The sequence below is a fragment of the Adiantum capillus-veneris genome, chromosome 27, assembly GCF_014529385.1.
Source record: "Adiantum capillus-veneris isolate H3 chromosome 27, ASM1452938v2, whole genome shotgun sequence".
Lineage (NCBI taxonomy): Eukaryota > Viridiplantae > Streptophyta > Polypodiopsida > Polypodiales > Pteridaceae > Adiantum > Adiantum capillus-veneris.
In genome coordinates, this window is record NC_140957.1 from 18920329 (window position 1) to 19064507 (window position 144179).

The window sequence follows — 144179 nt, forward strand, 5'->3', positions numbered from 1 at the left end:
GAGGTCTCTCTCCGATTCGGGAAGAAGAAGAGAATCCTTATGAAGGGCTCAAGAATTTACTTCTTGATGATGTATCTCCTTCCCAAAGGAGAACTCAAGAGCCTCCACTGAAGGAACGAGAAAGAAGCGAGTCTCCCACCACCTCGGCGGAGATGGCTCCACGAAGACGGTGGGATAAACGTTCTCCATCACCACCAAAGGGGAGAAGACCATCGTATTCTTCTCCTCACCACAATTCAAAGAGGGATGATAAAAAGCAAGAGAAGAAAAAGGCGAGAAAGAGGACACCCTCTTCTCCATCTTCTTCATCCTCTTCCTCTTATGAAAGCTATGGTGAAGACGACAAAGATCAGGACAAGAAAAAGGCGAGAAAGAGGTCACCCTCTTCTCCACCTTCTTCAAATTCTTCACCTTCTGAAGAAAGTGATGGTGCAACTTTTGAACCATCAAAAAGAAGAGGCCATAGGAAATCCTATGCCGCATGGAAGAGGTCGTCCAAGCTGACGAAATTCAAAGAGGGAGGGAAGAGCATCTCTTTCCTTACCTATGATGGTACCTTTGGTGCCACGGACAAAGTCTTGGCCTTTATCCAGCAATTCGATGCGGCGTTTGGAGATGAGGGCTTCACGCAGTCCTCTAAGCTACGCCATGTAGCTATGCACTTCCAAAAGTTTGCCAGACAATGGTGGTATAGCCTACGAGCCAACGGTGAAGCTCCACGAACATGGAAGGCTTTAAGAGCCTCCATTATGAAGCAGTTTTTGGCCACCGATCCAAAGACAAAATACTCACCGAATGGCGAAGCTTAAAGCTCTCTCCCAATGAATCCATCCACAAATATGTAGATAAGTTTTGGGATCTACAACTCAAAGCCACTGTCTTCAAAAAGTTGGATTTTGGAGAGCAAAAGCAACAATTTTGTGCGGGCTTAACCGAAGAAATGGCGGAGTATGTCAACTCCCAAAGGCCACGCACCATATGGGCGGTAATACACCATACTATGGTGGCTTCTCGAATCAATTTCCAAACGGGGGTTAAAAGAAATAATAAACCCACTGAAAACAAGGGTTTCAATGAGCCTAAGGGGAAGGAGTATGTCCAAAAGTCTCCTAAGGGAAATTTCAACAAAGCTAAAGAGAAGGGAGTTTATAAAGGTAAGAATAAACTCTCTCCTGAAGAGCTTGAGCGTTATCGTAAAGATAACCGGTATTTCAAGTGCGGCGAACAAGGGCATGCGTACCGCACTTGTCCCCAAAAGAACAACCGCCAAGATCCTCCTAGAGCTTCCTTGGTTGAAATCCAAGAGGAGGAGACTCACCAAACTCAACATAAAGGATCTCCTCTATGCCATGCTTGGGGAAAGGTAAGAGAACATGATGCTTTTATTCTCTTTGACCCTGGTTCTACTCACAATTTTATATCTATGGAGTTAGCCACCAAGCTAGGCATACAATCCTATGAGATGGGAGATGTCCTACCCGCAGACAGTGCCTTCAAGGGGCAAGAAGCTTCAGTCACTCCCTTAATTGGGAAATTGAGGCTTCATGTCCAAGGCTATGTGGATAAAGAGGACTTCTTTATCTCTCCTCTCAAGCATGAGGATGTAATCCTAGGGGCACCATGGTTTGACCGCCCGGCTACCGATGTTAAATTTCCTGAAAGGAGAATCTCCTTTAAGTTCAGGGAAAAAGACATGTATATAGATGCTAAGGAAATGGGTAACACCATCCCCATTGTACATACACCAGCTTTCAACAAGTCAATAAAGAGCTCTATTTCCGTGTACATGATTTTTGTTAAAGATTCTCAAAATGAACCTAATGCTTTAACAAACGAAAATAAAAGCAACCAAAAGGAATTAGAGTTATCCAATTTTCTCAAGGGGTTTCAAGATGTTTTTATTGACGACATCCCTTGTGAGATACCTCCTAAACGAGGTAATGATGACCATGCAATTGAACTTCTTCCAGGAAGTTCACCGCCTAATAAACCTCCTTATAGAGTTTCTCAAGCTCAACAAGAGGAGATTATGCGGCAAGTGCATGAGTTAGTTGAGAAGGGCATGGTTAGGCAGAGCTCATCTCCATTTTGCTCACCTGTGCTATTAGTGCAAAAGAAAGACGGCACATATCGTATGTGTGTTGACTATAGAGCACTAAATAGGATCACTATCAAGAATAGGTTTCCCGTTCCACGGGTAGAAGACCTATTTGATAAGCTACAAGGATTGACCTACTTCAGTAGGATTGTGACCTAAAAAGTGGCTATCATCAAATAAGGATAGTTGATCAAGACATTGTAAAGACCGCATTTCGCACTACATTTGGTCTTTACGAATACATTGTCATGCCTTTTGGCTTGACCAATGCACCAGCCACATTCAACCGCTTGATGGAGAAGCTGTTCAGGCCTCATCGAACCTTCACTGGAGTGTTCTTTGATGATATTATCATCTACTCTAATTCATTGGAGGAACACAAGCAACACCTCCAGGTAATATTTCAAGTTTTAAGAGAGAATAAACTTTATGTCAATCGAAAGAAAAGTGAATTTTTCTTGCAAGAGATTCAGTATCTAGGTCATATTATCTCTCAAGATGGCATCCAAATGGATCCATCCAAGTTAGAGGTAATAAAAGGATGGCCTAAACCAAGGAATCTTCATGAACTAAGAAGCTTTATAGGTATGTGTGCATACTATAGATGCTTCATAGAAAAGTTCTCACAAATTGCGGGACCACTACATGACCTAACAAAGAAAAGCGTTAGGTATACATGGTCTGCTAAGGAGAATAATGCTTTCGAAAGCTTAAAGAAAAGCTTATCTCTCAACCTGTGCTTACACTACCGGATCTCTCAAAACCATTTGAGGTCCAATGTGATGCTTGTGGTGATTGCCTTGGAGCTGTTTTGCTCCAAGAAGGGCACGCCATAGGCTATGAGAGTCGAAGGCTCGACCCTGTTGAGCAAGCTCTAGGCATATACAAAAAGGAACTCCTTGCAGTTCTACATGCCTTAGACTCATGGAAGCACTATTTATTGGGGACTCCTTTCATTCTGCGAACGAATCACCAAAGTCTTAAGTACTTCATGACGCAGACCAAGCTCTCCGACAAACAAATGAGGTGGGCAAATTTTCTTTTGCAATTTCATTTTCATATTGCTCACATTGCTGGCAAGCATAATCAAGTAGCCGATACACTCTCAAGACGACCGAGAGTGAATGCGGTTTCCATAGCAACTCACAATGATCTATCTTCAGTGATAGATGAGTATGCTATTGATCCCGATTTTAGAGATGTGATTTCAGCCCTTGCATTAGGGAAGAAAGAAGAACCATTTACTTTACAAGATGGCTATCTTCTCTATGGCAATAGACTATGTGTTACTAACTCACTACGTGAGAAAGTAATGTATGAATCTCATGCTCCCCCGTATGCGGGGCATAGAGGGATTCAGTCTACGTTAAAGGGAATTGAAACATATTTCTATTGGCCTACCATGAAAGTGAACATACAAGAGTATGTTTCCAAATGTGTGGTATGCCAAAAGACAAAATTTGATAGAGGGAAGCAACCTGGATTGCTTCAACCCTTACCCATCCCTAATTCACCATGGGAGAGCATATCCATGGATTTTATCTTTGGATTGCCTAAGTCTATCCATGGGAATACGGGAATATGGACGATAGTAGACAGTTTTAGTAAACAAGCTCATTTTATACCTGTCAAAAAGACTATCAAAGCCCATCAAATGGCAACCCTCTTCATTTCACAAATTTTCAAGTACCATGGCTTGCCAATGTCCATAGTGTCGGATAGAGATCCTAGAATGACCAGTAATTTCTGGAAGGGTCTCTTTGAGAATTTAGGGACAAGGCTAAATTTCTCTTCGGCCTATCATCCACAAACGGATGGCCAAAGTGAAATAGCTAACCTAACAATTCTCGATCTAGTAAAAGCCTATGTAACGGAAGTAGATCAAAGATCCCAATGGGAGAAGTACTTACCCTTAGTGGAGTATGCTTACAATAACACTGTACATACTTCCACGGGAAAAGCACCTTTCGAGGTAATAGAGGGAAGATCAAAAAATCCCTTGCTACTTAAGGTACATGGGAAGATCTTCGCTGCAGATGAGTATAGCCGAGACCTACAAGAATCTTTCCAAAAGATTAAGGATGCTATCTCTATCTCACAGCAAAGGCAAAAGGCTGCTGCTGACAAGCACAGAAGAGCCCAAGCCTTTAAAGAAAACGATTGGGTCTTATTAAAGTTTCCCAAGGCTCGATTAAGGCACACCACGGGCAAGAATCCTACGGGCCACCAAAAGTACTATGCTAAACTAGCAAAAAGGTACTATGGTCCCTTCCAGATTCTTAGGCCAATCAATGACATGGCCTATCAACTTAAGTTACCCAATCATTGGCTCATACACAATGATTTTCATGTGAGCCTATTAAAGCCTTACAAAGGAGAGCCACCTCAAGAACCAACTACTGAAGACCCACCGGAGATCGAGGACCAAGAGGAGGTGCTGCAGCTCGAGTCCATTCTCCGACATGAAGACAAGGTATTAAGAGGCGGTAAGACTATCCGACGATATCTTATTAAGTTTAAGAATTATCGTTTTGAAGATGCTAGATGGAATCAAGGCATACAATTAAAGGATAATCTAAACCTTGTCAATGCTTACAATGCTTCCCAAGAGTAAGCAAATGTACAAAATGTTAAAAATGAACAAAGTTTTTGTCTTATAAGACTCTCTTTCTCTTTATTTGTGCACAAAAATAAAGTAGTATGCATGCTTAGATCAAGTTTGTGGAGACGACGTCTCCCAAACACCAAGTAGAGCTTGTCACTCTACTATGGAAGACTGATAGGACTGATGTGTAGACATGCTTGCGGCAGCCTCAGGCTCTCAAGCGCCAAATGGACTAGTCATCCATTATGGAATGATGTCGTAGGGTAACATAGGGATTCTCTACCCGCTAAGAAAAGGACTCATGAATATGCTTTATTTTCTCTACACTATAGTCGAGGACGACTATGATTTCAAGAGAGAGGTAATGTCATAATAATCAATATCTAATTCTCCTAAATGATTTTCTCATATTAAACTGATCATTTAATGTGGGGAGGTACCAGGGGAGAAAAAGCTAGAATATTGGTTAAGCTAGCAGACCGGCCACAGTAGGGATCCAAAGGAGGGAAAATAGGGATCCAAAGCGGGGACCATCTGCAAAAGAGCCATGTGCAACAATGGGCTAAAAAGACCCTAAGGTTCAGCCCATTAAGACTTCCAAAATGCTAAGGTTCCAAAATTCAAAGGTTGTGTCCAAAGGTCAATCCTAGGGAAAATTGGATGCTTAGTGTGTGTACAAAAGTCTTCTTCAAAGCCTACAAAGGAGGGGGCGAGCCCAGTTAGTAGGGGATGAGAGAGAAAGCCACACACACACACACACACACAGGCTCCCTGTACACAAAGGGAATTAGGGACACATGTCAGCTCCCTAGGCCAGATGCCCACAAGGTGTGCCCAATTCCTATTGGAAGACCCTTGAAGTGGAACAATGAGAATTAAGCTAGAGTAAATCTAGTTTAATTAATTTAAAAACATTTAATAAAAGAAACCAATAAGAATTAAGTATCCTAGAAGATTATTGGACAGTCTCCCAAGGGGTCCAATGAGCATTCAGGAGCCCAATGGCTTACCTGATTCCTATTGGCCAGGAGGCAAAGGGGTCCAATGAGAGTTTAGTCTAATTATTTAATTACCTAAAGCTCTCACAAAAGGGGAAAGGGGGACACATGTCAGAAGGCTATCACTTATGCTGCTTAACACCCATTGGCTTGACTTGGGGAGGTCCAATGAGGCAAAAGCCAGATCAATTTAGCAGTAAGGGCTCCCCCAAGAGAGAGAGGGGGCTGATTTTTTCTTGGCATTATCACACACAGACTCACACTTGACCATGTGTGAAGAAAGACTACTCTATCTCCTCCCAAGCTTTAATGGAGAGCTCATCACCTACTCCAAGCTTGTGAGATAGAAGCCTACATCAACACTCTCTTGGCATGTGGATGCAAATCCAACCAAGAGCCAAGCTTCAAAGCATGCTCATCTTCTCTACCAAGCTAATTACTAAGCTAAGCTATGCTAATATGAGTGATTATGTGAGGAGATGTACATCTTTCTCGTAAGATACTCCTTCTTCCTCTCAATCTACTCTCATACCCTGCTAGCTCTCACCATCTTCGAAGGTGTGTGAGGTCTTGGGTCTGAGACCGGGGATAATTCAAGTTGTGTTTGATTAAGTGTTTTGCTTGGTGCATGAAGCTTCCATCTTCATTGCACTAGCTAGTCTTGAAGGAACACAAAGAATTGTATTGTACAATGTCTCTCTTGATGGGAGAAACCATAATACAAAGCCTTTTGGAGGGGGGACCGGCTCCAAGAAAATCCGGTCCTCAACTATTGTCGATAGATTAATTTCTCTCTCTTTTGAAAGTATTGTTGATGCTATCTAACTAGGTGTTATGCTTTTTGTTGCTCTCTCTACCCAAGCACTCTTGTAATTCTCATTAGGAATCTGTTCTAATGAAATGCCCACTATGTTCATGCCAATTTCCGCTACACATAAGTTATTAGGCCATTAAATGTTACATTGGTATCAGAGCTCAAGGTTTCTCTTTTCTTGTTCAAGAAGGGAGGTCCTCAAGCTAGCTACAAATGGTTGGTATTATTAATTGCCTGTGAGTAAGTAGAATAGGGATTTTTCAGCCTTGCAGTGCGCCTGCCTTTGTGCAGTTAATGGGGCATCACCGTCGAGAGCTATGGTCTTAATAGTCGAGTCCTACGGGGCTTGCCTATGGCTTAACCACTATTGAGCTATTAGAAGCTTGACAGGAGCCGGTGCTGTTTTGGTGTTGAAAGACCCTCTCTTCTATTCCTTGCAATTAATGGTATTCGAGCCGTGGGTACAATAGCTTGAGTGCTTTTTCTAAAGGGGTAAAGAGGAGTAGCAACTAGGGCTTGAAGTGCCAAAGTACACCTAAAAAGTTTACACCTAAAAGTTGCTAGAATGGCTGACAATAGTAAAGAGAGTGAAATTAATGTTGATAACTTTGATTTTGCTCATGAGCAAGCTACTAATGATGCTTCAATGCTTGTTAACTATCTTGTTTCTAGGCTTCAACAAGCCATGGGCAATCCATCTCTCCAAAGTGAAGTGCAACGGCAGCTTCATGCTCACGGGATTCTCCAAGCTCATCACCATGATGAGAGAACACCTAGGAAGCCTCCTTGTGAGACTACCAAAAGAGGTCTCTCTCCGATTCGGGAAGAAGAAGAGAATCCTTATGAAGGGCTCAAGAATTTACTTTTTGATGATGTATCTCCTTCCCAAAGGAGAACTCAAGAGCCTCCACTGAAGGAACGAGAAAGAAGCGAGTCTCCCACCACCTCGGCGGAGATGGCTCCACGAAGACGGTGGGCTAAACATTCTCCATCACCATCAAAGCGGAGAAGACCATCGTATTCTTCTCCTCACCACAATTCAAAGAGGGATGATAAAAATCAAGAGAAGAAAAAGGCGAGAAAGAGGACACCCTCTTCTCCATCTTCTTCATCCTCTTCCTCTTATGAAAGCTATGGTGAAGACGACAAAGATCAGGACAAGAAAAAGGCGAGAAAGAGGTCACCCTCTTCTCCACCTTCTTCAAATTCTTCACCTTTTGAAGAAAGTGATGGTGCAACTTTTGAACCATCAAAAAGAAGAGGCCATAGGAAATCCTATGCCGCATGGAAGAGGTCGTCCAAGCTGACGAAATTCAAAGAGGGAGGGAAGAGCATCTCTTTCCTTACCTATGATGGTACCTTTGGTGCCACGGACAAAGTCTTGGCCTTTATCCAGCAATTCGATGCGGCGTTTGGAGATGTGGGCTTCACGGAGTCCTCTAAGCTACGCCATGTAGCTATGCACTTCCAAAAGTTCGCCAGACAATGGTGGTCTAGCCTACGAGCCAACGGTGAAGCTCCACGAACATGGAAGGCTTTAAGAGCCTCCATTATGAAGCAGTTTTTGGCCACCGATCCAAAGACAAAATACTCACCGAATGGCGAAGCTTAAAGCTCTCTCCCAATGAATCCATCCACAAATATGTAGACAAGTTTTGGGATCTACAACTCAAAGCCACTGTCTTCAAAAAGTTGGATTTTGGAGAGCTACTCCTTCTTCCTCTCAATCTACTCTCATACCCTGCTAGCTCTCACCATCTTCGAAGGTGTGTGAGGTCTTGGGTCTGAGACCGGGGATAATTCAAGTTGTGTTTGATTAAGTGTTTTGCTTAGTGCATGAAGCTTCCATCTTCATTGCACTAGCTAGTCTTGAAGGAACACAAAGAATTGTATTGTACAATGTCTCTCTTGATGGGAGAAACCATAATACAAAGCCTTTTGGAGGGGGGACCGGCTCCAAGAAAATCCGGTCCTCAACTGTTGTCGATAGCTTAATTTCTCTCTCTTTTGAAAGTATTGTTGATGCTATCTAACTAGGTGTTATGCTTTTTGTTGCTCTCTCCACCCAAGCACTCTTGTAATTCTCATTAGGAATCGATTCTAATGAAATGCCCACTATGTTCATGCCAATTTCCGCTACACATAAGTTATTAGGCCATTAAATGTTACACTTTCTCACGAAGGGAATGGGTAACACATAGCCTATTGCCGTGGAGAAGATAACCATCCTGCAAGGTGAATGGTTTCTCTTTCTTCCCCAAAGCAAGGGCTGACATTATGTCTTTAAAGTCAGGGTCAGTAGCATACTCATCTATCATAGAGGATAGATCATTGTGAGTAGCTATATACACCGCATTAACTTTTGGTCGTCGTGAAAGTGCATCGGCAACTTGATTGTGCTTACCAGCTATGTGAGCAATATGGAAATTAAATTGCGAAAGAATATTTGCCCACCTCATTTGTTTGTCGGAAAGCTTGGTTTGCGTCATGAAATACTTGAGACTTTGGTGGTCGGTTCGTAGGATAAATGGAGTCCCCAATAGGTAGTGCTTCCATGTGTCTAGGGCATGTAGAAAAGCTAAAAGCTCTTTTTCATAAATGCCCAAGACTCGTTCATCAATATTGAGCCTTCGGCTCTCATATGCTATGGCATGCCCTTCTTGAAGCAAAACTGCTCCAAGGCAATCACCACAAGCATCACATTGGACCTCAAATGGCTTTGAGAGATCCGGAATCACGAGGACTGGTTGGGAAGTAAGTTTCTCTTTGAGATTTTCAAAAGCATTTTTCTCCTTAGCAGTCCATACAAACTTAACGTTCTTCTTAGTTAAGTCGTGTAGTGGTCCTGCTACTTGAGAGAATTTTGCTATGAAGCGTCTATAGTATGCACACATACCAACAAAGATTCTTAGTTCATGTAGATTTCTTGGGCTAGGCCATGCTTTTATTACCTCTAACTTTGATGGATCCATTTGGATACCATCTTTAGAGATAATATGACCTAGGTATTGAATCTCTTGAAGGAAGAATTCGCTTTTCTTTTGGTTGAGATAAAGCTTGTTCTCCCTCAATGCTTGAAAAATCACATGGAGATGTTGCTTATGTTCCTCCAAAGACTTGGAGTAGATGATGATATCATCAAAGAACACTCCAGTGAATTTACGATATGGTCTAAAAAGTTTCTTCATCAAATGATTGAACGTAGCTGGTGCATTAGTCAAGCCAAAAGGCATGACTAGATATTCATAAAGACCAAACGTTGTGCGAAACGCGTTCTTTAAGATATCTTCATCCACTATCCTTATTTGATGATAGCCACTCTTAAGGTCAATCCTACTGAAGTAGGAAGATCCTTGTAGCTTATCAAATAGATCTTCTACCCGAGGTACAGGAAATTTGTTTTTGATAGTGATATGGTTTAGTGCTCGATAGTCCAAACACATACGGTATGTACCATCTTTCTTTTGCACTAAAAGGACCGGAGAACAAAAGGGAGAGGAACTAGGCCTCACCATCCCTTTGTCTACCAGCTCTTGTACTTGCCTCATGATCTCCTCTTGTTGAGCTTGTGAGACTCGATAAGGAGGCTTGTTAGGTGGTGAGCTTCCAGGAAGGAGCTCAATACGATGGTCATCATCCCCTCGTTTTGGAGGTAAGTCCATAGGGATATCATCGATGAACACATCTTGGAATCCTTTTAGAAAATTAGACAAGTCTAACTCTTCTTGATTCCCATTATTTACATTTGATGAAACATTAATATCTTTTAGAGACTCTTTGACAAAAATCATGTACGCAGAAACTGAGCTCTTCATTGACTTATCAAAAGCAAGAGGATTTACAAGTGGAATAGTGCGACCACGCTCACTAGCATCTATATACATGTTCTTTCCCCTGTAGGTGAAATGAATTCTCCTTTCAGGGAACTTCATGTTGGCAGCCATGCGATCAAACCATGGTGCCCCTAGGATAACATCCTGATGTTGGAGAGGAGAGATGAAGAAGTCTTCTTTGTCGACATAGCTTTGGACATGAAGCCTCAACTTCCCAATCAAGGGAGTAACGGAGGCTTGTTGTCCCTTGAAAGCTGCATCAGCCACTACTATATCTCCCATCTCAAAAGCTTGAATGCCCAACTTGGTGGCCAACTCTATTGATATGAAGTTGAGAGTAGAGCCAGGGTCAAACAAGATGAAGGCATCATGCTCTCTTACCTTTCCCCAAGCATAGGAGAGTGATGATCCTTTGAAATGAGCATCCTCTTTTGGAGCTTCGATGGTGGAAGCCCTAGGAGTCTCATTGCGAGTATTCTTCTTGGGGCAAGAACGATAGCCATGTCCTTGCTCCCCACACTTGAAACACTTATGGTCCTTGCGAAAAGCTTCAAGCTCTTCAGGAGAGAGTTTGTTTTTACCTTTGTAAACTCCCTTCTCCTTGGACCGATTGTTGTTGTTGTTGGAAGTGACTTGGGAATTATTTTGAGCATTGGTTTTCCCCTTTGCATCATTTTTGTCTTTGTTTTCCATGGGCTTGACATTACGTCTAGCCCCTTGATGGAAATTGGTGCGTGAAGCAACCATGGTGTGATGGATTACTTCGGTAATAGTAGCAGGCCATTGAGAGTTGATGTTTTCGACCATCTCTTCAGGTAATCCTACACATTACTGTTGCCTTTGCTCGGCAAAGTCTATCTTTTGAAAGACAGTAGCCTTGAGATGTAAATCCCAAAACTTGTCTACATATTTGTGGATAGACTCATGGGAGAGGAGCTTTAAGCTGTGCCATTCGGTAAGCACTTTGTCCTTTGCATCACTTGCAAGGAATTGCTTCATGATGGAAACTCGTAGATTTTTCCATGTCTTTGGGGCTTCACCATTTCCACGAAGGCTAGCCCACCATTGACAAGATGATTTTTGGAAGTGCATAGCTACATGGCGTAGCTTGGAGGACTCTATGAAGCCCTCATCTCCAAAGGCCGCATCAAATTGCTGGATGAAGGCCTACACTTTGTCGATAGCACTGAAGGTGCCGTCATAGGTGAGAAAAGAGATACTCGTTCCTCCCTCCTTGAACTTATTTAGCTTTTGTGACCTTCGCCATGCAGGAAATGATTTGCGATGTCCTCCCCTCTTGTATTCTCTAGGAGAATAGCCATAACTTTCGTCAGAAGAGGAGGAAGGTGAAGAAGAAGGAGAAGAGGGTGACCTCTTCCTAGCCCTTTTCTTCCTTTGTTTCCTCTCTTGCCTTTGAGAGTGATGAGGAGAAGGACTATGTGTTGATCTTTTCCTCTTGGGAGGAGTAGGCGATCGTCTAGACCGCCGTCTTCGTGGAGCCACATCTTCAGAGGAACTTAGACTTTCATTTCTTTCTTGCTCTTTGGATTCCTCCTCTCGAATGGGAGAGAGTCTTCTTTTGGGGGTCTCTTCAAGAGGCCTCCTAAGCTCTCTCTCCTCTTGGAGAGGAAGGTAAATTCCATAAGCACGAAGTTGTTGAGTAACTTCGGCTTGCAAATCAGGGTTGCCCATAGCTTGCTGCAACCTAGTGACGAGATAATTCACAAACATGGGAGCATCATCATTAGCACCTTCATGTGCAAAATCAAAGCTATCAATGTTCATTCTACTCTCTTGATTATTGTCAGCCATGTTAACAAAATTTATGTATGTACTTAGTGTATGCTTTGGCAATTCAAAACCTTAGTTGCCACTCCTCTTAGCCTTCGAAAATCGGCTCTTAAGTATCTACACCCACGGCTCAAAGTGGTTAGCTCCTTTCGGACTTCTTATGGCTCAATAATGGTAAAGCCGTAGGCAAGTCTAAAAAGACTCCATTATTAAGTCCAAAGCTCCCGAGGTGTGCACCATCCCCCACATAGTGGGCTCAACAAAATCGATAATAGATTCCAGTTCCACTTACCCTATTATAATTAACAACATCAACCATTTATAGGCTACTTAAGGACCTCTCTTCTTAAGCAAGAAAAGAGAAACCAAATGCTCTGATACCCATGTAATGGAATTGGCCTATTTAACTTGAGAGTAGCGGAAATTAATGAGAATACTTTTGAGAAATAACTTTGTGAGCATAACAGGTGAACATAATTGAAGATAGCAACATAATCATAGCAATTAGTTAACTTGGCATGAACAATACTTTTGCAAGAGAGAGAATTTAGAGAACATGACAACAGTTGAGGACCGGATTTATGTGGAGCCGGTCCCCCCTCCAATAGGCATTTGTATTATGATTTCTCCCATTAAGAGAGACTTGTTACAATACAATCTTTGTGTTCCTTGTGACCTAGGTGATGCAATGAAGATGGAAAGCTTCATGCATCACAAACATAACATAAACTTGAAGAAAGCTTTAGCTATCCCAAGCCTCAGTCCCAAGACCTCAAACACCTTCGAAGGTGGAGAGAGCTAGCAAGGAATGAGGGTAGGGAAGAGGAAGAAGAAACATTTCGTAGGAGAAAGAATTAGTTCCTCACTTATCATACTCTTGTTGCTAGCATACATAATAGCATAGTAATGAAAAAGAAGGAGATGGAAAGCTTAAGCATTGAAGCATGGCTGTTGGTTGGATTTGCACTCCATAGCCAAGAGTGTTGGTGTAGGCTCTCAACCTCTACTTGCTTGGAGAAGGAGAGGGAGCTCTTGCACTTTGCATAGCACACAATGAGAGTGTTTGTGAGTGTGTGTGGGTGAGTATAACCCCTAAGCAACCCCCTAGCTTGGACCCCCCCTTGTAGCTCATGCTTGAAGCTCATTGGACCCCTCCAGGCCTAGCCAATCATAAGCAGGAGGCATTACAAGCAGTAGGGGTAGCCTTGAGACAAGTGTCCCCCTTTTCCCTTTGAGAGAGAGGGCTAGATAAATGCTAAATCAATTAATTAAATCTCCTAATTTACTATTGGACCCCTTGGGTGGCCAACCAATAGGCTTCAGGCATCTCATGAAGGTAACATAGGTAGGGGCGTGACATGTGTCCCTGCTGCCTCTTCAAGCCTGGGCCTTCCTTGTGTGTGTTAGTGTGTGTTCTCTCTCTAGCCCCTAGAAAAAGGGCTCGCCCCCCTCTTTGTAGAGATCCTTTGGACTTTTGGTGCTCAAGCACCTTAGTCATCAAGCATGACTAAGCACTTGGACTAGAGTGTATTCCCACAAGCATCTCAGGCAAGCATGTCAAAGCACCTCGAGCATCTTAATCAAGTAGCAAGTCAAGAACCTCAAGCATGTAGCAGATCAAGCACCTCAAGCACCTTAATCAAGCACCTCAAGCATGACAAGCACCTCAAGCACGACAAGCACCTCGAGCTTGGGCCGGGTTCCCGCCTCAAGCTCAGCCCTAGCTTACCTAAGGTCAAAGGACTTTTACACACATTATTGGAGGTCTTCAATGAAGCTATCCCTAAGGTCTTATGCTCCATTGGTTAGCCTTGCTCTTTGATAGACCATCTCTCATTTGGGCCCCTTTACCATTGGCCCCGTGTTGAGATAGATCTATAAGCACATATCTATATCTTAACACTTGTTCCCGTTTATTCTCCCACATTAAGTGATCAATTTAATATGAGAAAATCATTTGGGTTGGTTAGATATTAGATTTTATGACAAGGTTAGCCCTAGCTTGCGTAAGATCAAAGGACTTTTTAACATTAACTTTTGGAGGTCTTTAATGAAGCTAACCCTAAGGTCTTTTAAGCTCCATTAGATGCACGTTGCTCTTTGATAGACTACCTCCGTTTGGACCCCTTTTGAGATGTAACCGTCTCTCCTCTTGGTCCCTTGCTGAGGTAAATCTAGAAGCAGTTATTGCACATTGCGCTTTGGTAGACCGTCTACTTTTGGACCCCTATTGAGATGCAACCATTTCTCCTTTCGGTCCCTTGTTAAGATAGGTCTAGAAACGCACATATATATACTAACTCTTGTTCCCCTTTTATCTTCCCATATTAAGTGATCAGATTAATATGAGAGAATCATTTTGTAAAGTTAGATATTATATTTTATGACAGGTGATTTGAGTCAAGCTGCTTGAAGCACAAAGACTTTATGAAGGTAACACACAAATATGGTTACCAAAAATTGTAGCTCAACTTGGAAAAATGAAGATCAATCAGGAAGCACAAGGTTCCACCCAAAGGCACACAATCAATAGGAAGAGCAAACAACCAATCACCACTAAGGGCACTAGGACCTCTAGATAGATACCTCTCTTCAACTACAACATTAAGGCTTCTTCAATGGAAATCATCAAAATTTGGCTACCAAGCCTACTGTCCATCAAGTCATCGAGCAAAGAAGCAAATGTAAAAGACGGTCACACAAAGACCAAAGACAAGGTGGATTCCAAAAATGATAATGGAAACTCAATCACAAAAAATCTACATCTATCAGAAATCGCTTCTCATGAGAGATGAAGCAAATTCTCCATCAATTACTACAAGAGCTAAATAACTTGCTCCACAAAGCAGTGCGAACATACAACAAGTAAGTCAAGAGGAGTCAAAATATGCCAACCTATTGGACAAGATGGTGAGACCCATAACCAACACAATGAAAGGGGCCTAAACTTACAATTTAAAGTTATGAAATTGGGTTTTTGGCCTTGAACAGGTAAGTCCAAATCGCCATTAAACATACATGGCATAAAAGTTAGAGTCAGCCAACTAAGCCACTAAATGAACAAGTCGTTTGTCCCAAAGCTTCAAGTAATATCTTCTATGGTCTAAGCGTCTTAGCTATTCTAGGCACTACTCAAGCTAGTTGATGTTGAACTTGGAAACTTTTCTCCTTCATCTGCTTTCATTTGCGCTTTTTCTAGAGTCGACTTCTTTGAATCAAATTCTGTTGATTCTTCAGGTATGTCAATGATGACATATTCTTGTGGTTGCTCTGCTTTCTTCGTTTGTAGTTTGGCACCATGTGCATGATGTAGCTATCTGTATCACCTTTTTTGCTTTCATACTCACAAACTTTGTTAGCTTCCTTCACCACCTTTATTGTAAATAAGGGAGTTATGTCATAGCCACTTGAAAGTTCATCTTCAACATTGTTTCCCAAATTATCACTCCTCGAATTATGGTATTCATCAGCTTCAGATAGGTTATTAGTATCTTGGACCGCCAAAACCATTAGAAAGGGTCTTATATCATAGCCATATTTGTCGCAAAATCTGGTTTTGGTCATCTGATTTATGCAGACATCAAGAGTCGCCAATATTTGATCCCATCCAAAGGGTTCAAACAACTTCTACTACTAAATGCTCTAGTGAGTGTATGCAATGTTTCTTTCTAAGACTTCCGCATTCTGATGCCCCACACATCCAAATATATGCTTTCCTTTGCAACCAAGTAGGTACCTCCTTTTTTTGTTTAGTTGTGGAGTTTAATTCTTCCCCCGGGGTTTGCTCTACATCTCTATAACTATAATCTTTGATACTAATTTTTGTAGTGACTTCTTTGTATCTCAAGTAGATATCGTGGTAGCCACAATCTTGTATCATTCTGAGCTAGCGCATGAATGGTTTTCCCAATATGATACCAAAGTTGCTGCTCTTGTCAAAATTCATTATGGTGAAGGTGTGCTCATACGCAATGCCACACGATGATACAATGATTTGTTCTAACATTCCTATCGGTCTCTCCATGTATCCATCCACTAATTGTAGTTTCATTTGAGTTTTCCTAAGAGCAGGTTTTTCCCATTTTTTCCTCATCCCCTTGGTTGCAATGGAAATTCCTATCCCACTATCTAATATTGCAGTCGTCTTTACTCCTTTCTACTCCAAAGGTAAGGTTGTGTTTCTTTCCTCTGCCTCGCAGTAGTCTCCCACCTTATTTACTGGTATAGGTTCTGCTTTAGATTGTTTTAGCATTTGGTTGTCTGGTATTTTTGAAGAAAAGATTTATTGGGAAACCATTAACACTATTTTCTCCAGATTTTTTCCATTGCTTCTATAAATAGGAAGATGGAGGTGTGCATATGCTTATGACACGAAAAGTGAAGGATAAAGAAACCATAGAGATGTTTGGGGATTCCAAAAAGACATTGTTTCTACACATGAGAAACGAACTCTATTAGGAGGGGCTCTTAGAAGAGGCTAAGTCTATTGTGTAGGGGCTTTCAATATATGATGATGTGCCTACGAATGGATTTTGAAAGTGGGTGAAAGAGCAATAAAAAAGGCATGTATGGTGGATTTTTCATGAAGTGTGGAAAGACCTTTCCAAAATAAAGGAATAATAAAAGAAACCTAGTGTTTAGGAGTCTTCCAAAAGAGTTCTATACAGGAATATTTTTATCCAAAATTTGACTTTGGAACACCTTTCATGAATGCACGAGGCAAAAAAAAAATGAGAACTGTGGGTTAATTTTCCTACGGGTTTACGAGTGGTAGATGTAGATGTTGATGAGTGTTCCTTGTGGAACAAGATTAACACATCATTGATACATGTCACACTTAGCTTTTGCTACCTTTTTCGTGGCTCATGAGGAATGGTTTGTGTGTTTGGGCCTTATGGATCACCTTCCTAAAATACACAAGGTGGGAAGGAAGGTTGGGTTGGTCATGCATCGAATGACGTCTCTTCATGTGCAATCAAGTTATTTAATGGAGAACAAGTGAGTACACACATCTTAACTCTTAGCTTTCAACCATGTGTGTATACTATGGAGATGATAGCAAAAGAAGTTCTTATGTAGTTGTAAGTGAAAACATTGACACTAACTATGTTCTATTGAGATCATTGTAATAGTCCTTCAATTGATCATGGGACAGGTAAAAAGGTTGCAAAAAAGTATTCAGTTCTCAAAGAAATTTCATTATAGAGAACAAAAAGAAGTGTCTATTTCCACGCACTTTGGTACATAAACACTATATTCAAGATGGTGCAAAAAAGTCTCCTATGGGTTTTAGGTGAGATGGAAACTCATCAAATTTATTTTTTGTGGTTTTAAAATTCTTCTTATGGGGAAATAGATATTTTTGAGATTCTTTTTTGCCACAAGTGGTTAGTGTGGACTTTCTTGAATAAAAGAGATGTTATATTGGATATTTTTGTTGGATGTGGAGGCCTCAGGCATGCATGCTGAGAGTTGAAGAGACATTATGTAGGGATAGAGAATGATGTTGAGCTAGCTAAATCATTTCTTGTATATTTTTCATAAGATATGAGAGGAAAAAAATATGCTTTAAAGCTACCTTTTTTGAATTGAAAAACTCTCTTTTGTAGATTTACAACACTCACATGAGACCTTTTTTGATTTTTTACCTTTGATATTTTTTTTGGATGGTCACAATACTTCTTCTCACTTTAGAGTCTTACCCATAGGAGCCTATGATGGAATTCTAGGAATCGATTGGCCTAAGGCCAATGATGCTCACATACATTGTAAAATTTCTTCATGAACTTTTGTAAATGAATGAAAATCCAGAGGTACAGTTAACAGTAAGCGGGGGAAACCTAGACTTCAACTAATGAACTCTACTACAAAAAAGAAACCAAACATGCCTAAACCTGAGTGGCTAACATAATTTGATGATGTATTTCTTGAAGAATTTTCGCAGTGACCACCTAAGCATGAAGTTGATCATGCAATAGAGCTTATTCGAGGAGCTCAACCAGTTGTTCGTAGACCCTACATGTCAATGCCTAAGTCTGCAGAACTCAAGGAGTAACTTGCTGAACTTCTAGAACAAGGCTTCATTCAACCAAGTGTTTCTCCATTGAGTACTCCTCTCCTTTTCAATCAAAAGAAGGATGGTGCTCTACGTCTTTGTATTGATTATCATGGATCAAATCAGGTAAGAGTCAAGAATAAGTATACAATACCAAGGATTGATGAGTTACTTGATCGATTACATAGAGCTTCTATCTTCACAAAAACTGATCTTAAGTTCGGGTATTACCAAATTTGAATCAAGGAGGAAGATATACCAAAGATAGGTTTCAACACTCGGTTTGGACATTATGAGTTTACAGTCATGCCTTTTGGACTTACGAATGCTCTTGCAACTTTTCACTGCCTTATGAACAATGCGTTTAGAGAGCATCTTGATAGTTTTGTTCTTGTCTTCTTTGATGAAATTCTGGTTTTCTCAAAGAATAGAGAAGAACATGAACAACATGTATGGTGAGTACTTGAGCTTTTATGTCACAGTCAACTTTATGGTAAACGTAAGATCAAAAATGGTGTTTCTACTGGTCTAAGTAAGATCAAAGTTGTTGTAGCTTGGTCTACACCCAAATCTGTGAAGGAAGTATGTGAATTTTTTGGTTCAGTTGGATGGTATCATACTTTTATTGAAGGCTATGAACAAGTTGTATCTCCATTGACTAATACCCTTAAGAAGACTTAAAGTGTTTACTTGAAATGAACGTGCTCAAGATAGTTTTGAGAAACTCAAAGAATCTTTGGGAAATGCTCCAATATAACAACTTTTGGATTTCTCAAAGGCATTCACTATTGCTCATAAAGCAAGTGGACAAGCAATCGGTGCGTTTTGTCTTAAGAAGGAAAACCAATAGCTTATGAATCTCGTAAGTTACGTACTCATAAGTTGAACTATCTTACACATGACTTGGAATTATTGGCCATTGTACATGCTCTTAAAGTTTGGTGACTTATCTTCTTGAAAGGAGATTTGAGTTATGTAGAGATCATAAGAGCCTCAAGTGGATTTACACCCAACTTGACCTTGATATGCGGCAAAGGAGATAAAGAGTTATTATGTGAATATGATTTTGGGATTGAATATAAGCCTAGAGAGGAAAACCTAGTGGCTGATGCTTTAAGCAAAAAGAAGATTGTAGCGGCTATCACAACCTCTACTACCTCTTTAATTCACCTTATTCGTGAAGGTATGCCTTAGGACCCATATTACACAAAGAATCAGTATTTAATGAACTTGGGTAATAAAAAAGAGAAGCAAAAAAGGAAAAGCAAAGGCTTTCATATTGAAGGTAACGATCTCTATTTCAACAATTGTCTTTGTATCCCAAACAATGCAAGGATCAAACTTCAAATTCTACAAGAAGCTCATGATATACCTATTGCAAGACACCCACGTTACATAAAAACTTATGCTACTATTGTAAGAAAGAGTTTATTTTGGCCAAGATTAAAGTGTGATATATTGAACTATATTACAAGATGTTTGACATGTCAACGTATTAATGTTGAACAAGTCCGATACCCTGGTAAGCTTCAACATATTGATGAACGGGAATGCATATCCATGGATGTCATTAACGGGATTTCTATATCTTTGGGATATGAATCTATTTTTGTGGTTGCTGATATGCTTTAAAAATGATCCATTTGTTCCCTATCAAAAACAAAATTTACGACTAAAGATATAGCTCAAATTTTCATGAAAGGTGTCTTCATGTATCATGGTTTACCTTGCTGTATAATTTTTGATCATGATACAAAGTTTACCTTAAATTTTTGGAAAGCCTTATTCTCATCTATAGGGAACCAATTGGCCTTTAGTACTGCTTATCACCCTCAAACATATGGGCAAACGGAGAGAACCAACCAAATTATTGAGGATATGTTAAAAGCTTACTACATAAATAAAGATGGTAAATGGACCACATATTTGTATTTGGTTCAATTTGCGTATAATTTCTCATTCCAATGTTCAATTAAAATGTCTCCTTTTCAAGCGTTATATGGACAACAGTGTCTTACAAAATGATGTACTTGACTCTTTGAGGAAGAAGATATGGTATTTCAGAGAGTGAAACCAAAACACATCTCTTTATCAATGGGAAAACGTAAGAAGCTTAGTGTCTAATATTGTGGACCTTTTGTCATCATAGAGAGAATCAATGATCAAGCTTTTACACTCTTGTTACCACCTTGAATCAAGGTACATGATGTTTTTCATGTCAGCTTACTCAAGAGGTATGTACCTCACCCAAATCACATTCTTGATGATTCTCTACTATCTACTTCAATTAATGGAACTTTTGAAGTATACCATGAAGTGATTCTTTGAAGTAGAACTAAATCTCTTCAAAACCTATGAAGACCTTCTCAAATGGTCAATGTATCCTAAAGAAGATGTTACTTGGGAACGTGATGATATAATGAGACTAAATTATCCAAATTTCATGTCGATGTGAGGACACCTCGAATTTTTCAAGTGTGGGAGGATGTAAGATCCCCAATTTTTGGGTCTCTTTTAAAAATAAGAAAAAATAGATTCCAATATCCACTTCATGAAATTTTGGTTTAGAATGCTTGTTTGCATTGTTGTAAGGTTTTTCAAGTGAAAAGCATGGTCATTTCTATATTTTGGTAGGTCAAACAGATGTTTGGTTTAAATTTGGAAAAATCCTCTTTTTCATGCTTTTTGTGCTTTTTGGTGCTGTTTTGCAAAAAGCAGGCCTATGAGTCTCGAGGAAGCTAAAGTTCAGTTTGTAAAAAATTACTTTTTGGATACTTTTCATGCTATTTTTAGCATTTCATGATTTTTAGTACATGATTTTTGACGATTTTTAAAAGAAACATGCTTTTTAGAATGACCTAAATATAAAAATATCATTTTGTCATCGTCGGATTTAAAAGTGACCACCCAAAAAAAGGGATTAAACAAGATTTTTTGTGTGGATTATTTTTATAAAAAGTGGCATCGTATATATGCCAAAGCAGTACGAGAAAGTCATAATTATGTCGGGACATCATGATGCAAGATTTTCTAGTCACAGTCTCATTAATTGTCAAGGTATTGTCCAATTAGTGAATTTTTATTGAAAAATTGACTGCAAAAAGCAAAGGCTACGGTTTTAACAAAGTTTCCAAAGGCTGTGTAGCTAAATCTGGTTAGAGAGGTAGCACTAACTATAGATTTGGACACATCCAACCTGCCAGGATTGCCTGTAAATTGATCTGCAAGCCTCAGTTTTTAGTGTTGATAGTTGAGTCTACTACTACGCTATGATACTTATGAATTTATAGATTGGTGCAATCTCTCCATCACCATCTCCATAAGATCTTCTCTCTTGTTTGAGGGAAGAAGAAGAAGAAGAACACTCTCTCTCTCTCTCTCTACTTGCTTACTATCGTCTCTTCTCTTTTTACGGCGTGCGCCCTCTCCTACGGCTTTGTGGTGAAAAACCTCTACATACTTCTCATCACCGCTCTTTTTCCACAAAGAAAGAAGCGTTTCAACAACCCCTAGTCATTTCAAAAGCACGGTAATAATCTCTAAACTCCATAGCCATCATCTCTTTCTCTCTCTATGTTGCTTTTTGAGCAGTTACCCTCTCGGTGGTTGCTTTTTCATATATGAGGGCATGCATGGACTTTCCAGGTGAATACAAGGTTGCTCCATCATTGTTTCATCATGTTTAGCACAATGATTTATGCATACGATGTGTTTATGGTCGCGTGTGGATATAAAAAGCGCTTTTCGTTTCAAATCATGTAAGGAGTAGGAACACTCTTTGGTCATATCTCACAAACTGCTATGAATCATGCCAAACCCCTTTAAACCAAAGATTAACGACATCATTTATAACCTTTTCTCTCTTGGGTGTCATGTGCACGAGCTAAGAGTTATGGTTGAAAAAACAGTTTAATGTCCATTGCACAATCAAATGTCTGGACCCTAGGCTCCTTGGAGAACCACTATATAGACTCATCGGATGAGAAAACCCGCTTAGCCAAATCAAAACTGTGACTAAACTTGATGATAAATGTATTTAGGTCTCTGAGATCACTTCATGATTGTGAGTTATTAACAATTCCATGTATGGGCTTACCTAGGTGTATAGGGGTGCTACCAAGGGGGAGTAGCATATGATGTCGTGGGTTGGATGAGTTGTTCATACATAATTTATGGTTTATTTTGATGAGTTAATTTTATGTGTTTGATGTTCATAAACTTATATGGGGATAAATGGTTAGTCATCTTGGACCGTAAGGGCGGATATGAGTAAAGTGGCTTTCTTTTTGGGTTATCGTTTGATGCATGAGTCTCATATGGCCAAAGTGATATAACAAGGTGTTAGTATATATTATGGATCTAAGCTTGATGTATGGTTTGAGGTCAAACATTTTTTGTATGCGTGTTCTGCATGCACTCAAAAATGGTAAAAAGTTGTTTTTTGTATATATGTGATGTTATGGTTTATGGTTGATCCACGTGACAAAGCTGTTTTGCATCATGTTTATGTTGATGGAATGATGTCATGTGATGTATAGAACCTTAAAAATGGTTGTGGAAACCTCAAGTGCATGTGTATGCTGTTTTGTACCCTACTAGTTCAAAACTAGCTCTATATGCTAGGAAGGTGAGGTGCAGCCACTTTTGCCTGATTGGATATTGTCAAAATCAGATTTTGATATCTTGTTAAGTTGTTGTTCAAACTTCTTGTGAACATAAAAAGTTGATTTTTTAAGGGCCATGTGTGTGGGCTCAGTTTGATTGCAATGGATATGTCAAACTCCAAGTGTGGGAGTTGGTTTTAGTATGGAATATGGTTTATGGCCGACAACTGAGATCTCTCATGGATTATGGTTTTGATTTTGATTGTGAAAGCCGATATGGCTCTTGTATCTTTTTTGGGATATGGTTATGATGTCAAAATGTTGTCAAAATTTTTGCAACCATGTTATGTGCTAAAGTGGTTTTACAGGATTGGATGTGCATCACCCCGAGTTGGGTAGAGTGCTCACGCATGTGATGAGATTGGATTATGGTTTATGGATTTTGATTGGATCATTTAAGTGGTTTTGATAGTTTATGGTAGATGTGTTAAGGGTAGAGACCCTGTACAATTTGACTGATGTTGTGCTATTGTTTGTGCATATGGGAGATGCTATTGTGATTGGACTCATGTGTTATGTTCTTCATGGAAGCGTCACTACAAGGCTAGGATCACCTACATCACTTAGCCTTAGACAAAAGGATCGATTACCTAGCCTGGCTTTGCTAGATTGGGGTGTTACCTTGGTCTTCTTTTTTGTTCAGCTCATTGTTGAAGCAAGGGACTCAATCATGACAATCCGTACGGGTTTGCAAAAGTTCATCCACTTAATCATTTATTTTTTGGATAACCCAATATTGTAATTCTTGAACCCAAAAGAATCTGATTATCTCCAAACAATTTTGTACTTAATGAGGGACTAGATACCCTAGTCCACCACTTTTTCTAAAGTAATTATCCCTTAAGGAAACATAGATGATCTTGTCTGGCCTTCACATGTAATAAGTTTTTCCTTCTCTTTTGTGAGTTCCTAGACCTTTGTTCCTCCTTAGGATGAGGTCTTTTGATTTCACGAACATTCTCAAGTTCTGGCTTCTTTTTCCCACTAGTTGATAACCTGAGCTCATTAGGTTTTCCTGCATCAAGGACATCTCCAAAGTTGGTAAGCCGAAGACTCTGAAGTCTAGTATTCATAGGGTTATGTAATCCTGACACGAATCCCACTTTGACTTTGTGAGTCATTCCTGTTTGAGTCGATTTGACAAGAGTTAAGAAATGTTGATAATATGACTCCAAGTCTTTGGGTCCTTTAGTACAATCAATAAACTCATTAATGCGGCCTAAATGATATACTTTGTTCTGATAGTTCTTCTTTAGCTAAGTCTTTAAATAATCTCAAGTTGTTGCATTAGGGTCAACATCATTCTCTGTGAAATGGTCTCTCCATCAACGCTTGGTCGTATTTTCTAGTTTGAACTTAGCAATGATAGCCTTGTTCTTGGCAAATGAATGAGCCAAAGCAAAATAGTCATCCATACGCTCAATCCAATCTTCAAGAACCTTATTTACATCTTTGCTTTCCCGCTAAAGTTCCCATGTTGAGACTTGCAGATCATGAATCGATGTCTCTATCAATGATTGTTTGTTGAGGTGCAATTGGCACATTGGCATTTGCAGCTACTGCATTCCCTTCAGGCGGCATGGTAACTTACTACACGACATCAACCAAGGTCATTATCAGTACAATATATCCTACTCCACTCGTAGTCCCTCTTAGTGAAATAGAATAGACAAGTGAGAATAATGCAAGAGAGAAGAAGAAAGAATAACAAATTAATCAAATCAGTTCTACATTGCAAAATTTTGAGGTTCAAAAATTTCAATGCATCTCAAAGGTCTTTAATAACTCCTAATGGCTCTAGTATAATGCACTCTGTAGTAACCAATGTGACATCCTTCAACTAATGGATTATAGTTGTCCCACTCTAAAAGTATATCTAATGGGTATTCCCAATAATCCTTCACAATATTTGGCTGAAACATTTCCTCTTTGGCATGTAAGTCATGACACTTTTTTGTGAATGAATGGTTGGTCACAAGTACTCCCATTCTGTTGTGAACAGTTGCATTTTTATAACTAAAGTAGTCATAAAAATAAGGTACATCTTCGGGAAACTCATCTAGTGCATCCCACCCATCGGTGATGTGTATGCTGGCACAATCTGCTAAGCATTGGGGTCGATTCTAAGCATTGTATAAGATCTTTACATTGTGTGGGTTATGGATTATGGATTTCCCAAAAACATTAACAAATAACTTCTAGGGTACTAGGCTAAAGGAATGTTTTTATTGGGTAAACACCGACGTCCCCATACATTAAACATGACAATACTGAAGCATCCCATGGCCGTCACCAAGGGAAGTATATTCTAGCTATCCATGTGTCCTTCGTTGGTCTCAGGGAAAGTTCATGAACATTTTATATAAAACAATTGGTTACTGACAATGATTTCCTTTCCTAACTTGGATTGGACCCATTAGATACTCCACAGGGGTGAAGATTTATGTCATGGTGGTCTAAAATCTAGGTTTTTTGCAATGTAATGGTATCAAGCTTGTAATACAATACAATCCATCCATAGAAACCTCTTCTCCTTTGACCCATCACACGTAGTCGTGACAAGCCATTGCACTTCCAATCCCATTTAAAGATGCTCTTTCACCATAAGGAGAGAGAGTATATATGTCCATATCCCTTGAGGTAAAATTTTAGCCATCTACACACACACCCAATGCTCAAGTTAGTTGGAACTGATAGATTATGACCTTAAGACAAGTTGAATAATATCAAAATCAAATTTGTATAATCATAAGAGTCGAAAGGCTACACACTACTATAGAGAAGGTACATAAATACGAAATGGTCCAATGAACCAATTTTTGGTTCATGCAACATCTCGTGAGTATGTAACCTTCAAGCCCATGGATGACTTTGATGAGGAAGAAATAAACGATCCAATTTATGGATTTCATGGTTCCCTAATAGATGTGCTACACAATAGGAAAATTTTTGCTATTGTGGCACCTCTTGACAATGAAGAACTTGTGGAATTCTCTTTTACGGCATGCACATGAGAGAAAACCTACATGGAGTCTCCATTAGCTGATCAATAGTGTAGTCAAGGCACACAAGGGACTTATGTGGTGAAGGGAGTTTGGTATGAGCCATAGACATAAAATCCTCACAAAGATAAGTCTTTGAGCAAAAACCCTAATGTCTACTTGCTATCTGACCTCATCAGACTTATCAAGTTTCCCATAGAGAAAATTGGACGTGAATGGTTTAGTCTATATTTATATTTTGTTGGAACTTTGACCCTAGGAATTTGATCTAGGAGTTTAATCTATGTGTATGAAAAGGGCTAACTCACCATTGAGTGCTTGTACCAATTGCATCATTTTAGCTTTTGCTTGTTGATCCTACTACTTCTTTTCCTTTTTGGCAATTCCCTCTTCATAGATTAATCTATTGTTTCTCCGTAAGATGGGCAACCATACATTTTGCTTCATGTTGGAATGAGTTCCCTAATTAGCATGGATTTTGTGGACATTCTCTTGTGTTGTTTTATAGTTATTGAATTGTATGCCAATTCATATTTGAATTGTACAATTTGGAACAAAGTTTCATCTAGTAGATACCACTCAATAAGGTCTAGATTCCATCTAGCTACCAAGAATTTGTGGGCATGAAAGTGTGTATTATGGTTGTGTTATATAGAAATAAATAGACTATGTATCCTTGCTTCTATGTAGACGGTATAACATAGCAAGAGAGGCAAGACTAATAGCCCATTAAGCCATGTGAGTATCACTTGGGAGCTACCACCTACCATATGGTAAGGTGGAAGCTACCTTGCACAATTGATAGCTAGGTGAAAGTTACTACCATATAGCTGGTAGCTACTGGTTAGTACTTGTATGAAAGCTGCTATACATTTACCTGATGGTTGATGCCACATTAGCGTTAGAATCGTGGCGACATAAGCTACACATATGTACTCATAGATTTTAGTTTGTAGCACTTTCAAAATGTTTCTCTACCTTCATATGCATTTTTTGCAGATGGGTTTGGAGTGTAAAGGCTTTGGGGCAAGCAGGTGCATCCTAGTGAGGGGACGGTGTTCCTTTTTGTACGATTTTGGTATGATTTGGTGAGTTTCCTTCTGTTTGTGTGTATGTGGGTTAAGTGGTGTAGTTGAGAGCAGTGAGATTCTTGATTTTGGTTTAGTTGGCCTTCCAAAGTGTTGTATGTGTGGGATGGCCTCATATGGGCAAGCTATAGAGATTGCCTCTGTGCACCTGTCCTCGATTGACATTATGTTGATCTAGGTAGTGCTGCATGCACTTTATAGGTGGTTTGATTTGCTCTCACAACATTGGTGCCATTTCCAGGGACACAAGGACTTAAGTAGGTAATCCTACTAACACTTGTCTAATGGTTGCTTGCTTTAGTTTCGACTAAAGAGAGAATTTTTCTTAAGTGAATCCAAAAGAGTGTATTCCAAGGTTAACAAGATAGCCAGGTTGCGTGTGTCTTGTTGAGGGTCTGCGACTAGATAGATTTAGTTAGGATTTGTAGTATTAGTTGTAGATTAGACTAGTTGTTGGTGATCAATTGATTTGTGAGGTGATAAAAGCGTTTGCTAGTCCATGTGTGGAAGTGAAGCGTTTTTGTACTCATAAATGCAGACCCCATATGATGTGTAGGAGTAGCTTTAGGTAAGTGTTCTGATTCTGATCTAGAGCTATTCATCACCGATGTATTTGTTGAAGTTCGTGTTTGCAATTAAAATCACGGATTTTCAAAATGAAGAGCAAACAAAGGAATGTCGCCAATCAAAAGACAAAGAAGAAGACAAGATTTATGACTCCCTAGAACACTTGGAGCTTCAAGAAGATGCTAACTACAAAAATCCAAACAACCCAAAAGGTGACATGAACAAAACCTCAACTAATGCACAGTTTTACAATTGTGTAGATCAAAGACCCAGGAACCAATGTCACTGCTAAAAGAATAAAGTGCATCAAAAGTGGAGTGCACAATCCCTAGTGGTGAAGCAACCGCAACAAGCATCCTCATACGTGGCTCCTATACAAGAAGAAAAGACAGTCAAGAAGATGACGGCCATGGCAACAATGAGCTAGCAAGAGCTAATCAATTGGCTAAAAAATTCCTTCTAGAAACTGCAATCCAAGAGAAAACAAACATTAACTTTCCATAGCCAACTAAACTACCAAGGAAAAGCGTCGGATAGTAGAGGAGAGTAGCCACAACGATGATTCGTATGACATCCTCTAAAAGGAACTCAGGTCAACACTATCATTAGTAGCTTTCATAACAATCATGGAAGGCCAAAAGCAAAGAACAACAAGTGAGAGCCAAAAAGTTTGACAAATCTGGATATCAAGGAGCCAATTCGGCCAAAAGTAGGTATGGATCAAGAAGATGAAGATCTCTAATGAAAAATCACAAGATCTAACACCAAAATGAAAACAACTGAAGTATGCAAGAACGACTAAGAAAATCACAAAGTCACAAGCTTTTGCAACTTAGACTTGGGTTCCAAAGAAGATGATTCAAGCACAAAGAGGTCAGGAATTTATTTGGATTTTAAAATAGTTAAAGTATCAACTCCCAAAGTCTAAATCCCATCCCCAACCAAGTGTACAAGGGCTGAAGAAAAGACCGCTACTGACTCACACAAAGATAAGGTGGATCCCAAAGAAGTATCTTTAAACGCAAACAAAGCAAGGACAAGTATGGGTTCCCAAACGAGCATCATCAAATGAAACAGTTAGTAGTCACAAAGAAGTGGGTCCCAAAGAAAAGCAACAAAACTAATGTCACCATACTGTTGCTTGAATTCTTGCAATTCCTCCTACGGTTACAGTATAGTTAGAAGAGAGCAAGTCGCTCACTTTACCACTACGTGCTGCACAATGTTTACAGATCAAGAGATAAAGTGGAAAAGCTAGAAATCCAGATAAGTAGAGGCAACCAAAGAGGAAGTCCAAATCTCTCTACAGCCTTCAATCAAGCAAATGGTACAGAAGCTTCAAAGACCATCACATTGCTTAGAATAGGAAGCCTTGCTAGCAAATGCAAATAAGAAAATTTCTTATACCCAAATCTTGCAAAGCATAAAATTTTTCCATGCATTGACTGTGTATGCATAATAGGGCTACATTACAAGGCCTATATTGACACAATTTTTAATTGCCCAGGCACATCACATACCCTTGACGATACCCTATTGTCCAGGAGGACTCCAAATAGGAGGGGGAGGCATTCTAAATGCGGATCAAATATTATGAATAATAGAGGGAAATGTTTTGTGAGCTGCATTGAATTTTTGTGTTTGATTGTGACAATTTTTTGATAAAATTTAGAGTATATTCCCTCATAATAGTGTTACAAGGGGGACAAAAGCCATATATGAGTCCCTAAGGACATGTGTACAATGTACATAGCATTTAGAATTCTATTAGAATGATTTTGCTTTTTGTTGAGTTGGTTTTTGGTTTTATCTAGCTATTTTTTGAGATTTTCTTGAGAAAAACATGGAAAAAATCCATAACCCAGATGAAGAAAAGATTGAAGAGATGCTCGAGTTGTACAAAGATTAGAGGGTACAAGAAAATGATAAAACTTCACAAGATAACAAAGTAGGCTATGGAATATAAGCTAAGGGTAAAGAAATTTTGAAAAAGGGATAGGAGTCTAACCTCTAGCCAGAGATGCAATTTTTTTAATCTGCAGCCATGATAGCCATCTACGTACCCTATAGATCATGTATATGAGTTTCGGAGACAAATGGACAATGATAGCTCACAGATGGTCATCTATCATGAATGATGTCGGATAAGGCCTTTTTGAAGCAAGTTACTAACTTGGAGAAGTAAATGGGGTTTGTCGCGCTTTAATTAAGTCATGTATCAAGTAGAAGCAGTATAATGATTTACACATCACACAAAAGCTAACAATGGAAAATGTAACTTTGATCACCTTGATGCATAAATAAAGAAGTCCCCAATGAAGAAGAGTAGACACAAAAGATAGACAACTGAAGACTTAAAGCCTTGAGTCATTCCTAAAGTTATAGTCAAGCCGACAAGCACTAGACATTAAAAGAGATTCTAGTAAGGAATTTACAGAGGCATCCAAAAGACAATGTACAAGCAGCAGAGCAAGAAAAACAAAAAACAACAACAGAGACCGCACTAAGATTGACAATCAGGTCATGTCAAGGACGACATGAATTCGGAGGGGGGGAGTGTTGACCCATGGGTCATCAATACAACATAACTCAATTTTTGTACCAAAGTCTTATTTTTTGAGAGTTATGAAATGATACAGATTATTGTTAAAAAAATTATTTGTAATAAGTTCTATTTATTTTGTCTTGTAAGATCCCCAATTTTTGGGTCTCTTTTAAAAATAAGAAAAAATAGATTCCAATATCCACTTCATGAAATTTTGGTCTAGAATGCTTTTTTGGTAGTATTGTAAGGTTTTAAAGTGAAAAATTAGGTCATTTCCATGTTCTGTTAAGTCAAGTTTAATTTTGGAAAAATCTATTTTTTTCATGCTTTTCGGTGTTTTTTTTGCAAAAAGTAGGGCCGGATCCTTTATCTATGAGTCTCAGGAAAGCTATGGTTTGATTTTGTAAAAATCTACTTTTTTGAGTGCTTTTCATGCTATTTTGAGTTTTTTCATGTTTTTAAGTGCTTTTTAGTGAAAAGTGAATCTGCTTTCTTGCTCCAATGGACAACACGAATTCATGATTCAATTTTAGATTTTTTTTTGATTTTTACGCATTTTTAAGATTTTGATGCTTTGGAAATTTTTGAAAAGCAACATGATTTTTAGAATGACCTAAATATAAAAATATTATTTTTAGCCACCGTCGGGTTTAAAAATGATCAATCAGAGAAAAACAATATTAAACAAGATTTTTTTCAGGAATTATTTTTATAAAAAGCGTTATCGTATATATGTCAAGGTAGTACGGGAAAGTCATAATTATGTCAGGGCATCACAATGCAACATAGCCTAGTCACAGTCACAATAATTGCCAAGTAACTATCCAATTAGTCAATTTTTACTACAAAAATTAAAGGAAAATTGGAGAGTTGACTGCAAAAAGTAAAGGCCATGTTTTTAGCTAAGTGTCCAAAAGCTGTGCATCTAAATATGTCCAGAGAGATAGCGCTATCTATAGCTTGGGACATAGTCAAGCCTGCCAAGATTGCCTATAAATTGATCTGTAAGCCTCAATTTTCAGTGCCAATAATTGCGTCTACTATCGCACGACGATACTTACGTATTATATGGAGTGGTTCAAGCTCTCCACCACCATATCCATAAGATATTATCTCTCGTTCATGGAAAGAACAAGAAGAACACTCTCTCTCTACTTGCTTACTATCCTTTCTTCTCTTTTCACGGTGTGTACGCTCTCCAGAGGCTTCGTCGTGAAAACCTCTACATACCTCTCATCAATGCTCTTTTGTGGCAAAGACAAAAGACTTTTGATAGCTCCTAACAATTCTAAAGCACCGTAAGAAGCCCTAAACTCTACAGAAATCATCTCTTTCTCCCTCTATGTTGCTTTTTGAGCAGTTACCCTCTCGATAGTTGATTTTTTATATACAAGGGCATGCATGGACTTTTTGGGTGCGTACGAGGTTGCCCCATCTTTGTTTCATCATGTTTAGAAGACTAATTTATCCATATGATGTGTTAATGGTCACGTATGTACATAAGGAGCACTTTTCGTTTCACGTCATGTAAACAATAGGAACACTGTTTTGGTCATATCTTACAAACTACTCTGAATCATCCCAAACATTTTAAATAAGAAATTAAACACATAATTTAGAAAATTTTCTCTTGCGTGTCATGTGAAAATTCCACACGAGCTAAGAGTTATGGTCAAATTTCTGGACCTCACGCTCCTTGGAGAACCACTAGACTCATTGGATGAGCAAACCCACTTAGCCAAATAAAAACATTAAGTTAACTTGTTTATAAATGTATTTAAGTCTCTGAAATTGCTTTGTGAGTGTCAGTTACTAAAAGTTCCATGTACGGGCTTATCTAGGCGTGGAGGGGTGCTATAAAGGGAGAGTACCATATGACATTGTGAGTTGGATGAGCTGATAATATATGGTTTATGGTTTGTTTTAATAAGTTTATTTCAGTTGTTTAATGTTCATAAACTTATATGAGGATACATGGTTAGTCATCTTGGACTGTACCCGCATATATGTGTAAAGTGGCTTTCTTTTTGGGTTATCGTTTAATGCATGAGTCTCATATGGCCAAAGTGATATGAAAAGGTGTTAGTCTATATCATGGATCTAAGCTTGATGCATTGGTTTGAGGTCAAAACTTTCATATGTGTGTTATGAATGCAATATCATGGATCTAAGCTCGATGCATTGGTTTGCGGTCAAAACTTTCATATGTGTATTATACATGCACTCAAAAATGGAAAAAAGTTGTTTTCTACATATATGTGATGTTATGGTTTATGGTTGACCCAAGTGACGGAGCTGTTTTGCATCATGTTTATGTTGATGGAATGCTGTCATGTGATGTATAGAACCTTACAAATGGTTCTGGACACCTGAAGTCCATGTATATTGCTTTCTACCCTTCTAGGTCAAAACTAGGCCTATATGCTAGGGGGGTGAGGTACACATGGCACATCACTTTCGCATGATTGGATGTCAAAATTGGATTTTGATATCATGTTTAGTTGTTGGTCAAACTTCTTGTGAGCATAAAAGGTGCTTGTTCCAGGGGCCATGTGTGTGGGCTCAATTTGATTGCAGTGGATGTGTCAAACTCTAAGTGTGGGAGTTGGTTTTAGTATGGAATATGGTTTATGGCCAAGGGATGAGATCTTTCATGGATTATGGTTTTGATTTTGATTGTGGAAGCCAATGTGGTTCTTGGATATTTTTTGGGATATGGTTATGCTACCGGAATTTTTGCAGCCATGTTATGTGCTAAAGTGGTTTTGCAGGACTAAATGTGCATCACCTTGAGTTGGGTGGAGTGCTCACCCATGCGATGAGACCCGATTTTGGTTTATGGTTTTGGATTGGATCATTAAGTTTTTTTGATGGTTTATGGTATATGTGTAAGGGTAGAGACCCTGTACAGTCTAACTACTTGGAAAAGACTGTTTGTGCATATGGGAGATGTTATTGTGATTGGACTCATGTGTTATGTTATTTCATGGAAGCATCACTACAACAATAGAATCACCTACATCACTTAGCCTTAGACAAAAGGGTCGATGACTTGGGGCTTTGTCAGACCAGGGGTGTTGCCTAGGTATTCTTTTTTGTTAGGCTCATCATACACATTTAGTGCATATAGGGTTTAATGGCCTAAAAAAATTTAACACATTGGAGATCTTGCCTTGGCTTTACCTAAACACCACATGTTGGTCATCAAAGGGCATCAAAGAGGCATGGTGCCTAAACTAGTATGGTTGGTATTGATACCCTACCACCTACTGATATTTGGGATCCTTTCAAAGCTTGGGTTCATGGAGGGAAGTGAAGCAGAGTCATCGTATGTCTAGCTCAGGTAGGTTGGAGGTGTTACCACTTGCTCTCCACGTAGTGAAATTCTCTCTGTATGTAGTAGAGCGTAAGTGGATGGGTGGACCAATCGATCCCTACACAAGTTTTGATGCTATGCTAGTCATTTTATATTTTTGATATTATGGTGTATGCAAATTTTGTTATTACAATAATACATGGTACCTGTTTCATTTAGATAAGACATTTAAAGATTCTCTTATGTCATTCTCCTATGTCTCTCTGCACTCTATTTTGCCCTCCATTATTCTCTCTCTCTCTCTCTCTCTCTCTCTCTCTCTCTCTCTCTCTCTCTCTCTCTCTCTCTCTCTCTCTCTCTATTCCCGCAATGCGGTGTACACAACTATTCACCCTCGACATTGTAATTTTTTTGAGTATGCTTTTATTTATATCACCCATTTACAGGTAGCACTAGTCACTACCTCTAGATGCAATCCGGCTCATGGATTAAACTCCATGCTAGGTTGGGTGCTGAGAACTCCTCCCCTCTATGTAAACGCTTTTTCAACTTTGATGTACTTTTGAACTCTGATGTATACTGAAATTGTATATTGAATTTATATAAGTGTATATTGAAAATTGTATAAAAGTGTGAATTGTGTTTTTTGTGCATAGACCCCTAGGGAGGGGTATCTCTGACCTGGTATCAGAGCCTAAGGTTGTGGGGATAGCTTGAAACTTGATACTAGTCGAGTCAGTTATGCATCATTCACACATTCATGTATGTTTTTTGAGAAAGAATACTGTTTTCATGATGCATCTATGAGTGATATTGATTGGTGACACTTGCTTGGCTTGTCTTCTTGTTTGGATTTAGAGAGAGAGAGAGAGAGAGAGAGAGAGAGAGAGAGAGAGAGAGAGAGAGAGAGAGAGAGAGAGAGAGAGAGAGAGAGAGAGAGAGAGAGAGAGAGAGAGCATTGCGGCAATGAGGCGGTTGAGTGTGGCATCGGTGGTGGCTCCTTCTAATGAAACATTTGTTGTTCACTTTGCTACACAAGTCAAAGGTTGGGAACTTGCCTGCAAGCACACACTGTGTTGCTTATTATTGCAGCTCCTCCATTTCCCATTCACATATGGATCACAAAAGCATGACAACATTCAAAAATTCACATCGCATGGATTATGCACAATGGAATGAGCGAGAGAATGCATTTGGTTTATAGTCCCATAGAGGAGAACATAGCAGCTCATTCAGTGAAACCAGCCAAAACACCCTCTTTGTGATCACAATCCCACCTTCCCTTGTTGGCTAAAACCTTGTGTTGAAAAAATTGACCACATCAAGCGCACATTTCTTTGGCCATCCATCACGGGTTGTAGCTCTTCATGCATAAGAGTTCTCTTGATAACAACACTTGCACCATCATGGTCTCCTTTTCCATGTCATGAAGCAGAGAAGTTATGCATCATATGCAATCTTGTCAACTGATAATATCTGGCTACAAAAAAATGAGGTTGCCATGCCTTGAATTGCAAAGCGGCACCATCTAACCACACTCAATGATAACACAAATTGTGTCCTTATTGTTTCATCTAATTTTCATGCAGCATAAAAAAATGCTAAACAAAGAGCGTGTCATGGAGCTTATCATCGGATATGTAAAAATGCAAAGTCTTCTCAATAGCTCCTATTGTATTCCTAATATAAGATATGTGCACTAGTATTGTTACCTGTGTTGACCATGGATCTCGTTTTGCACTTTAAAGTGTCATTCTTTGCAAAATCAACAACAAAACCACAATGTCTCTGGGAGACTTAAGCAAGTAGTCTTTAAATTGATGGTCTTTCCCTTCGGCATTAACCTGTACCTTAACAACCAGCTCCGCTATCTGTTGCAATCTCGTTTAGGCAGAATGAAAACTTTCTTACACCACATCTAGGGCACTCTCCAAGCAAGCATATATTTTCATGATATTCATGATCCGTAGGGAGAGGGCACAATATGGAATCCAATAGGTTATGTGCTAAAAAACTGCCTGGTTTGTAGCACACTGACCTGCGGCACTATGTGTACCACAAATGGAGCATGTACATGGATGTTCTTTTGCATGATGCCCAAACTTGTTCTGGCACATTTGATTGAAAGCATCCTTGAAGTATACCATCTGGATATGGTAAACATAGCAGCAAGTATAGCGCTCTTTTAATTTTTGGACAAAGAATGGTTTGAGTGTCTCAAAGGATCTAAGTGACAACTTCACCACATGATATGTGCTCTTGAATCTTTTGTAGAGCTCCACATGTAAACAAAGAATAATCCACGTTAGAGCTCATAATATTACAAAAAAAGAATAAAGCACCAAAGCAGCTTTGGTACTGTAAAACACCAACTCATTCTAAAATACCAAATTTGGCATTGTACTACCAAAAATTAGACTATAGTACCAAATTTGGCACTGTACTGCTAGAAATCAGACTATAGTACCAAATTGGGTGCACCAAATTTGGTTCTATGTGACCTATGCAAGTTCCCTAAAAGTAGATACTTTGTTTTTTGAGCTATACTACCTTCAGTGATTGGTGTCCCCCCAAAAGAATTAAATTGCATATAATGTTTGGTACTATGCTACTTAAAAGTGCCAAATCTTTACTATGGATCCCCTATATTGGTACCCAATTTTGTACTTTTTTGTAAACTCCATAGTACCAAACTGGATCCCTAGTACCAAGATGGATTTTTTGGGTAGAGAAATGCATCAATGTTGGTACTATGTATTCAATTTGGTAATTTGTAGGATACTTTGAAGGCACCAAATCTGTTTCCAAACCTAGTTCGATATTATACTACCAAGTGTGAGTGATGCCCAAAAGTACCAAATTGAGACTGTTATACGTAGACAAACTCAAAGCACCCTGCATAGTACCAAATTGGGTACATTTCCTTACACTTCATAGTTCCAAATTGAATTCATAGCACCAAACAAAAACTTTTTTGCATGTGCCAATGTGATTCAGTAGTACCAAATGGGGTATTTTTTATTTTCCAAGAAGCAGCAAAATTGGTGTTATGCATCTTGTTTGGTACTTTGTAGGCAACACTCAAAGCATGAGGAATCCAATTTGGTACTATACATTTGAGTGTAAGAAGCTCCCAAAAGTATCAAATTGGTACTGTGGATCCCTTTATGTAGTATGCACATACATAAAGTAACTTGGATAGTACCAAAGTGGGTACTTTTCTTTATATTTCATAATTAAAAACTAGATCCAAAGTACCAAATTGGGAACTTTTTTAGATATAGAAAAGAGCCAAAATTGGCACAATTGTTTTGGTGCTTTGCAGGATATTAAAGGCACCAAATTTGTTTCCAAAACTTGATCCAATATTACACTACCAAGTTTGGGTGGAAATCAAAAGTACCAAACTGAGAATGTGCATCCATACCTTCGGGAATTGCAACCAAAAATCGTATTGTGCATCCTCTTGGGAATGATGCAAAATCCAAAGAAGCACCAAATTGGTACTATGGATGTAGGAAATGGTACGTACAATGATTGTTCCCCAAAAAGTACCAAACTAGTACTGTTTGGCCTAGAGTGATTGTTGGCAAAAAAACTACCAATTTGGTATTGTATAGCCAAACCTGAATGTCGCCTAAAGAATACAAAATTTGTGAGCACTAATCTAGCTGAAACCAAGGCCACCAGAATTGCATTGTAGGAAAAACATATTACTTGAGAGTCATCTAAAAGATGTATGGGATGTTTGATGACACATTTTTCCTCGATCTTGTGCTTGCAAATATCCTTTCTGCTAGGTGAGACTCTCGTCTTGAATTTCCAAAAAGTAGTCATTAAATCTCTAATTTCACTTGTGATACTTGTATGTAGAGGCAATTGTGTGTGACAAGAAGCAAGTGGAAACACTCACCTTCATCTTTCATTTCCAATTGACTGCTTGCTGTCGCTATGTTCTGTCGATGAACACCCAAGATAGCATCAATTTTGGACTGGTTCACTGACATTGTCCTCTGATCGCCATTGTTCAGTATCATTGTCAAATAGGTTCTCTTCACAAAAGCTCACTTGAAGAGTGGGGTACTTTCAGTTGAGTCAATGTGTTGCGAACATCGAAAGGAAGACTCGATTGCACATCCGAACTCCTCAACTTGGAAAATGGCTGATGATGAAGGACTTGAGTGGATAGTTGCCTATTGGCCCAAATGATATGGGATGCTACAATGTATGTAGAATCATGTAAGTAGTGCCCAAAGGTCAGCCTTATCCCACATGTATCCTGATTCGAGTAATGCTAGCACTATCATGGAGCAAACATTTGGTAGAACTCTCAATAGAACTTCTATCAACTAGAATATTTCTAGAAGAAATGAGTAAAATATGTAGGAAATAAACTGAAGTAGCAGCCCAAAAATATGGATTAATAGAGGTTCAATTGTATAAACAAGGATAGGATCAACATATTTGCCACTATGCAAACAAAATGGATTAGTTCTTGTATTGGAGCAAGCACATGCAAGATTAGTAGGTGGACACTTTTGTATAGAAATAGTTGAAAGATCAACCCTTACAACATGAATTTGGTGGCCTACACTAAAATATGATGCAAAACAGTACATTAAATATTTTGCTTGTCAAAGAGCAAAATTTCCATAGACAAGAGATTGTATGCCTTTACAACCAATGATGGGGGCTAGAGCCGTTGTAAAATGGGGTATTGGTTTTGTAAAGCTAAGACCCAATCTCAATACATCATTGCTACTACAAACTATTTGAGAAAATGAATGGATGCTAAGGCAAGAGGGTAAAATGATGCACAAACCACTGTGAAAATTCTTGTATGAGAATGTATTATGAGATGTAGCTTACCCAATTGAGATTGTGAGTGATAGAGATACTCATTTCCTAGGTGAAGTAATTGATTAATTGCTAAATGAAATCATGGTAATTAACAATATATCAGTTCCCTATCATTTGCAAGCTAATGGAAGCGACAACTTGATTGGAAAATGTAGTTTTGCATGCTACATTATGGGCATATTGTATACTTAGAAAATTACTTTGAATTCAATATCATTAAATTTCCTAGTGAGGAAAAAAATACCCCGGGGATCCTAAGTGTATTCACACACTTAGGATGTGATAGTGATGTGTTCACACACATCCCTACCACATACATGGTAACAAATCCTCCTTGGGAGTGATGAGGTTAACAAGAGCAGGCACATAGTGTATAGGGAAGTGTCATGCCCTAAGGAGAAAATTAATCCACAAAGGGAAGCAAGCCCATATATTTATGGAAAGCTTTGAACTTCTCACAAGGCAATGCCTTTGTGAATAGATCTGCAAGGTTGTCCTATGTTGACACTTAAGCCAAGTTGATCTCTCCTCTTGAGAGACTCTCTTTGGAATAGTGATAATGCACCTCAATGTGCTTTGTGTAAGCATGAAAAATTGGGTTCCTCACAATTGCCAACGCTCTTTGATTGTTAGTGTAGGTGATGCTAGCAGTGTCCTATCCAACACCCAATCTAGTCGGAAGGGGTCTGAGCCATGCACACTCAATCATAGCTATGAAGACTACCATGTACTCAGATTCACAAGTGGAAGTGGCCACATTACATTTCTTATTGCTCAATTATGATATACATGAATTGTTAAGCATGAAGCAAAAATAACTTGTGAACACATGCATGTCATAATAACCAACCAACCCAATCTAAGTCTAAAAAAGCACGTAAATTTGGTGACAATGATCCCTCGGGATAAAACAACCCAAGATGTAAAGTGCCATTCAAGTAGAAAAATATCCTCTTGAAAACCTGCCAATGCTTAGACCCTGGACTATGCATAAATTTCCCATCAGGTGAGAATGCAAACTAAATATGTGGCCTTGTATTGCATATAGAGATAAGGCATTTAATAGAAATTCGAAAAAGAGTGACACTGATAGGATCACCAGCATCATGAAGACTTAATTTCAAAATTGTTTCCATTGGAGTGGCTATAGGTTAATAGTCCTCAAGGCCAAACCTACATAGCTTTGTGTCCATGTAAGTTTGTTTGACACAAGAAAATACCTCCATCACACTGCCCAAGTAATGATGCAAAAGCCCAAACGCTTTCATCTTGAAAGTAGCATTCAATTCAACCTTAAAGTCAAAAATATGTGCCTCATTCTGGCTAGTAACTAGCATATATGAGTGTCATATTTTCATGCCAAGCACAAGAAGACTGCCTAAACCCATACAAAGCTTTCTTAATTTGCACACTTTATCTTCTTGTCCTTTCTTGACAAAGCCGCAAGGTTACATTACATATGCTTTCTCAAATGTATCACCATTCAAGAAAGTAGTAACAATGTCTGATTGATATACATTCCATCCAAAATGAGTTTCCAATGCACATAGAAAATGAATAGTAGTCATATGACAAGTGGGAGAAAAGGTCTCTTCATAGTCAACACCTTTCTACTATGCATAACCTTTTGCAACAAGTCGATCCTTGTAGCGATCAATCTCACCATCCCGCTTACGTTTCAACTTGTAAACCCACTTGATATCAATGTTCTTTTTTCTAGGAGGAGAATCACATAAAGTCCATGTGTCATTTTCTATAAGTGCATCATATTTTGATTGCATGGTAGCCATCCATTTTTTTGAATTTTGTGCTTCATTAAAAAAAGAGGGTCCTCCTTATAGCATAAAATAGAAATAGCCAAAGCATAACAATTTGATGCATAAGATGCATGGTGAGAACCGGAATGAGTATGACTAGACATAGGTGCATTCAATTTATAGTCACATAAAGCATGCACCTACAATTTTGGCATACCTCTAGCCTCCTCATTCTTAGCCCTTTCCACATTAAGTACATCATGTACATTTGTATGAGTAATAAGATGATCTATAAAATTTTCAAAACCCCCATAGACTATACATTTGCCTCATTGGAATTTACATTCAAATTTCCACCATTAAATTGAGGCAACAAATGGCCATAAATGTCTTGTGAGCTTACATTGATATCTCTCATACATCATAACAAAGGTTGAGCATAATTTCCCACAAACACAACATCTCATAAAACTAAGATACATTTTGTTTGTAGATGGTACAGCCTATAACCTTTGCTTTCAGCACTATAACCAACAAAGATGCATTTAATAGCCTTATCATCCAATTTTTTGTGGTGTGCTTGTGGCATGAAATCATAAGCTCAACAGTCAGAAATGTGTATGTGATCAATAGATGGCAACATTTCACTGGTCCACATGCCATGTTGGACAAACATCTTTCATAGAGCACATCATCTAGCTCTAGAAACATGCAATGCCTTATATCCTCTGCACAAGCTTGGCCCAAACCACCAAACCCCACAAACAAGTCCAAAACATAGTTGTAAGGGTCAGCAAATGTTTCCAGCAACCACCTAGCCATATAAAAAGTCAGTTAGAAACCTATTGCAAACTTACATATACTACAACATTGACTAATATCATGCATTGAACTAGTCTTATCAAAAGAGCAAAGAAAACCTCTCTATGCCACCTCTAAGAATAACACCATCAATCTCTATGGGGAAAACTAAAGCATCCATCATGTAGCTACAGTCTGCGGGAAACAATTTCTCATCAATTTTCTCCCCTGCCTCTCTATCATGGCGTGGCACGGGATGCCCAACCTTGGGGGGTGCAGTATGTAATCATGTTAATATATAAGGTGAGTTCGTACGGAGGAGTTTTAAAATGAAAAATTTTAGGGCAATTTAGCAGAGATACATTATAATAAGGGGTTTTTATATTCAATTTTGGAAAAAAATTCCTAAAATAAGGGGTCATTTTATTCATCCAAACATGTTAAAAGAGGGGGTTTTAAATACCCCACGAATGCATGTTATATAGGGGGTACTAAAAGGTGAACCTCCCAAGTGCCCAACACGATACCAAAGACACATAGTAAGATCAAGTAACTGCATCAAAAAATAACCCACAGGATGAATGACTTCATTACAATGTTCTTTGGATGTGAAATTAAATAGTGAAACTAAGTTTGTTATCTCATCGCCTCTCTAGTGAGTGGATGTCGATATGCCTTCTTATTACACACGAGGGTCCATGTAAGTAAAAGCACAAGTCCTACCCTCGTTGCATCTGCAATAAAATCTCCAATATGCTCTGCCATGCACATGGTGACCCAAAAACCCTCATTGGCCAAAAACTCACGTCGTGCAACATCCATGCACCCCATCACTAGACCCCTGGAATGTGTGCTCCACATGTGAACACTCATGCCCTCTACAAAAAGATTGATGGTATGTGAACATACAACCATAGTGAGCTTTAGGTACTAGTTCAAAGAGTAGTTACTTACCCAATGGGATTGGTCCTAGACCATCCACAAGTAAACTTGTAGGAAAATTTGCAAAGATAAGACTAGCAACCTCACAACATGGCACACCATCTTTGCTATAAATATTTGTATTTTGTGTCGAAAAATTTTATTGATACTACAAGAAAATAAAACATTAATCACGCCTAGAAATTTAGAACTATGCAACATAGCATGCAAATAAGTAATCATTACCCAAATCTACCTATCAAGGGCAAACTTATCAATTTGCGAGATATCCACAAGAAAAACATCAACAACGGTTTGGTAATGGAACCCTGCAATCATTAATTATCCCAATAAGCATTGAAGTGGATGACAAGGAACTCACGTTTGCAAATAATGCTTTAAACTTACCAAAAGATCGTGTGATAGGCCTCCTCTACGAAGCCTTGCACCCAAGTGAAGACTCCACAACAAACGAAGTAGTATGAACCAATGAGGATGTACTGGGCACCTTAGAGGATGATGTGTGGGATGGGTTTCTAACCTCACTCCTATCTTATTGCAGACATAGCAAGAACCACGAACATAATTGTCAATCTATGGGACGAAGCTGACTCGACTAGTGCATAGAGGCTAAAAGAGGGTGTCAATATCTTGGAAAACAATAGACAACTCGCATCTAGCACAAGCTACACTCAAATGACCAAAGTCATGAAAAGCTAGTCACTAATTGGCAAACAAAACATGACCGTTACAACATCAAATGACATCTGAATGTTACAAAACTTCTAGGACATGTATATAAGACCTAAGCACACATGATTTTGGTCTCAAATCTCAATCGTTTCTGACCCCGAATGCATCTAGATGCTTAGCAATGATGCCTCAATACCCCGCCTATGCTTATTTTATGATTTCCTAGCTTAAATTTCTACTTATGATGAAATTAGGCTGCGGGTCGGCGACGACAAAAGCTACGGTTTACCATGATATGTTTACGTCAATGCGTAGAGCTCTTACCTACGGTTGCAGCACAACAAATGACACTGCAATGTGACAACCAAGAAGGGAGTAGGAAGCACAAGAAAGAGAGAAGTGAGCGCCGTTATCTCACACTGTGTTTCTATTATCCAAAACTTGAAAATAAGTTATAAAAATTGGCTTTTGTACCTTAGCCAAGGTTTCTTTGGTCAAAAACTAATAATCTAAGAGCTCTAACTGAGGATAAGTTGATACAATCTTGAAGCTTATATCCCCGGCTCATTGATTACAATATCCACCTAGAAAAAGGAGTTACAATATTCCCAATTTATCAAAAGAATAAGTGTTTTTACAATAAAACTCCCAAAAAATGTTACATGGGTTAGCTTGCTACTAACATTCCCCCCCTCCTCGACTATGTTGTCCCTTGACACAATTTCATGGACTGAAGTAGTCTTTGCGTTGACGGGGCTGACAAGGTGGTCTTTAAGTGCGTGTAGAGCTTTCTCATATCTGATGCGTCTTTCTTTGTGAGGGACTTGCAAAAACTGAATAGTGACTATTTTTAAGTTCGATGGCAGAATAGCCAACAAACCTTGATGTCAGATTATTGATCACTGGCTCATAAATCTTTGTCTGCCATGTGAAGAATCTAATATAAAAAGCCTCTTCAAATGCCAATATATTGCTTGATGGAAGAAACATGTATCCGACGTAGAAGCCGTAGAGGACTTCTTCTGAAGGCTGTCCACTCATATCATAGCATAAGCCTTTTTTACCTTCTAAGAAAAACATCCAAGGGGCTCTTGCTTGCTCAAGCTCATGAAAAGCTTGAATGCATGTAAGCAACATTCTATAGATTTTATAGAGCATTGCACATGAGAGGTTAGGGAGGCTTTTGAAGAAGTTCACGGCGCCCCTTAAGATTTTCACCATGTATTCCTCCGTTGCTGGTCCTTGCTCTGGGGCTGGCAGTCTTGGATAGTTGAGCCAAGTTGGTCTCTTCTTCCTTAGTGCTTCATGTGCTAGCCATGTCCTTACCCTTGGTACATGATAGAATGTAGGATCTCTCTGTATTGTTGCAGGTTCTCTTGTAAATAGAATGAGGTATCTTGAGTTCTTTTTGAGCCAGTAGTTGGTGAAGGGCTTGGACTTGGCATGGGCTGGTCTTCTTGTTTCATAGAGGTTGAAGTAGGTCTTGGAGAAATCTCTCCTTGTTTGTGTTGTGATTCACTTTGTTGTGCACCTTCTGCTTGCCTTTGTTGCGTAGCCGACTCTTCTCTTACTTTCCTTTGCGCTTCTAGAGCTTCTTGTATCTTCAAGGCTTTGGCTTCTACATATATTCACTCAAGAAAATCCTTCGGATCTTCTGGGATTCTCTTCGCGGGGTTCTTGGTCCTTGGACCCTTGATCTCTCTCGGACTCCATGATTCCGAGTTTTCTTCTGCAACTTGGCAGCTTCTTTCATAAGACTCTTTTTCCTTCTCGAACCTTGCTTTCTTTTGCTGAGGTTCTTCTTGATATGTTGCCACTTCTTTCTTCTTCATTTCTTCTCTCCTTGCCATCTTTTCTTCATTGTCAAAGCTTTTACTACTGTGGGCTTCAGGCGAGCTTTCTGTTGATTCTTCATTTGATTTATATATCCTTTTCTTCGTCAATCTAGTGGTTCATGGAGATGGTTGAGCTGATACTATCCATGTATTTTGATTCGTGGCTGGCGGCAAGTTGTCGGCCATTCCAATGGAATGGTATGCAATTCGTGTTAGAACTTCTGGAGTGCCCAGATATGTTATCTTTCCTTCCTTCTTTGTGCTCTTGAGTGTTGTAAGCACGTACTATGCATGATCTATTGCTTGCCTTGTTGTCGACTTCAATGCTTGCATCGTGAAAGTAGTCGCAATTGCATGATTTGGAGTTGTGTATCTTGGTGGTGTCTTTGAGAGGAAATGGAAGTGTTGGTGATAAAGACTGGGGGGATCCTCCACTTGCTTCAGAATGAGGTCGGAGAAAGTGGTGGCAGCTGTATCCTTGGCAAAAACATCTGCTGCTGTCTTCCTGTCTATGGCCCTCATTGTCATACCTTCCGTTGGTAGCTTTAGTGCCTCGGTCACTATGTCCTTGTTGATAACAACTTCAACTTTTTGACCTTGCTGATCCGTGATCTGCGCAGATCCATCTCCTTTGATTGTGGAAACAGTTCATAGGCTCTTTGGAAATCTATGCCACATGGCTCTTGGTTGTAAATTCTCAAAGTCCCAGTCTTCTGTTGGCTTCTTTAGTGTCTGGCCGTGCAGCTACATTGTAAACTTCCTTGGGTAGCATTTGTAACTCTACCTGGTTGCCATCTTCACTCTTGAACGTGCCGGTGAAGATTGTAGTGTTGTTTTCTTCAAGTTGTTCTTTGGATAGGTAGGTTGCCTTTGCCATTTTCACAGAGCTCGCAGCTCCAACTGGTATGGTGGAAATTCTTGCAGCTTCTCTTTCTGAGTCATCCTCTTCTTTGCTTTTCAATCGCTTGCATTGCACCGAATAGGAGTATATAGTGTCAAAGTTAGAAAATTCTACGAATTTTCGCTTTGAAATGCCCTGTGTCTGAATTGCTGGCAAATGATGCCCATTTTGCTTCAAATCAATTTTGGAGCACGCATAGATGCATGAAAACATGTAATGATCAAAACCATGCAATCCAGGAAAAATTTGCAACTAAAGTAAATAATCGCGATTTTTTATAGCTGGGGAATTTTTTCAACTTTTTGCATTTTTCGATATCATAGGCTTGAAGCATATGTGATTTAGATACTCGGAGTGAATTGTGGACTCATTTGAGTGCACTGGTTGGAAATGGTGCCAGATTTAGGCTTCAGACTTTGAAACAGTAGATATGAAGGGATTTTGGGTTTTTGTGATCCAAATTTGATCAAACTTGATTGGTGGGCTTGTCACAACATGTACTTTGGTCTAATAAAATCAAAATTGACATTTGAGCTCATTTTGGTGAAAAAGTAAAGCGATTATTAACTTTTTTATCAAATTGAAGATTTTTTGTTGCAAGTTGGTTCTAGACATGATGTAACGCCTCTGTGTGAGATATGGGATGATTTGGATCAAAAAATGTGACAGTTAACTCAAAATTTGGACCGAAGAGCCTTTAGTGCGTTTTTTTGACAAAATCAGATATTTTCTTGACATATGGCATGTGATAGATGTGTACAAGTGATTGGTGAAGTGACAAGATAGTTTTCAAGACAAATGTGCACAAAAGTAAATAATCGCGGTTATTTACAACAATCACTTTTTTTGCATGAAAAGATAATTTGATGACCTAAACATATTTAATACATCTAAAATAAGCCCTAAAATGAATCTGGTAAGGTTTGGTCATGTCGGTATTACTTCGTGCTCTTGTCGACTTTGAAATCATGGGTTTTTGTTACTACTTGATGTGTAGAGTTGTTTGGTCATTTTTGAAGCCATGGACTTGTCCGCTACATAATTTTGATGCTGCTCCTCAAGTTTGGGCTTATTCGAGTCAGTTTGACTTCATATGTCAAAATTGACACTTTGTGACTGTTTTCTTGAAACCATCTAGGTACATTGTGTATAGACCTTGTCTATAAGCTACACGTGGAGTCAGAATCCAGTTCTAGTCATGTGGTCAACACCTATATTATTTACTTGGGACCCCCTCGACCCCTGCCAAATGGTCATCTAATGATATGGAGGTGTTCTATTATCTAGGGGTATGCTACAGTTCAAGTCTCGTCCGATTTGGTTGAGCTGACAGGCCGCTATGGTCGTTTTTGTGTCGGAGGAGTTTGTGCACAACTGAGATTCTAGGGTTTTTTTCCTGAGCCTAGACCTGCTATTAGATTGTATAGAAACATTCTTTGAGGAGTTTAGAACTTACCCCTCATGTCTCGTGTGAGACGATGCTGAAAATGGGCGACTATGGGCTCCGAAAATCGCGCACGAAGAAGGTAGAAAGCTCAATTCTCCATGAGTGACTAGTGGAAATGAAGTGATTTTGGGCTACCTTGGATATCTATACTCGGACTTCCCAAACTATTTTTCCCAGATTCCCGTGTTAGTCCTACTAGGCGGTGAAATCTATGTTAGACTCAAAAAATTCCTCAATCAGACTCCATTAGCTCATTCTTCAAGAATTTGCAAAAGTAGGCCCTGACGGCCTAATTTAGGCTTCCCGCTTCCATTTTTCGTTTTGATTGAAATTTTTTGTGCCTGTCCGCCTTGTTCTTCTGTTCATCAACGTATCTTCGGTTTCTCCATCTGAGCTCATTTCCTATTTATTATTCATTTTTGACGTGTTTATTAAAAAAATCAAAGAAAATAATGAAATGCACTAAAAAAGCAAAGTGAAAAATCAATAATTAAAAAAATCCATTAAAAAACACTATTTTATTACTTTTTGGTGGATTTCTCCATTTTTAGGCTCCAATATCGAGAAAAATGATGAAAATAAGCAAAAAGAAAAATTTTGATGTATTTTTTGATAGTATATACAATATTTATACTCATCGGGGAGATGTTATCAATTAATATTTCCTTGATGATGATTTTTTAAGGGCGTTATTAGGTAATTTTGCAAGAATCACCCGTTAACATCCAACTTTTTTCCTCCCTCTTCAAACATTACCCTTAATTATTGAAGTTCCCTTCCACCCCTCCTAGATGGAGTTCTCCAGGACGACTGTGTGCATGGGTTGAACAATCATGTCTATTCATAGCCGTGGTTGGCTCTACCATGCTTTAAAGGTCAATGCAATTCAAACTAGTATGTTGTGCAAGAGTTGGGTCTTGAGTAGCTAACTCAAGGGTTTCTGTGGTCGAGGTTTACTGTTGATGTTTTCTAAATAGCAATTTCTGTAATTTGTGTGCACTTTGTTTGATTATACCATCTGGATTCTTTGGCACATTAATTTCCTGAGCTATAGTATCAATGATGACGGTTGCTGAGATTTAACTCTCCACTGGTATCTTGGTTTTCCATTGATGAACTGTTGTGGTTGAGTGTTTTTAGACTTAACTTTCCACTGCTTCATCAGCTTTACAGTTTGTGGAGAAGATAAATGCTCCTTTTTCCTCCAAACCCATCTAGTGCTAGTTTCTCTTCTGAAAGATGTTTTTCATTGAGTTATCAGATGTGAAACTTTCGTCAGTATGGTAGATGAGTTTTTAGGCACCCAAATCTGAAACGAATTGTCCTTGATTTGTGCTTTTGGTACCCATATTTTCCTGACTCCTTGCATGCTACTTGTAGCATTTGCTTGTCTAGAGGTTGACTTAGATTGATGACTCCCTTGATTCTTTTGTGGGTGACCTCTTTTCCATTCCTCTTTGCTTGGTGCAATTGGAACAATGAGTTGTCATCCTTTAGGTGATAGCTTGAGTTGATTGGTGTCCCAATCTGGTACTACCTTGTACGTCCGCATCCATGAGATTCCAAGAATTATTGTTTCATTCATATGTTCATCTGGTATGCATACAAATTGATGAGGGCATGAACATCCATGTACTATCACATTCAAGTTGACTACTCCCATTGCCGGTGTTGGGTTTTTGTTTCATGATTCGTCGCTTTCTTGTAAGTGGAATAACTGATTGCATTCACTTGAGCTCTGATATCTACCAATGCATTTGTGCTATGATTGTTCAGTTGTACGTTGATGCAAAGGTCCATTCCATTCAACCATTCATCATCCGTTGACACTGCATCATTCTTCAATTCCCATAGTCTGTCATCTGGTTCCAAAGTGTTGATGGGATTAGGTGTTTGTTGATTTCTGAAAGAAGTTTTTCTCTTGAGTACTCAAAGTCAAGATTCCTCTTGGGCTTCATCAATAACATGATGTTGTTTCATCTTTCTTTGCTTTGCTGCATGCATCTTTTCTAGCAAATCATTGGTTAGTGGCAAATGGTACTTCTTTAATTGGCATCCACTAATCCACTTAGCCATTGGTTCACCATCTAGAGTGGACAACTTAACTGCTCCACTTGGAGATACGTCTTCAATGATAAACTAGGTCCTAAAACTAGGTCCCCTTTTTTGAAGATTTTTGTGACTAGATGTGAATCAAAAAATTATTTTTGCTTGCTTATTTGTGCATAGATGTGAGCTACAGCTGTTAGCCTTTGCTCATCAAGCTTTTCTAAATATTCGAGCCTCTCAAACAGTTCATATCCGGTCCACTCAAGATCTTTAGCTTCCCTTAGTGTCGGCAATATAAATTCTATTGGTAGTATGACATCGAGACCAAAAATAAGATTAAAGGCAGTAGCATTCAAAACTGTCTTGAATGAAACTCTATAAGCCCATAGAGTGGCATGTAGATTCATTTCCCAATCAGTTCTTCCTGAACTAACCACTTTAGTCAATATCGAACTAAGAATTTTATTTGTGTGCTCAGCTTGTCCAATTGCTTGTGGATGATATGGAGCGGATTTGTTATGGATGACCATAAATTCATTCAGCTTATACTCAATTACATCATTGAGTAAATGAGTTCCTCTGTCATCGACAATTTCTATTGGAAATCCATATCTTGTGAATACATTCTCATACAAGAATGCGGTTGTGGTTCTAGCATCATTCTTTGTGGTTGCCTTAGCCTTTGTCCACTTAGTCAAATAGTCCGTAGCTACAATGATATATTGAGCTTGAGTTCTATAAGCAGGTGGTTGTATTGGCCCAACAAAATCTATGCCCCATTTTGCTAAAGCTGTAGCCCCCATCATTGGTCTTAAAGGCATGCTATCTACCCTTGTTGGAATTTTTTCTCATTGGCATGCATCACATCTTCAGACATATTCTTTGGCATCTGCAAAAAGTGTTGGCCACTATATGCCTGCCATTAAAATTGTTTTAGTGGTGGTTTTACTAGAAAAGTGACCTCCAGCTAATCCACCATATGCTTGTTCTAGAGTGGGGGTATATTCATCTTCATTTGCACAAAGACGCAAATGTTGATCCTTTCCTCCCGATACAATTTGTTTCTGATAAGAGCATAGTCTCTTGCTTTTGTTTCAATAGCTCTTTGGCGAAATTCACTCATATCCTCCAGAAACATTCTGCTTGATAAGTAAGTAGATAGATAGTTACTCCACTTAGGAACAAGTGAAACTTGAAATAATGTCATGTGAGGTATGGGTGCTAGTTTCTGGTGCATTGAAGACATTTTTTCACAAATGAGTGAACATCACTTCTTATGGTTGGACAAAATACGCCAAGTCTCAAGATCCATCGCATAGTTTGGTCTTTTGCAAAGTGAAGTCCTCCTATGGTAATGTGTGCTTGACTTAGGTATTGGGTTTTCTCCTCAGGATTAATACACAAAAGAAATATTCCATCTCGATTTCTTTTGTATAACATTCTATCTAGTATTTGATACATAACCTATTGCCCAATTAATCTGTGTGTAATAGGAAGTGGTATTTGAGAATCCACTTGAGCTATAGTCATCAATGAAACCATATTTTTTGACCAACGGGGTATCATTTCTACGGAGAACATATATGCATATGATAGATCATCGTCTACCCCTTTTGGTGGTTCTCTTGAAATAATCCTCGATAAATGATCTGCTCTTTGGTGTGTGGTGCCCTTTTTTACAACAACAATAAAATCAAATTCCAAAAGAATGATAAATCATATCACTATTCTCCTTGTGTTTCATGGCTTGTTGACCTAGTACAATAAAGCTTGTTGACCAAGTACAATAAAGCTTGGTGATCCAGGCTTGTTGCCCTAGTACAATAAAGCTTGTTGACCAAGTACAATAAAGCTTGGTGATCCACAAAGAATACAAATTTGTTGGCTAATAAGTAATGTCTATACTTTTTTACATCATAGATCATCTCTAATCCTTCTCCTTTGGTGGCTGTATAGTTTTTCTCTTCCACATTCAACTGTCTACTAGCATAAGAAATAGGAAAATCAAATTTTTTGTCTCCTGGTTGAGTTAATATACATCCAATGGAAAAATTAAAAGCATAAACATGTATATGGAGTATCTTATTCCAATATGGAGCTTTCAATATTGGGGCTGAAGTGAGAGCTTGCTTAAGTGTCATGAAGGATTCTTCACACTCATCAGTCCATACAAAGAGTATAATCAAGCTATACATGAGTTTTACGATTATAGCATACATATAGATGAATTTTCTGTAATATCCACAATGTCCCATGAAAGCTTGAACCCCTTTAACTGTTGTTGGTCTATGAAATTCAGCAATAACATGAATTTGTTGGGGTATAAAGCCCAATGTGGTCACCAGGTAAGTGGGCGGGCCGCCAGGTATGTACATATATGCTTTTGTTAAAACCTAATAAGAACTCACTATGCTCTACACATTACAGTAGAGCGAGTTCACCATATCGTCGTGCTCTTCTTCTCGCACTCTCTCTCGCGTTGCACTTCCACTCGTACTCCTTCAATTGGTATCAGAGCTCAGATCGAGGCTCGAGGCAGCATTGCAGGAAGCCAGAGTCACCTGCTCAGATTGGAACGAGATTCGACAGGCGAAGACACTGCCCCAAATTCTGTGGGAGAACCCAAAGGGCTTGGTGCTCTCAAAATTTCATTCTGAGGTCATCTCAGCCACCATTCGGCTTCGACAAAGTTCTCCGCAGGCCATTTTCGACTACGTAGTCTCGGTGGGTACAGATCCGATTGCAAATTTGGGGTTTCGGCCTACGACTGCAAGTGTTGAGGATATTTGCACTTTCAAAGTGCTGATTTGTGGCTGTCTACACATCGAAGATCAGTTCACAGTTCTTGGAGGCGTGTCACATACGACACGTATGCATCTACACACAGACTGTAGGCGACATCCACTAGTTCATCAGGTAGCTTGTGTTTGCTGCTTGATATTCCAGATTTCATCCTGACATTGCAGGTACTTCCACATGGGATGTATTGTCAAATATGATGTATGTCTGTTGAGGGTTTGCTGGCTGTGAGTCACGCAACAAACAACCGCCGCAGCGGTTACATCATACAGCGGGATTTGTGGATGTATGACTTTGTGGGAGGTCTATGTACTGTCAGGTTTACTGCAGCCTTTGTTGAGGGTCGAGTGAGGTTTTATTGAGCTGGGGGATTCTTGAATGTTGAGATCCTTTCGGTGATACAAGTCTTGGAGCGATCCCTCGAACACCCTTAGATAGGCAGCTAGGATGTATTGACTGTGAGTTAGACAGTTGGGATTGCATCTTTGCTTTACTGCCATTGAGGCAGTGTTGCAGTCTATGCTTACAGGACAGTGATAGGACAGTGAGAGACAGTACAGGTGCAGGACAAGTTTACCCGCAGCTTACAGTGTAAGAGAGATAGTGTTTTTTGAGCCGTTTTTTGGTCTATTTTTGAGTACAAGCCATTTTACAAAGGAGACTCTGTTGAAATTTTTGCAGAATCTGAAGCTTTCTTGGTTCATTTGACAGGTTGATATTGGTTCAGAGGTCAGTTTACAGGGGAAACTGTCGAATTTTTCCCAGGAAAGTAAACTAATGTGAAGCGTAGCTATGGCTAGATCACAGGACACTGCTCTTTACAATATCAAGAAGCTGGATGGAATCAATTTCCCATTGTGGAAGAAGCAGATTTCGCACGTGTTGGTACAAAAGAAGTAGATAAAACCTATAAAGCTCAAGGGGATAAAACCAGAAGATATGGACGAAGATGAATGGAGCGAAATGGATGAATTGGAACTTTCTACCATTATGCTAACTTTGGCAGAAAGCGTTTACTTCAATGTAGCAGACGAGGCGTCGGCTTATGAAGCATGGACAAAGCTGAGTGATCTTTATGAGAAGTAGAGTGCAGCTTCATAGGTATACTGGCTTAAGAAGCTTGTTGACTTGAAGATGAAAGAAGGGACACCTATGTCCAATCATCTGAATGAATTCAACACCATCTACAGTCAGTTGTCAGCTCAAGGTGTCAAGTTTGATGAACGTGTTAGAGCTATGTTCCTGTTGATCACATTGCTGGAAAGTTGGGACACTTTTTGCACAGCTTTGAGTAATTCTGCACCTCCACATGGTTTGACCATAGCAGGTGTAGAAGGCAGTCTGCTTACTGAAGAAACCAATAGAAAGACAATGGACAAAGGCAAAGGAACAACCTTATTTGTTAGGGGAAGGACCAAAGAAAAGGACAAAGGTGGAAAGAGGAATCAGTCTCGTAGCAAGTCCCGCAGTGCTAAAGGCAAGAGTGACATAGAATGCTATCATTGGAAGGGTCACATGAAAAGAGACTGCAGAGAATGGAAAGCAGAAAAAGGCAAAGAGAAAGCTGAAGACCATGGTGAGAAGAACAAGTCCTCAGTGAAGATTCAAGAAATAAATGTGACAAACACTATTGCAGAGGATGACAGTCTAGTGTCGGGAGACATCTACTTCTTGAAAAATACAATGGACTCAGCTCTTCTTACAACATCTGATGGACATGCACTGAGTGACTGGATTATAGACTCAGGGGCATCACTTCATGTGTCTCCAAACAAGGAGTGGTTTACCTCTTATGTGACCACTAAAGATCATGTTCGGCTAGGCAATGGGCAGACATGTGAGATCTTAGGTGTTGGAGATGTTCAATTGAAGTTTCAGAATGGCTCTTCTTTCACGCTGAAGAATGTGAGACATGTTCCCGCAATTACAAAGAGCTTGATCAACACAATTTTACTTGCTGATGTTGGCTATGTCACCACTTTTGGACAGAACATGTGGAAGCTATCCAAGGGTTCTATGACAGTAGCACATGGAGTAAAGTCTGGAGGAATTTACATGATTTATGTATCAAATGTCTCTAAAAATGTAATCAATGTAACCGAGCAACCGAACGTTTCTTTGTGGCATAGCCGGTTAGGACATATGTCCAAGAAGGGAATGGAAATCTTGTCTCGTTCTGGTTATTTGCCTGGCTTTTCATTTAATGATTTTTAATTATGTGAACATTGTCTGTATGGTAAGCAAACACAGCAGCCACATAAGCATAGAAGCAGTAGAAGAGATACACAATTGGCACTTGTTCATAGTGATTTGTGTGGACCTATGCCTAACCTATCTCTAGGGGGAGCTTCTTACTTTATGACATTTATAGATGATTACTCGAGGAAAGTATGTGTTTACTTTCTCAAGCACAAGGATGAAGCGTTTAGCGTTTTCAAAATGTTTGTGACACTTGTGGAGAATCAGAGTGGCAAGAAGCTTAAATGCTTACGCACTGACCATGGTGGAGAGTATGTTTCAAAGGCCTTTCAGGACTTTTGTGAGTCAAAAGGTATAAAACGTGAACTTAGTCCTCCTTACAATCCTCCTCAAAATGGTGTTGCTGAGAGGATGAATAGGACCATGCAAACAAAGGTCAGAAGTATGTTGTCTAATGCACAACTGCCAAATGGGTTTTGGGCTGAAGTTGTATCAACAGCTGTTCATCTTATAAATAGATCTCCTAGCAAGGTTTTGCAGAAGGATTCAGTGGCAGAGATGGTATGGTCAGGCAAAAAGCCCTCATACAAGCATCTCAGAGTCTTTGGCTGTGAGGCATATACTCATGTTCCAAAGGAATTTAGGAACAAACTTGAGCCAAAGAGTAGAAAGTGCATCTTTCTAGGCTATGGTAATTCTGGTGAGATAGGGTACAGACTTTGGGATCCCAAATTCAGAAAGGTTATCCGTAGCAATGATGTTCACTTTAATGAAGCCAAATATCATTCTAAACCAGAGAGGGTTGAGGAGATTAGAAGAGTTGTCTTCCAAGAAGATGGACCTGCACGTGCAAGACAAAATGTCAGGGCTCAAGAGGAGCAAGGATAGGATAGAGTGGAACCACAGGTTGTGGCTGAGCCTGAGCCACCTATTTTGTGTAAATATGGACGTATCTCACGACCTTTTGATCGGTTTGTTCCATCTATGAACTATGTCATGTTGACTGATTGCAATGAGCCTTCATGTTACAAGGAAGCAGTGCAAATGAACGACTCCGGGAATTGGCAATTGGCCATGCAGTCAGAGATGACAACTCTGCATAAAAACCAGACATGGAAGCTAGTTAAATTACCACAAGGCAAAAAGGCTCTACCTTGTAAATGGGTTTACAGGTATAAGATCACCACTCATGATAGTCAGCCAAAGTACAAAGCAAGGCTTGTTGCCAAGGGCTTTAAGCAAGAACAAGGCATTGACTTTGATGAAGTCTTCTCTTCGGTGGTCAAGATGACTACATTGAGATGCTTTCTTGCATTGGTTGCCATATTAGATTTGGTGTTGCACCAAATGGATGTCAAGACAGCGTTCTTGTATGGTGATTTAGATGTGGAAATTTACATGCAGCAGCCAGAAGGGTTTGTTGAGAAAGGCAAGGAAGATTTGGTATGCCAGTTGTTAAAGAGTCTTTATGGCTTGAAACAATCACCAAGGGCATGGTACCATAAGTTCCACAAGTTTATGCTTTCTCAAGGCTACAAACGTAGTGGTCACTGTCTATATACAAAGAAGGCTAAGGATGGCAGTTGCTGATCCTTATTTTGTATATGGATGACATGTTGATTGTTGGCAAGCACTTGGAAGAAATTTCAGCTTTGAAGTCAAAGATGGAAAAATCGTTTGACATGAAAGACATGGGTGAGGCAAGTCATATACTTGATATGCGCATTGAGAGAGATAGATCCAAGAAGTTGATTTGGTTATCTCAAACATAGTATATTGACAAGGTTTTGCAATGTTTCAATATGGAGAAGGGAAAGGCATTGAGTGTTCCATTGCCACCATATGTGAAACTTAGCAAACAAGATTGTCCTGTGTCTGAGGAAGAACAGGTTGAAATGGATAAGATTCCATATGCGTCTGCAGTGGGTAGTTTGATGTATGCAATCATTGCTACTCGCCAAGACATTGCATTTGCAGTGGGAGTAGTAAGTCGATACATGTCAAACCCAGGCAAGAAACATTGGGAGGTAGTGAAAGGAGTATTGAGATACCTGAAAGCTACAAAGAGTATGCGTATATGCTATGGGAGTCAAGAGCTAAGTGTAAAGGGTTTTACAGACTCAGATTATACAGGTGACTTAGACAACCGAAGGTCTACGTCAGGGTATGTCTTTACATTGGCTGGTGGAGCAGTATCATGGCATTCTAGATTACAAGATTGTGTTACTCAGTCTACTACAGAGGCTGAATATGTTGCAGCATCAGAGGCATGCAAAGAATCAATTTGGCTTAATCGACTAGTAATAGATTTGGGAATCAAAGAAGAGATGCCTGTGTCATATTGTGATAGTCAGAGTGCTATACAATTGGCTCGCAATCCAGTTTATCACTCAAAGAAAAAACATGTGGATGTGAAATATCATTTCATAAGGGAAATGCTCGAGGATAATCAAATTCAGCTTGTCAAAGTTCACACCACAGAAAATCCTGCTGATCTACTTACAAAAGGACTTCCCTCAGAGAACTTTGCGTTTTTTTGCAAGCAGTTAGGTGTAGGGTAGTACATCCTTCTCTACATCTCTTGTATATTAGCTTGTATAGTAGCTTCTCTCACACTTAAAGTACCACATTGGACTTTAAGTGGGAGGTTGTTGGGGTATAAAGCCCAATGTGGTCGCCCAGGTAAGTGGGCGGGCCGCTAGGTATGTACACATATTCTTTTGTTAAAACCTAATAAGAACTCACTATGCTCTACACATTACAGTAGAGCGAGTTCACCATATTGTCGTGCTCTTCTTCTTGCACTCTCTCTTGCATCGCACTTCCGCTCGTACTCCTTCCGAATTATATCCATATCATTCATTATGCCATTTTTAGACACTATATGTCCAATAATTTTTTCTTGTCTGCCCATAAATGTGCACTTTTTAGGATTTAAGCAAATCCTATAAAGTCTACATTTTTTGAATACCTTTTTGAGATGTTCAAAATGATCACTTTGGATTGATTAATGTACACATAAATCATCCATATATACTTCCAAGAAATTCCAAAGATATTATTTGAAAGCATGGCTCATCAATCTTTGGAAGGTGGCAAGAGTATTATTACTTAACCCAAAAGGCATAACCCTATAGGCAAAAAATACCCCATTCACTTGCAAAGGCAGTTTTATATTGATCTTTGGGATCAATTTAAAGTTTATTGTACCCTAAAAAGCCATCTAAAAAGTTGTAAGCTTCTTTTCTTGCAACTCGTTCTAAAACATGCTCGATGATTGGAAGAGGGTAGTTATCTCTAATGGTGGCTGCATTAACTTTTTTTGAGATTGACACACACCCTAATTTTCCATTTTTCTTGGGTACCACCACAAGTGGAGACACCCAATCTGTGTGTTCAATTTCATAAATGAATTCAACTTCCTTGAGCTTTTCTATCTCTTCTTTGATCTTTTTGGCAAATGTTTCATTATAAATATATGGAATTTGTCTACTTGGCTTCGCATCATCTCTCATATGTATGGTATGTTGGCAGATTTTTGGATCAACACCCTTGAGAATTATTTATTAAGACCAAGCAAATATATCTCGGTATTCTTTCAATAAGCTTAGCAAAAGATCTTCTTCTTCTTCTTCAATCAAGTCATTCGCAATGTAGGCAGGTCTAGGCTCTTCTCTTGGTTTGGCTAGATCTATTTACTTTACATTTTCGGGTCCTTCATAGGACTCACCCTTCTTTCTTAGTTCCCTTATAGGCTGTTCCACTATGATCTTTCGATCTTGGAGAGTATATTTATTGTAATAGAATGGAACACTCTGTACATCTTTACTCTCTTCCTCGGTTGTTTCCATTTCAGTGGTATACATCTCCTTTAGAGCTTTCTTCAACTTTTGATATTTCTTCTTTTGTTCAACTTGTGTCATGGATGAATCATCATCCTCGTTTTTAGGTCTTGATTGAGTTTCCTTTCCCAATTTTCTTGATGTTTTTGACGTCCCTTGTTTGTTTTCTGAAGGATATCTACCTGTGATTTTGTCTTTGACACAATCATGTGCATCTATCTGCATCAGAAACTGTGTTCTGCTAGAAACTATTAGCATAGGTCTAGATTTCAAGTTTTTTGTCTCTTTTTCTTCTATACTTTTTCTGTCTTTTTGTTTTTTGGTTTGGAAAGTCAAAAAACTTTTCCTCTCCTCCTTTTATGAGTAGTTTGGTTCTCACATATTCTTTTTATGACCCAGAATCATCAAATGTAGCTGAATGTTCTTCAAAGTTTTCCAATAGCATCATAATAGAGGTCTGAAAAGACGTTGAGCTTTTAGTAAGTCCTTGGGTTCCTGAACTTCATCTTCAATGTGAAGGGTTGAGATCATTTGTATGGGAATTATGTCATAACCATCCTCATTGCAAAATCGAGTAGGCATAGACGTATTCACACACATATCCATTGTTGCTAAAATTTGAGTCCATTCAAATGGATCAAACAAATGCTCTGAAAAGGGTTCTGGTATATATACTTTGTCCGTGCAATCCCTTTCTAAGATACATTCTTCTCATTTTGAACTCCCGTTTTCTAAGGCTCCACATGTCCAAATAGGTATGTCTTTGTTTAACCAAGATGGAAGCTTTGATTCAGCCGAAGAGACCGAGTCAAATTCTTGTATGGGCCTTTTCATGAAATCTCTATAAGTGTGATCTTTCAAATTGACCTTGTGATTGATCCCACTTGCTTCAAATACATGTAATTGTTTAAAAAAGCAAATATTATACATAATTTGTGCATCATTTACTCTAAAAATCAATTTTTCTTTGGACATAATGCAATGTCTCTGAAAAATTACAAAAAAGGGGAGGCAGAGCCCCCCCCCCTATCATTCACGACCTATCTGGAATATTTTATTGTAGTTTTCATGACCTTGTACATGATGGATTGGGATTTTGGTACCTTGTCAGCAGAGACTTTGTAGACTTGTGTCATAAGACCTAATACAAATGAATCTCTTAAAGTTTTGTGATGATCCGAGTTAGCTTAGTCGACAAAATGGCGTGATGGCCTAGAGTGGCAAGATAGGACATAGGTAAATTTTTGAATCAAAGAGTATTGGTTAGCTTATTGAAGTTGATATGTATGCATGATAGATTCACTTTTGAGGATTGAAAATCTTGAAGAGCCTATGTATCCCATCTGAGTCACTTCCCTAAGTATTGATATATTATGTTAGTGCTAGATAGCTATGCTATAGACGTCCATCACGGTGATCCACTAACATTGACGAAGAATGATCCTTAGATGGTGAGTGACCTAGTACGTATTTAGAGCCTTCTTTCCAAAAATTGTTATTCACTCCATTTACACTTTAGCAGTAAAGCGGCTAGACGTGTGTTTAGTGCATGATAAAGTTTAGAAGTTGAGGCCTTGCTAGATCTATTCTTAAGAGGTAAAGAGAGTTTTGAGTGAGATACCAAAAGCAATTTATTCTTCAAATTTCTTGACGCTTTGAAAGTACTATTTTGATTTCCATTCCAACTTCAATGTACATGATTTTGTTTGTTTTTTTTCCTAGTTTATTTTCAATACAAAGGAGTAGGGTAAGTAGAAACTACCACCATCAAATTTGGGCTGAAAGATCAAGGCCAAAACAATTAAAAATCATATTTTGGCAAAAAAGTCTATAGTTGAAAAAAATTGAAAATTTGATGGTAGGGACCTAAAAGCCAAATTAAAACTAAAAGTTGGTGCCCCAAGGCTTTAGCAAAATCATCAAAAGCAAACTAAGAAGTTTCAATAAGTTCTGTGGTGGAACATGGATTGCAATCCATGTCCCCTAGAGACAGACTGAGCCAAATTAGAGACCTTTTGAATGATATTGCTCTCAAGAAACTTAAACGAAATTTTGGGATCAAATTGAGCTAAAAAGGACACTCAAAAGAAGTAAACTGGAAAGAATACTCAAAGTTATTTTGTCTCACCAAAATTTGAATGTATGTCAACTTTTTATGATCCAAATCCAAAAAGCTTTGGGGAACATCTTGAAAATGGCATAGACTACTAGCTTACCAAGTTTCATGTCAAAATGAGGTCAAACATGGATTGCAATCCATATACCTCATCAAATATTTTGACTAAAAATTGAGCAGCAGGTAGTTGAGACTTAGAAAAACACTTTTCCAAAAATAAGTATTTGCAAATTTTTTGAGAAAAGTGGTCAAAAGAGCTAAAATCAGAGGATGTTCAAAAACTGCCAAAGTAGACCCAAGGTTTCACTTTTGGCTAACCAAAACTGATCCAAATTTAGAAATATTTTGGAGATAGGATATTATATTTTATCATCTCACCAAAATTCAAGTCGAGAAGTGATGGAACATGGATCGTGATCCATGTACCCCATATGAGATATTTGACATAAGCTTATCCACTCTATAGTAGCAGAGACCATTAAAAACAAAACTTCCCAAAGCAAGATTGTCAAAATAATCCAAGAAGCTCATCAAAAGGGCCAAAAACACTTCAAGGTGAAAAACCACAAAGTGAGGCCTAGGGTCCCACAACGTCAAAAATTGGTGAAGATTTTTACAAAACCTATAGATGACCTTGTCTATCTACTGTCAAAATTTGAAGTCAAAATTTGATAGGGGGTCATGGATCGTGATCCATCCACCTCTTCCTTAGTGGATATATTTGACTTGATGAGCTTGTAGATATACTTGAGTAAATCTTACATCTCAATTTTGAGTTAAAAATACCCTATGGAGACCAAGATACAAGAAAAAGTTTCTGTGTGTTGGTGTTGAGACTATTTCAAGTGTAGCTCTCCAAAATTGCTCTAATGTTTGCTACACAACTCCAAATCAATTCAGGTAAAGATAAGCCCAATTTTTTTAGGTTTTCTAATTCCAAACTTCTAGGGTACCCAAAACCAGTTTCCATAGACCAAAGGGTCCCAAGGGCATGATTTTTGAGAGACCTAACTAGGGACAAAAATGGATAAGCTGCAATAAGACAAGGTTTTCTTGTCAAAGACTATCTTGAGAGTATTGCATGAGCTTTAACCATGACAAATCATCTACCTCCAGGGTATTCTATTCAATTTAGAGATATGAAAACCACAAGAAATGTTGCAACACCTTTGATAGTGGGATTGAGAGAAAACATGGAGATGTATCAAACATACAACAACACACCTCAAGGCATGGATCATGGATCTTTGCCAAGTGATTATAAACCTCCTTGGGAACCACATTAATCATTATACACCTCAACTCAAATGTGTGGGCTTGGAAATACGAGAGAAAAAATGGATGGAGACCTAGAGATAAAGAATCTATTGATCAACAAACCCAACGTGAGATTCATAAAAAATAACAAAGTCATGATATTTCTAACAGATTATGCTCAAGTGGTCTTGTATAGTTTAACAAATAGGGATCAACATAACTTTTACAAATGTGTAGAACCTAATGGAGAGTTGACAGACCATAAGAACCTCTATGCATTCACATATACAAATGCCCAAGGAGTGGAAGTTTTGATGGTAGATAAGTATGGATAAGAGTAAAAACTTGTTGATCCAATTGACATAAAAAGATATACATACAAGGGTACTCCAATATCTATGTACTTTGAGTTGAGTGTGAGTGCACCTATAATCTTTGAGACCAAAACACAAAGTTCCAGGCATAGATTTCCAACAATGATGACCAAGAATTTATCAAAAAGGATTCCATCAATATTTTCTCCAAGACAAGAAGAGGGAGTGAAAAAACCCGATAACAAGGGGAAAGCAAAAATGAATGATGTAGAGTGTTACCTTCTTCAAGCAGATCTGAGGTAAAACCCACGATAAGTGTAAATGTGATGACTAGAGCTCAAGCTCAAGAAGCTACCCAACACAAATATGTCAAGCAGGAAAACAAACTGCCTGTTCAAACAAACATTTAGATCTTATCAGTGAGGAATCAACAAAGTCATGGAAAGCCAAAAGAGAAAAAATGAAAGCAAAAAGGATGAAACAAAAAATTGCCTTGGAAATCGAACTACAACAAATGAAAGAGTAGTTGAAATAAGAAAAGGAACAAAGAGAGAAAGACAAATCATCCAAGATATCATCATAGGGTTTGGTCCTGGTGGATAAAGTTATAGAACCTTTAGAAGATTTATTACAAGCTTATGAGGCTAGACCAAAAATCAATTAGAAATTGGAAAAGAGATGGATAACATATCTATATCCTAAAGTCAAAAATCAAAGACTCAAAATGTGCAAACGGCTCATAGAGATATCTCAAGCTCTAAAGGATCCAGAGAAACTAAACATCCCTAAACATGAAGATTTAATCCACAAAAGGGACGGGGAATTGAGCACAAAAACGACAAAATGAATCATCACATGAGACTAGAGATATAAACATCATTGGGAAATAGGATAGTGGGTAATACCATGGATGACTCAAAGTCACAAGTCATAATGTCAAATCCTAAAGCGGAAGAGAAATGGCCACAAGCCTAATGAGAATTAACAAGGAATGAGAAGTATGGTAGTGTGACCCTCTAGTGTGTACATCTCACTAACATCAATATGGATCACAAGTTCTACGTAGGAGATATACAATCTCTATACGATGACTTTGGGTCTATAGCATTTGAAGAGAGAAAACCACAGTCTCTATACCATCATATGTAGGATAATATGGGGATGAAATAAAGCCAAATCAGATGTCAAGGTAGCATCCTCACAATGGAATCCAACTCCAAAGATGATGGATATGAAGAGCTTGCATGAATTGATGTCTAGTCTTATGCAATGCATGATAACTCTTGCAGAGTTGTTGAAAATTGGACCATATATATGGGGAGAAGTGCGGCAAAAATCTAGAGAAGATCAGATTGAAAATTCCTCTTTAAAACGCTCCCTTAGATATATAAATGGGTAAAATGACACAGGAGAAATCTAAGGCAAAACCAATACTTGTGAACAAGGTGGGTGATTATTGTGAAGAGGAAGAAGGGAATACCACCTTACTAGTGGAGCACAAAGGAGTCAAAACAATGGCAATACTTGATAGTGGGGCTAGAGTAGCCATAGCCACAAAAGAAATTTGGAAAAAATGGGGAAAAGCAATTTTTATCAAAACCAGAATGAAACTACAATTTGCAGATGGTTATGTAGAGAGACATGTGGGTTTTTTGAGCATATTATAGTAACCTCTTGTGGAATAGAATATGAACATACCTTAGCAATAGTATATTTTGCTAAGAGCAACAACTTTGATGTCATTTTAGGGAGACACTTTATGTGTCAAGTTAAAATGGTGCAAGATTGGGGCCATGATCATATCTACTTGAGGCACAAAGAGGTTACGACAAGGACCAATGTAAAAAGACCACAGCTACCAAGATGTCAGTCAATTTTAGGGAGACCCTTTATGTGTCAAGTTAAAATGGTGCAAGATTGGGGCTATGACCATATCTACTTGAGCCACAAAGAGGTTACGATGAGGACCAATGTAAAAAGACCACAACTACCGAGATGTCAGTCAAACCCTTGTATAAGAATTTGACTCAACAATGATCAATGAGAAAGAGATACCTACATGGTTACATGCCAAAGCATATTTTTGGATGTGTGGAGCTTCCAACTATGTGAGTTTGATAAGGGAAGATTTTATCTTAGAGAGATTGATAGAGGACAAAGATTACATCCCTAAACCATTTCTTAAGGATTCATATGAGCCGTTCAGATGGGACCAAATCTTGGCCACTCTAGATGTGTGCATAAATGAAACAACGCCTACAAATTTTTGTGATGAGTAAGGCTATGAGATAACTTCTTATTTTATAATAAATGTGTTGAAGTAAGCTTATAAAAATTGTGAGTATGCAAGAAAAAAAAGTGAGACAAACAATTGTGTTATGAATCTTGATGTAAGAGCACAAACAAAGGAAGAAAAGAAACCACAAGAATATGTCATCATTATCATACCTGAATAATCAACAATAGTTGGTTCAAAGAAGCCGACTCCAAAAAATGCACAACTAAAAGCAAATGAAGAAGTGGTGTTTCCATATTCTGCATCAGATGTTTAACAAACTCAAAATCAAGAGAAGAACAAGGATAAGGAAAAAGATTGACTGTCTCCTACAATGATTAAATTCAGCTTATATGGCAAACAAGACTCAAAATTATAGGTTCAACTATGATAGATCCTTTTTCTACAAAGAATCTAATGTCTTATGGCACTTGGATAATGATGGGAAAGCCATCGATTAAAGAGCCAGAAGAAATAGTATACACAAGTTCCAAAATGCCAATTCCTAGCTTTGGCATGGAAAAATCCTTCCTCTAGTTTAGTACTAGGGAGTTCAAGTAAAAATTCTGCATAACGGACTCTCATCACATCAAAGAGACAAAAATATGGATCAAAATCTTCTTTAGACAACCACAACAATTTCCAACCACCCATAGCAAAAAAAGGTAAAGCTAAAGCAAAAAATAAAGTGGAGCATCCTCACAAGTCAATGTCACCTTCAACAAATCTCCATCAACCTTCTTGCATAGCCTCTACATCAAAAGCCTAACCATCAACAATGCAATGGGAACATTGGAAAAAAAAATGATCAACCAAAGTTTCCATCACAAAAAAAGCAAAAAATAATCAACCCAGTGCTAGTAATTAAAGAGCACATCAAAGTCAAAGATCTACTTTGGATACACTAGTCACAAGTTCAAGCTCAACAACCAAAGATAATAGGATAGGTAAAATCAAATGAGTCAATCAGTGCTCAACGCTACTTTCAAGGAAACACTAATGTTTGGGCCAAAAAGCCTAAGGTGACAGCCTGTACCTATCCACCATAAGAGAAAATTTCTAGGATTCAAGCCAAGCTATCAATGGAATACAAACACCTCAATCACAAGAAAGAACAACCATAAAATGAAAAATAAATGACCTTCAAATAAGGAAGCTTTGTAGCAAGTACAAATAGCAAAGTCACACTTCAACCAAGCTACCCAACAAAGACATATAAAGCAACGGATAATTCTAGTCAAGCTACTCAAAGCACAAGGAATTTATGAAGATAACTCTCAAATATAATTACCAAAACTAGTAACTTAACTTTGAACAACTAAGATTAGTCATGTAGCACAAGGCTCCACCCAAATGCAAGCAATCACAACCAAGAGCCAATAGAAGAAGCAAATCACCATCGAGCATAATACAACCTCTACATGAATACCTCATTGTCTACTAAATAAGCAAGGCTTCTACAATGTTAATAGTCAGATGACAATGTCAAAGTGTAGTGTCCATCAAGTCATAGAGCAAAAGGGGAAAATGTCATAGAGAACCCACACCCACCCACAATTTCTTCTCATGGAAGATAAAGCAAAGGCTCTATCAGTTCCTATGACAATTATAGAGCGTGTTTCACAAAGCTATGTCAGCATGCAACAAAAAAATCAAGAGGAGCCAAAGTATGCCAACCTAAGGGAAAAAATGGTGGCATCCAAAGACCAAAACAATGAAAGAGGCCTAAATCTCAAGAACCTATGAAATTGGGTTTTTGGTCTTGGACAGGTACATCCAAGTTTCCATTTAAAATAATTGGCATAAGAGTCGAAGTTGGGAAATTAAGCCACTAAATGAGTGAGGCATTAGTCCAAAAGCTTTAAGTAATATTCTCTGTGGTCTAAAAGTCTTAGCGATTCTAGGTACTGCTCAAGTTATAAGAGTTTAGCATATCTACATTGTGCTGCTTGATGTTGGTATAGGTGAGCATAAGAGTCAAAGTCTATGTATTTCAAGTTTGGTGACGTGAAGGAGAAAGTCCAAAAGACATTCATGCGTTGAGAATAGTGAGGTATGAGTTAAAAAGCTTCTACGTCAAAAAACCTTCTTGGAAACATGGAACCTATTGCAACATCCTATGATGTCACAACTCACATGTGCTACATTTTCTCTTTGAAGCACCCATCAACTCCATCTTTCACACTACATGATTTTTTTTGACAAATTTCTTGTATGCATATAGAGTATTTCATAATTGACACTAGAATTAGACACTCCCTTTGTTCTCCCTGCATGAAAATGTACTTAAAGTCCAAATTTCTCAACTCTAATAAGAGCGTATACCAAAGGAGCTTTTTTCCCATTGAGTCTTTCCCCTTTGGTCATCCAGGTTTTAGAACCTACACTATCCTCTTGTATATCAATCATTAAAGAATCAGAGTAGCAAGTGTAAGTCTCAACTATGCTTGTTAAGAGCAACTCTTATCTTCAAGGACAACAACAAAGCTCCATTAAAGAGTCAAAGCATGGCATACAAAAACAACTATCAAGAAATGACAAATCCAACAAGAGAACTATCCACAACAATCATCAGGAAGTTAAGTGATTCAAGTTGGTGACATATTGCTGAGGACTTGCATTGCAGTGGAAACCAAGGGGAAGATCTATTGTAAAGTCAATGACCCAAAGAGGCTCAATTCCCAAGAGGCAAGAAACACCAACAGCCATCTTTAGTGCCAAAAATGGCCATGAAAAGTAGAATGTGCAACACTAGAAGCCCAACTCATGTCTCGACCAAATAATTTTAGAGATGAATCACTCGAGGAAGGAGGGAGCATCATCAGTGTTGGAATTAGGGTTGCAGGAAAACACACAACTTGGAGAAGACGAAGGAATCTCAAGGCACAAAACAGAGAGTATATTACTTAGTGTGCAATGGAAAGATAGATAGCCCTAGAATGAATGGGCGTATATAATATGCATGGGGGAAAAAACCTCCTAAAGAGGGAAAAAATGCCCTGGCGGTCCTAAGTGTGTTCACACACATCACTCCCACATGTATATGGTAACAAATCCCCCCTAGAGTGATGCGGTGAACAGAGATGGCACATGAGTAAAGGGAAGTGCCATGCCTTGAAGACATGATCAATCCACAAAGGGGAGTAAGCCCAAGATTTGTGGAAAGCTTTGAACTTATCACGAGACAATGCCTTTGTGAAAAGATCTGCAAGGTTGTCCTTTGTTGGGACATAAGCTAAGCTGATCTCTCCTGCTGAGAGCCTGTCCCTGACATAGTGGTAATGCACCTCAATGTGCTTTGTGCGAGCATGAAAAATTGGGTTTCTCACAACTGCCAATGCACTCTGACTATCAGTGTAGATAGTGTTGGCAGTGTCCTATCCAACACCCAAATCATCGATAAGGCATCTGAGCCATACACACTCAACCGTAACTGTGAAGACTGCCCTGTACTCAGCCTCACAACTAGAAGTGGCCACAGTAGGTTGCTTCTTACTCAACCATGATATACATGAACTACCAAGCATGAAACAAAAACCACTTGTGGACACTCATGTGTCAAAAAAACTATCCCAATCTGAGTCCAAAAAAGCATGTAAGTCTACCGGCAATGACCCCCCCCTTGGAATAAAACAAGACAAGATGTAAATTTCCACTCAAGTAGCGAAAAATCCTCTTGATAGCCTGCCAATGCTTAGACCCTGGGCTATGCATAAATTTGCTTATGTGTGAGACTACAAATTGAATATTCGGCCTTGTGTTGCATACATAAATGAGGCAGCCAATAGCAGTTTGGTAAAGAGTGACATTAGCAGGATTACTTGTGTCATGTAGACTCAATTTCAAACCTATTTCCATGGGACTGGAAATAGGTTTGCAATCCTCAAGTCCAAACTTACATAGAAATGTCTCTATGTAGCTTTTCTGATCCAAGGCAATACCACCATCACACTACTTAAATTGTACACCCAAGTAATGATGCAACATCCCCAAATTTTTCATCTCGAAAGTAGCATTCAAATCAGCCTTAAATTCAGCAATATGTGCCTCATTGGGACCAGTGATCAGCAAATCATCCACATAAAGAACAACAATGAGAAGTACATCGCCCTCATGCTTGACATACAATGTGCTTTCTATTGGACTGTAAGCCTCGCTTGACCAAATGAGTGTCAACTTTCTCTTACCAAGCACGAGGAGATTGCTTCAACCCATACAAAGCCTTGTTACATCTACACACTTTGTCCTCTTGTCTTTTCTTGACAAAACCGCGAGGCTGCATTACATAAACTTCCTCAAATATGTCACCATTCAAGAAAGCAGTAACAATGTTTGATTGTTGATGTACATCCCAACCAAAATGACCTACCAATGCACATAGAAAACGCACAGTAGTCATACGACAAGTGGGAGCAAAAGTCTCTTCATAATCTATGCCTTTTTGCTATGCATATCCCTTTGCAACAAGTCGAGCCTTATGGCGATCAACCTCACCATCCAACTTGCATTTCAACTTGTAAACCCACATTGTACCAATGGCATTTTTTCCAGGAGGCAAATCACATAAATTCCATGTGTCATTTTCTATAAGTGCATCATATTCTGATTGCATGGTAGCCATCCAATTTTCTAAATTTTGTGCTTCATCAAAAGACAAAGGTTCCTCAACATCATGTAAGCTAGACACAACCAAAGCATAACAATCTGATGCATAAGATGCATGGTGAGAGCCTGAACGAGTACAACTCAACAAAGGTGCATCCAATTTACTGTCATGCAATGTATGCACCAGCCATTTTGGCATACCTCTAGCCTGCTCATTTTTAGCCCTTTCCTCATCAAGTACATCATGTACATATGCATCAATAATAGGCTGATCTGTAACATTTTTAAAAACCCCCAGAGGCTCTACATTTGCCTCATTGGAATGTACATTCGTATTTTTACCACTGAAAAGAGGCAACAAAGTGTTATAAATGTCCTGTGAGCTTATATTACTGTCTCTAGTATATGACAGCAAGGGCTGAACAAAATCTTCACAAACACAACATCCCATGAAACTAGAATACGCTTTGTTTGTGGATGATACAACCTGTAACCTTTGTTTTCAGCACTATAACCAACAAAAATACATTTTTCAGCCTTATCATCCAATTTTACACGTTGTGTTTGTGGCACCAAACCATATGCCAAACAACCAAAAACATGCATGTGCTCAATAAAAGGATTTCTATCATTCCATGCTTCATATGGAGTAATAGACTGCAAAGCTTTTGTAGGACACTTGTTTAGTACATAAGTGGCACACATGATGGCCTCAAGCCAAAAACAATGCAGCAAAGCTTGACTTTTAACCATACATCGTGCCATTTTCGTAAGTGACCTGTTTTTGCTCTCAACAACACCATTTTGTTGAGGTGTATAAGGCACTATACATTGGTGTTTTATCCCACGACTAGCCAGAAATTCATTAAATTCATGAGACATATACTCCCCCCCTTGATCAGAATGGAGGGTGCCCATAGTACATATCGAGACATTTTCAACCCTAGCCAAAAAAAATTTGAAGCACATAAAAACTTCGGAGTTTGCTTTAAGCGGAAATACCCATGCATACTTGGTGTAATCATCAATGAAAGTCATGAAGTAAAGGTAATTTCCCAAGGATGGAGTTTGCATGGACCCACAAACATCACTATGCACAAGCTGCAACCTGCATGTGGCCCTAACTAAACCATCCTTTGGAAACTTAGAACGCTGCAATTTACTTAAAATACAGCCTTCACAAACATGTTTGACAGGTGCTTCAACAGGCGGCAAGGAAGCAACCATATCATACTTCTACAAACGTAGCAAATTGGAAAAATTCAGATGCTCAAAACGTGCATGCCACAATTTTTCATCTGAAATAGTCCTTGAATCTACAACTGCATTTGCAAAATTTTGTCCACAATGTCATATAAAGTGAGCTTATACAGCCCACGACGCAAAAGGCAAGATGCAACAACTTCATTACCAAAATTGAGATCATGAACTATACATCTGCCATCCACAAGTTTGACTACAAGTTCAAGTCTAGCAAGTGCAGATATAGACAAAAGATTCTTCTTGATCCTAGGTACATAAACTGCATCAATAAGTGTGAGAGAACTGCCATTTGCAGTAGTAAGCACAATCTTTCCAACTCCCTGAACCGGATAAAAGGCACTGTTGGCACAAGTGACTGAATTCCCATGAGGGACAGACCCGAGAGAGGTGAACAATTCATGATGTGAGGTAATGTGCTTTGTAGCACCACTGTCAAAATATCACACATTGACATGCATGCATCATGGACAGCAGGATTTTAAGTGCATTTTGGAGTAAAAGCCCATTCTGCATCAACATCAACATCACAATCTCCTTTCACAGAAGACTCAACAATCTCTGCATTTGTAGTGGAACCACCATTTGCAGTGGAACTACCCTCTTTCTTCTTAGCCTCTTTGGCCTTCAACTTAGGACACTGCTTGATCAAGTGATCACAGGCTTTACAATAATGGCAACACATCTTCTTTTTTCCCTTATTACCAGAATTTCCAGAGGAATTTATGCCAGTAAAAGCATTAGGAACATGTGATTTTCCACACGTAGAAGAACCATAAGAAGTGGCTACATTGCTGTTACCACCCTTTCTTTGGGAAGCAATAAAAGCCTGTTCAACTGCATGATGTCTAGTCCCGTTCTTTTTGGAAAGTGACTCTTGCAACAGCAACGTGCACAATGCATCAAACTTAACAACTTCATGATATCCTTGGGTCATGAGTCTCCAAGTACTAGAAAAAGTTTGGTAAGGCATCAAGAACAATTTGCACTAGGGAACTATCTAAAATGACTTCACCTGTAGAAATAAATTGCTCATTGATATCCTTGACACCAGCAAGGAATGTGTCCATATCATCTTCCTCATGCATAATCTTCGACTCTAGCTATTCACGGAGCAATGCAATTTTTGCCTCATTGCGGCTTGCATAAAAACCAACCAGAATATCCCAAGACTGTTTTGCCGATTTTGCTGAATGAATGTGAGGAGTAATGGTGCACTTTACAGACAAAAAAATCAATGCATGAGCCTGTGCATTCTTTGCATCCCAACGAGCTTCTTCTGCTGTAGGCAAAAAAACTCTAACAACAGCAATCCTTGCAGCAAGACCTGCAACATCCTCAACATTGCGTACATCCTCAGAACCAGGACATACATCAATGCCCCGCACAATATTCTAGACACCCTTTGACACAAGAACATGTTGCATCATGTAAGCCTACATTGGGTAATTTTTCCCATCCAATCCGTCCTCAACAACAAACATCTCAAACACATCTGTGTTGTTGTCAGCCATGGTAGATGTTGCACCGGATGTGAAAACTGCCCAGAAAGAGGAGAATGAAGCGGGAACAACACGTGATATATAGCACAAACATTAGAAGACTGTAAGGGACCTGTTATGCAAAAAATGGCACTAACATAAATTCTGCACAAAATGGTGAAACAGTCTGTGCAGTACTGCCTGTAGTGGAAACGGGGGCCAAAATGAGCACGAATCAGAAATCTGAGCACACTAAGCTCTACGAGCTTGTCTGAAATTTTTATCGGCCTGCGAACACACACTTGCCAAAGCTCACTAAAATTGGAGAAAGTGAGCAGGAGTGTGCTAGAGCATCTGGCGACTAAGCCCAAGAGGACACAACCTGCTCTGATACCAATTGTTGGAATTAGGGTTGCAGGAAAACACACACAGCTTGGAGAATATGAAGGAAGCTCAAGGCACACAACAGAGAGTATATTACTCAGTGTGCAATGGAAAGATAGATAGCCCTAGAATGAATGGATGTATATACTATGCATAGGGAAAAAAACCTCCTAAAGAGGGAAAAAATGCCCCAGTGGTCCTAAGTGTGTTCATAAAATCAGCTAAGTGTGTTCACACACATCACTACCACATGTAAAAGCAAAATTTTAGCACTACACACCACCAGTCTTAAAGACGAACCTAACAACTAGATTGTACATGGTCATGTCAAGGGACAATAGGAGCTAGGAAGGGGAGAGTGTTTATCCATTTCAACATATGAGTGCCATCTAGCCATATATCACATTTTAAATATATTTATACTTTGTTATTTTCCCAAGCTAGCATAGCTATAATTTGTGTAAATCCGGATTCTAGAGTAGAAGATCTATTCTATGAGTTGTAGTTCTTTCATGATATTTGTAAAGGCCCACGTGAGCTAGCCACTAGCCATTTAGAAAGCCCTAGGTATCTTTGGGAGGAAGGAAGCTCTATGTATGTATGCTCAAGCGACCAAGTAGCTTGAACTTGTGCAATTTGATTTTGTAACTTGCATTGTGCTCCGCTTCTCTTGTTCTTTCAATTAATTATAAGCACTTCAAGTTTTGTTGTGGTTCATGAGAATGTGTTTGTGAGTCTTACCTATAGATTTGAGTGCTTAAATCATTACTTTTTGACATTTTGACCATAAGAGAGTGTTATTAGACCTTAGGATGATTTTTATGCATTGTTTTGTTGTGGTTTTCATGACCTAGTACATGATGAAATGGGATTTTTGTACCTTTTAAATGACCACCAGACTTTGTAGACTTGTTCATTTGGACTTAATATAGCTTCCCTTAAAGATTTGTATGATCCAAGTTTGTTTAGTTGATAGATTGTTGTGATGACCTAGAGCAGCATGATAGGACATAGGAAGATTTTCAGATCAGAGAGTGTTGGCTAGCTTGTTGAAGCTGATGTGTATGCTTTCTAGGTTCACTTCTTGAGGACTAACAACCTCAAAGAGTATGTGTGCCCCATTCGAGTCACTTCCTTGAGTATTGACATATTATGTTAGCGAGAGATAGTTATGCTACAGACATTCTTCATGATGACCCATTAACAATGCCAAATTTTTGCATATGGAATAGCCTTTGAATCCAACTTGCATTTGTAAAAATTTTCCCATACTTTTCATACAAAGTGAGCTTATATAGCTCATGGCACAAAATGCCAGATACAACTATTTCATCACCAAAATTGAGATTGTGATTAGTACATCCATCATCCACAAATTTGAAACCAAGACCAAGTCCTCCAAGTGCAAATATATAAAAAAAGTTTTTGTTTAATCCCTAGTACATGGAGTGCATCAACAAGTGTGAAAAAATTGCCATTCGTAACAACAAGTAGAATAAACTATCAAACTTCCTTGATTGGATAAGAGGCATAGTTAGCACAAGTGACTATAATATCATGAGGGATATACTTGAGAGAGGTAAACAAGTCATGATGTGAAGTAATGTGCCTTGTAGCACCACTATCAAAGTACCACACATGTGAATCTCAGAAACTGACACACATGCATCATGAACAAAAGGATCATAAGTACACTCTGCACTAAATGTCCACTCTACATCTAGATCAAAATTTCCATTCCTAAAAGATTCTACAATAGTTGCACTTATAGTGGAGCCAACCTTTTTCTTTTGGCCTCTTTTGCCTTCAATTTAGGACATTGCTTTATCAAGTGATCAATAGACTTGCAATAATGTCAATGCATCTTTTTGTTGCCTTTTTCACAAGCATTCCCAAACGAGTTGCTACCAATTAGAGGCATTAGAAACAAGTGATTTGCTACTCAGTGATGAACCATTATAAGTGGTTGTATTGCTATTACCTCCCTTTCTTTGAGCAATAACAAAAGTCTATTCAATTGCATGCTATTTAGCCTTGCTCTTTCTTAAAAGTGACTCTTGCAATAGAAATGCGCATAATGTATCAAATTTGATATCTTGAGGGTTTCCTTGGGTCATAAGTCTCCAAGTATAAGCAAAAGTTTTGTAAGAATTTGGCAATGCATCAAGAATAGTCTGCAGAACAAGTGAACTATAATAAATGACTTTGCTTGCAAAAATGAGTTTCTTATTGATATCCTTGATACCAGCAAGGAAAGTTTCTGTGTCCTCTTTCTCTTGCATAACCTTTGACTCCAGCTCTTTATGTCGTAATGCAATTTTAGCCTCATTGGGACTTGCATAAAGACCAGCCAGAATATCCCAAGCCTATTTTGTTGATTTTACTAAGCAAATGTGAGGAGTAATAGTGTGCTTCATAAATAATGCAATCAGTGCATGATATTGCACCTCTTGAACATCCTGATAAGATTGCTCAGTCGTAGGAAAAACAACTCTAGCAATAGCAGACCCGCTAGAACTTGCAACATCCTCAATAGATCCTATATCCATAGAAAGTAGACATACATCAATTCCATGCACAACATTCCAAACACCCTTTGACACAAGAACATGGGTCATCATGTAAGCCCACATTGGGTAGTTATCTGCATCTAGTTTATCCTCAGTAGAAAACATCTTGAAAATGTTTGTGTTATTGTTAGCCATGTCGAGTGACTACACCCCATGTGAAAACTTCTCAAAAAGTGGAAAAACAAAATAGGAAAAAAATGTGCTATGTAGCACAACTCAAACAAGACTGTAAGAGACCTACAAAAAATTGCATTGACAAAAATTTTTCACAAAAGGACAAAATTGCTTTCACAGTACAACCTGTAGTAAAAACAAAGGCCAAAATGATTATGAATAAAAATTTTGAGCACACCAAGCTCTCTAAATATTCATGAAGTATTAATCAATCAATTGCCACTCAATAAATCTCACTCAAATTAGAGAAAATGAGCAAGCAGTTACTAGCGACTATCCTCAAGAGGATGAAACTTTCTACAATATCGATTGTTGGAATTAGGGTTGCAAGGAAACACACACAACTTGGAGAAGTTAAAGAAACTCAAGGCACACAACGAGAGTATAATTCTTAGTGCACAATGGAAAGATAAGTTAATCCTAGAATGATGGGCATATACAATGCATGGGGGAAAGAACCTCCTCTCATGAGGGAAAAAATGCCCTAATGGTCCTAAGTGTGCTCACATAAATCAAGTCTTTCACATATCCGATAGCAAAAAGAAGACCTTATAGTGTTGTACTCACTACAATAACACACTCCAAAATTCAAGAAAAAAGAAAACAAGCAATTTGTAATTGAAGATCTATCTTCCAATGAAACGATAAAACTTGCAACATTAGATGGTGATATCATGCCACCTAGACTAGTGGTGGTAGATTAAGAAAGTAATATTTTCCACTAGAAATGAGATGTTAAGAGAATTACATGCAACTAAGGAGAACAATTTGAAAACATAGTAGGTGATTGAACAAAGTCAAGAATAAGATTGACTTTGGATTCTAAAGAGTAAGCAACTTATGCGTATTTTATACAAGATGGCATTGATGTCATAGTCGTCATTAGCTTGTCCATATATGATCAAGATTGGCCATTAGTAGATAAAAGTACCAAGGCAAATGCTACAACTAACCTATTTTTGTATGAAAATTGAGTAACTGAAACCATGCTGAATAAGTCTTCCCACCACTACTAATCAACCTCTTCCAAAATAAGGGAAACTTTTGCATTGATCTCACTATTCAAGGTATACCATGTAAACATTTGTTTTACATCTTGCTGAATGCTAAGATAATAGAACAAGTAATACTTAGAACACCATGGATTTTGACCTATAATGCACTACCAGCTTGGGAGTCTGGACAATAGTACCTTATCAGTAAAGATGCCATAAGGGAGTTGATCATTCAATTTTGTTCAAGTGATTATCCTTATAAAATCATAGTTTGACAAACCAACCATGCAAGTGAAACAACCCGAAAGGTCATACAAAGAAAGCATATGTAGCCCATTTTAAATGCTCCTATAGGTGCCTCATACAGAATCTGGTGGGAAAACACTGACAGTATTGGAGGGACTGTACTCTCCAAATCTGGCTCCATTACTCATGTACATCCTCTGATGCTCATCAACATAAAGGGATCCACCATCAAAGTACAAGGTTTAAGTCTATGGTAGCTCAAGGGTGTCTCAAAAATTCTCACAAAGGGCTAGCAAGAAACTCATTGGAATATCCTCCATCATAGGCCTATATGATATACCAAAACCATCAAGAATGTGATATGGCAAGGTCAGCTCTAAGCACCTGGAAACTAGGTGTTTGACGGGCTGTGGACTGAACTTGGATATACCTCTGCTGGGTGTCTACATGTGTGTATATAGGCAATCCTTCTATCTCGCCATAAATCCACAATAACCTATCAAACAGAGTCTTCAGATCCATGATCGCCAAAACCTAGCAATCTAGGTCAAATCTAGTGAAAATAAGCACGTGCACTAGCTAGAGTGCATAATTTGGCAATCAATTGGTGGCCAAGCACTAATTTGGGGTCATCGCGTGTGAACAAGCTCTAAAAGTTGTCTCTCAGCCCAAGTCGTGGTAAAAATTTCAATCAACCAATGAAACCGGGCTCTAATCATGTGCAAGTGTGACCAATGAATGGCTAAAATCAAGCCATCGTTTTTTTTGGTTTTTTTTATTTTTATTCCCTTTTTTGGGGATTTTATTGAATTTTCAAAATTATTATTTTTTAAAATTTTTAGCCCCTTTGATTTTATGGTTTTTTAGAAATTTTTAGATTTTTTACTAAAACAAAAATAAATAAAATTAAAAGAAATAAACGTTGAAAGGAGATATTTATAGGAAATGAAATGAAATTCACATAAAAAGGAAACAAAACAAAATGAAATTCAAAAATGAAATTAAATTAAATGAAACTTAAAAAAAAGTCAATGAGAGTGGATTGGCAGCTTGGAGCAAGGCAAATCGTCAGTGCAAACAGAGGCACACACACACACACACACACACACACACACACACACACACACACACACACACACACACACACACACACACACACACACACACACACAGAGAGAGAGAGAGAGAGAGAGAGAGAGAGAGAGAGAGAGAGAGAGAGAGAGAGAGAGAGAGAGAGAGAGAGAGAGAGAGAGAGAGAGAGAGAGAGAGACGATTTGTGTGTGTGTGTGTGTGTGTGATTATATGAATGTGTGTTTGTGTGGATATGTGTATGTGTGTGTGTGTATGTGTGTGTGTGTGTGTATGTGTGTGTGTGTGAATGCATGAATGTGTGTGTGTTTTATTTATTATTTTTTTCAAATTTTTTGGGTGTGTTTTGGCTCTTTTTTGGTACTTGTTTATGTTTTTTTAATCCCTTCTTTTTTTTCTTTTATATATCTACCTCTATGTTATTTGCATGTTAGGGATAATTTCTTGCCCAATGATTGCCTCCACACTTGTAGCATAGTCCTATTTTTTGTGGAGATGGTAATGTGGCCGATGGTAATTCTTGCTTGGTAAGAATGGTCTTTGAACCATACTATTGATTGGCTACGAACATTAAGGTGTTCACGTCCCTGGAATAATTATTTCTCATGGGTTGTGGCACATACAATGGATAGGTATCTCTGGCATAAGAGCTACTCTCTTGCATTAATCCATAGGTATATCTAAGTTTGTCGTAATAAGAAGAAGACCTCATCAATGCTTGGCTCTCATGTGGTTCAATTGGTTGACTATAATTGACTACTACTCTATCGTCATTTATAAGAGGTGGTTGTTGTCGTAGCATATGTTGCAATCTCGACAGAGTGTTACACCATAGGGTGAAATAATCCCCTCCACAAGTGTCACATCTCCTCGCTGGTTGTTGCTGTACATTTGGGTTTTGTCTATAGCCTTGGTTTATTCTCTTCACCACTTCTTCAACCACTAGATGAATGCTTGTCAGTGTAGGAGCTTGAACATTGTGCTTTGTTGTGGATTTGCTCGTCCTAGAAGAGGCATTACTAGTCACATTGTTTGCATCTTCCGTTACCATACTAAAACAAAATTGGGAACAAAAATGAACAAGACGATACAAAATAAAGTCATAACAAAAAATGGTACAACACTCTAAAAGTAATGAGAAAATTGAAATGCTTTTGGCTACCTCACTCACAACTCTCTTTACCTCTTAAGAATAGATCTAGCAAGTCCTCAACTTCTACACTCTATCAAAGCACTAAACCCCATGTCTAGCGATGTACTGCTAAAGTGTAAATGGAATGGAAAGAAAATCTTTGCCACTCACCATCTAAGGATCATTCTGTGGAAAAGGTGCCAAACCCCGGCCACTTGCCCCCACCCCATTCCTTGGTCGACAGGTCATTTTCACCCAAAAAAGGCCAAAATTGAACCAATTAAAAGATGCTTGAGGAGAGAATCTTGTTGGCTAAGAAGAGAGACAAAAATCTTGGGGATAAAAGATAAGAAATCCCCCATTTTAATAGCTACAACACCTGCACAACTTCCAAAGAGCTCATTTTTTAGCAAGAGAAAGGACACCTCCATGTTCAAGCGGCCACAACTCCTTCATTTCTTCTCTGTTTTTTGTCTATGGATACTCTACATACATCTCCACAAGACGAGATTTGTCATGATGTCCTTTGTTTCTCCTAATTTTGAGTGTGTTCCATGCTTGGAGGGTTTTTCATAAATCTCTACAGGTGTTTACCACATGTGTTTTCAGCTGTGCAATAGTTCTTCCTTCTGACGGTGTGGCTCATGCAAGGCTATAGAGGCACTCACTTTCCTTCTTGTTTGCACGCTAACATCATGCAAAAGTGAAGTTTTTGGGGATGATTAAGAATTTGGAAGTTGTGACGGCTATAGTAAACTTTCGTGTTATGCCAGTTGTCCTGGGAGCTTTTCCTCTCATTTTGGGACAACCTTGGTTGAGATGTGTTGGTGCTGTGCAGGATTGGGGCAAGGGCACAATCTGTGTGTATGGCAGAAAGGGTGAAAAGAGGGTGTTTGATATGACTACCAAGCAACCTATGGCACTAGAAGATGCAAGTGAGAACGATGAATCTAAATTTACCAGTGAAGATAGTTCTGAAGATTTAGAAAGTAGCTCTGCATCTAGTTCCAGTGATGAGGGTGAAGTGTCATTCTTGTTGTTGGACGAGGAAAAGAGAGAATTTAGTGAAGTGCTGCAAATATCAGGGAATATGTTGATTTGCTGATTTGTTGAAGAGTTGATTCAAAATATGTTGAGTAGTACTGATTTGACGCAAGGAGAAATAAGGGAGTACTTAAATCTGTTGGATAGGTTTCCAGATCTTCTCACCACTTCATATCAGAAAATAAGGGGTTTTGTTGGTGATCTTGTGAAGATTGGACTAGTTGAAGGGGCAAAGACCATACAACAGAAATTAAGAAGGATGGGTAAGGAACAAATGAATGCTCTAAAGGAAGAAGTGGATAAACTTTTGGATGCAGGGTTCATTGTGTCAATTGATAACACCGAATGGGTGAACCCTGTAGTGGTCACTCCAAAGAAAGCTGGGTGTTGGAGAGTTTGTGTTGATTACAAGCCATTAAATGCAGCGACCAAGAAAGATCCTTACCCTTTGCCTTTCATTGATCAACTTTTAGATGCAGTGGATGGTTTTGAAAGATACAGTGTCTGTGATGGTTATTCAAGATATTTTCAGCTTATCCTTACTCCTGAATATTGAAAAAAGACTACCTTTATCACGCCATGGGGTTGTTTCTACTTATGCTGCCTTCCTTTTGGGTTGACAAATGGGCCTAGAGCTTTTGAAAGAAAAGTGGATTGGGTCCTTACCCCGTTCCTTGGGAAGTTTGTGAACAGTTTCATAGATGATTTATTGTATATAGTTTAAGGAAAGAGCATGTTTGAAATCTTGAAATGACTTTTGCAAGATATGAAGAATGGGGGGGTCAACTCAACCCTAAGAAATGTCATTTGGCATAGCCACAGGTGAATCTTCTTGGACATGTGATTGAAAAAAATGGAATCGAAGTAGATCTTGAGAAAGTGGAGGCTTTGTTGTTGTTGTCATCTCCAAAAGATACTAGACAGTTGGACACTTGCATACAGAAATTTAAATATCTATCTCGTTTCATACCTTTGGCATCGCAACTATTGTATCCATTGCAGCAAACAGTTAAGAATGATCCCTTGGGGTGGTCTTGTGACTGTATGATGTTTTTGATAGAGTCAAAGAGGTTTTGAGTACACTACCTATTATGCAAGATCCTAACTTGGAAAAGGAGTTTTATGTTAATCCATCAGTGGGAGATGATGCCATTGGGGCATGCTATTGCAAAAGGGGAAGGAATCTCAATATATGAAGCCTGTTCATTATGCTAGCAGAGTGGAGGCTCCCCATGAAAGAGATTTCTCTGAAATTGAATTGGTGATGACCAGTATGGTGTATGCCTGCAAAAAGATTCAGACACTACTTGTTGCAACAATCATTCACCTTCTCACCAGTTATTCATTGCTTCTCCAACTATTCAATAATTCAAATATATCAAAAATAGTGATGAGATGGGTTATTGAACTTCAGGAGTTTCACTTCACCTTTTTGGTGGAAGAGAGTACTTGAGCTACCCTGGTAGATTTACTCACTTATAAAGACACTCCTATTTTGGTTAAAGAAGAAGTGGTGCAAAAGAAGAAAGTCGAGACTCTTGCCATCTCTGATGCTTCATTGTTATACTTTGATGGTTCTTATCAAAGAAGTCATGATGCTACTTCAGGAGGCATTGTCATATATGATGCACAAGGGAAGCTTGTAAGGAAACAAGGGCTGAAACTTGATGCAGAGAGTAACAATGAATCGGAGTACATGGCTCTTAAAGGTGGTTTGCACATTTGCTTACAATTGTGAATTAGATGCTTGCAGATCAAAGGAGATGCCTTGTTGGTCGTGAAGCAAGTATTGGGAGTATGGAAGAATAAGAATCTTGAATTGAAGAATTTATGCTTCCATGTGAAATCATTGCTCAAAAAGTTTGAAGCATGGAGTTTGCAGGATATTGAGAGGTCTCAAATGAAGAAGCTCATGATGCTACCAAAAAAGGATCACTTGTGTGTTTGTGTTGAAGGAAAATGCCACTTTATATCATGGGAAGGAAGTGTTATCAAAGGAGATGGATTTTTTGTTGTGACAGGTGTCCTACCTGAAGGTTTACCATCCTCCAAAAAGTATGCATTTATAAGAAAAGCCTGGAAATATAAAATGATTGATGATGTGATTTACATGAAAGGAAGCGATTTGGTTTTGCGTCGTGTGCCCTGGAAAGAGGAAATCTACAAGATCTTGGAAGAAAATCATGAGGGATCTTGTGGAGGCCATTTTGCCATGAAGATCATGTTGCATAAAATTTTTCAAGAAGGCTGTGTATGGCCAAACATTGAGTGGGATGTTAACCATTGGTGCAAGTCGTGTTTGCCTTGCAAGAAGATAGGAAAGAGAATTTTGAAGCCCGAATTGCGACAAAAAATTCTAGCTTTTGATGTATTTGAAAAATGGGGTCTTGATGCTACCTATGACTAGAAAAAGAAATGCTTACATTTTGACAGCAGTGAATTATTTTTCATGATGGGCAAAAGCCAAGGTTGTCAAACAGATTACCAGCAAGGAGATGGGGAAATTCATTTATGAGCATATATGCTACAAATTTGGTGTGCCCCTAGAGTTACTTTCTGATAGAGGACCAGGATTTAGAGGAGAGCTGTTTGATTTCTTATGCGAGAAGCTCAATATACATCATAGGTACAATTCTCCTTATTATCCACAATGCAACGATCTCAGTGAGAGATTCGGGCCTACAGATATGCTATCAAAACAAGCACATGATTTTCTCCTTACCACTTGGTTTATGGCAAAGAAGCTTTATTGCCAATTGAAGTGGAGATTCCTGCACTCAAACTATTGTCATTGGGAGATGAAGAGCAAACAAATGCTTGGCAGAAAATGTTTTTGGATTTACAATGTTTGCAATTGGACAAAGTTTTAGCTTTGAGCTACTATGAGGAACTGTCAAAGAAGGCTCAATTAAAAGTCAATGAATGCATGGAGGATAAGAAAATTAAAAAGGGTGATTTGGTGTTGTGATACAATAGTAAGTTAGATAATACCTTTTAGAGGAAGTTTCAAATCAAGTGGGAAGGTCCTTTTACTATTGTGAACAAATTTAATAATGGCACATATCAGTTGACTGATTTGAGTGGTGCACAACATAAATGTTGTGTTAATGGTTATAGATTGAAGAATTACTTGGCATGTTTGATGAAAATTGTGAGAAATGAGATGCTATCAATAGAGGAACACAATGTGGAAACATTTCAGGATGTAGATGAGGTTTCTGGGGATGAGATGTAGCAGTTGTTCACCCTAGGAACCTCTCCTTGTCATGAATGATCAAGCAGGCAAGGGGGGGTTGTCAAGCTATGTCAGGCATTTTTTGGATGAGCATAAAGTCACTAAGTCATGCCAAAAAGCTTGCCCACCAGCCTCATGTATATATGTGTACATAGCCCTGTAAGTCTTAGAAGTCACCATGTAAAAATCCTTGTACAAATGTGTGATTTTTCCAAGCTTGACTGTTGATTTTTTGGGTTGTTCAAGACTCCAAAACATGGTTTTTAATAAGTATTTTCAGTCGTGCTTTATAGCTTGTGAATCTGACTTGTACATCATGAGTTATGAGCATCCGAAGTGGGCGGCCTCAACTTAGAAGGTGATTGCGGGTGCATGCGACGAGGGTAATTGGGCAACTTGAGAGTCTAAGATTAGAAATGCTGAAGTTTTATATTTTGGAGATAGCCGAGGTGATGGGCTTTGAGCCTGTGTTACATTGTGTCATTCGGTGACCGGAGCAGCAAGTTATGCCTCGGGGAAAGTTGTCAGAGAGGTCCTCCTACTTGGGGGACAAGTTGAAAATTGGTTGGGCTTGAGGGAGTTGGGAGGAAGTCTACCAAGCTGCTTTCAAAACCTTCTAAATTTAGATATTTTGTGACATTTATAATTTCACCCTAAGGCTTCCTAGACTTCATACTTAGAGTCTAAAGAGTACCCGGAATACAATTATCCTTCCTTGACCTATACCTATGGCTGAGATAACTAGTTAGAAATTACCCTTACTCTTGTATGGACTTTCCTCTTTTGGTCCCAAGCCTTGATCGGGTTGGTCCATTAGTACTTAATCAATTTCACTTGTTCTCTCTTTTTTTTTCCCTTGAACATAAGTGGCCGATTCAAGTTGAAAAATACTTTTAGAAGGTTAGAAATTAATATTTATGAAAATCTAGGTTTGTTGTGGTAGTTAATTTTTGCCTTCATCTCCAGGTTTTAACATGGTAGTCATCGTTAGTTTTGATGAGTGTTTTAGGCTCTTTTCGTATCGGCAATTTTTTCATTTATTTTGAATACATGTGCTTATGTGTGCATGATTCACTAGACTCATTGCTAAATTTAGCTTTTCTCTTGTAAGCAGAATGGCAAGAACCATTTACTAGGAGCATCATTCAGCTCTCTTTGAATAGTGTCGTGTTCATAATATTCATGCACATCAGGTTCTTTGATGCCTGAGTTTGCTTCTATCTCCTCACCTGGAGAGCGTGGTTGAATGTCCATTGTCATCAGGCTCCTGCTTTGATTCTTCAAAAATTATACGAATATAATCTTCCTCTTTAGCATCCATTCTATCTCCTCACCTTGAGAGTGTGGCTAAATGTCATCTAACTCTTACTCCGATCCTTTAAAAAACCATACCAATCTAATCTTGCTCTTTAGCAGCCATTCTGGTGGCTCTTCTATCTCATGTTGTTGTCATCAAATATGCATTGTGAATAATTGACTTGCTATGAATTCTAACTTGGGAGACTAACTCCCATCAAGAGCTGTAGCTCACTAGTGTGATTGCCAAAATGGAATGAGCTGGATTTTTGACAGCTATTCCAAAAAGATGATAAGACTGGCATTAAGTGCTCCTAAGCTTTCTCTCAAAGTGTAAGAGTAATGAGGGTAAGATTTCAAGAGTCAAAACAATCCAAAATGAGATAAAAAGGTCCTAATTATAAGCATTGGTAACAGGATTTGATTAGTCAAAACAATCATGTAATATGAGACTACTGCATTGCACCTACACATGGCATCTTCCACTTGTGGTAACGTGGGAAAGCTTTTAGACAAGGGACTAATTTCACCATCTACATGTTCCATTGCAAGAAAAAAACTTATACATTGTCTTTCCTTTTTTGGGAGATTTCATTTTATGTTATGGCCAATGTTAGTTGATTTCAAAGTTCCTATTTTCAAAGTGTTTGGCTATTTGAAGCATTTGTTTGTAGAATTTTAGCTCTCTCCATCTTTTGAAATTTTCTAGAAACTAGCTACATTATTCTGTAAGAGCATTGCTCCTTATTGCTCCACCACCATTTCTTGTACATTTGAAGAATGAAGTACATGCTTGGTAATGTGATTTATCCATTCCTTATGTACTTTATGTTGCAAGTGGACCTTCTTTTGCATAACAGGGAGCATGTAAGTAGAGAATATGCTGCAAAATTTCAAAAATAATATTTTAAGAGTTCAAAACTTAGAGTATTACATTGGTTGCTACTTTTCAAATCTTACCAAGTAATAAATAATGCCTTTTCTTCCACATGTACCCATAATTGATGATATCAAAATCGTTTTTGCCTGCTTAAAGTCTTCTGCATATGCCCGGGGGATTCAAAATGGGACGCTACCTGCGAGAAGAGAACTTTGATAAAACCCCTATATACGACTCATATTAGAAAATATGACCCCCCTTTCTACGCTTATACAATAATCAATGCAAAAAACTATCATACCCCTATCTTACATATAGAATTTAGGTCTCACATGAGCAACATACAAAGGAACCACTTCTATTGATAAGTAGATGTACCCTCAATGTGCCTTGATTTGACTTTCAAACTATGTGCATGTTCAGTCTCAACTCTAGCTACTCGTCCAATTTGGACCCATCTAAATTACTTAAAAGACATGGTTATAAAGTTTTGTTAGGTTCTTCGTGTAAATTTGCATCTACACAAGCTCTTTATAGCTTTCATCCCTCAACAAATAAACTATAATCACAAAACAAGCAATTGATAGTTCTTGCATGTATCTTTGTAGCTATTTACTCACAAGTTTGAGGAAGACTCTTTTTGGAAGCCATGATTTTGAAACACAAAAATTTCCTCTCACCCCCCCCCCCCCCCAAATATGACACCCCCTCCCTTATTTTTAAGCTTGGGAGATAAATTATTGGGGCATGCCCCTAACTTATACGCTTATGTAACTGGAAAAAGAAAAGCCCCCTCCCTTGCACTTATGTGGTGTGGTAAGTTTTCCATGGTGAATTCCCCGGGTGCATATGTAATTGTGCTTACTTTGTGTCTCAAAATCTTTAAGGATTGATTGAGAATCTTCCACACTTCCATTATTTTGTTGGATATATTTGGTCTACTCTTTATATCTGTAGTTATGAGATAAAGGTCCTTTTGACAGTTCCACATTGCATTTACTTGTTTACTTGCATGGTTGCTTTAGAAATGTCTTAGCTTTTACTCCTCCCATTCAAAAAAACTGGAGAATGTCTTTCGTTCCTTTGGAAAAGTTTAAACATTTTTTCAAATGTATTTGTCCACCATGGAAACCTATCCATGATAACATAGTTATCAGCTGCATTAGTAAAATCTTACTTGTAATTGATGCACAAGTAACCACATCCTTAGGCAGTCATCACATGATGTATGGTTATCAATAAAGTTTGGAAATACTTGTGCCTCATGCATGGTTACACAATGCATTAGTTATTTGTCGTATATGCAACTATGCAAGGCCTTTTGTAACTGCATCAATAACATCTTATGGATAACCATGGACCAACGGGTTTGTATCCTAGTGCCCTTGATTTTTTTGAATGATTCTCTCATTCATAGTGACACCGGGTTAGCCGTACCGCCCTCTAGCCACCCGGAGAAACTGAAGTTGGTTGGCTTTCAGAGCCAAGGCCGTGGGAATCGACCCCATTCGGGGAGCATAGGTAACAAAATAGCAAAAAATGTTTCTTTTTTATTGCTGCCGCCAAACCACCCCGCCTTTTTCCTTGCTCGCGTGCATGCAGTTGTGGCCGCGCCCCTTGGCATCACCTTCTTTTACCCCCCTCTCTCCTCTATTATCAAGACAAACAAGCTCTCTCTCTCTCTCTCCCTTGTCTAGCCACACACACACACTCTCTCTCCTCCATTACCACAATCAGCCACCCTCTTTCTCTCTCCCTCTCATCTATTATTTAGCCTTCTCTCCCCTCTCACCCTCTCCCTCCCACTCTTACTCTCCTCACTCACTCTCTCTCTCCCTCTTTTGTTCTCTGTGTAGGCAAGCCCATAGGGCACATTAAAATATCTCTTTCTCTCTCCCTAGTTTGTCAACCTAGCGGGCCACCATGCAAGTAGCTCTCTCTCTCTCTCTCTCTCTCTCTCTCTCTCTCTCTCTCTCTCTCTCTCTCTCTCTCTCTCTCTCTCTCCCCACTCACACCCACACACTTCCCCACCACCTTAGCCTCTCCCTTACCCACTCCTATCTCTCCCTGGCTCGCTACAACCCCACTCTCTCCCTCCCATTGACTCTCCCTTTCTCATTCTCTTGTCGGCAGCCCGTAAGGCGCAACACACACACCCACCCATACACACACACACACACATACCCCATCTCCCCAACTCTCTCACCCTCTCCCTCCATCTCTTCCCCTGTCGCTCACTCACGCTCTCACTCACACCATGCAAGTAGCTCTCTCTCTCTCTCTCTCTCTCTCTCTCTCTCTCTCTCTCTCTCTCTCTCTCTCTCTCTCTCTCTCTCTCTCTCTCTCTCTCTCTCCACTCACACCCACACACTTCCCCACCACCTTAGCCTCTCCCTTACCCACTCCTATCTCTCCCTGGCTCGCTACAGCCCCACTCTCTCCCTCCATCTCTTCCCCTGTCGCTCACTCACGCTCTCACGCTCTCTCTCTCTCTCTCTCTCTACCTATACACACACACCTACACACACACACACCCACACACCCACTCCCCAGTTCCCCTCTCACGCTCTCCCTCTCCCTCCCACTCGTACTCTCCTCACTCACGCCCTCTCTCCCTTGTTCTCTGTAGTCAGCCAAAAGCCAACACATAAAAAATAATAAATATCTCTCTCTTTCTCTCGTTCCCACACACACACACACACACAACTCCGTATACATTCGCACATACGCACTTACGAGCACATGCACATATATACATGTACACTACACGCATGAGTGCACGCACACATTCAAGCAAACACACACACGCCATACGCACGCACAAGAAGAAGAAAAGAAAGCAAAGGAACCCAACATTAAGAAGTGACATTAAAGGCACACCACGTCTGGCTCCAAAAGTGATGCGTAGCATCTCGACACTAGCAAAACATTAATTTTGGCAGCGTTAACCTCACACCGGCCATCGAACCATCAACAACACAATTGTAAATTCCTTGATCTCCACTCTTTCCTCATAACCTAGCCAACGGCTAGTGGATTGTAAAAAACTCCCCACCCCACTCTTACTTCCCTTCTCTCTATCTCTACCTTCTTTCCCTCTCTATCTCTGTTACTAGAGAGGCATCTAGACTCTCTACAATGACCAGTGGATATTTGCAAGGACCATTAGGTAAGGACAACCTCTCAGGCCTATATAAAGAGGCCTCCACTAAGCATAAACATAAAGAACACACTAGAGGCACCACCCACACTCCATGCACTCTACATTCCATGCACCACTAAACACATAATGCACCTCCTAAGCTAGGGAGCTCATGGTGTTATGCTTGTTGCAAGCATGGGCATTTTAGCATTGGCAACATCACCACCACCACCAATCTCTACCCACACCATGGTTGATTTACTAGTCATGACCACCCCATGCACATAAGGCACTCACTACCACCCCGCAAAGCAACATGAGCATGCTAGGATTGAATGCACCGACACTATGTTATCCTGGGCCACTCTTGATGCTAGTGATTGACGTCGTTGGTGGTTGCATCGTCTTGATGTTTCCCTCAACTAACCTCCCATTAATGTGCTAATCTTGCTAACTCCAAAGTTCGCCATGCACCATATGGAGCTCGCATTCCATCATGCATCACTAGTGCCAAGAGCAAGGTTGATAACAGCCAAGACCACAGTTTGTAAGCATCATCATCATCAGTAAAAGTGTGCAATGCTGTCATGATCTTTGAGTCCATTCTCTCTTCTCCTTAGCTTTGTTTTCGCCATATCTGTGGGATTTTTCTTCCTTGTATATCACACTACTTGTGCTTCATCACGTGTGCCATCACTAGTCAGTCATGCTCCATTCTAACCTTGTCACGTACCTCTCTCGTACACACTCCTGAATATTGACTAGGCATTTTCTATATTCGGACATTTGCTACATCATCATTCTATCTTGATTACCTAGATGGCATCTCAATCCTGCGACTCTAGGTCATCTATGTCTGCATCCTAGCCGCACTTATGCTAGGTGGTGCCCCTTATAGTTATAGGATAACTCCTACCTTGAGATGATGCTTACGGATGATCAGGCTATGTGTGGTGTAGAGGCCACCCCATTTGGCATGTCATTTTGGACTATTATTTTCTTGGCGTCCCCACCGAGGGCCCTTTCATGAAACCTTTCAGTTTACAAGACTGAAAACCCCAACCTTTTATGGTTGGATGAATGGTTAATAGGTTTTGCTAATTGGACGACAAAAGAAGAAGAGCTTCAAGCACAACTAGACAAACTTTGCATCTCCATTGAGGCTCGAGTGTCAGGCGTAACGGTGATAGATTTGCAATGGGAAAGACAAACAGCACGTCAGACTCAGTGGATATACATAGACCGTGTGCGAAGGAGAAGAAGGAGGAGGTTGAGACCATGTTCGCAACCTACGACCAACCCACAACAACAAGATGGAGGGAGCTCTGCACAATAGAGAGTCAACACTATTATACTTCAAGAATTGGGTAACTCAAGTCACCGAGATAACTATCACAGTCAGTTTCCAAGTTGCACATGATGCTACAACACAGATAACAAAATCACATGCTCATGCTCTCACTAGAGAGACTAAGGATCTACTAAGCCTGTTTCAGGAAAGGACACCACCCTCTCCCACAAGTTTGGACATTGACTAAGCACCTCTAAGCTTCATGAATCAGTACAACCTACCTCAAGGAAGATCACACATTCCGATACGAGTATGTTCAATCAAGGTAATACTGGGCTGGAAGGCTCACTTCCAGCACATCATTGATACCATGCTGGGTGGGGAGCGCTTCTTTGAGGTTCTGGTGACAGATCAGCCATTTGTTCTACCTTTGGTACAAGGCAATGTACCATTTGAGATTTTAATCTATGTTCTAGTATAAAAAGGGTATACACGTCTCCTTTAAAGAAAAAAAAAACTTTTGATTGCAAGCTAAGTAGTGTGTCTTTTTCTCTCTCTCTAAATAATCATGGCAAGTGTAGCATTTCCAACATTTAAAGGAAAGAAGGGGGAGGATTTGGTAACAGATTTCTTAGATGACTTTGAAGTAGCATGTGTAGTAAGCAACAAAGATATAGATGAATCCCGGTTTAGAATCTTTAAGCATCTCATGAAGCTAGAAGCTAGGTCGTGGTACAACGCACTTCCACAAGCAACTAAGGATGATTGGGAGCCCTTAAAAAATTCTTTTAAGAGGCGCTTTGGGGGAGGTACCACATCAAAGAAGCTGTGGGACAAGTTGAGAGACTTGAAGCAGTAGGGTCTTTTAGAGTATGCCACCTATGAGTCCAAGTTTGTGGATTTGTGGGAACTATGGGTTGAGTCACTGGCAAGAGGGGAACTTGCACCCAGTTTTCTAAAAAAGGACCAATTCATGCATGGCTTGTGGCCGTTGCTCAAAAGAGAAGGTGAAGGGTAGATTCTCGGCTACGTACGAGCTAGCCTTGTAGATTTATCGCCTTAAGGACAAGAAGCTGCAGATGAAAGCCAAAGAAACCAAGTCAACAGAAGCAGGAACATCGCATCGACCAACAACCACGACAACCGCCATTCCTCCACCACCAGCGGCTCCTGGGGTAAGAAATGACCAACAAGATATGTTGTCCCACATTACTGATCAACTGCAAAATATGTCTATCCACTTGATACAGCAAGGAAAGAATCAGGAGAGAGATCAAGACCCGGGGAGAGCACAACGACAAAAAAAGGAGTATCACTGCTACAACTGCAAAGAAGATGGTCACAATATGTACTACTATCCCAAACCGCGACAAAAATATAATAGAGGAGGTAGGACAAATCAACTGTCACCCCGTAGAGAAAGAACACCTCCACCCTGAGCACCAATCCCACCAACACAAATTCTACGTCCACCCCAGGCACCACCACAAGCACCCATTCCACCTCTTCCACTGGCATCACCACCTGATTGCCCTGTAAACATCATAAGGTTAGAGGAGAAAGGAAAGGGTGTAGTAGTGGATCCACCCAGAGTAAAGGAGAAAGATAAGGGTAAGGAGAAGGTAATCTTTGTAGAACCATTTGAAGCCATGACTAGAAAGAGAGCTAGGAGGGAGAAAACTGAACAAACTAATGATGCGATAAGCATGAAGGGAGAGACCAGCAAGAGGCCATCAAGGCCACGATGGAAAATAGTCATCATCGACTTTCAATTAGGGGAGAGTTCTAGGCTCTATGATCTAACGTTGGATGTGGGAGAGCAAGGACCAAATATTGCATGGCCACAGCTGCTACATCTTGCATCAAAGGTAAGGCAGCAATGGTCCAAAATGGTAAGTACAAGATGCTCCAAAGCAAAGGTAGCTGGAGCAATTTTGGGTTGCAACATGGATGACATCCTTCCAATCGTCGATGTCAACATAAAGGGTAAGAGGGTTGGGAACACTTGCATTGATGGTGGTGCACAAATTTTTGTGATGAGTGAAGCTATGATGCTTCGGTTTGGGCTCGAGGTTGACATGCCTTCTCCATGCAAGGCAAAGATGGCAACCAACGCAAAAGTAAAATGTGCGGGTGTGGTAAATGCTATGCAGGTAAAAGCCTTCAATACTAAGGTAGAAGTAGATGTTTTTGTGATGCCAAATAAGGGGGAGGGATATCCATTGATCTTGGGAAGGCCATGGTTGATGGCCATGAAGGCAAAGTAGGACTAGGGCATTGGTCTTCTAAGAAAGGGGAAACAATCCACTATGACATGAGGATAGGCAAGAAGAAACAAATGGGCCTAGAGACATCAGTGTTACCATATACATGTGGTAGTGATGTGTGTGAACACACTAGGACCGCCGGGGCATTTTTTCCCTCTTTAGGAGGTTTTTTCCTCGTGCATTGTATATATGCCCATCACTCTAGGACTATCTATCTTTCAATTTCACACTAAGTAATACACTCTCTATTGTGTGCCTTGAGCTTCCTTCGTCTTCTCCAAGCCGTGTGCGTTTCTCCGCAACCCTAATTCCAACAATTGGTATCAGAGTAGGTTGTGTTCTCTCGAGCTTAGTCGTTGCCAGCAACTCCAACACATGCCTGCTCATTTTCTCCGATTTCAATGAGCTTTGGTGACCAGTTGGAGGCTCATTTCAGCCTTTGTTTCCACTACTGCACAGACAATTTCATCATTTTGTACAGAATTTTTGTCAGTGCCGTTCTCTGCATAACAGGTGCCTTACAGTCTTCTACGGTTTGTGCTATATAGCATGTGTTGTTTTCGCTTTGTTTCTCCTCTTTTCGAGAAGTTTTCACATCAAGCACAACATTTACCATGGCTAACAACAACACAAATGTGTTCAAGATGTTTGCTGCTGAGGACAAGTTGGATGGGGACAATTACCCTATGTAGGTTTATATGATGCAGCATGTTCTTGTGTCAAAGGGCGTTTAGAATATTGTGTAGGGCATGTTGAGGATGTCGAGGATGTTGCTGCAAGGATTGATGCTATTAGAGTTGTTTTGCCTACGGTAGAACAAGCTCATTGGGATGTAAAGGATGCGCAGGCACATGCATTGATTGCGTTGTCTGTGAATCACACCATTGTTCCTCTCATTCGTTCAACAAAATCAGCAAAACAGGCTTGGAATATTCTTGCAGGTCTTTATGCAAGCCACAATGAGGCTAAAATTGCTTTGCCGCGTAAAGAGCTGGAATCAAAGATTATGCATGAGGAAGATGATACAGACAATTTCCTTGCTGGTATCAAGGATACCAATGAGCAACTTATTTCTGCAGCTGAAGTCATTTCAGACAGTTCCCTTGTGCAGACTGTTCTTGATGCCTTACCAGATTCTTACCAGGATTTTGCTAGTACTTGGAGACTTATGACCCAAGGAAATCCTGAAGTTGTCAAGTTTGATGCATTATGCACTGTTGCAAGAGTCACTTTCCAAAAAAAACAAGACTAGGCAGCGTGCAGTTGAACAGGCTTTTATTGCTTCTCAAAGAAAGGGTGGTAACAACAATGCAGCCACTTCTTATGGTTCTGCTGCTGCGAGTGGCAAAAATTTTGTTCCTAATGCTTCTGATGGCAGTAGCAATTTGTCTGGAAATTCTAGTGATAAGGGCAAAAAGAAGATGCGTTGCCATTATTGTAAAGCTGATGATCACTTGATCAAGCAATGTCCTAAGTTGAAGGCCAAAGAGGCTAAGAAGAAAGAGGGTGGTTCTAGTGCAAATGCTGGTTCCACTACAAATGTAGGCATTGTTGAGTCTTCTGTGAAAGGAGACTGTGATGTTGATGTTGATGCTCGGGGGATTCACTCTATATACAAAACGGGACGCCACATGTGAGCGGACAACTTTGATAAAACCCCTATATATGACTTGTATTAGGGAATATGACCCCCCTTTCTATGCTTATACGCCAAACAATGAAGAAAACTATCATGCCCCTATCTTACATATAGAATTTAGGTCTCACATGATCAAACTGAGTAAAACTAGTCAAAGAGTGTATAGCATAATGACTAGCAACGTACTAAGGAACCACTTCTATTGATAACTAGATGTACCTACAATGTGTCTTAGGTTGACTTCCAAAGTATGTGCCTGATCAGCCTGCACTCTGGCTACTCATCCAATTTTGACCCATCCAAAGCTAGTGTAAATCAACCGTTGACGTGCTGCAAATTAGCCCTTATCTATGACGCTCTTAATGAAATATTTGATGTATGACCTGATACAAAAATTCCCCAAAATTCATCCATGTTCTAGTGCACACAAGTGACCAATCATTACAAGTAATCAACCTAGGTCAGGTTTTATGCAACTTCTCCCCTTTTCTCACTTCTCTCCCCCCCCTCTCCCCCCAAAAAATATGATACCCCCTCCCTTATTTTTAAGCTTGGGAGATAAATTATTGGGAGCCTACCCCTAACTTATACACTTATGTAACTTGTAAAAAAAAACCCCTCCCCTGCACTTACATGGTGCAGTAAGTTTTTCATGGTGAATCCCCCGAGTGTTGATGCAGAATGGGCTTTTAGTGTAGAGTGCACTTACAATCGTGTTGTCCATGATGCATGCATGTCAGTTGCTGCAAAATTTCGACAGTGATGCTACAAAGCACATTACCTCACATCGTGAATTGTTCACCTCTCTCGAATCTATCCCTCATGGGAATTCAATCACTTGTGCCAACAATGCCTCTTATCCGGTTCAGGGAGTTGGAGAGATTGTGCTTGTTGCTGCAAATGGCAGTTCTTTCACACTTGTTGATGCACTTTATGTACCTGGGATCAAGAAGAATCTTTTGTCTGTATTTGCACTTGCTAGACTTGGAATTGTAGTCAAATTTGTGGATGAAAGATGTACAGTTCATGATCTTAGTTTTGGTGATGAAATTGTTGAATCTGGGATTTTGTGCCGTTGCTGTATAAGCTTGCTTTGTAGGACAAGTGTGGATAAAATTTTGCAAATGTAGTTGCTGATTCAAGGGCTATTTCAGATGCAAAACTTTGGCATGCACGTTTTGGTCATCTGAATTTTGCCAGTTTGCTGCGTTTGCAAAAATATGATATGGTTTCTTCTTTGCCGCCTCTTGAAGCACCTGTCAAACATGTTTGTGAAGGCTGTATTTTGGGTAAGATGCAGCGTTTGAAGTTTCCAAAGGATGGTTCAATTAGGGCCACATGCAAGTTGCAGCTTGTGCATAGTGATGTTTGTGGGCCCATACAAACTCCTTCCTTGGGCAATTACCTTTACTTCATGACTTTCATTGATGATTACTCTAGGCATGCATGGGTATTTCCGCTTAAAGTGAACTCTGAAGTTTTTATGTGCTTCAAAGAATTTCTAGCTATGGCTGAAAATGTCTCGAAATATACTATGGGCACCCTCCGTTCCGATCGAGGGGGGGAGTATATGTCTCATGAATTTAATGCATTTCTTGCTAGTCATGGGATAAAACACCAATGTACATTGCCTTATACACCTTAGCGAAATGGTGTTGTTAAGAGGAAAAAAAGATCACTTACGGAAATGGCACGATGTATGGTCAAAAGTCAAGCTTTGGCGCATTCTTTTTGGCTTGAGGCCATCATGTGTGCCACTTATGTACTAAACAGGTGTCCTACGAAAGCTTTGCACTCTATTGCTCTATTAATCCATATGAAGCATGGCATGATAGAAAGACTTCTATTGAGCACATGCGTATTTTTGGTTGTTTGGCATATGCTTTGGTGCCACAAACACAACGTAGAAAATTGGATGATAAGGATGTCAAATGTATTTTTGTTGGTTATAGTGCTAAAAGCAAAGGTTACAAGTTGTATCATCCACAAACAAAGCATATTTTGGTTTCACGGGATGTAGTGTTTGTGGAAGATTTTGTTCAGCCATTGCTGTCATGTACTAGAGACAATAATGTAAGCTTACAAGACATTTATGACACTTTGTTGCCTCTTTTCAGTGGGGGAAATACGAATGTAAATTCCAATGAGGCAAATGTACAACCTATGGGGGTTTCAAAAAATGTTTTATATCAGCCTATTAGTGATGCAGATGTACATGATGTACTTGATGAGGAAAGGGCTGCAAATTAGCAGGCTAGAGGTATGATAAAATGGCTGGTGCATACATTGCATGACAGTAAAGTGGATACACCTTTGTCTAGTCGTACTCGTTCAGGCTCTTGTCATGCATCTTATGCATCATATTGTTATGCTTTGGCTGTGTCTAGCTTACATGATGTTGAGGAACCTCTGGCTTTTGATGAAGCACAGAATTCAAAGAATTGGATGGCTGCCATGCAATCAAAATATGATGCACTTACAGAAAATGACACATGGACTTTATGTGATTTGCCTCCTGGCAAAAAGGCCATTGGTACGAAGTGGGTTTACAAGTTGAAACGCAAGCCGAATGGTGAGATCGATTGCCATAAGGCTCGACTTGTTGCAAAAGGTTATGCACAACAAAAAGGCATAGATTATGAAGAGACTTTTTCTCCCACTTGTCGTATGACTACTGTGTGTTTTCTATTTGCATTGGCAGCTCATTTTGGTTGGGACGTACATCAATCAGACATTGTTACCGCTTTCTTGAATGGTGAAATATTTGAGGAAGTTTATGTAACGCAGCCTCGCGGCTTTGTCAAGAAAGGACAAGAGGACAAATTGTGCAGATGTAAGAAGGCTTTGTATGGGTTGAGTGTTTGGTATGAGAAAGCTGACACTCATTTGGTCAAACAAGGCTTTTGTAACAGTCCAATAGAAATCACATTGTATGTAAAGCATGAGGGTGATGTACTTATCATTGTGGTTCTTAATATCGATGATTTGTTGGTCACTGGACCAAATGAGAGACATATTGCTGAATTTAGGGCTGATTTGAATGTTACTTTTAAGATGAAAGATTTGGGGCTGTTGCATCATTACTTGGGTATACAGTTTAAGCAGTGTGATGGTGGTATTGCCTTGTGTCATAAAAGTTACATAGAGACATTACTATGTAAGTTTGGACTTGAGGATTGCAAACCTATTGCCACTCCTATGGAAATAGGTTTGAAGTTGAGTCTACATGATGCTGGCAATCCTGTTGATGTCACTCTTTACCAAACTGCTGTTGGATGCCTCATTTATGTATGCAACATGAGGCCGGATATTCAATTTGCAGTCTCATAGGTTAGCAGATTTATGCATAGCCCAGGGTCTAAGAATTGGCAAGCTGTCAAGAGGATTTTTTGCTACCTTAGTGGCACTTTACATCTTGGATTGTTTTATCCCAAGGGTGGATCATTCCCGCCAGACTTACATGCTTTTTCGGACTCAGATTGGGCTGGTTGTTTTGACACGCGAGTATCCACAAGTGGTTTCTGTTTCATGCTTGGCAGTTCATGTATATCATGGTTGAGCAAGAAGCAACCTACTGTGGCCACTTTGAGTTGTGAGTCTGAGTACATGGAAGTCTTCACAGATATGGTTGAGTGTGTATGGCTCAGACGCCTTATGGCTGATTTGGGTGTTGGACAGGACACTGCCATACACTGACATTCAGAGCGCATTGGCAGTTGTGAGGAACCCAAATTTTCATGCTCTCACAAAGCACATTGAATTGCATTACCACTATGCTACGGAGAGGATCTTAGCTGGAGAGATCAGCTTGGCTTATGTGCCAACACAGGACAACCTTGCAGATCTTTTCACAAAGGCATTGTCTCGTGAGAAGCTCGAAGATTTTTGCAAAGCTTTGGGCTGACTCCCCTTTGTGGACTGATCGTGTCCTCAGAGCATGGCACTTCCCTTTACTCATGTGCCAGATCTCGTTCACCGCATCACTCCAGGGGGGATTTGTTACCATATACATGTGGTAGTGATGTGTGTGAACACACTAGGACCACTGGGGCATTTTTCCCTCTTTAGGAGGTCTTTCCCCCCGTGCATTGTATACACGTCCATCACTCTAGGGCTATCCATCTTTCCATTGCACACTAAGTAATACACTCTCTATTGTGTGCCTTGAGCTTCCTTCGTCTTCTCCAAGCTGTGTGCGTTTCTCTGCAACCCTAATTCCAACAATCTGCAGATGAAACCACTAGTGAATCTTCCACTTCTGAGGAGGAGACCACTTCCATCGATGAGAGCAACAATTCCATTGATGTGATGGGTATCATCATAAAGGATCTACAAAGGGTAAGCACAACTAGCGACCCATCACCAGAAGGGAAAAATGACAAAGAGAAAAGAAAATCACCTGGCCTAGGAGAAAGAAGGTTGAAGAGTATGTTGTCTATGGAATTAACAAGTGAAGAGAAGATTAATTTTTTGCAAATGTTGATGGTATTTCCTGACCTATTCATTGACTACTATGAAAGAACCATAGGTATTACAGTAGTGGAGCATCATATCAAGCTGAAGAAAGGGGTAAAACTAGTTGTGTAAAAACTACGACGGCTGGGGGTCATACAAGAAAAGGCATTCCTTGCCGAGGTAAGGAAGCTACTTGAAGCAGGGTTCATTTATCCTGTGGAAACCTCAGAGTGGGTGTCACCTATAGTAGTGATGCCTAAAAAGAATGGTAAGTGGAGGGTCTGCATCGACTACAAACCACTAAATGTAGCCACAAAGAGAGACCACTTCCCTCCCTTTTTTGGATGAAATTCTGAATGAAGTAGCTAGTTTTGAATGCTACACAGTGTGTGATGGGTATTCCAGCTATTTTCAAATACGCATAGCCTTTGAAGATCATCTAAAAAACACCTTCACTACACCATGGGGTTGTTTTGTGTATAGAGTTATGCCATTTGGTCTCACAAATGCACTTACCACATTTCAGAGATATGCCACATATGTCTTTCAACCGTTTTTTGGAACATCCATAAGAGTGTTCATTGATGATTTTTGTATATATAGCCCTCGCATCTCACACTTAGAAAAGGTGACTGAGGGTTTGGCAAGGCTGCAAAGCCTAGGAGGGCAATTAAATGTAGACAAGTGCCACATTGGGGAAAGTAGAGTCGTTCTTTTAGGCCATAAAATTTCAGCTAAAGGTATCAATGCCGATCCAAGTAAGGTGTCTGCACTCATTGCACTACCTTCACCAACAACCACATGTCAACTAGACTCTTTTCTACAAAAGGTGAGGTACTTGAGTAGATTCATACATCTACTATCACAACTTGTTCTACCATTGCAACAACTCACACAACGATCGACATTCACATGGGACGAGGAGAGCGAACATCATTACAACAAGGTAAAGGAGGTCTTAGCCACCCTACCAACTATCTCACCGCCTAAGTGGGATGAAAAGTTCTATGTCACCTCAAGAGTGGGTGATGACTCCTTGGGGGCTGTGCTACTCCAGAAGGATGCAACATCTTTCATGAGGCCAATCTACTTCTCCAGTCGAATGATGACAACATCAGAGAAAGGTTTCACCCATGTGGAACACCTAGTCCTAGCTCTTAGATTTGCAGCTACAAAGTTTCGGTCATATTTGCTTCCTAGGCTAACCATGGATGAAATGTTTCCTTATGTGGTACAACACATGGATGTTTCTGCTAGGATTACTAAATGGCTAGTTCCTATGCAAGAATTTGACTACATGGTACAGGTTGAAAGCACGACAAGGGAAAGCTTGGGGGGACTCATGACCTACCAAAACTTTGAGAAGAAGGTAAAGCAATCTAAAGGGCAAGGAATTCAACCACTTCCAGAGCCACCGGTGGTAGAAAGAGCACACTCTCTCTACTTTGATGGAGCCTACAAGCGAGCATCTCACAAAGCAGCTGCAGGCATAGTGGTCTTTGATGACAAGGTATCAAGGTATTTTCGCTTGGCCATTTGTTAGAATCTCATTCTAACAATGAAGCTGAGTATGCAGCACTGACCAAGGGGTTACAATGGTGCATCTCACAAGGGGTAAAGTGCCTTAATGTATTTGGGGATTCTCTACTTTTGGTAAGGCAAGTAAATGTAGTATGGACATGTAAGAATCCTAGCTTGAGGACTCACTTAAGCTGTGTAAAAACTTTGTTGGGTAAGTTTGAAGCAGTTCAACTACACCACATCCCAAGGGCTCAAAACCATGAAGCTAATGCCTTAGCAAGCGAAAGACTACGGGAAGTGATGGTTGGGGCTATAAAGCTAAAGCTCCCTCTGTTTTGAGGTAGTGACGCCTTACCCGACATAATGCATTTATTTGAAAAAGGGGAATGTCCACCGGATCTAATGAAAGGGCAAAAGAAATGGCTTACTAGGAAGGCCACAAGGTATCGACTTATCAATGACGGTTTGTATTGTAAGGGTAAGGATCAAGTACTTAGGAAGGTTCCTCTCTCTAATGAAATTACGGGGGTACTTGCTTGCTGCCATGATGCTGTTTGTGGCGGTCACTTTGCCCTAGATATAACAAGCAAGAAAATCTTGCACGCTGGTTTTGTATGGCCTAGCCTCAATCGTGATGTACACCACTAGTGTAAGACATGTAAGTTGTGTCAAAAGTCCGGCACCAAGTCACTCATGCCTGAACCACAGACACCTATCCTTTCAAATGGGCCATTTGAAAAATGGGGTATAGATGCCATAGGACCATTGCCTAGGGTCAACTTAGGGAAGTTCTATATCATCATGTGAGTCGACTATATGACAAGATGGGAGGAAGCTACAGCCACAACTAGGATCACAACTGTGGAGGTAGCTAAGTTTGTCTATGAGAACATATGTTGCAGGTTTGGCACACCATTAGAAATCATCTCTGATAGAGGTAAAGGTTTTAGAGCAGACTTGGTAGGAGAATTAATGCAAAAACTAGGCATTACAAGGAGGCACTCCTCACCATACTACCCTCAATGTAGTGGCCTAGTTGAAAAAGTGAATGGAATGGTTTGACAATGACCAAACAAATGAGTTAGAGGCATAAATGACCTAACCTTAGGGGGAGGGATAATGACACCGGGTTAGCCACACCGCCCTCTAGCCACCCAAAGAAACTGAAGTTGACCGGCTTTCAGAGCCAAGGCCGCCGGAATTGACCCCATTTGGGGAGCATAAGTTTTTTTTTTTTTTTTAGGTTTCTTTATTATTTCTACCGCCAAACCACCCCGCCTTTTCCCTTGCTTACGTGCATGCAGTTGTGGCCCTGCCCCTTGGAATCACCTTCTTTCACCCCCCTCTCTCCTTTATTATCAAGACAAACAAGCTCTCTCTCTCTCTCTCTCTCTCTCCCTTGTTTGGACACACACACTCTCTCTCTCTCTCCTCCATTACCACAATCATCCACCCTCTTTCTCTCTCCCTCTCATCTATTATTTAGCCTTCTCTCCCCTCTCACCCTCTCCCTTCCACTCTTACTCTCCTCACTCACGCTCTCTCTCCCTCTTTTTTTCTCTGTGTAGGCAAGCCCATAGGGCACATTAAAATATCTCTTTCTCTCTCCCTAGTTCGTCAACCCAGCGGGCCGCCATGCAAGTATCTCTCTCTCTCTCTCTCTCTCTCTCTCTCTCTCTCTCTCTCTCTCTCTCTCTCTCTCTCTCTCTCTCTCCACTCACACCCACACGCTTCCCCACCACCTTAGCCTCTCCCTTACCCACTCCCTCTCTCTCCCTAGCCCACTACAGCCCCTCTCTCTCCCTCCCGTTGACTCTCCCTCTCTCGTTCTCTTGCCAGTAGCCCATAAGGCACAACACACACACCCACCCATACACACACACATACCCCATCTCCCCAACTCTCTCACCCTCTCCCTCCCTCTCTTCCCCTATCGCTCACTCACCCTCTCACGCTCTCTCGCTCTCTCTCTCTCTCTCACTACCTATACACACACACACACACACACACATACACACACACACACACTCCCTAGTTCCCCTCTCACCATCTCCCTCCCACTCTTACTCTCCTCACTCACGCCCTCTCTCCCTCGTTCTTTGTAGTCGGCCAAAAGCGAGCACGTAAAAAATATAAAAAATAATAAATATCTCTCTCTTTCTCTCATTCCCACACACACACACAACCCCATATACATTCGCACATACACACTTACAAGCACATGCACATACATACACGTACACTACATGCATGAGCCTGTGCACACATTCAAGAAAACACATGCACGCTATATGCACGCACAAGAAGAAGAAAATAAAGCAAAGGAACTCAACATCGACGAAGAAGATGACCAAAAGTATGCGGAAGCAACACCAAATTAAGAAGTGACGCTGAAGGCACACCCCGGCCGGCTTTGAAAGTGACGCGTAGCATCTCAACACCAACAAAACACCAATTCTGGCAGCATTAACCTCACACTAGCCACTCAAATCATCAACAACACCATTGTAAATGCCCCGATCTCCACTCTTCCCTAATAACCTAACCAACGGCTAGTGGATTGTAAAAAACTCTCCACCCCACTCTTACCTCCGTTCTCTCTATCTCTACCTTCTCTCCCTCTCTATCTCTCTTACTAGAGAGGCATCTATACTCTCTACAGTGACCAGTGGATTTTTGCAAGGACCATTGGGTAAGGAAAAATTCTCAGGCCTATATAAAGAGGCCTCCACTAAGCATAAACAGAGAGAACACACTAGAGGCACCACCCAGGCTCCATGCACTCTACATTCCATGCACCACTAAGCACATAATGCACCTCCCAAGCTAGGGAGATCATGGTGTTATGCTTGTTGAAAGCATGGGTGTTTTAGAATTGGCAACGTCACCACCACCACCAATATCACCCACACCATGGTTGATTTACTAGTCATGACCACCCCATGTGCATAAGGCATTCACTACCACCCCGCAAGGACATGAGCATGCTAGGATTGAATGCACCGACACCATGCTACCTCGGGCCACTCTTGATACTAGTGATTGACGTCGTGGTGGCTACATCGTCTTGATGTTTGCCTCAACTAACCTCCCGCTAATGTGCTAATCCTTCTAACTCCAAAGTTCGCCATGCACCATATGGGGCTCGCATTCCATCATGAATCACCAGTGCCAAGAGCAAGGTTGGTAACAGCCAAGACATCTGTTTGTAAGTACCATCATCATCAACAAAAGTGTGCAATGCTGTCATGATCTTTGAGTCCATTCTCCCTTCTCCTTAGCTTTGTTTTCCCCATATCCGTGGGATTATTCTTCCCTTGTATATCACATTGCTTGTGCTTCATCATGTGCACCATCACTAGTAAGTCATGCTCCATTCTGACCTTGTCACATACCTCTCTCGTACACACTCTGGACTGTTGACTAGGCATTTTCTATATCCGAACGTTTGCTACATCATCATTCTATATTGATTACCTGGATGGCATCTCATTCTTGCCACTCTAGGTCATCTATGTCTGCATCCTAGCCGCACTTATGCTAGGTGGTTCCCCTTATAGTTATAGGATACCTCCTACCTTGAGATGATGCTTGGGGATGATCATGCTATGTGTGGTGTAGAGGCCACCCCATCTGGCATGTCATTTCCGACTATCAATAGTTTTTAAGCACCTTACCTCATCTATTGTTAGGTACCCATTGAGGTTTTTGACATAAGATTTTCAATAAATCAACCCACATGTCCATCGGACTCCATTTGATCCCATAATTAGTAGAAATACCAATTTTTTGTACACACAACTCTTCTTTTTTGCATTTCCTATGCTTTATCCGATTTCCTTGTGAGTTTCAAGAAGATGTTTTTTTAATTCAATAACTTGGCTATGATAATATGGTGACCCAAACTATGTTTTCCATACGGTTCAGCTTCATGAAGCCTTGTGTGGGCTAATGCAAGCGTTCAATGCTCTGCATGACAAAATTGCATTGTATTCTGTCATCATTATCCTCAATGCAGTTCTCTCACTCTATGTGTATAGAACTTAGACATAAATTGTGGTCATCAAGATCTATGTAGATGTATTATTTTTGAAAGTGATAGTGATACAAAAGGTAAGAATATATAGGGTTGGAGATACTTTCTTGGCATTAAGGTTATCAAGACAATTGAGGCCATTTTGGTTATTAAAGAGGAAGTATACCATTTTGGTTATTATAGGGGAAGTATGCCAATTTTTGTGCCATTAGATCTCAATATGGTAAGCAAGAGCCAAAGTGTGTCGTTCAAAAAACCAACATATAAAGCTCCATTATCGAAGACGGTTGTGGTAGGCAATAACACAATATCAACTTGGTGTATGCCAACATACATGATAAGGTAAAAAATATCTTGATAAAAGCCTTGGGAGCTAAGAAGATCTGTATACTTTTGATTATGGTTGGAGTTTTATCATGGATTTGAGCTTGAGGGGAAGTTCTTCTATGCCAACCTCATCATGGATTTGATCTTGAGGGTCAGTTCTGATATGCACTAGCACTCATGACATAGCCATGTTGAGCATAGAAGCATTTTTTTCATCGAGCGCATTTGGTGACAACAAACTTGGCACGTCTTTTGTAGTGATTCTCCACCTCTACAATACACATCAAAGCCTTCCATAGTTTTTTGTATATTTTTTATTGTTTTTGTGGATGTATGTTACAACTGTTTCATCTCTTCTTACCCTTTTCTTTTTCAAACCCATCCTCACCACCTCCTTTGAGATAGGCAACTGAGCCACCCCATCACCACTTCCCTTGAGACGTAGTTGTATAGCAACATTGATGCACAAGGACACTTTATTTATTTTGAGGGAGGCCTTTTGTATTACATAAGCAGATGAAAGCGTCATTTTGCAATAGGTTTCAAGTTTATTTTTTACTCTCAATCTATATAATTGCAATTTCTTGCATAAATTTTTGCTCTTGCTAGAGTGACTTTCCATTGCCATATCTTCTCCTCATGACATCCAAATCCTTTTGGCTCTCATGCACTAGACATGAGTAAAAACATGTACATCGAGTCCATTGACAAGACTGAAAACCTTTTGAGAAAATTCCCTTCAGTCGCACAAACACAGTCCAAGAGACTATACCTTACTCTACATTCGCTAAAAACATCCCAAAGCTTACTGGCCCTACCTGTTTTAGGCATATCTTGTAACCGAGCATTTCGAGAGCCCACATCCTTGATAGGAAACTCATCAAGAACCTTTTTGTCCTTAGCGTACATGTTGATGTTGACCAAAGCATTTCCAAGCAAAAGGTCTCTTTTCCACAATCCTTGAATGACAATCTCTTCTTGAATTTATTTGCCGACGTGAATGTATTGCATAATGCCACATATCTATTTGAAGGTTATCCTTAATGGCTTCGAAATTATTAAAACCTATTAAATTCTTTCAAGATTCCTGAAGACTTTAGAGCAAGGCACGTGTAGACGTTGAAAATCGTCCTTAGACAAGGCACATGTAATAGTCCTTCAAAATTATTGAAACTTATTCATTTCTTTCAAGATTCTTGAAGACTTTAGGGCAAGGCATATGTAGACGGTGAAAATTTTGACTGGTGGCTCAACTAGTAATTATTGAACAAGTTACTGAGGTAACTACACAGTGGACAATAAGTCAGCATGATCAAATCTGACACCTATAAATAGGGGCCATTACTTCATTTGATGGGGGAACTTAAGGGGATCACTTGGGGAAGTGGCACGCTATTGTACTATTCTCTTGTACTCTTTTTCCGATAAGCTCATAGCAACCCATGGCTCTTACTGTAGTTTGTCCCAATTTTATTGTCCTGATGCTGATAACATACCACAAATATTTCTTCATGAGGTATCCCCTTTTGTCTACGAGGTGTGAAACCCCTCCACATTGAACTTTTCTATTCCCTTTTCCCCCATTGTGCTATGAGGATGGTCTTTTCTTGGAGACTCTCCAAGACAATGTCTAATTCCTCTAGTAGATGCACAAATACCCCCTAGGAGATGATAGAAAATTTATTTGCAAGTTATTCTACTTGGATGCGATTCCTTTTATTACGAAAAATGGGAAAGAGAGAAAGAGAGAGTGATTTTTCCTTTGAATACTCCTTTGTGAAGTACCTCTTTAACTTTTGGGTGAAGCCACCCCTCACTATAGAGATCTTTGATTTGGTTTGAAAAAATTGAATCCTTGAAGATGCCTTTGAGTGCTTTTGACTAAGATTTGATAACTTTGTAAAGTCACCTTTGAATGCTTTTGGAAAGCTTGAATGTTACTCTCCTTTGAGGACTCAATGATTTGCCTTGGAGAAACGAGAAACCCTTGAAGCTTGATGAAGCCTTGAAGTCCAAGGTTGGAGCAGGTGAGAACTGCCCCTTACAAGGGCTAGATGCTTTTGCTCTTCTACTGATGTGGAATTGCACTTCTCTACCTAATCAAGGATCTTGTGGCTTTGTTGTAGCTTGGTGTGAGCAAGTTCTTAAAGGGGTTGGGATGCTTGTGGAGATTCGCGTGGGAAGGTTGTCTATGCACGGCCGAGTATGTGGGGACCTGAAGTGGCACGCAAGAGTGGGTGCTTGCAGACCCAACACCATCCCAAGCTCCTTTTGATGGTAAATTTGCGTCTGCCCGGGCGATAAGAGAACACGAATGGGAGTGGTCCCTAGCGGACCTGCCTGTCTTCAAAAACCAAATCTAATTACAAGATTTGGGTCCCACCATATTGCTCAAATTTAGACTGACCAAATTGAGCACATGACCTTGTCCCCATACCACGAAGTAGGGCCAACTCACTAAGCAAACACAACCACTTGCCTTGCTTGTGTAATGAATGGCGATAAAAGAACTGCTATTCTCAGCTTTGGTAGGGAGGTGCACACACAAGACTCATACACACACCTAATTTCAGTAAAGAATTTGTGATGGGGTTGAGGGGGCTCCTGACCTCAAAATGCAAAACTTGAAGGCTCACAAAGAGCTTGCGTTGAGCACTTTGAGATGAGTTGAATAGTGTTAGGTGATGGCGAATACTAAAAAACTAATTGAAGATGAAAAATGTGCAAAAATCAACACTAAGTGCAATACTAAATGCAAATGCAATAAGCTACTTAATTATTCTCAATTAGAGAGCTTACTAGAAAGATTGAATGCACTTATTGCTTGCCTAATCAAGCTCATAATAAGGGTAGTGGTTCAATGGGCTAGTACCATGAATATATCCCTCAATTACAAGTTAATTAGTCAATGAGTTGGTGCTAAACCAAAAAAGAAAATGCAAGGAAGTATATTAATGATCACAATTAGCAAGAAAGAAAATGCTCATGTTACCTAGCATATCAAAACGATTAAGAGACGCTAATTGTTAACACACAAATGCATAACAATAACCCTATCTAGCACACCATCGCTCTGATACTACTTGATGGGAATGGGATCATCCTAGCTAAGGTGGGTGATAGACAAATATCGTGCACACAAGTGAGTGTGTGTAGTTCATATTGTTACTCAAGTAAATTAGGCTCCAAGATAATCTTAACTTGGACTAGCTCACCATAGACATGTAATGCAAACTTGGAATGAATTTGTTTATTCATGAAAGGGGTTTTAAGTATCTCTATAGACTTGCACCATTACATGTGGGATAATTCCACCTCTTCTCTTATTCACTCCCTCACAATGTATTGACTCTAGGAAAAAGCTCATACCTTACACAACATTGCTTCATTTTTTGTTTTTCTCAGCTCCCTATAGTCCACAAAATCTTGGGAGTTTTGCAAGAATTTCCGAAGTCTCATGCCTTTATTCTAGCTCCTTGGAGTTTTGAAAGCTAGCCGATATGATTACATGGTTGGGGTTGTGATGACCAGTGTGACTAGGCTCGGCAGTAGTATTCGCCAATGCACAACATATATTTTTAGTGTCAACACAAGGCATCCTAGCATGCACGAGGCTAGGCAATAGTAGTTCTAGTTTCTTTAGACAACTATTCTAGGTTGGGTTAAGAGTTATTTGCTAGTTCAGACAAGCATACTTCACACTATAGATTAAACAAAGATACTGATATTGAAATGGAAATGGAATAGTAACTGAAATGAAAATGACACATAGATTGGAACTGATACTGGATTCAAAGCTGATGGAGTGCATACTAGGGCATCGACGCTCATAGCAAGTGCACCAAATTTATCCAAAGGTGAACAAGCCTTAGGAATTATGATCACTTCCTTGCATGAAAACTATGTGCATTTTGTAGATGAATGTAAGCATGCACATGAAGCTTGGCAAGTTCTAGAGAGGAATTTTGGAGCTAGGGCTAAAAGAAGTAAGTTCAATCTCAAAAGACAACTTTACAATCTCACCATGATTGAAAGGGAGGATATTGCTAGCCTAGTTAATAGGATCAAAAGTATTGTCATGCAACTTACTTACATCCAGTGCAAGGTACCAGAAGATGACAAAGTGGTTGTGATTTTGAGTGCACTTCCACCCTCTTATGACCACTTAGTCACCATCCTTGAAGAAAAATAACCGGATTCAACATTTCATGATGTCATCAATTCTCTTCAAGCAGAAGAGAAGAAGTAAAAGGGCTCATTGACATCATCAGGAGGAGCTTTTGTCGTATCATCACCAAGGGGAGGATATTCAACGTCATATTCAAGTGTAAAGAAGTGCTATGATTGTGGGAGAATGGGACATGTAACAAAGGATTGCTACACCAAAAATCTTGCAACAAATGTGGTAAGAAGGGGCGTCCTCCTTCTTGATGCTACTCAAGTGGAGGCAATAGCAATGGAGAAAGCAGCAGTGGTAGCAACAGCAGGAGAAGCTACAAAGGCAAGAAACCTGTAAGAGCTAGATCATGTGGTGGAGGACTAAGAAGAAGATGAAGACAAATACGAGAACAACCTTTTCTACTATGACGACATACTCTGAAGATTGTAGCCTCTCTACTTCAAGAAGAGAACTTCATTTTTCATCCTTTGTGGATATGTATTGTCATCTAGTGTGGATACCATGTGTCATCCTTTGTGGATAAAAAATATTCAATGTATTTTTTTAGTCTAACCCGCAAGGGGAGGATTGTAACGTATGAGATTTGTCCTAGAGTCACTAGTAGAGTGTGAGTGAATGAGAGAAGAGGTGGAATTATCCCACATGTTATGGTGCAAGGCTGTAGAGCTACTTAAAGCTCCTTTCATGAATAAAAAAATACATTCCAAGTTTGCATTACATGTCTCTTGTCTATGGTGAGCTTGTGATGGTTTAGCAAACTACTCAAGATTGTGTTTATGAGTCCAAGTTAATCTATCTTGGAACCTAATTTTCTTGAGTAGCAATCTAACCTACACACACTCACTTGTGTGCACGATGTTTGTCTATCACCCACCTTAGCTAGCACAATACCATTCCCATCATGATGTTGGTGTTGCAACTCTAGGAAATTGCCAAGAGAATGTGCTTACATCAGTGCTTTGTGGCCATTGAAGGAGATGAAAAGGCTCGCAAGGATAAGAGATGTTGATGAGTGTGTCGAGTGGGTTGCAAGGGACACTAATGGAAGATGTAGCATGATGTCTTCTCTCCAATTATTTTAACAACCCTTGGCATTCATCATTCTTCCATGTTAGCTTTTCATCCTCTCAAATCTCCATGTTAATAAAACGTTTTCCATTTTTCCAAAATGGTGAGGACCTCTTGCTACATATCTTTGCATTGCAAGCATGTGTAGTTGCATCTGGAGAGGAGAGAAGCGTTGCTTCGATCTCGTCAAAAGAGTGGAGAGTTTTTCCGCCTTGACAATAATTGTGGCACATAATAGCACACGGCCTCTCTCACAAATAACAATAAAAATCTTATCCTGGCTATCCACGTGTATAGCCCTATCACTCCCTTTCTCTAGGGCCTGGTTTTACGTTAGGAAGAGAATGGCATCTAGGTGGGCCTCTTCATTTAGCAGTTTAAGGAAGTCAAACCTTTTGTATTAAGAAAGTAATCAAAGAAAAGTTTTGAATTCAAACAGGCAAAATGGCTAGTTTATTTGAATTCAAAGTATCCCCCCAAAAATGGAATTCAAAATCTAGCGTGTAAAACCATATCATGTAGCATATCAATGGAAAGAGCTCGTGTCATAAAAACTAATATCTAATTCTCCCAAATGATTTTCTCATGTTAAAATGATCATTTAATATGGGGAAGTACCGGGGGAGAAAAAGCTAGAATATTGGTTAAGCTGGCAGACCGGCCACAATAGGGATCCAAAGGAGGGAAAATAGGGATCCAAAGGGGGGGCCATCTGCAAAAGAGCAATGTGCAACAATGGGCTTAAAAGACCCTAAGGTTCAGCCCATTGAAACTTCCAAAATGCTAAGGTTCCAAAATTCAAAGGTTGTGTCAAAGGTCAAACATTAGGGAAATTTGGATGCTTTGTGTGTGTCCCAAAAGTCTTCATGCATCCCTACATAGGAGGGGACAAGATCAAGAAGTAGGGGATGAGAGAGAAACACCCATACACACTCACAAGCTTCATTTGTACACAAGGGGGAAGAGGGACACATGTCAGCTCCCTAGGCCTGATGCCCACAAGGTGTACTCAAATCCTATTGGATGGCCATGGAGGTGGACCAATGAAAAATTAGGCTAGAATAAATCTAGTTTAAATAATTTAAAAACAGTTAATAAAAGAACCAATAAGAATTAAGCTTTCTTGAAACCTATTGGATAGTCTCCCAAGGAGTCCAATGAGCATTCAACAACCCAATGGCTTGCCTGATTCCTATTGGCCAGGAGGCAAAGGGGTCCAATGAGAGTTTAATTGAATTAACTAATTACCTAAAGATCTCACAAAAGGGAAAAGGGGGACAGATGTCAGAAGGCTATCACTTATGCTACTTAATTCCTATTGGCTAAGCGTGGGGAGGTTCGATGAGGTGCTAGCAAGAGCAATTAGCAAGAGGGGTCGACCAAGAGAGATAAGGGGCTGAATTTTACAAGGCATTCTCACCTACACACTCACACAAGCTCATGTGTGAAGCAAGAAGACTCTCTCTCTCTCTCTCCTTCTCAAGCTTTAATGAAAAGCTTACCACCTACTCCAAGCTTGTGAGAAGAGAGGCCTACACCAACAACTCTTGGCTTTGTGATGCAAATCCAGCCAAGAGCCAAGATTCAATGCATGCTCATCTCATCTACCATGCTAATTACTAAGCTAATATATGCTAATAAGAGTGATTATGTGAGGAGATGTATATCTTTCTCGTAAAAATACTCCTTCTTCCTCTCAATCTACTCTCATACCCCGCTTTCTCTCACCATCTTCAAAGGTGTGTGAGGTCTTGGGTCTGAGACCGTGAGGGAATTGATGTTGTGTTTAATAAGTGTTGTGCTTAGTGCTTGAAGTTTCCATCTTCATTGCACTAGCTAGTATTGAAGGAACACAAATAATTGTATTCTAAAATGTCTCTCTTGATGAGAGAAACCATAATACAAAGCCTTTTGGAGGGGGGACCGGCTCCATGCAAATCCGGTCCTCAACTGTTGTGAATTGCTTAATTTCTCTCTTTTTTGAAGTATTGTTCATGTTATCTAACTAGGTGTTATACTTTTTGTTGCTCTCTCCAACCAAGCACTCTTGTTATTCTCATTAGGAATCTATTCTAATGAAATGCTCACTATGTTCATGCTATTTTCCGCTACACACAAGTTACTAGGCCATGAAATGTTACATTGGTATCAGAGCACAAGCTTTCTCTTTCCTTGCTCAAGAAGAGAGGTCCTCAAGCTAGCTATAAATGGTTGGTATTATTAATTTCATGTGAGTAAGTAGAATAGAGATTTTTCAACCTTGCACTGCGCCTGCCTTCGTGCAGATAATGGGGCATCACTGTTGAGAGCTATGGTTTTAATAGTGGAGTCCTACAGGGCTTGCCTACGGCTTAACCACTATTGAGCTATTAGAAGCTTACCAGGAGCCTGTGTTGTTTTGGTGTTGAACGACCCTCTCTTCTATTCCTTGAAATTAATGGTATTCGAGCCACAGGTACAGTGGCTTGAGTGCTTTTTCTAAAGGGCTAAAGAGGAGTAGCAACTAGGGCTTGGAGTGCCAAAGTACACCTAAAACGTTTACACCTAAAAGTTGTTAGAATGGCTAACAATAGTTAAGAGAGTGAAATTAATGTTGGTAACTTTGATTTTTCTAATGAGCAGGCTATTAGTGATGCCCCGATGCTTGTTAACTATCTTGTTTCTAGGCTTCAACAAGCCATGGGAAATCCATCCCTCCAAAGTAAGGTGCAACGGCAGCTTCATGCTCATGGGATTCTCCAAGCTTCTTACCATGACGAGAGAGCACGTAGGAAGCCTCCTTACAAGACTTCCAAAAGTTCAAGAGCCCCCACAAAAGGAGAAATAAGTGAGCCTCCCGCCACCTTGGCGGAGATGGCTCCACAAAGACTGCGGGCTAAACGCTCTCCATCACCACCAAAATGGAGAAGACCATCGCATACTTCTCCACACCATACTTCAAAGAGGGATGACAAAAAGCAAGAGAAGAAAAAGATGAGAAAGAGGACACCCTCTTCTCCATCTTCTTCATCCTCTTACTCTTATGAAAGTGATGGTGAAGACAAAGAAGATCAAGGCAAGAAGAAGGCAAGAAAGAGGTCACCCTCTTCTCCATCTTCCTCAAATTCTTCACCTTCTGAAGAAAGTGATGGTGCAACCTTTGAACCATCAAAAAGAAGAGGCCATAGGAAATCCTATGCCGCATGGAAGAGGTTGTCCAAACTCAAGAAGTTCAAACAGGGAGGGAAGAGCATCTCTTTCCTTACCTACGATGGCACCTTTGGTGCTACGGAAAAATTCTTGGCCTTTATCCAATAGTTCAATGCGACGTTTGGAGATGAGGGCTTTAGGGAGTCCTCTTAGCTATGCCATGTAGCTATGCACTTTAGAAAGTCCGCCAAGCAATAGTGGTCTAGCCTACGGGCCAACGGTGAAGCTCCACAAACATGGAAAGATTTAAGAGCTTCCATTATGAAGTAGTTTATGCCACCGATGCCAAAGACAAAGTACTCACCGAAGGGCGAAGCTTGAAGCTCTCTCCCTACGACTCCATTCACATATATGTAGACAAGTTTTGGGACTTACAATTCAAAGCCACTGTCTTTAAGAAGTTGGACTTTGGAGAGAAAAAGCAACAATTTTGTGCGGGCTTAATTGAAGAAATGGTGGAGTATGTCAACTCCCAAAGGCCACGCACCATATCGGCGGTTATACACCATACTATGGTGGCTTCTCGAGTCAATTTCCAAATGGGGGCTAAAAGAAATTCTAAGCCCACAAAAAACAAGGGCTCTAATGAGCTTAAGGGGAAGGACAATGTCCAAAAGTCTCCTAAGGGAAACTCCAACAAAGCTAAGGAGAAAGGAGTTTACAAAGGCAAAAACAAACTCTCTCTTGAAGAACTTGAGCGTTATCACAAGGATAACCGTTGTTTCAAGTGTGGCGAGCAAGGGTATGTGTACCGTGCTTGTCCCCAAAAGAACACCCACCATGAGCCTCCTAGAGCTACCTTGGTTGAAATCCAAGAGGAGGAAACTCACCACAAAGGATCTCCTCTATTCCATGCTTGGGGAAAGGTAAGAGAACATGATGCTTTTATTCTCTTTGACCCTGGTTCTACTCAGAATTTCATATCCATAGAGTTGGTCAGCAAGCTAGGCATACAAGCCTACCAGATGGGAGATGTCCTACCCGCAGATGGTGCTTTCAAGGGGCAAGAAGCTTCAGTCACTCCCTTAATCGGGAAATTGAGGCTCCATGTCCAAAGCTATGTAGACAAAGTGGACTTCTTTATCTCTCCTCTCAAGCACGAGAATGTAATCCTAGGGGCACCATGGTTTGATTGCATGGCTGCCAATGTTAAATTCCCTGAAAGAAGAATCTCCTTTAGGTTCATGGAAAAATATATGTACATAGATGCTAAGGAAATGGGTAACAACATACCCGTTGTACATACGCAATCTTTCAATAAGTCAATAAAGAGCTCTATTTCCGTGTACATGATTTTTGTTAAAGACTCTCAGAAGAACCCAATGTTTTAGCAAAAGAAAATATACACAATCAAAAGGAATTAGAGTTATCAAATTTTCTCAAGGGGTTCCAAGATGGATTTATTGACGACATCCCTTGTGAGTTACCTCCTACACGAGGCAATGATGACCATGCAATTGAACTTCTTCCAGGAAGTTCACCGCCTAACAAATCTCCTTATAGAGTTTTTCAAGCTCAACAAGAGGAGATTATGCAGCAAGTGCATGAGTTAGTTGAGAAGGGAATGGCTAGGCCTAGCTCATCTCCATTTTGTTCTCCTGTGCTACTAGTGCAAAAGAAAGACTGCACATATCGTATGTGTGTCGACTATAGAGCACATAATAGGATCACTATCAAAAATAGGTTTTCCGTTCCACGGGTAGAAGACCTATTTGATAAGCTACAAGGGTCCACCTACTTTAGTAGGATTGACCTAAAAAGTGGTTATGATCAAATAAGGATAGTTGATCAAGACATTGTAAAGGCCGCATTTCGCAGTACGTTTGGTCTTTATGAATATATAGTCATGCCTTTCGGATTGACCAATGCACCAGCCACATTCAATCGCTTGATGGAGAAACTATTCAGGCCTCACCGGACCTTTACTGGAGTGTTCTTTGATGATATCATCATCTACTCTAATTCATTAGACGAACATAAGCAACACCTCCAGGTAATATTTCAAGTTCTAAGAGAGAATAAACTTTATGTTAATCGAAAGAAAAGTGATTTTTTCTTGCCAAAGATTCAGTATTTAGGGCACATTATCTATCAAGATGGCACTCAAATGGATCCATCAAAGTTAGAGGTAATAAAAGGATGGCCTAAACCAAGGAATCTTCATGAACTAAGAAGCTTTATAGGTATGTGTTCATAGAGGGATTTAGTCTACCCTAAAGGGAATTGAAACATATTTCTATTGGCCTACCATGAAAGAAAACATACAAGAGTATGTTTCTAAATGTGTGGTATGCCAAAAGACAAAGTTTGATAGAGGGAAGCAACCTGGATTTCTTCAACCCTTGCCAATCCCTAATTCAGCATGGGAGAGCATATCCATGGATTTTATCTTTGGATTTCCTAAGTCTATCCATGGGAATACGGGAATATGGATGATAGTAGACAGATTGAGTAAACAAGCTCATTTTTTACCTGTCAAAAAGACTATCAAAGCCCATCAAATGGCAACCCTCTTCATTTCACAAATCTTCAAGTACCATGGCTTGCCAATGTACATAGTGTTGGATAGAGATCCTAGAATGACCAGTAATTTCTCAAAGGGTCTCTTTGAGAATTTAGGGACAAGGCTAAACTTCTCTTCGGCCTATCATGCACAAACGGATGGACAAAGTGAAATAGGTAACCTAACAATTCTGGATCTACTAAAGGCCTATGTAATGGAAGTAGATCAAAGATACCAATGGGAGAAGTACTTACCCTTAGTGGAGTATGCTTACAATAACACTGTACATACTTCCATGGGAAAAGCACCTTTTGAGGTATTTGAGGGAAGAGCATAAAGTCCCCTGCTACTTAAGGTACACGGGAAGATCTTCCCTGGCTACAGATGAGTATAACAGAGACCTACAAGAATCTTTCCAAAAGATTAAGGATGTTATCTCTATCTCACAGCAAAGGCAAAAGGCTGCTGCTGACAAGCACGGAAGAGCCGGAGCCTTTAAAGAAAATGATTGGGTCTTACTCAAATTTCCCAAGGCTCGATTATGGCAGATGACGGGCAAGAATCCTACGGGGCACCAACAGTACTATGCTAAGTTAGAAAAAAGGTACTATGGTCCCTTCCAGATTCTTAGGCCAATCAATGAGATGGCCTATCAACTCAAGTTGCCCAACCATTGGCTCATACACAATGCTTTCCGTGTGAGCCTATTAAAGCCTTACAAAGGAGAGCCACCTCAAGAATCAACTATTGAAGACCCACCGGAGATCGAAAGCCAAGAAGAGGTGCTGCAACCCAAGTCCATTCTCCGACATGAGGACAAGGTACTAAGAGGCGGTAAGACTATTCGACGATATCTTATTAAGTTTAAGAATTATCCTTTTGAAGATGCTAGATGGATGCAAGACATACAACTAAAGGATAACCTAAACCTTGTCAATGCTTACAATGATTCCCTAGAGTAAGGAAATGTACAAATGTTAGAAATGAACAAAGTTTTTTTCTTATAAGACTCTCTTTTACTTTATTGTGCACAAAAATGAAGTAGTATGCATGCTTAGATCCAATTTTCCAAGACGACGTCTTCCAACCACCAAGTAGAGCTTTTCACTCTACTATGGAAGATTGATAGGACTAATGTGCAGACATGCTTGCGGTGGCAGCTAAGGCTCTCAAGCGCCAAATGGACTAGTCATCCATTCTAGAACGCTTTCGTAGAGTAACATAGGTATCCTCTACCCGCTAGAAAAAGGACTAATGAATATGCTTTATCTTCTCTACCCCATAGTCGAGGATGACTATGATTTCAAGAAAGAGGTAATGTCATAAAAACTAATATCTAATTCTCCTAAATGATTTTCTCATGTTAAACTGATCATTTAATATGGGGAAGTGCTAGGGGAGAAAAGGCTAGAATATTGGTTAAGCTGGCAGACCGGCCACAGTAGGGATCCAAAGGAGGGAAAAAAGGGATCCAAAGGGGGGGGGGGGGCATCTGCAAAAGAGCAATGTGAAACAATGGGCTTAACTAACCTAAGATTCAGCCCATTAAGACTTCCAAAATGCTAAGGTTCCAAAATTAAAGGTTGTGTCCAAAGGTCAAACATTATGGAAATTGGATGCTTTGTTTGTGTCCCAAAAGTTTTCATGCAGCCCTACATAGGAGGGGGCGAGCCCAAGAAGTAGGGGATGAGAGAGAAACACCCATACACACTCACAAGCTTCATTTGTACACAAGGGGAAAGAGGGACACATGTCAGCTCCCTAGGCCAGATGCCCACAAGGTGTACTCAAATCCTATTGGATGGCCATGGAGGTGGACCAATGAAAATTAGGCTAGAATAAATCTGGTTTAATTAATTTAAAAACAATTAATAAAAGGACCAATAAGAATTAAGCTCTCTTGAAGACTATTGGACAGTCTCTGAAGGGGTCCAATGAGCATTCAATAGCCCAATGGCTTGCCTGATTCCTATTGTCCAGGAGGCAAAGGGGTCCAATGAGAGTTTAGTTAAATTAATTAATTACCTAAAGCTCTCACAAAAGGGGAAAGGGGGACACATGTCAGAAGGCTATCACTTATGCTACTTAATTCCTATTGGCTAAGCTTGGGGAGGTCCAATGAGGTGCTAGCAAGAGCAATTAGCAAGAGGGGGTTGACCGAGAGAGAGGGGTCTGAATTTTACAAGGCATTATGTGTGAATTTTACAAGCTCATGTGTGAAGCAAGAAGACTCTCTCTCTCCTTCTCAAGCTTTAATGAAAAGCTTACCACCTACTCCAAGCTTGTGAGAAGGGAGGCCTACACCAACAACTCTTGGCTTTGTGATGCAAATCCAGCCAAGAACCAAGCTTCAATGCATGCTCAGCTTCTCTGCCATGGTAATTACTAAGCTAAGCTATGCTAATATGAGTGATTATGTGAGGAGATGTAAATATTTCTCGTAGGAATACTCCTTCTTCCTCTCAATCTACTCTCATACCCTGCTTTCTCTCACCATCTTCGAAGGTGTGTGAGGTCTTGGGTCTGAGACCGTGAGGGAATTGATGTTGTGTTTAATAAGTGTTGTGCTTAGTGCTTGAAGTTTCCATCTTCATAGCACTAGCTAGTATTGAAGGAACACAAAGAATTGTATTATAAAATGTCTCTCTTGATGGGAGAAACCATAATACAAAGCCTTTTGGAGGGGGGACCGGCTCCATGCAAATCCGGTCCTCAACTGCTGTCAATTGCTTAATTTCTCTCTCTTTTGAAGTATTTTTCATGTTATCTAACTAGGTGTTATAATTTGTGTTGCTCTCTCCAACCAAGCACTCTTGCTATTCTCATTAGGAATCTATTCTAATGAAATGCTCACTATGTTCATGCTATTTTCTGCTACACACAAGTTACTAGGCCATTAAATGTTATAGCTCGACGCGTAGATTATAGATCTATAGAAAGTGCATCCTTTGACCACTCTTACATGCCCACCATTCTTGCACACATGGCGTATACCTATTCATAAAAATGTTAGTATGTTGGGTTATGGTGGATAGGTTAGTGTGCCATTCGTGCTAATGGCATGCTTGGAGAGGTTAGTGTAGAGCTTATACAAAAGAGATAGCCTTTTGACACATAGCACATGGGAATGCCTATGCACAAACACAAGTGGATTTTCTTTACACATGGGTTGTAAGGGGCTCTTCACATGGGCTTCTGGAACATTACTTTTTTAGGTGGAAGAGATTGTTCACACAAGAGATGCAACAAAATCTCGCATCCCAACAATCCTCCCCTATGGTTTTGGTTGCATATCACTCACACAATTCTCCCCTCAAAACACACTAGGGTGAGGTACACAAAACAAAAGCCTCCCCTTGAACACAAATCTGCCTACCTTAGACACAAAGGGTGTAGGCACACAAAACATCAGGGTATAGGCACACACAAGCCTTCCCTGGCACAAATAGAGGGTAAGGTACATTTGAGAGAATGCTATACCACATTTTGTTTGTTGTTTGTTGGTTGGAGGATTTTTTATTCTCGCACAAATATGGAAAAGTTAATGTACTACTTTGTTGTCGTTAATTTTGCCATAGGTTGTTGTTGTAGTAGACGCCGATGTTGTTGTTGATGTTTTGATCTAATGAAAAATGTGAAAATGAAAAGGAAGACACAATGCACATATATGTACAATAGAGGGAAAAAACATGTGGGAAAAAGCCCTCAAATTATTTATGCTACGCAAAAGGATTATTTTGAATATGTTGGTGGAAAAAGTTCCCCAACTGCCATCCCTTTATCTTGATGTCGTGAGATTCATCGTTTATTAACGTTTTCTTCAACATTTTTATGTTGATGTTGATCTTCTTTATTGATGTTGCTGGTTCGTTCTGATAAAGATGCAATCTCCATGGCGAATGGGGTACAATACACATACATTGCATTAGTAGTGCATCACAAGTGATTGATGCCTATGTAGGCATAGTGTATATGTCATGGGTGCACATATTTATAGCACATGAGAAAGGTCTTACCAGTTTCATACCGGCAGTGTCTAGTCCTTTGACAAAAGTGGGTACACATGAAAAATCATAAGTATACACATACATATCAATTGTTATGTTGTGCACTAGTTTGACATACACAGCTTGGTTTGGTGCATTTCCAAAAGTGGTGTGCGAAGGGGTTCTACTATGTGGGAATGTTATCTTAAAAAATTTCAATGAAATTTAATCCCCCAAAAAAACCAAGGCCATGTTGCAGCTACGAGCTCATCGTGACTTGTCATTTGTAGATCGAGGTGGTGAGATTGATGGTTATGCTAACATGGGAAATCCCTGTGTTGAGCTTCAATGTGAGGTTGTGAAACTCGTGTGGATGGGGTTAGGAAAGCGCATCATCGAGGATAGGCGACCGAGTGTTGCAGGGGCGATGGGTGGGAAAAATTACACAATGCAGCAGTAATGGTACGACAATGGAGGACTAAGATAAAGTGCTAAATAGCAGTGGTGCATGGGCACTGGGCATGATGAGTGGTGGTGATGATGAGCAGACTATGACACAGCCAGCTAGCATCCGAGGTCTAGGAGCAACCAGGAATGGGTGAACAGAGAGGTGTCAGAACTGGGAGAACGCAGCCACGAGGTGAATGATGATGGCGAGATGTTTGAGTGTGATGGGCTGCGATAGAGCTGCACCAATCAGTGAGCAAAGCCAATAGAATTGTATAAGTAAGCAGGAAGTGATGACGTGGCTGTTACCATATACATGTGGTAGTGCTATGCGGACACACACTAGGACCACCAGGGCATTTTTTACTTCTTTAGGAGGTTATTTCCCCTGTGCATTGTATATACGCCCATCACTCTAGGGCTATCTATCTTTCCATTGCACACTAAGTAATACTCTCTTTGTTGTGTGCCTTGAGCTTCCTTTGTCTTCTCTACACTGTGTGTGTTTCTCTGCAACCCTAATTCCAACAATTGATATCAGAGCAGGTTGCGTCCTCTCGGGTTTAGTTGCCAGTAGCTCCAGCATACGCTTACTCATTCTCTTCGATTTTAGTGAGCTTTGGCGAGCGTTCGTAGGTCAACAAAATTTTTGGGAGAGCTCATAGAGCTTAGTCTTCTCAGATCTTTGATTTGGGCTAATTTCGGACTTTGTTTACACTACAGGCAGTACTGCACAGGCTATTTTTTCATTTTGTGTAGAATTTCTGTCAGTGCCGTTTTTTGGATAACAGGTGCCTTATAGTCTTCTATGGTTTGTGCTATATAGAACGTCTTGTTCTCGCTTTGTTTCTCCTCTTTTCGGGCAGTTTTCACATCAAGTACAACATTTACCATGGCTGACAACAACACAGATGTGTTCAAAATGTTTTTGCCTGAGGACAGATTGGATGGGAACAATTATCATATGTGGGCTTACATGATGCAACATGTTCTTGTGTCAAAGAGCGTTTGGAATATAGTGCAAAGCATTGATGTACGTTGGTGCAGCCAAAGTTGGTCCGAGCTAGGAGATGGTATATGCCAAGCAAAGGCGGTAGGTAAGTGCAGTGCAGAAGGCTAGGGCAGGTACCAAAGCCCTAGGCAGCCCAAGGATAACGGGGAAGTATGCTTGATGCGGTTTTTTAGGCCAAAAGTGTTGCCCGATGGTCCAGATGGGATGGAAGATGACGGCTAGAAATATCAGGTCAGTGCTCTGGAATGTAGTGCTCAGTGTGCTCTAGAAGCCGGTCCAGACAGCTCATCAAACGGAGCCCCGGTACTCAAGATATTGCAGTTTAAAGGAAGAGTGTGTAGAAGATCCCTGACAGACACGGTAGCTGGGGACATTGGCCCGGGCTGATGTCAGTATATACATGTGTAGTGCTCAAGTTGTGGAGCATGCCGGTTTTCTCGGATCACGAATTAGAGCTCTGAATAGCAAGTTAAGGTTAGTTGAATTTTTTTCGAGGGTCGGATCTGAGCCCAATTGGCCGCATTGGAGAACGTGCCATCTGGCATCTTTTGGACCTTGCCAAAGGTCTCGTGGATAGTGTGCATCATGTGGAGCTAGCATGAATTAGCGGCGCATCAATCGAATGCTTGGTCAGCAAGATACGGCAAGGAAAGATGGGAGCATTTAGCGATGGAGTGCATGTAGATAATTTTCTCGGTTTGCGGCCTCGGCAAAGTCCACATGTGGTGTGGTTTGGCGAGCTTGGACTTCGAGTTGATGGCTTTTGAAATCATTTTGTGGCTCGAAAATCAGTGCACGGAGCACGGACTGCATGGGAAGCATGAAAGAGATCTTAAGTTATTGATTATAAAAACAAACTTGGGTGGCTAGACTTGGAAAAGGAGGCTTGAAAAAGTTTGGGCTTCAAAAGCTAAAGGCAAGGTGGAGGAAAAAGAAGAGTATCAAAGAGCACCAGCGACGTCGCTAATGCTTGGACTTGTTTAGAATGTTGAAGAAAAAAAAAGAAAGTTTGAAAAAAAGGTGAGGTCTATAAAAGCCAATTTTCGTTCATTTTTGGGGGGTCTCTGATCTGCCGACTAGGGAGTTTTTTTGAGGAGGTCAAAAGAGGAGTTTTAGAGAGGTTCTTCCCGCGGAGGGTGGGTTTGTGCAATCGTATGTTGCAGCAAAGCCAGTAGTGCAGTGGAGAGCTAGCGAGGGCTCGCCTCCATCGATTTTTCTTACAAAGCAAAGCTTTGGATGGTGTTCATTGGCCGAGCGAGCCTTGTTTTGGCGCTCATGCCTCTGTAAAGAGGTTTTTTGTGATGGAAAGGCCACTATTGTCCTGTTTTGCTGTCATTTCCCCTTCCCGCCTTCTCTTTCTCTTGCTCTTGAGTTTCCCCTCGGTGCCGGTTGTGTGGATGTGTGTCCCCCCGCGGACCGAAGGTGCTTTGTGTGAGAGAGTGAGATTGAGTTGCTGTGAGTGAGTGTAAGGGTAGAAATAGATCGTGGTAGTAGGTGTGCATTGTGTGGTGGCTTTGTGGAGTGTGTGAGCAGTGGAAATTGGGCAGGTGATGGTCTGCTAGTGTGAAGTGTGTTTTTGAAGGTGTTTTCCGAGAGGACAGGAGTGTTGTGGATACCCTGAGCTATAGAGAGGCCCTTGTGTTTGTGCCGGCCGTGTTCTCCCATTCCCTCTCTTGATCTTCAGGTGCCCCCACGGAGGAGTATGCTGATGCTCCTAATTGAAGTCGAAGCATTGATTTTTGTGATGAGAAAGGTGCGGCCTTTGAAGAGCAAGTGCTGCTAGTGATGGCTTGGGCGAGATTTCCCATTTTCACTGAGGTTGAAGATGTAGAAACTTGGCTCCAAGACTATGGGTTGTTCGTGTTGAAAAGTGGTCTATCGAGAAAAGACGGTGCGGTACAAGTGTTTCCGCTCTCGGTTTGTGGTAAAGCGAGGCTATGGTTTGATGGCCTAGGTGAAGAAGAAAAGGTAGATTGTGAATCCCTGGAGGCAGCTTTTCGAAGCAGATTCATAGCGGATGCGTAGCTAGATGAAGTAAAGCGGAAGCTGGATGGTTTTAAGCATAGCTTGGAGGGAGATTTTCAAGCATTCTAGTGGGAGTTTGAAGCCCTTTGGGAGAAATTGATCAAGGTAACTGCTGCAAAAAATACCAGTTTTTTGAAATTGTGTAAATTCATGGATTGCCTGCATGAGGAGGTGCGAGATAAGGTGGAAATAGATGGTCCAATGTCGTATGAGGAGGCGGTAGCTCTAGCGAGAGGGCGAACCAAGAAGATTTTGAAGATGCGTGAGGCTAGGCAGGGTTTGCCAAGTGCGGTGAAGCCAAGGCAGTGTGATGCGGTGGTAGCTGAGCCAAAGGTGGTGCAAAGAGAAATGCAAGTGCGAGAAGAACCAGGGGTTCTTTGGGTGCAAAGAGACAGGATGGTTTCTATGCCAAAGATGCCGGCTAGAGTGGTTCCAGTTGTGGAGGAAGTGCAGGTGGTTCCAGAGTGGACAAAGAATGTGCTGCCAAATTCGAGTGCGGCTATTGAAGCTCCCTTGAAGTGCAGTAAAGAGCAAGGAGTGTGGTTTGCAGACAAGATTGAAGCGGTGAAGCTAGAGGAGATTCCTGAGCTTGAGACCGAAGATGAGACTGTTTCGAGTGGTGATAGCTCTATGGACATAGACACGAGTTGGGAGACCGAGTCATCCCAATCCAGGTATGATGAGTTCGACCTCTTGCATGTGAGTGGAGAGACAATGAATATGTGCGAGTAGCAGCATGAAGTGCATGCCGAAGTGCTTAGTGAAGACCAATTGGAGCAGTTTAGGCCTACATGTGATAATGTGCAGGTAAAGCTGGTGTGCGGTGCCATGCTAATGGCCATGTTGATAAAGATAGCAGTAGAGTGTGCTATGGTGGTGCAACAGGTGCAAAGTTTTGCCAAAAGGGTTAGAGCAGTTGTACCTATGGAAGAGGACGAGAAGGATGTGATAGAGAACGCGTTTCTCTCTTCCTTAGCAGAAGTTGATGATGTAGCGGTAGAAGAGCAGGTAGTTGCAACCGACAAGAAAGTGGTGCTAATTGACCTTGAAGGGCCAATTGACGAGGAGGAGCTGGACAATGCTGGAATTGAGTTCATGACAGGTGAGAAGGGCAATGCAAAGTTAAAGATAGAGGTGCTTCCTATGCAGTTGGTGCCCTCTATGACATGTGATGCAAATTCCCAGGCAGTGTCCAAGCTTTCTAAGGAGGTCTGTGAGTGGTGGTTGAAAGGAATGTTGATAAAGGTAGCTGTGCAGTGTGCTATTGAGCAGGTGTAGGATCTGCTAGATGAGGATCTAGCTTTGCATGGATGGGAGGGTGGGTCAGATATGTTAGGTCTGTTTGGTGTGAGTGATGATGCAGGTATGTCTTTGGATGGTGAGCACAAGGATGCTCTATTTGGTGTTCTTGAAGGTGCTTTGTTCCGAGTGGGCAATTTGCCAAGAAGTGCTTGGAGTGGTAGAAGCCTGCTAATTGCAGTTTGGCTATGTAGTTTGCTATGTGCCTTGGTGTGGCACTATGCAAGGTTGTTGCAGGTGGGTGGAAGGGACCAATGCAAGGTGTTTGACCCAGGAGGTTGGTGATAGGTAAAGCAGGGGGTTGGGAAACCCGCATGAGCAAGGATAGCGGGTTACATGTGCCAATTTTGTACATATGGTGGGTGTTTTGCAGTGTACAAAGAGTTTGTTTTGGGTGTGCAGCTTTTTAGTGCAATAAGCCTAGATGTGGTTGAACATAAATGTTCAACGAGGGGGTGGGCAATGATGGTGCAACCAAAGTTGGTCCGAGCTAGGAGATGGTATAAACAAAGAAAAGGCGGCAGGTAAGTGCAGTGTAGAAGGCTAGGGCAGGTACCAAAGCCCTAGGTAGCCCAAGGATAACGGGAAAGTATGCTTGATGCGGTTTTTTAGGCCAAAAGTGCTACGAGATGGTCCAGATGGGATGGAAGATGAAGGTGCTAGAAATGTCAAGTCAGTGCTCTGGAATGTAGTGCTCAATGTGCTCTAGAAGCTGGTGTAGACGGCTCATCAAACGGAGCCCCGATACTAAAGATATTGCAGTTTAAAGGAAGAGTGAATAGCAGATTCCCGATAGACACGGCAGCTGGGGACAGGTGGCCCGTACTGATGTCAATATATACATGTGTAGTGCTCAAGTTGTGGAGTATGCCGGTCTTCTCGAATCACGAATCGGAGCTCTGAATAGCAAGTTAAGGTCAATTGAATTTTTTTCGGTGCCGCGTTTGAGCCCAATTGGCCGCATTCGAGGACGTGCCATCTGGTAACTTTTAGACCTCGCCAAAGGTCTCATGGATAGTGTGCATCATGTGGAGTTAGCACGAATCCGTGGCACATCAATCGGATGCTTGGTCAGCAAGATACGGCAAGGTAAAGATTGGAGCATTTAGCGATGGAGTGCATGTAGATAATTTTCTCGATTTGTGGCCTCGGCAAAGTCCACATGTGGTGTGGTTTGGCGAGCTTGGACTCCAGGTTGATGGCTTTTGGAAGCAATTTGTGGCTCGAAAATCAATGCACGGAGTACCGACTGCATGGGAAGCATGCATGAAAGAGATCTTAAGTTATTGATTATAAAAACAACCTTGGGTGGCTAGACTTGGAAAAGGAGGCTTGAAAAAGTTTGGGCTTCAAAAGCTAAAGGAAAGGTGGAGGAAAAAGAAGAGTATCAAAGAGCACCAACGACGTCTCTAATGCTTGGACTTGTTTAGAATATCGAGGAAAAAAAAAAAGTTTGAAAAAAAGGTCAGGCCTATAAAAGCCAATTTTTGTTCATTTTTGGGGGGTCTCTGATCTGCCAACTAGGGAGTTTTTTTGAGGAGGTCAAAAGAGGACTTTTAGAGAGGTTCTTCTCGTGGAGGGTGGGTCTGTGCAATCGTATGTTGCGGCAAAGCCAGTAGTGCAGTGGAGAGCCAGCGAGGGCTCGCCTCCATCGATTTTTCTTACAAAGCAAAGCTTTGGATGGTGTTCTTTGGCCAAGCGAGCCTTGTTTTGGCACTCATGCCCCTGTAAAGAGGTTTTTTGTGATGGAATGAAGGCCACTATTGTCCCGTTTTGCTGTTGTTTCCCCTTCCTACCTTCCCTTTCTCCTGCTCTCAAGTTTCCCCTCGGTGCCGGCTATGTGGATGTGTGTGCCCCCCCGGACCGAAGGTGCTCTGTGTGAGAGAGTCAGATTGAGTTGTTGTGAGTGAGTGTAAGGGTAGAAATAGACTGTGGCAGTAGGTGTGCGTTGTGTAGTGGCTTTGTGGAGTGTGTGAGCAGTGGAAATTGGACATGTGATGGTCTGCTAGTGTGAAGTGTGTTTTTGAAGGTGTTTTTCGAGAGGACAGGGGTGTTGTGGATACCCTGAGCTATAGAGAGGCCCTTGTGTTTGTGCCGGGCATGTTCCCCCATTCCCTCTCTCCAACGTCTTGGTTCTGATGATGTAGGCGATGTTGAGGATGTGGCAGGTCTTGCTGCAAGGATTGCTGCTATTAGAGTTGTTTTGCCTACAGCAGAACAATCTCGTTGGGATGTAAAGGATGCGCAGACTCATGCATTGATTGCATTGTCTATGAAGTGCACCATTGTTCCTTACATTTGTTCAGCAAAATCTGTAAAACAGGCTTGGGATATTTTGGCTGGTCTTTATGCAAGTTGCAATGAAGCTAAAATTGCTTTGCTGTGTAAAGAGCTGGAGTTGAAGATTATGCATGAGGAAGATGATATGGACACTTTCCTTACTGGTGTCTGACCAGATTCTTACCAGACTTTTGCTAGTACTTGGAGACTTATGACCCAAGGAAATCCTGAAACTATCAAGTTTGATGCATTATTCACATTGCTGTTGGCAAGAGTTGCTTTCCAGAAAAAACAGGACTAGACAGTGTGCAGTTGAATATGCTTTTATTGCTTCTCAAAGAAAGGGTGGTAACAACAATGCAGCCACTTCTTATGGTTCTACCGCAAGTGAAAAAACTTCTGTTCCCAATGCTTTTGCTGGCAATTCTGGTGATAAGGGAAAAAAGAAGATGTGTTGCCATTATTGTAAAGATAATGATCACTTGATCAAGCAGTGTCCTAAGTTGAAGGCCAAAGAGGCTAAGAAGAAAGAGGGTGGTTCCATTGCAAATGCTGGTTCCACTACAAATACAGCCATTGTTGAGTCTTCTGTGAAAGGAGACTGTGATGCTGATGTGGATGCAGAATGGGCTTTTAGTGTAGAGTGCACTTACAATCCCGTTGTTCATGATGCATGCATGTCAGTTGCTGCAGATTCACATGTGTGGTATTTTGACAGTGGTGCTACAAAGCACATTACCTCACATCGTGAGTTGTTCACCTCTCTCGAGTCTGTCCCTCATGGAAATTTAGTCACTTGTGTCAACAATGCCTCTTATCCGGTTCAGGGAGTTGGAAAGATTGTGCTTATTGCTGCAAATGGCAGTTCTTTCACACTTGTTGATGTACTTTATGTACCTGGGATCAAGAAGAATATTTTGTCTGTATCTACACTTGCTAGACTGGGACTTGTAGTCAAATTTGTGGATGACATATGTACAGTTCATGATCTTAGTTTTGGTGATGAAGTTGTTGCATCTGGGCCTTTGTGTCGTGGGCTGTATAAGCTCACTTTATATGACAAGTGTGGATAAAATTTTGAAAATGCAACTGCAGATTCAAGGGCTATTTCAGATGCAAAACTTTGGCATACACATTTTGGTCATCTGAATTTTGCCAGTTTGCTGCTTTTGCAAAAATATGATATGGTTGCTTCTTTGCCGCCTCTTGAAGCACCTATCAAACATGTTTTGTGAAGGCTGTATTTTGGGTAAGATGCAGCATTCGAAGTTTCCAAAGAATGGGTTCAGTTAGGGCCACATGCAGGTTGCAGCTTGTGCATAGTGATGTTTGTGGGCCCATGAAAACTCCGTCCTTGGGCAATTACCTTTACTTCGTGACTTGCATTGATGACTCTAGGCATGCATGGGTATTTTTGCTTAAAGCAAAGTCCAAAGTTTTTATGTGCTTCAAACAATTTCTGGCTATGGCTGAAAATGTCTTGAAATGTACTATGGGCACCCTCCATTCCGATCAAGGGGGGGAGTATATGTCTCATGAATTTAATGCATTTCTGGCTAGTCATGGGATAAAACACAAATGTACAGTGCCTTATACACCTCAACAAAATGGTGTTGCTGAGAGGAAAAACATGTCACTTATGGAAATGGCACGATGTATGGTCAAAAGTCAAACTTTGCCGCATTCTTTTTGGCTTAAGGCCATCATGTGTGCCACTTATGTACTAAACAGGTTTCCTACAAAAGCTTTGCAGTTTATTGCTCCATATGAAGCATGGCATGATAGAAAGCCTTCTATTGAGCACATGCGTGATTTTGGTTGTTTTGCATATGCTTTGGTGCCACAAACACAACGCAAAAATTTGGATGATAAGGCTGTCAAATGTATTTTTGTTGGTTATAGTGCTGAAAGCAAAGGTTACAGGTTGTATCATCTGCAAACAAAGCGTATTCTGGTTTCACGAGATGTAGTGTTTGTGGAAGATTTTGTTCATCCCTTGCTGTCATGTACTAGAGATAGTAATGTAAGCTCACAAGACATTTATGACACTTTGTTGCCTCTTTTCAGTGGTGGAAATATGAATGTAAACTCCAATGAGGCAAATGTACAGCCTATGGGGGTTTTTGAAAATGTTACAGATCAGTCTATTATTGATGCAGATGTACATGATGTACTTGATGAGGAAAGGGCTGAAAATGAGCAGGCTAGAGGTGTGCCACTTATGTACTAAACAAGTGTCCTACGAAAGCTTTACAGTCTATTACTCCATATGAAGCATGGCATGATAGAAAGCCTTCTATTGAGCGCATGCGTGTTTTTGGCTGTTTGGCATATGATTTGGTGCCACAAATACATTGCAGAAAATTAGATGATAAGGCTGTCAAATATATAATTGTTGATTATAGTGCTGAAAGAAAATGTTACAGGTTGTATCATCCGTAAAAAAAGCGTATTTTGGTTTCACGGAATGTAGTGCTATCACCTAAAGGCGGACAACTCAAGCAAAGATGAATGGAAAGTAGGTTACCAACAGAGAAGCCCATAAAGCAATCAATCTTCTCCACAAGTAAATGCTTTAAGTAACATGCAAGGAGTCATGAAAATTTGGGTACCAAAAGCATAGCTTAAGGACAACCCGATTCAAATTTGGGTGCCCAAAATATCATTGACAATACCAAAGATGGTTCCAAAGATCACAACAGAGACGAGCACCTCCGACCGAGCAAGGAACCTAACACAAAATGGATTTTCATTAGGTGAAATTTAGACTGACAAAGAGGCCCTTTAAGGAGTTTTGACTTTACCTCTCTCTACCAAAACGGGCGAATGGATAAATTTTTGCACACAAACTCCAAATTTGGCGGAGGTTTGACAATTAGAATATCCTCTTCAAGCACTATCTACTAATATATAGCACGTTATGAGATTCCTCATATTTTAGAAGATTCGTTTTTTGATTCACCTATGATGTGACAACTCTGTTGGAATCTAAGTGAATCAAAAAGTAATCTTCTACAATATGAGGAACCTCATGACATGCTATATATCAGTAGATAGAGCTTGAAGAGGACATTCTAACTGTCAAACCTCTGCCAACTTTGGAGTTTGTTTGCAAAAAATTATCCATGCACTTGTTTTGATAGAGAGAGGTAAAGTCAAACTGCTTAAAGGGCCCCTTTGTGAGTCCAAATTTTACTTAATGGAAGAAAAAGGAGCACTTATCTTCTTCGCAAACTATAAAACCGATTAAGCAATGGAGAGTTAAGACTCAGAAAACTCAACCACACCATTCTGACCAACATGAACAAAGATATCAATGGCGGCTAAAAGCTCGACAACAGTCAAAAGTGATACCAACAGCTCAGGCAATCAGCGTGCTAAAGCATCCTAATGGTACAATCAAGCAAAGAGCACACAAGCTACAAGAATTGCTCTTTGAAAGACAACATTAGTGTCATAATAATCAATATCTAATTCTCCTAAGTTATTTTCTCATGTTAAACTGATCATTTAATATGGGGAAGTGCCAGGGGAGAAAAAGCTAGAATATTGGTTAAGTTAGCAGACCGGCCATAGCAGGGATCCAAAGGAGGGAAAATAGGGATCCAAAGGGGGGGTCATCTGCAAAAAACCAAGGTGCAACAATGGGCTTAAAAGACCCTAAGGTTCAGCCCATTAAGACTTCCAAAATGCTAAGGTTCCAAAATTCAAAGGTTGTGTCCAAAGGTCAAAAGACTAGGGAAATTGGATGCTTAGTGTGTGTACATAAAAGTCTTCATAATCCCTACATAGGAGGGGACAAGCCTTGCAAGTAGGGGATGAGGGGAATGAAGGACACATGTCAGCTCCCTAGCCCAGATGCCCACAAGGTGTACTCAAATCATATTGGATGGCCTTGGAGGTGGACCAATAAGAATTAGGCTAGAGTAAATATAGTTCAATTAATTTGAACACACTTAATAAAAGAAACAATAAGAACTAAGCTCTCTAGAAGACTATTGGTCAGACTCCCAAGGGGTCCAATGAGCATTCAACAGCCGAATGGCTTGCCTAATTCCTATTGGCTAGGAGGCAAAGGGGTCCAATGAGAGTTTAGTTAAATTAATTAATTACCTAAAGCTCTCACAAAAGGGTAAAGGAGTACACATGTCAGAAGGATATCACGTATGCTACTTAATTGCCATTGGCTAAGCCTGGGGAGATCCAATGAGGTCTGAGCATGAGCAAATAGAGAGAGGGGTCGACCAAGCGAGAGAGGGGGCTGATTTTTCAAAGGCATTATTGACACACACACTCACACAATCTATGTGTGAAGCAAGAAGACTCTCTCTCTCTCCTTCTCAAGCGTTAATGGAAAGCTTATCTCCTACTCCAAGCTTGTGAGAAGGGAGGCCTACACCAACAAATCTTGGCTTTGTGATGCAAATCCAACCAAGAGCCAAGCTCCAATGCATGATCATCTCCTCTACCTTGCTAATTACTAAGCTACACTATGCTAATATGAGTGATTATGTGAGGAGATGTACATCTTTCTAGTAAGAATACTCCTTCTTCCTCTCAATCTACTCTCATACCCCGCTTTCTCTCACCATCTTCGAAGGTGTGTGAGGTCTTGGGTCTGAGACCGTGAGGGAATTGATGTTGTGTTTGATAAGTGTTTTACTTAGTGCATGAAGTTTCCATCTTCATTGCACTAGCTAGTTTGAAGGAACACAAAGAATTGTATTCTAAAATGTCTCCGTTGATGGGAGAAACCATAATACAAAGCCTTTTGGAGGGGGGACCGGCTCCATGTAAATCTGGTCCTCAACTGTTGTCAATAGCTTAATTTCTTTGTCTTTTGAAGTATTGTTCATGCTATCTAACTGGGTGTTATGCTTTTTGTTGCTCTCTCCACCCAAGCACTCTTGTTATTCTCATTAGGAATCTATTCTAATGAAATGCTCACTATGTTCATGATAATTTCCACTACACACAAGTTACTAGGCCATAGGAAGAGGTCGTCCAAGCTCAAGAAGTTCAAGGAGGGAGGAAAGAGCATATCTTTCCTTACCTATGATGGCACCTTTGGTGCTACGGAAAAAGTCTTGGCCTTTATCCAACAATTTGATGCGGCTTTAGAGATGAGGGCTTCACGGAGTCCTCTAAGCTATGCCATGTAGCTATGCACTTTCAAAAGTCTGGTAGACAATGGTGTTCTAGCCTACGGGCCAACGGTGAAGCTCCACAAACATGGAAAGCTTTAAGAGCTTCCTTTATGAAGCAGTTTGTGGCCATCAATGCCAAAGACAAAGTACCAATGGAATGGCAAAGCTTGAAGCTCTCTCCCTATGAATCCATTCACAAATATGTAGACAAGTTTTGGGACTTACAACTCAAAGCCACTATCTTCAAAAAGTTGGATTTTGGAGAGAAAAAGAAACAATTTTGTGTGGTCTTAATCCATGAAATGGCGGAGTATGTCAACTCCCAAAGGCCACGCACCATATCGGCGGTTATACATCATGCTGTGGTGGCTTCTCAAATCAATTTCCAAATAGGGGCTAAACGAAATTCTAAGCCCATGGAAAACAAGGGTTCTAATGAGCCTAAGGGTAAGGACAATGTCCAAAAGTCTCCTAAGGGAAATTCCAACAAAGCTAAGCAGAAAAGAGTTTACAAAGGCAAAAATAAACTCTCTTCTAAAGAGCTTGAGTGGTATTGCAAGGATAACCAATGTTTCAAGTGCAGCAAACAAGGGCATGCATACCACACTTGTCCCCAAAAGAACAACCGCCATGAGCCTCCTAGAGCTACCTTGGTTGAAATCCAGGAGGAGGAAACTCACCACAAAGGATCTTCTCTATGCCATGCTTGGGGAAAGGTAAGAGAGCATGATGCTTTTATTCTCTTTGACCCTGGTTCTACTCATAATTTCATATCCATAGAGTTGGTCAGCAAGCTAGGCATACAAGCCTACCAGATGGGAGATGTCCTACCCGCAGATGGTGCTTTCAAGGGGCAAGAAGCTTCAGTCACTCCCTTAATCGGGAAATTGAGGCTCCATGTCCAAAGCTATGTAGACAAAGTGGACTTCTTTATCTCTCCTCTCAAGCACGAGAATGTAATCCTAGGGGCACCATGGTTTGATCGCTTGGCTGCCAATGTTAAATTCCTTGAAAGAAGAATCTACTTTAGGTTCAGGGGAAAAGATATGTACATAGATGCTAAGGAAATGGGTAACACCATACCCATTGTACATACGCAAGCTTTCAATAAGTCAATAAAGAGCTCTATTTTAGTGTACATGATTTTTGTTAAAGATTCTCAAAATGAACCTAATGCTTTAGCAAAAGAAAATAAAAGCAACCACAAGGAATTAGAGTTATCCAATTTTCTCAAGGGGTTTCAAGATGTCTTTATTGACGAAATTCCTTGTGAACTACCTTATAAACGAGGCAATGATGACCATGCAATTGAACTTCTTCCAAGAAGTTCACCGCCTAACAAACCTCCTTATAGAGTTTCTCAAGCTCAACAAGAGGAGATTATGCGGCAAGTGCATGAGTTAGTTGAGAAGTCATGATTAGGCCTATCTCATCTCCATTTTTCTCACCTATGTTGCTAGTGCAAAATAAAGACGTCATATATTGTATGTGTGTCGACTATAGAGCCCTAAATAGGATCACTATCAAGAATAGGTTTCCCGTTCCACGGGTAGAGGAACTATTTGATAATCTACAAGGATCGACCTACTTCAATAGCAATGACCTAAAAAGTGGCTATGATCAAATAGGAATAGTTGATCAAGACATTGTAAAGACCGCATTTCGCACTACGTTGTTCTTTATGAATACATTGTCATGCCTTTTGTCTTGACCAATGCACCAGTCACATTCAATCGTTTGATGGAGAAGCTATTCAGGCCTCACCGAACCTTCACTGGAGTGTTCTTTGATGATATTATCATCTACTCTAATTCATTAGACGAACACAAGCAACACCTCTAGGTAATATTTCAAGTTTTAAGAGAGAATAAACTTTATGTCAATCGAAAGAAAAGTGAATTTTTCTTGCAAGAGATTCAGTATTTACGTCACATTATCTCTCAAGATGGCATCCAAATGGATCCATCAAAGTTAGAGGTAATAAAAGGATAGCCTAAACCAAGGAATCTTCATGAACTAAGAAGCTTTATAGGTATGTGTGCATACTATAGACGCTTCATAGAAAAGTTCTCACAAATTGCAGAACCATTACATGACCTAACAAAGAAAAGCATTAGGTATACATGGTCTGCTAAGGAGAACAATGCTTTCGAAAAGCTTATCTCTCAACCTGTGCTTACACTACCGGATATCTCAAAGCCATTTGAGGTCCAATGTGACGCTTGTGGTGATTGCCTTGGAGCTATTTTGCTCCAAGAAGGGCAGGCCATAGGCTATGAAAGTCGAAGGCTCCACCCCGTTGAGCAAGCTCTAGGAATATATGAAAAGGAACTACTTGCAGTTCAATGCCTTAGATTCATGGAAGCACCATTTATTGGGGACTCCTTTCATTCTACGAACGGATCACCAAAGTCTTAAGTACTTCATGACACAAACCAAGCTCTCCGACAAATAAATGAGGTGGGAAAATTTTATTTTGCAATTTCATTTTCATATTGCTCACATTGCTGGCAAAGGCATAATCAAGTAGCCGATGCACTCTCAAGACAGCCGAGAGTGAATGCGGTTTCCATAGCAACTCACAATGATCTACCTTCTATGATAGATGAGTATGCTATTGATCCAAATTTTTGAGATGTGATTTCAGCCCTTGCATTCTGGAAGAAAGAGGAACCATTTACTTTACAAGATGGTTATCTTCTCCATGGCAATAGACTATGCGTTACTAACTCACTACGTGAGAAAGTAATGTATGAATCTCATGCTCCTCCTTATGTGGAGCATAGAGGGATTCAGTCTACCCTAAAGGGAATTGAAACATGTTTCCATTGGCCTACCATGAAAGCAAACATACAAGAGTATGTTTCTAAATGTGTGGTATGCCAAAAGACAAAATTTGATAGAGAGAAGCAACCTAGATTGATTCAACCCTTGCCAATCCCTAATTCACTATGGGAGAGCATATCCATGGATTTTATCTTTGGATTGCCTAAGTCTATCCATGGGAATATGGGAATATGGACGATAGTAGACAGGTTTAGTAAACAAGCTCATTTTATACCTGTCAAAAAGACTATCAAAGCCCATCAAATGGAAACCCTCTTCCTTTCTCAAATCTTCAAGTACAATGGCTTGCCAATGTCCATAGTGTCTGATAGAGATCCTAGAATGACCAGTAATTTCTGTAAGGGTCTCTTTGAGAATTTAGGAACAAGGCTAAATTTCTCTTTGGCCTATCACCCGCAAACGGATGGCCAAACTGAAATAGCTAACCTAACAATTCTTGATCTACTAAAAGCCTATTTAACAGAAGTAGATCAAAGATCCCAATGGATAAAGTACTTACCCTTAGTGGAGTATGCTTACAATAACAGTGTACATACTTCCATGGGAAAAGCACCTTTTGAGGTAATTGAGGGAAGATCAAAAAGTTCCTTGCTACTTAAGATACATGGGAAGATCTTCGTTGCAGATGAATATAGCCGAGACCTACAAGAATCTTTCAAAAAGATTAAGGATGCTATCTCTATCTCACAACAAAGGCAAAAGGCTGCTACTGACAAGCACAGAAGACCCCAAGCCTTTAAAGAAAATGATTAAATTTCCCATGGCTCGACTAAGGCACACGATGGGCAAGAATCCTAAGGGACACCAAAAGTACTATGTTAAACTAGCAAAAAGGTACTATGGTCCCTTCTAGATTCTTAGGCTAATCAATGAGATGGCCTATCAACTCAAGTTTCCCAGTCATTGGCTCATACACAATGCTTTCCATGTGAGCCTATTAAAGCCTTACAAAGGAGAGCCACCTCAAGAACCAACTATTGAAGACCCACCGGAGATCAAGGACCAAGAAGAGGTGCTACAGCCTGAGTCCATTCTCCGACATGAAGACAAGGTACTAAGAGGCGGTAAGACTATCCGATGATATCTTATTAAGTTTAAGAATTATCCTTTTGAAGATGCTAGATGGATGCAAGGCATACAATTAAAGGATAACCTAAACCTTGTCAATGCTTACAATGCTTCCCTAGAGTAAGCAAATGTACAAATGTTTAAGAATGAACAAAGTTTTTGTCTTATAAGACTCTCTTTTTCTTTATTGTACACAAAAATGAAGTAGTATGCATGCTTAGATCAAGTTTGCGGAGACGACGACTCCCGAACACCAAGTAGAGCTTGTCACTCTACTATGGAAGATTGATAGGACTAATGTGCAGACATGCTTGCGGCAGCCTCAGGCTCCCAAGCGCCAAATGGACTAGTCATCCATTCTGGAACAATGTCGTAGGGTAACATAGGGATCCTCTACCCGCTAGGAAAAAGGACTAATGAATATGCTTTATCTTCTCTACCCCATAGTCAACGACGACTATGATTTCAAGAGAGAGGTAATGTCATAATAATCAATATCTAATTCTCCTAAATTATTTTCTCATGTTAAAGTGATCATTTAATATGGGGAAGTGCCAGGGGAGAAAAAGCTAGAATATTGGTTAAGTTAGCAGACTGGCAACATTAGGGATCCAAAGGAGGGAAAGTAGGGATCCAAAGGGGGGGTCATCTACAAAAGAGCAAGGTGTAACAATGGGCTTAAAAGACCCTAAGGTTTAGCCCATAAAGACTTCCAAAATGCTAAGGTTCCAAAATTCAAAGGTTGTGTCCAAAGGTCAAAAGACTAGGGAAATTGGATGCTTAGTGTGTGTACATAAAAGTCTTCATAATCCCTACATAGGAGGGGACGAGCCTTGCAAGTAGGGGATGAGAGAGAAAATCACACACACACACACACACACACAGAAGCTCCCTTTACACAACGGCAATGAGGGACACATGTCAGCTCCCTAGCCCAGATGCCCACAAGGTGTACTCAAATCCTATTGGATGGTCTTGGAGGTGGACCAATGAGAATTAGGCTAGAGTAAATCTAGTTTAATTAATTTAAAAACACTTAATAAAAGAACCAATAAGAATTAATCTCTCTAGAAGACTATTGGTCAGACTCCCAAGGGGCCAATGAGCATTCAACAGCCCAATGGCTTGCCTGATTCCTATTGTCTAGGAGGCAAAGGGGTCCAATGAGAGTTTAGTTAAATTAATTAATTACCTAAAGCTCTCACAAAAGGGTAAAGGAGGATACATGTTAGAAGGCTATCACGTATGCTGCTTAATTGCCATTGGCTAAGCTTGAGGAGGTCCAATGAGGTCTGAGCATGAGCAAATAGCGAGAGGGGTCGACCAAGAGAGAGAGGGGGCTGATTTTTCAAAGGCATTATTGACACACACACTCACACAATCTATGTGTGAAGCAAGAAGACTCTCTCTCTCCTTCTCAAACTTTAATGGAAAGCTTATCTCTTACTCCAAGCTTGTGAGAAGGGAGGCCTACACCAACAACTCTTGGCTTTGTGATACAAATCCAGCCAAGAGCCAAGCTTCAATGCATGCTCATCTCCTCTACCTTGCTAATTACTAAGCTAAGCTATTCTAACATGAGTGATTATGTGAGGAGATGTACATCTTTCTCGTAAGAATACTCCTTCCTCTCAATCTACTCTCACACTCCGCTAGCTCTCACCATCTTCAAAGGTGTGTGAGGTCTTGGGTCTGAGACCGTGAGGGAATTGATGTTATGTTTGATAAGTGTTTTGCTTAGTGCATGAAGTTTCCATCTTCGTTGCACTACCTAGTATTGAAGCAACACAAAGAATTGTATTCTAAAATGTCTCTCTTGATGGGAGAAACCATAATACAAAGCCGTTTGGAGGGGGGACCGGCTCCATGTAAATCTGGTCCTCAACTGTTGTCAATAGCTTAATTTCTTTGTCTTTTGAATTATTGTTCATGCTATCTAATTGGGTGTTATGCTTTTTGTTGCTCTCTCCACCCAAGCACTCTTGTTATTCTCATTAGGAATCTATTCTAATGAAAAGCTCACTATGTTCATGATAATTTCCGCTACACACAAGTTACTAGGCCATTAAATGTTACAATCAGTTAGCCTCGACATCAGCAACCCTTGAGGTAATTACTCAAGACCCAACTCTTGCACAACATAATGGTTTGAATTGCATAGATCTTCAAAGCATGGTAGAGCCAACCAAGGCTATGCATAGACACGATTTCTCAACCCATGCACACAGTCGTCCCGAAGTATGCCATCTAGGAGGGGTGGAAAGGCACTAAGTAATTAAGGGCAATGTTTGAAGAGAGAGGAAAAAGTTTGATGTTAACGTGTGATTTTTTTGCAAAATTACCTAATAATGCCCGTATAAATCATCAACAGGGGAAATTTAACTGATAATATCTCCCCAATAAGTGTAAATATTGTATATACTATCAAAAAATCATCAAAAAATAGTCCTTTTTTATTATTTTTCATCATTTTTCCTGATATTGCGACTTAAAAATGGAGAAATCCAACAAAAAACAATCCAGGTGTGTTTTCCAATGGATTTTCTTAATTATTGGATTTTTAATTTTCTTTTTCAGTGCATTTTGTTATTTTCTTTGATAGACGGACAGGCACAAAATTTCAATCAAATCGGCAGATGGAAGCGAAAAGCCTAAATTAGGCGGCCAGACCTACTTTTGCAGATGTGTGACACGTGTCTAACCTCATTGTCCTATCTTATTGCAGTTTTAGCGATGAGAACTCAATCCATGGGATGAAGCTGGCTTGACTAGTGCATAGAGGCTGTAAGAGGTTGTCAATCTCTCGGAAAACATCTAACAACTTGCATCTAACTCAAGCTACACTCAAGTGACTGAAATCACCAAAAGCCAATCGCTCATCGGCAAACAAATCACATCCGTTACAACATCAAATGACATCCAAACATAACAAAACTTCTAGGACAAGTTTATAAGACCTAAGCACACATAATTATGGTCACAAACCCCACTTTAGGTCAAGTGCCAAAATCGTGATTATTAATGGAAGTGGATTTTTGACCTAGATGCCTATTTGTTCTCCGTGGAAATGATACCTTGATGGTCGGAAAACATGGTGTCATTGATGACAATAGCTCAAGTGGATTCACAAATACCACTTTCTATTACAATCGGATTAATCGAGCAATCGGCTATGTATCAGGCTATGTATCAATTACTAGCTGGTAGACTATACAAAAGAAATCGAGATGGAATATTTCTCTTATGCATTAATCCTGAAGAGAAAAACTAGTACCTAAGTCAAGCACATATTACCATAGTAGGACTTCATTTTGCGGAAGACCAAACTATGCAACGAGTTTTGAGACTTGCAGTATTTTGGCTGACTATGAGGAGTGATGTTCGCTCTTTTATAAAGGATTGTCCTCAATGTCAAAAACAAACACCCATACCTCACGTAACATTATTTCAAATGTCACATGTTCCTAAGTGGAGTAACTATCTAGTTACTTACTTATCAAGCCGAACATTTCCTGAGGATATGAGTAAACACCATCAAAGAGCAATTAAAATTGAAGCAAGAGACTATTCTCTTATTGGAAACCAATTGTATCGGAGAGGTAGGGATCAACATTTGCGTATTTGTGCAAATGAAGACGAATATATTCCGATTATAGAACAAGCACATGTTGGATTAGCTAGAAGTCACTTTTCTAGTGAGACCACCGCAAGAGCAATCTTAATGGCAGGCATATTGTGGCCAACACTTTTTGCAGATGCCAAAGAATATGTTCGAAGGTGTGATGCTTGTCAACAAGAAAAAATGCCAACACGTGTAGATAGCATGCCCTTAAGACCAATGATGGGATCTAGAGCTTTCACAAAATGGGGTATAGACTTTGTTGGGCCTATACAGCCACCCGCTTATAGAACCGAAGCTCAATATATCATTGTAGCTACGGACTATTTGACTAAGTGGGCCGAGGCTAAAGCAACTCAAAAGAATGATGCCAGAACCATTGCCGCATTCTTATATGAGTATGTGTTCACAAGATATGGACTATCAATAGAAATTGTCAGTGATAGGGGAACTCATGTTCTCAATGAGGTAATCGAGTATTTGCTTAATGAATTTATGGTCATCCATAACAAATCATCTCCCTATCACCCAAAGCAAACGAACAAGATGAGCATACGAACAAGATTCTTAGCTTAGTATTGACTAAAGTGGTTAGTTCAAGAAGGACAGAATGGGAAATAAATCTCCATGCTGCTTTATGGGCTGTTTTGAATGAAACTCGATAAACCTCACAAGTTTGTATGCTTACCAGATGAACACATAAATGAGACGATGATTCTTGATATTCCCTAGATGCATACATACAAAGCAATACCAGATTGGGATACAAATCAGCTCAAGCTATCACCTAAAGGCAGACAACTCATTGTTCCAATTGCACCAAGCAAGGAGGAATGGAAAGGAAGCAATCATCAGACCAAACCATGAAGTAATCAATCTTGTCCATCCTATCGACAAGCAAATGCTACAGGTAGCATGCAAGGAGTCAGGCAAATTTGGGTACCAAAAGCACAACTTCAGGACAAACCAATTCAAATCTTGGTGCCCAAAACATCATCCAAACAAAACCAAAGACGGTTCCAAAGGTCAAAACACAGAGACGAGCTTCTCTAAGCAAGGAACCTCACATGAAATGGATTTGGAAAAAAAAGAGCATTTATCTTCTCCACAAATCGTAAAACCAATCAAGCAATGGAGAGTTAAGCTCAGAAGACTCCACCACACCATTCTGCACCAAGCAAACCAAGCTACCAATGGTGAGAAAAAGCTCGACAACAACCATTGTTGATACCAAAAACTTAGGCAATCAGCATGCTGAAGCATCCTGATGGCACAATCAAGCAGAGAGCACACAAGCTACAAGATTTTCTCTTTAGACAACATCAGAGAGCCTCGACATCAGAAACCCTTGAGTTAATTACTCAAGACCCAACTTTTGCACAACATAATGGTTTGAAATGCATTGATCTTCAAAGTATGGTAGAGCCAACCAAGGCTATGCATAGACACGATTGTTCAACCCATGCACATAGTCGTCCCGGAGTACGCCATCTACGAGGGATGGAAGGTCACTAAGTAATTAAGGGAAATGTTTGAAGAGGGAGACAAAAAGTTTGATGTTAACGTGCAATTTTTTGTAAAATTACCTAATAATTCCCTTATAATTCATCAACAGGGGAAAATTCAATAATAAAATCTTCTCAATGAGTGTAAATAGTGTATAAACTATCAAAAAATCATCAAAAAATAATACTTTTTGGTTATTTTTCATCATTTTTCTCGATAATGAGACTTAAAAATAAAGAAATCCAATAATAAACAATAAAGCTGTGTTTTTCAGTGGATTTTCTTTATTATTGGATTTTCACTTTGCTTTTTTAGCGGATTTTGTTATTTTCTTTGATATTTCTCAATAAACATGTCAAAAAATAATAATAAATAGCAAGGGAGCTCAGATGGAAAAAACTAAATACACGATGCTGATAAAAAAGACAAGGCAGACAAGCACAAAAATTTTCAATAAAATCAAAAGATGGAAGTGGGAAGCCTAAATTAGATGGCCAGACCTACTTTTGCCAAATTCTTGCAGAATGAGCTACAGGAATCCGATCGGGAAAATTTTTGAGTCTAGCATAGATTTCACGGCCCAGTAGGACTAACGGGGGAATCTGGGGAAAAATGGTTCGGAAAGTCCGGGTATAGATATTCCAGGTAAGCTAAAATCACCTCATTTCCACTTGTTGCCTTTGGAGAGAGAGGTTTTCGACCTCTTTCGCGTGTACTTTCCGGAGTCTACAGTCACCCGTTTTCAGCGCCGTCTCACACAAAACATGAGGGGTAAGTTCTTTACTCATCAATGATCCATTTTGTATGGCGGAAAACTAGTCTAAACCCCTAGAAAAAACCCTAGAATCCAGGAAGTGCACAAAGACCTACGACCAAAAACTGACCATAGCGGCCTGTCAGCTCAGCCAAATCGGATGGGATTTGAACTGTAGCATGCCCTAATATAATAGAACCTTTCTATATCATCAGTTGACCATTCGGTAGGGGTCGAGGGGTCCCCCAGTAGAAAAGCTAGGTTTTTGGCAAATGCCAGAATTCGGTTCTAACTCCATAGACAGCTTGCCTATGAGGTTTATATACAATGTATATTATTGGTTTCCTGAAATCAATCAAGCAAAGCCCTCGAAAAGTAGAAAACGTCTCGAAGGCTACAAAGCGTCAAACGACATACGAGGTCAGACTGACTCCAAATGGGCCAAAATTGGATGAGCTGCTTCACAACTATGTTGCGGACAAGTCCATAGCCTTAGAGGTGACTAACCAACTCAACAGGCAATGTATTCACAGAGATCGGTGATTTCAGAGTCGCCAAAGCACAAAGTGATTCCGGCAAGACCAAACTTTACCATATTCAATATAGGACATGTTTTAGGTGTATAGAATGAGTTTAGGTCAAAATTTTAAGTTTTGCAAGAAAAATGTGACTGCTGTAAAGAATCGCGATTATTTACTTTTGTACTATTTTTGCTTGAAAGTTGCATCATCACCTCACATATCATTTGTACACACCTAATACATGCCAAAATTCAAGTATGAGCCAAAATGATCACATATAACTTGGAAAATTACCAAAAAACGCAAAGAAGTCTTTGGAAGCCAATTTTTGAGTTATGAGCCATATTTCTTGATCCAAATCACCTCAGATCCCATAGACAAGGTCTATACAATGCCTAAAACCAAGTTGTGCCAAAAAAATGTTGATTTTGGTAGAAAAGTCAATAATCACGATTATTTACTTTCATGCCAAAATGGGGGAATTTTGCTATTTTGCCATCATACATCCAAAGTACATGATGTGCTAAGCCCACTAACCAAGTTTGAACAAATTTGGAGCTCAAAATCTCAAATTTTCTTTATATCTAGTGTTTCAGAGACCTAAATCCTCTGGTACCATTTTCATCCTATGCATCGAGCAAACAGAGCCTGAACAACAAAAGGCAGTTGAGTCTACACAAGAATAGGAAAAGGAGCACGACAAAGAGCCAGAAAGGACAGCCAGTCCTGCACCAAAAGAGGGCACCACAAAGTTTGAGCACACAAGAGAGTAGGAGGCAAAGAAAACACCCTCTACCTCAACACAGCAAGAGAAGGCTGAGGTACCACCCTCTACCTCAACCGAAAAGGATCAGCCACAGACACAAGGGCAATAGAAACCAATAGCCAAAGGACAAAGAAGAAGCTGCAAGACATCACGTCAATTGGCACGAAATGACAAATGGCAATCAAATGATGAAGTCATCCTACAAGTAAATGAATATGCTAAGCAAATGCAGGACATGACTGAACGACTTCACTCAGCAGCACTTGGCCGTAGCACAAGGGCCAAAGAGTTAGAGATGGTGATTGACACACTCCAAGGGGAGTTAGATGACCAACTCAATGTCATCACCAACCTATAGAGACAAGTGCAGGAGATGAAAGCGAAAGCTGAACAACATCAACTCGCGGGGGATAAGCAGCAAAAAGAATGGATAAACTGGGTGAATTTCTTACTAAGTTTTCATATGCATGCAAAGCAAAGGATGAGCAACTGATAGAAGTTACAAATGACTTTTAACTACAACCCTCTCAATTTTGAAAATTCAGGTACAGTTAGATGTAGCCAATGCCTCTCTACAGTACTCAGAACAAAGGATAAATGATCATGCGATATTCTTGTGGCAAATACAAGAGAATCCAGTCGTCGGCGCGATCAAAGGAACAGAGGAGGTCTACAAGGCATTAGAGAAGAAAAACGAAGACCTCGAGTTGGAGCTTAAGTTGGAGCAATCTCAGCGTAGAGAACTGGCTTTAATGCGGGTCCAAAGAGAAGAAGAGTTATTAAAGGAAATATCTGAACTCAGAAGATTAAACCAGCTACTAAGAGAGGGACAGCCGGAAACACAAGAAGAGGCAGGCACTTTAGAGCAACCTCAGATAGAAATCCCCTCAGTGTCATTCGCTGAGATGGAGATGCAGCCAATCGAAGAGCTAAGTGGCAAGGAGGAGTTTCAAGTACCCATTACCGAAGCAAACACAATGCCAATGGTCTAGCTCTCAAAGGCAAAGGAAGATGCACTGAATGAAAAAATTACACAAGAGGTAGATGAGCAGTGGAAGGCAGCAATGGATTGGGAGTTGAGAGTACTTCATTCCGTCAATGTCACACAACTCACTCCCAATCAAATCAATGCGCAATAGCACCAACAACCCCTGCCCTACCCTCTGATTAAAGTGGAGTTTCTACAAGTAAAATAAAGTCTTTACACCGCCATGAAAGTTGAGGGCGCAGATCAAGACCACCCGAAGTGGAGGCTGAGCTAGTTGAACAAGAATCCAAGGTACTTGATTCTGTTCACAAGAGCACCTGCAGCCGTGCAAAAGGATCCTACCTTCTGTCTTGTACAAAGAGTAAGGACCTCGATAGCACATGAGGCACTACTAAAGAAGCGACCAACTTGGCTGAATTACCCCAGGTTTCCTGCTCCAAAAAAGGGACCACCGACTAAAGAATACATGGTGAAAACCCTAAAGGGCGCCATGTCATTCTTTAAAAGTCTACCAGACTTATCATGTGCAATGTTATAGAAAATCTACCGAATGTTGCTCACCTGCATCGAAGTGTTCCATGAGCCAGAGCAAGCAGGCACCCCTTGGATGTCATTCCTCGAGGGTAACAAAAGGTTGTGTTATGATCTCAGTGGCCATCTTTTCGAAGAAGTCCTCTATGGATTCTATGCCAGGTGTATGTTTCTACCTTCTCACAGTATGTTGGCGTTCAAGAAAGCGTTCTACACAGGATTCTTCACTTAGCGAACGAAAATATTTGGGCCAATGATTAGCAACGTGGCATCATGCTTTGTAGGCTACTCAACAGTGGAGCTGAAAAACAAAGTCACCATGCAGTTCTAGCAAGTGCCAGACAAAAAAAGAAAAATCAGATACCAAAAGACACTCAATGGGCTTAAAAATCGCCTTGCCAACCGTCAACCCAAAGACTACTTCAATCCATAAAGCTGTGTCCAGGGACGACACAGGCAAGGAGGGGGGGAATGTTAGCAGCAAGCTAACACGAACACCACGGATACCATTTTTTGGATCTCTCTCTGTAATTGATAAATCGGGAATATTGTAACTCCTATTTTTCAGATAAACACTGTAATTGATAAGCCGGGGCTACAAGCTTCCAGATTGTATCAACATGTCATTGCCTATCTTTAGTTAGATCTCCCATATTATTAGTTTTGGCCACCAAAAACCTTGGCTAAGGTATAAAAGCCAATTTTTGTAAGTTATTTGTAAGTTTTGGATAATGAAATACACAACGTGTGCTAACGGTGCTCACTTCTCTCCTTCTCGTGCTTCCTACTTCCTCCCCAATTGTCACATTGCAGTCGCGTTTGTTGCATTGCAACCATAGGTAAGAGCTCTACGCATTGGCGTAAATACACCACAGTAATTCGTAGCTTTTGGCATCACCGACCTGCGGCCTAATTTCATCATAAGTAGGAATTTACACTTCAAAATCAAAAACTAAGCATAGACGGGGTATTGGGGCAGCATTGCTAAGCATTTAGGTGCATTTTGGGTCGAAAATGGCTAGGTAAATCATCGTCTACCCCTTTAGGTGATTCTCTTGAAATAATCCTTGACAAATGATCTGCTCTTTGATGTGTAGTGCCCTTTTTTACAACCACAGTGAAATCAAATTCCAGACCATTGAGGTATCATTTCCATGAAGAACAAATAAGCATCTGGTAGATCATCGTCTACCCCTTTAGGTGATTCTCCTAAAATAATCCTTGGCAAATGATATGCTCTTTGATGTGTAGTGCCCTTTTTTACAACCACAGTGAAATCAAATTCCATAATAATGGTGAGCCATCTCACTATTCTTCTTGTGCTGCATGGCTTGTTGACCAAGTACAACAAATCTTGGTGGTTCACAAAGAGCACAAACTTGTTGACTAATAGGTAATGTCTATACTTTTTACGGCATAGATCATCCCTAATCCTTTCCTTTTTGTGGTAGTGTAATTATGTTCTACCATATTCAATTTTCGGCTAGCATAAGAAATAGGAAAGTCAATTTTCTCGTCTCCTGGTTGAGCTAGTATACAACCAATGGCTTAATTGGAAGCATCTGCATGTATGTGGAATATCTTATTCCAATATGGTGCTTTCAATATTGGAGCTGAGGCGAGAGCTTGTTTAAGCTTCATGAAGGATTCTTCACATGCCTCGGTCCATTCAAAGTGTGTAATCACGCTATACATGGGTTTTGCAATTATAGCGTACATGTAAATGAACCGTCTGTAATATCCACAATGCCCCATGAAGGCTTGAACCCCCTTAACTGTTGTTGGTCTATGCAAATCAGCAATAACATGAATTTTATCCATATCAATTACTATGCCATTTTTAGACACTATATGTCCAATAAATTTTCCTTGTCTACCCATGAATGTACGCTTTTTAGGATTTAAGCAAATCCTATAAAGTCTACATTTTTC